General features: G+C 43.4%; 3 protein-coding genes across 4 annotated transcripts; all 3 read right to left on the bottom strand.

Moving 5' to 3' along the window:
• Window positions 1–26,192: 26,192 nt before the first annotated feature.
• Window positions 26,193–40,592, bottom strand: RPS15A (ribosomal protein S15a). 2 transcript variants are annotated; one of them, XM_087728564.1, is made up of 5 exons: window positions 40,470–40,592; window positions 37,350–37,490; window positions 35,824–35,903; window positions 28,178–28,263; window positions 26,193–26,333 (listed from the first exon to the last, which is right to left on the bottom strand). In XM_087728564.1, exons 2-5 carry the CDS (start codon window positions 37,480–37,482, stop codon window positions 26,240–26,242), a joined length of 393 nt encoding a protein of 130 aa, XP_087584690.1. In that variant the 5' UTR covers window positions 37,483–37,490; window positions 40,470–40,592; the 3' UTR covers window positions 26,193–26,239. The 2 variants fall into 2 exon arrangements, with proteins under 2 accessions (XP_087584690.1, XP_087584691.1); XM_087728565.1 differs by having other exon boundaries at window positions 37,350–37,487; window positions 40,470–40,576.
• Window positions 40,593–42,969: 2,377 nt separating this feature from the next.
• ARL6IP1 (ARL6 interacting reticulophagy regulator 1) lies at window positions 42,970–54,085 on the bottom strand. The gene is made up of 6 exons (XM_087729396.1): window positions 53,982–54,085; window positions 50,380–50,513; window positions 47,388–47,507; window positions 46,035–46,152; window positions 45,269–45,353; window positions 42,970–45,119 (listed from the first exon to the last, which is right to left on the bottom strand). The coding sequence occupies exons 1-6, from the start codon at window positions 54,015–54,017 to the stop codon at window positions 45,001–45,003; spliced, it is 612 nt and encodes a 203-aa protein (XP_087585522.1). The 5' UTR covers window positions 54,018–54,085; the 3' UTR covers window positions 42,970–45,000.
• Window positions 54,086–56,408: 2,323 nt separating this feature from the next.
• On the bottom strand, window positions 56,409–134,572 carry SMG1 (SMG1 nonsense mediated mRNA decay associated PI3K related kinase). The gene is made up of 62 exons (XM_087728951.1): window positions 134,230–134,572; window positions 125,419–125,582; window positions 124,777–124,932; window positions 123,999–124,135; window positions 121,824–121,882; window positions 120,064–120,277; window positions 119,098–119,223; window positions 118,943–119,015; window positions 118,035–118,132; window positions 116,695–116,868; window positions 115,679–115,903; window positions 114,748–114,849; window positions 114,221–114,490; window positions 112,672–112,802; window positions 110,862–111,023; window positions 110,344–110,462; window positions 109,804–109,891; window positions 109,604–109,705; window positions 108,470–108,610; window positions 107,427–107,626; window positions 106,562–106,758; window positions 106,109–106,273; window positions 105,414–105,568; window positions 104,092–104,237; window positions 102,037–102,238; window positions 101,234–101,343; window positions 100,921–101,068; window positions 100,658–100,817; window positions 99,833–99,953; window positions 98,753–99,001; window positions 96,844–97,128; window positions 95,384–95,528; window positions 95,027–95,162; window positions 94,045–94,275; window positions 93,706–93,883; window positions 92,415–92,576; window positions 91,820–92,037; window positions 90,968–91,122; window positions 89,738–89,960; window positions 88,268–88,514; window positions 87,190–87,419; window positions 85,525–85,767; window positions 82,665–82,913; window positions 81,513–81,731; window positions 80,163–80,353; window positions 79,216–79,388; window positions 77,991–78,270; window positions 76,288–76,560; window positions 74,797–75,031; window positions 72,997–73,220; window positions 71,632–71,782; window positions 71,135–71,324; window positions 69,675–70,144; window positions 66,995–67,132; window positions 66,054–66,206; window positions 64,218–64,397; window positions 63,322–63,549; window positions 62,187–62,398; window positions 61,313–61,419; window positions 60,412–60,591; window positions 60,178–60,284; window positions 56,409–58,693 (listed from the first exon to the last, which is right to left on the bottom strand). The coding sequence occupies exons 1-62, from the start codon at window positions 134,343–134,345 to the stop codon at window positions 58,616–58,618; spliced, it is 11,001 nt and encodes a 3,666-aa protein (XP_087585077.1). The 5' UTR covers window positions 134,346–134,572; the 3' UTR covers window positions 56,409–58,615.
• Between the last annotated feature and the right edge of the window lie 9,282 nt (window positions 134,573–143,854).

Raw genomic sequence — 143,854 nt, 5'->3', positions numbered from 1 at the left:
GCACGGTGTAAAATCCACCGTGGAAAATGGGACTCGCCATGGGGATCCTTGGGTTTGATTGGCAGAGAGCTGTGACTAACCATCCCAGTTAAAGGAGATGTTTTACTGGCTTGGGTGGGGGGAGGGACTCCAGGTAGAGCCAGGGAGAGCCTTGCAACCAAATTCCAGGAATGGCGTCACCCGGAGGAATTAAACTGTTTATGCGTTCGATTAAAGCGGGAAGCAGAACGAGCGTAAGTAATGCCATGTTATGAGTGCAATGACCCAACGTTTAAACAAATCAGACTCCTGGCATGCAGCGGAAGGCTTGAAAACTGAAAACAGATGGAGAAAATAGGACGGTGCCTGTTTATTTTGATGTTGGTGCTACCTGTGGCTTTAATGCTGTTACTACCTGTAAAGATCTTGAAGTCCCTTTAGTTGGGAAAGGGACAGTGGTGGGTTTCAAAAATTGTTCGAACCTACTCTGTGGGTGTGGCCTCCTTTGTGGGAGTGGCTTGCCACCCATGTGACCGGATGGGAGTGGCTTGCCGCCCATGTGACCGGATGGGAGTGGCTTGCCGCCCATGTGACCGGATGGGAGTGGCTTGCCGCCCATGTGACCGGATATGAAGATGCCGATGACACTTGTCAGAACCACCTTAAATGACCTCACACACAGCACTGGCATGCATAAGAATACGATGTAAACTTGTTTTTAAAAGGCATCTTTGGTTTGCGTTAAAACAACTTCAACACACGCAATGTTCTGATTGCACCACAAACGCAGTAGTCATCCTTACCTTTCACAGAGGCACTGAGTTTTATAAATAGGAGCATGATAGTGTAGAATAATCATATCCAAGGACCAGTGGTGGGTTTTAAAAATGTTTGGAACCTCTTCTGTAGGTGTGGCCTGCTTTCCGGGTGCACTAGTGGGACCTCTTCTAACCGGTTCGGTAGATTTGACGAACCGGTCTACCGAATAGGTGCAAACTGGTAAGAACCCACCTCTGGAAAAGGAGCAGATGGAATAAATAAGCACTTCTGATTGTTCCCAATCAGCATTAGCAATAGCACTTCTTCTTAAATTACCACTTTACAGCCCCTCTCTAAGCAGTTTACAAAGTCAGCCTATTATCCCCCCAAAATTTGGGTCCTCGTTTTACCCACCTCAGAAGGATGGAATAGCAATAGCAATAGCAGTTAGACTTATATACCGCTTCATAGGGGCTTTCAGCCCCCTCTAAGCGGTTTACAGAATCAGCATATTGCCCCCAACAATCCGGGTCCTCATTTTACCCACCTCGGAAGGATGGAAGGCTGAGTCAACCTTGAGCCGGTGAGATTTGAACAGCCGAACTGCAGAACTGCAGTCAGCTGAAGTAGCCTGCAGTGCTGCACTCTAACCACTGTGCCACCTCGACTGAGTTAGGGTCTTATTTTATTTTGACCCCTGAATTAAAACTTATTTTCGGGGAGGTCTTATTATTTTTGGGGTGCAGGAGGCGGTGAGCGTGGTCACCTTGTGGCTGCTGCTTTGTTGCAATATTTTTGGGGAGAGCTTATTTTAGCGCATGCGCTCAAAATCCCGATTGGATTTAATATCAGGGGAGGTCTTATTTTCAGGGAAAGAGTGTATGAGTTGCATTGTTGGATAACCTTTGATGGAACCTAGATGGGGGAAAGTGTGCATCGTAAGCCAGCCAGTAAAATAAAACAGAACGCATTTCTTCGACAACACATTTACAGGACTTTGTTGTTTTTTTAAAGGCAGCAAAAGAACTCAAAGCTGGATTCTCTTTTCTGTAAATCCAATTCAGCTGTTTCTCCTAATGCAATTTACTCCGCTATGGTTTCTCCCCTTAAGGAACTGACTGCTAATAAGACAAAATTGCCAAATCCTGAAATTGCTTAATTTATCCTCTTCTGCCTTCCCCCCACCATCCAGTCCCTCCCTTCGTCCTAGCTAAACCCAAGAAATCCAGACTTCGAGCCAAGCTAGGAAACAACGTCGAATACACAATTTTTAAGAAGCCCGCTTTTATTTCCGGCTGAATTTCCCATTGTGCTCCTTTGGGGTGGATGGGGGAAGCTCATCCAAAGCCATTAGTGCCATGAAAGAGAGGAGGGGGATTTTTTTTAAAAAAAAAGTCGTGATGGTAATTGTAAGTACATGATCAAAGACACTATTGTGGTGGTGGGTTTTTTTTCATCTCCTCCCTACTTTCTGGCAAATAACACTGACTTGATTTGCCGTATTGAAAGTAAGGGTCAACAACTGGAGAAATGGCCTTCAGAAAAATTGGTCTGCCTCTTTGTAATACATATATATATTACAATTTTTTAATAAAAAAAGAAAGAAAGGAAAGACAAGAGGAGACGGAGAAGGAAGGAAGAAGGAAGGAAGGAAGGAAGGAAGGAAGGAAGGAAGGAAGGGAAGGATATTGAAAGACAGGAAGGAGGGAAGAATATTGAGAGTGAAAAGTAGGAAGGAAAGATATTGAGAGTGAAAGGAAGGAAGGAAGGAAGGAAGGATATTGAAAGACAGGAAGGAAGAATATTGAGAGTGAAAAGTAGGAAGGAAAGATATTGAGAGTGAAAGGAAGGAAGGAAGGAAGGGAGGGAGGGAGGGAGGGAGGGAGGGAGGAAGGATATTGAAAGACAGGAAGGAAGGAAGGAAGGAAAGGAAGGAAGGAAAAAAGTAGGAAGGAAAGAATTGAGAGTGAAGAAAGGAAGGAAGGAGGAAGGGAGGGAGGAAGGAAGGATATTGAAAGACAGGAAGGAAGGATATTGAAAGAGAAGGAAGGAGAATATTGAGAGTGAAAAGTAGGAAGGAAAGATATTGAGAGTGAAAGGAAGAAAGGAAGGAAGGAAGGAAGGAAGGAAGGAAGGATATTGAAAGACAGGAAGGAAGGATATTGAAAGACAGGAAGGAAGGATATTGAAAGACAGGAAGGAAGGAAGGAAGGAAGGAAGGAAGGAAGGAAGGAAGGAAGGAAGGAAGGAAGGATACTGAAAGACAGGAAGGAAGGAAGAATATTGAGAGTGAAAAGTAGGAAGGAAAGATATTGAGAGTGAAAAGGAAGGAAGGAAGGAAGGAAGGAAGGAAGGAAGAAGGAAGGAAGGAAGGATAGATAGATATTGAAATACAGGAAGGAAGGATATTGAAAGACAGGAAGGAAGGAAGGAAAGAAGGAAGGAAGGAATGAAGGAAGAAGGAAGGAAGGAAAGGATATTGAAATACAGAAGGAAGGAAGAATATTGAGAGTGAAAAATAGGAAGGAAGAATATGAGAGTGAAAGACAGGAAGCAAGCAAGGAAGGAAGGAAGGGTACAGGATTGGCCGGCTTTAATAGGCTGCTACCTATTTGGTACCACATCTGGGCTGCCGTGACCTTGATCACCGCTAATGGCAGTAAAACCTTATATATTGTTAATGGCTTTACTGCCATCTACGGGTTGCCTTGTTCAGCCTCAAGTTTAACAGATTTTGGAGACGTTCGGGAAGGACCCACCATCTCCTTTGAGAAGTTCTTCATGTTGGGAAAAGCGGAAGTAAAGAGACAAAGAGAACTCAACCTGTTGGGAAAAGCGGAAGTAAAGAGACAAAGAGAACTCAACCAGGAATGGGATCAGATGGGCTCAATGGTAAACACATGGGGTGCTCTGTTAGAAGACCCAAAGGGACACCTGAACAAGATCCATCTCTATGACTGCTAAGACATTCGCTCGTTTCAGAGCCATAGTTTAACCCCACCCTTCTCTTTGTGTGTGTGTGTGTGTGTGTGTGTGTGTGTGTTTCTCTCCCTGTGTGTGTGTGTGTTTCTCTCTTTCTCTTTTTCTCTCTGTTTCTCTCTTTCTCTTTTTCTGTGTGTGTGTGTTTCTCTCTCTGTCTGTCTGTCTCTCTGCTTCTCTCTGTGTGAGCTTCTCCCTCTTTCTTTCTTTCTCTCTCTCTCTGTGTTTCTGTGTGTCTGTCTGTCTGTCTGTCTGTCTCTCTCTCTCTCTGTCTCTCTCTGTCTCTGTCTCTGTCTCTCCCTCTCTCTCTGTCTTTCTCTCTCTCTCCATCCTTGTTTGCTGCTTTGGGGTTTTAAGAAGGATCAAGAAATCCTGAACGGGCTACCCATGTGCTTCTAAAAAAAAGAAAATATATACCTTGAAACATCACGAGCCGCTTCCTACGGAACCTGCTTCATTGTTGTTTCTTGTTTAACCACACCTGGAACAAATATCAAAAAAAAAAAAACATTATCACTTGGGATTGACGTGTGTTTCGCGCTGGGTGGAAGCATGCCACTTGTTCTGTTGTTGTAATAGGCAATTAAAAAATAGGTATTTTTAGTGTTTAAATACCCTTCAAACCAGCTGTTTCTGATGCTCTCGGAGGCAAGGAAGCATTCATGGGAAGAACGGAGGGAAAAGAGAGAGAGAGAGAGAGAGAGAAGTTTGAAATCAAGGAGATGACATTAGCACAAACCTCGGAGTTGCTTACTGGAGTGTGTTAATTATGCAGCCCTTGGAAATTTGCAGAATAATGCTCACTCAAGATGGCAGAAAGATATTCCTAGAGGTGAATTTGTAAGGCCCATCTATCACTGCTAGGGGGATGCAGTGGCTAAGATGCTGAGCTTGTCGATCGAAAGATCGGGAGTTCGGTGGTTCGAATCCCTAGTGCCGCATAACGGCGTGAGCTCCCGTGACTTGTCCCAGCTTCTGCCAACCTAGCGGTTCGAAAGCACGTAAAAAATGCAAGTAGAAAAATAGGAACCACCTTTGCGGGGAAGGTAACAGCGTTCCTTTGGTGTTGAGTCCTGCCGGCCACACGTCTTCGGAGGACGCTGGCTCTTTGGCCTTGAAATGGAGATGAGCACCGCCCCCTAGAGTCGGGAACGACTAGCACATATGTGCGAGGGGAGCCTTTATCTTTATCTCTGCTAAGGAAAACACTGCATAGGGAGCATTTCATCTGTCACAGGCCCAGAGATAAAAAACCAGTATGCAACTGGGCACCCTGGGTTCAAATCCCACCTGGTACTTATCTCATCCCTGGTCAAAGACATTCCCAATGCTTCACTTGGCTGCCTCAAAATTATGACAGCAACACAAACTGGGAGAAGATACATGTGTTTCATCCCCAGGTAGACAACCCAACCAAGATCCAATTCCGCACTGCGATGGGAAGGGTTCAAGTTGATTTGTCTCTGAGCTTGTAATCCGAGTCATCATCTCAATTGGATTCCCTCTGATTGACGTGGGTGCCTGCCTGTGAAAAAGCCCATCAAGCTGATTGATTCAAAGCACCTGAATTGACGGAATTGCTGAACATTTGAATCAAAGCATCGCCGGAGAGGCGCTACCTCACTCCGCTTCCCCTTTGAAAGGCTCTGATGAAAGAAGTCCTTTTTCATCAGTTGAATGAAAAACCGATAAATAGAAGGGCCGGGGGATTCTTTTTCCCCCCCTTTTTTCTGATCATCGTAATTTCAGATTGCTATCAAGTCTTTATCATTAACCTTAACACTGCCGAACTGCATCAGGGAAATTAAAGAACAATAGCAGCTGCATGTCCAATTTAATGGTTCCAGTTATGGAGAGAACATCATATTGTATTGTATTGCATTGACCCCCTCTTCTTTGTGGCAGCCCCTGAGATATTGAAAGACTGCTGTCATGTCTCCCCTAGTCCTTCTTTTCATTAAGCTAGACATAACCAATTCCTGCAACCGTTCTTCATATGTTTCATCCTCCAGTCTCCTAATCCTCTTGTTTGCTCTTCTCTGCACTCTTTCTAGAGTCTCCGCATCTTTTCTACATCGTGGCGACCAAAACTGGATGCAGGATTCCAAGTGTGGCCGTACCAAGCCCTTATAAAGCGGTATTAACTCTTCACGTGATTTTATTTCAGCCCTCTCTAAGTGGTTTACAAATTTTTTAGCAAATTGAGTCAGCAACTTGCCCCCACAGTCCGGGTCCTCATTTCACCCACCTCGGAAGGATGGAAGGCTGAGTCGATCTTGAGCCGGTGAGATTTGAACCGCTGAACTCACAGTCAGCTAAAGTGGCCTGCAGTACTGCACCCTAACCACTGCGCCACCTCGGCTCTATGATCTTGATTCTATTCCTCTGTTGATGCAGCCTAGATAACTGAGTAGCTCAGGGTTGAACTGTGGATTACTTGGTGATCTTTGAGCTTGGTGTGGTTTTCTTACAGATGTTTCGTGGCCCAAATAGATAACATCATCAGGGCTGGAAGGGAGCAGGATTTGCAAGGAGGGGAAGGACTGTGGGGTCCTTGGTACTCTCTGAGCTTGATGGTTGTCTTACAGACATTTCATGGCCCAAATAGGTAATATCATCAGTGCTAGAAGTGAATGGAGTTTGCAGGAGAGAGGAGGAGGAGGAGGAGGAGGAGGAGGAGGAGGAGGAGGAGGAGGAGGAGGAGGAGGAGGAGGAAGAAGAAGAAGAAGAAGAAGAAGAAGAAGAAGAAGAAGAAGAAGAAGAAGAAAAGAAGAAGAAGAAGAAGAAGAAGAAGAAGAAGAATGTGGGGTCCTTGCTACTCTCTGAGCTTGATGGTTTTCTTACCGACATTTCATGGCCCAAATAGGTAATATCATCTGTGCTAGAAGTGAATGGAGTTTGCAGGGGAGAAGAGGAGGAGGAGGAGGAGGAGGAGGAGGAGGAGGAGGAGGAGGAGGAGGAGGAGGAGGAGGAGGAGGAGGAGGAGGAGGAGGAGGAGGAGGAGGAGGAGGAGGAGGAAGAAGAAGAATGTGGGGTCCTTGGTACTCTCTGAGCTTGATGGTTTTCTTACAGACATTTCATGGCCCAAATAGGTAATATCATCTGTGCTAGAAGTGAATGGAGTTTGCAGGGGAGAAAAGGAGGAGGAGGAGGAGGAGGAGGAGGAGGAGGAGGAGGAGGAGGAGGAGGAGGAGGAGGAGGAGGAGGAGGAGGAGGAGGAGGAGGAGGAGGAGGAGAAGAAGAAGAAGAAGAAGAAGAAGAAGAAGAAGAAGAAGAAGAAGAAGAAGAAGAAGAAGAAGAAGGATGATGATGATGATGTGGGGTCCTTGGTACTCTCTGAGCTTGGTAGTTTTCTTACGGACATCTATGGAGATTCTCCATCATCCTGGTCATGGTTGTCCCAAAGATGCCTTTTCAAGAGGACTTCCTAGTTTTTCTTTGAAGACATTTCACTTCTCATCCAAGAAGCTCCTTCAGTTTTTCCTACAGATATTTCAGGGCCGAACTAGGAAACATTGAGGCTCAGGGAAATAGCTTTGGTATATGTGTGCGTTCCAAAACTACATCCAATCCCCTTTTAAAACCAACCTGAGTTAGCAATGCAATAGCAATAGCAGTTCGACTTATATACCGCTTCATAGGGCTTTCAGCCCTCTCTAAGCGGTTTACAGAGTCAGCATATCGCCCCCACAGTCTGGGTCCTCATTTCACCCACCTCGGAAGGATGGAAGGCTGAGTCAACCTTGAGCCGGTGAGATTAGAACCGCTGAACTGCAGATAACAGTCAGCTGAAGTGGCCTGCAGTTCTGCACTCTAACCACTGCGCCACCAGCACCCTTTGTGCTAATAAACGCCAATAAGTTAATTATAATTAGCCATTAAACCTGCTATCATTGCTAATAGACCACCAGAGAGCCATTTAAGAGCAGCTGGAGGGTCGCAGAAATTAGCAAAGCCATCCAACACTCTTCTGCCAGATCCTTTTATAAGTGCGGAATAATCCAGGAAGATCAAAGCGTTCTGAGGTCCTGTTCCCCCTCCCCCCCAAATCCGTAGAAAAGATCCTGAAATCCTGGACTTACAAACACTTATGTAGAGACCAGTCAAAATTACAACAATCCTTTGAAAAGAGAGTTGCAACCAGTCCTTACACTTAAAACCGCTGCAGTATCTCCCTAGTCGCATGATTCGAATTCAGGTGCTTGGCAACTGGCAGGTATCTGCGACAGTTTATCAGGCTACGACGCTGAGCTTGTCAACCAGAAAGGTCGGCAGTTCGGCAGTTCGAATCCCTAGCGCCGTGTAACGGAGCGAGCTCCCGTTACTTCTCCCAGCTTCTGCCAACCTAGCAGTTCGAAAGCATGTAAAAAACCAAAGTGTTTCAGAGAAAGAAAACCAGGACGATGTTTGCCCCTCGGTCTGATTTAAGTTTCCATTTTTATGAGAAGGAATGTTCTGACTGAGGCTTCCAGAGAGCATGAAGCAAACTCCTTGTTCCAAAAAACCCCCAAAAATCCTTGTATTAATGTCCTGTGAATTCTGCTCATTCATATCCAGCAAAGTCTTTCAAGGGAGGATTTACAGTCACAGACCTTATCTGGCCAGGCCGATATCTGCAAAACTTGGCAAGGAGTCTCGGAGAGTCACCAACCAATTAAGTGAACTAATTGTCTCCTGCAAACTCCACTCCCCTTTCGCTCCTCTTTTATTTCCTCTGGGAGGGGCCATTCATCCTCCACCTGTGGCCTTACTCCTGTTCTCTAGCTGTTCCTTTCGTCTGGCAACTCTGCGCATGTGCACACTGAGAACGGGCTCCAGCTGTTCTTCTGCCTCACTGATGTGTGATTCTGAAGGCAGCTGATAACTGGCAGATGGCCCTGGCCCCCTCTCTGCCTCCGACACAGAGCCCTCCTCAGAGCCTTCCCCAGACTCCAGGACTGGTCCGTGTTCCTCCCCAACCTCCTCATTGTCCGAATCTGCCGCCAGGCCACAACAAAGTTCTTAAAAGAGATCCTCTTTCTTTTTTGCATTCTGAATTCGTAACTCAAGGTTAGGAAAAACAGGATTTGAAAAGCTGCACCATCCTTCAGAAGCGTCGTATTCTTAGGGATTTCAGTGCAGAGAATTAAGGTTTGATAGGTGTTTGCGAATTGACTTCAAATCCTCATTTCTTCATTCCCTCTTCACCCTCCATCACACACACTCACACACACACACACACACACTTTTTTGAAAGGTTTTCTTTATGTATGAGGGCTTATTAAACCACAAACTGCGTGTGTATCTATTCATACCAAATGTTAGATAATGAAGCAATTTAAAAAGTACACAGCTTGAAAGATTCTTATCCCGTCCCTTCCTGTGGGCCGTTTCTACTTCATTATTCATGAAGGGATGCCTTTTAATTCAGAATTAGTAATTGCAGATATATCTAGTACAAATTGTGTCTTATATTTCTTTGCCGGCTTCAATTTATTTCAGCAAATAGATCTATGGGGGGAATGAAAAGAGGGAAGGAGGGAGGAGAGAAAGAAGGCTGGGGGAGTTGGGGGGGAGGACAAAAATTAAATGTTGGCACAAACAAATCCTTAATGCAATACGGGAGCACAAAAGACACATATCTCTTCTAAAATGGTTTCGCGCAACTCCAGTGTTGCCCTCAGGATAATATCAGACGGCAGAATTTAGCGCTCTGTGCCTTCCATGTGATTAGGAAAAAGGTTTTGATTAAACAGACTTTGTCTCTTCCCCAGTTCGAGAAAAGAAGGGAAAAAACTGTTCTGACTCACGCTTCCTTAGGAAGCAAAAACCTTAGTCCTAAAAAAACCTCTTTTATTTACCCGACTATGAATTCCTTTCATTCACAGTCAGCAAGGCTTATCAAACAATCTTTCAAAGGAATGTTTATCCACACGCACCTTATCTCATTTGGAGCACTGCCAGATAACTAGTTTCCAAACGCAGGGCAAGGCAAAACTTGGCACAATTTCTCACAAACAGAACTTCCCGGATCAAATGAATCAATGGTTTCCTGCAAAAGCCCCCTCCTCATTTGTTCCTCTTTTGTTTCCTATATGAGGGGCCAATCACCTCCAAGATGGGGCTTTACTCTAGAATCGACCCTGCTTTCTTAGTCATTCTTGTCTTGTGGCAGCTCTGCACATGCACACACTGGGAAGAGGCTCCAGCTGTTCTTCTGCCCCACTGATGTCTGATTCTGAAAGCAGCTGATAACTGGCATACGGCCCTGGCCCCCTCTCTGCCTCCGACACAGAGCCCCTCATGAGAGCCTTCCCCAGACTCCAGGACTGGCCCATCTTCCTCCCCAACCTCCACACTGTCCAAATCTGCTGGCAGCTCAACTGGCCACTGGCAGGGCACAACAATTAACAAAGAGGATCGTGTGACACTGCAATCGTTTCACTCCTCTTTATTCCCTTTGGGAGGGGCCATTCATCGTCCACCTGTAGCCTTACTCCCAAGTCAACCCCTGTCTTTAGCTCTTCCCTTTGTCTGGCTATTCTGCACATGCGCACACTGGGAACAGGCTCCAGCTGTTCTTCTGCCTCACTGATGTCTGACTCTGAAGGCAGCTGATAACTGGCATACGGCCCTGGCTCCCTCTCTGCCTCCGACACAGAGCCCTCCTCTGAGCCTTCCCCAGACTCCAGGACTGGCCCACCTTCTTCCCCAACCTCCTCACTGTCCGAATCTGCTGCTAGCTCCACTGGTCACTGGCAGGCCACCACAAGTACTTTCATTCCCGGGCCCATTGATATTCTAGTGCAAAAATAGGAGGAGTGGAGATAAAATCTTTCATGGGTTTAAATCAAAGCAGATTTTGGGGTTCCCCCCCCCCAAAAAAAATGAAGTTCTCCTTTGAAGGGGAGTGGGGCTGACGGCATCTATCTTTTCCTGAATCAGAAATGGTTTTGGGAAATGAGATTATTATACAGTTATGCATAAAAATGGAAAGACTGAACAAGAGAGGAAAGGCTGCTGAAGATTGCAGAATTAGAAGCGATGGCAAAATGGACTTTGATGAGTGAAAGAAAAAAAAAAAGCCACATGTATTCGTCATTGGAAACCCCATTATGGGGTTTTTGCTGAAAAAAAAGGGGGGGGAAATAAACTTGTGATTTATGGATTTGATGATTAGAAAATGTAGATTATGGAAAGAAGGGAATTATCTTGTAACCTTAGAGACAGAAGATAAAATATAAACCTAACTGATGTTACGAAGTTTTGGAAGTCACTTCTATATAACTTTTAACTTCCTTTCCAGTCCTTTCCCTTCCCTTCTCTTTCTCTTTTCCTTTCTTGTCCTCCTCTATTCCTATGTTCTTTTTTCCCCCAAGTTATATTTATTTTCTTTCCTTTTTTGCTTTCAAACGTTGCCTGGTTGTTAGTGCCTTAAAAATTCAAAGGAAGGAAGGAGGGAAGGAAGGAGAAGATGAAGAGGAGGAGGAGGGAAAGAAAGAAAGAAGAAAAGGATGAGGAGGAAGGAAAGAAGGAAGAAAAAGAAGGAAGGAAGGAAGGAAAAAGAAGACAAAGAGGAGGAGGAGGAGAAAAAGAAAGAAAGAAGAAAGGGAGAAGGAGGGAGGGAGGGTAAGATGAAGAGGAGGAGGAGGGAAAGAAAGAAAGAAAGAAAGAAAGAAAGAAAGAAAGAAGAAAAGGATCAGGAGGAAGGAAAGAAGGAAGAAAAAGAAGAAAGGAAGGAAGGAAAAGAAGATGAAGAAGCGGAGGAGGTGGAAGAGGAGGAGGAGGAGGAGGAGAAGAAGAAGAAGAAGAAGAAGGAGAAGAAGGAGAAGAAAGAAAGAAAGAAAGAAAGGGAGGAGGGAGGGAGGAAGGAGAAGATGAAGAGAAGGAGGAGGAAAAGAAAGAAGAAAAGGATCAGGAGGAAGGAAAGAAGGACGAAAAAGAAGGAAGGAAGGAAGAAGACGACAAAGAGGGGGGAGGGGAGAAGAAGGAAAGAAAGAAAGAAAGAAAGAAGAAAAGGAGGAGGAGAGAAGGAGGAAGGAAGGAAGGAGAAGATGAGGAGGAGGGAGGGAAAGAAAGAAAGAAGAAAAGGATCAGGAGAAAGGAAAGAAAGGAAGAAAAAGAAGGAAGGAAGAAGACAAAGAGGGGGAGGAGGAGGAGAAAAGAAAGAAAGAAAGAAAGAAAGAAAGAAAGAAAGAAAGAAAGAAAGAAGAAAAAGAAAGAAAGAAAGAAAAGGAGGAGGGAGGGAGGGAGGAAGGAAAACAATGGTTTGGAATGTTTTGAAAATGCAAGTCTTTTCCTAAAAGTTGCCCTTGAAATATGGCTGTTGTGTTGTTAAAAAAAGGAAAGAGGGAGAGAGCTTGCAGTGTTAGTCAACCCTGGGCTATTTGTATTGCCCTTGAGTGTTGTTTGTGAAGCAGCAAAGCTATAAATACATAAATCTCCTCGCTTAAATTTGCAGCTTCCATTTCTTTATGTTGCCCCAGTGCAGCCTACATGTGATGTGCGTCTCTCTTTGCATTGTTCACTTTTCTTGCCCTCGGAAACATTTATCAAACTTCGGCGTAAATCACGGCAAAAGAATTCTAATCATCTCTCCTATTAAATACCTTGCCATTCGTTCTGACAATGGGCTCTAAAAGAATAACAGGCTGGATTAAAAAATTAAACAGGAGCTATAAAAATGAAGATAGAGAAATCTATTCCAGCGGAAAGCTACGTTTTCCCGGAGAATCCAGATCACGGTTTTGGGAGGCTTATGCTTATCCACCGCGGGCAGGGGATTATGGGGCCTAGAGTCTGGAGAATGGCATGTATACCTGTGTTCGTGTGAGTGCATGGGTGTGCCTGTGCACATGTGCGTTTGTGTGGAACACAGGAATCAAGGAAGGTTGGTCTGCCCCAAAAGCCAACACAGCTCTACGCTACATAAACAGAGGGATAGAATCAAGATCACGTGAAGGGTTAATACCACTTTATGATGCCTTGGTAAGGCCACATTTGGAATACGGCATCCACTTTTGGTCTCCACAATGTAGAAAAGATGTACAGAGAAGAGTGCAGAGAAGAGCAACCAAGAGGATTAGAGAACTGGAGGCTAAAACATATGAATAACGGTTGCAGGAACTGGGTATGTCTAGTTTAATGAAAAGAAAGACCAGGAGAGACATGATAGCAGTCTTCCAATATCTCAGGGGTTGCCACAAAGAAGAGGGAGTCAATACAATACAATACAATAGCAGAGTTGGAAGGGACCTTGGAGGTCTTCTAGTCCAACCCCCTGCCTAGGCAGGAACTCAAACTATTCTCCAAAGCACCTGAGGGTAGAACAAGAAGCAATGGGTGGAAACTAATCAAGGAGAGAAGCAACTTAGAACTAAGGAGAAATTTCCTGACCGTCAGAACAATTAATCAGTGGAACAGAAGTTGCCTCCGGAAGTTGTGAATGCCCCAACACTGGAAGTCTTTAAGATGATGTTGGATAGCCATTTGTCTGAAGTGGTGTAGGGTTTCCTGCCTAAGCAGGGGGTTGGACTAGAAGACCTCCAAGGTCTCTTCCAACTCTGTCGTATTATATATTATAAATTTGGGGAAGGTGTTCCTTTTTCTCAGGTGTGAAATGGGGGAAGGGGAGGGAAGAGGAAAGCAAAGGGGAAGGGAAATGGGGGAAGGGGAGGGAGATAAGGGAAGGGGGATAAGGGAAGGGAAGAGAAAGGAAAGGGGAGGGGAGGGAAATGGGAGAAGGGAAGGAAATGGGAAGGGGAGGGGAGAAGAGGGGGAAATGGGGGTAGGGAAGAGAAGAGGGAAGGGAAATGGGGGAAGGGAAGGGAGATGAGGGAAGAGAAGAGAAAGGAAAAGGGAGAGGAAGAAAATGGGAGAAGGGGAGGAAAAGGGGGAAGGGGAGGGGAGAAGGGAGGAAAATGGGGGGGAGGGAAGGGAAGGGGAAAGGAAAGGGGAGCGGAAGGAAATGGGAGAAGGGAAGGAAAAGGGGGAAGGGGAGGGGGAGGGGAGAAGGGGAGGAAAATTGGGGGAGGGAAGGGGAAAGGAAAGGGGAAGGGGAGGGAAATGGGGGAAGGGGAGGGAAAATGGAGGGAAGGGAAGAGAAAGGAAAGGGGAGAGGAAGGAAATGGGAGAAGGGGAGGAAAAAGGGGAAGGGGAGAAGAGGAGGGAAATGGGGGGAGGGAAGAGAAGAGGGAAGGGGAGGGGAAGGGAAATGGGGGAAGGGAAGGGAAATGAGGGAAGAGAAGAGAAAGGAAAAGGGAGAGGAAGGAAATGGGAGAAGGGGAGGAAAAGGGGGAAGGGGAGGGAGAAGGGAGGAAAATGGGGGAGGGAAGGGAAGGGGAAAGGAAAGGGGAGGGGAAAGGAAAGGGGAGGGGAAAGGAAGGGAACTAACTCAGAACAGTACAGATAAGACGAAGATTTACAATCAGCTGAAGTCTATTGTCTGCCATAACAAAGGGGATCAAAGAAGCCTTCCGCGTTTTTGTTTTCAGTCCCGTCTTAATATTGCTCCAAACGAGGCTCGGAGGTTGCCGGGGAAGGGGACCGTCTTCATCAAGCCGAGCGGCGGCCTCCCTTTGTTGAATCGCGGTCACAATCAATAGCAAATCGAGGAAACAAGAGACCCTCGCGTTTTAATCAGTGTTGAACAAGACAGGGTGGCAATATCCTTTTCAGGCCAACATGATAGCAAGCCTTCAAAAGAGAGACAAAAAGATTGCAGAATGGAGCACATCCTACCATTAATGGGTTGGGGTGTGTGTGTGTGTGTGTGTGTGTGTGTGTGTGGTGTGTGTGTGTTTTGCTGTGCCTGACCACCCCCATCCCCGCCCTAGTTGGCGCCGGACAAACCCTTGTGATGTGAAGGTGGTCTTCAACTTGCGACCATCCGTTTAGCGACCATTTGAAATGACAAATACGGGGGGGGGAAAGAGGGCTGTGAAAATATCTACAGACCCCTCACATCATCATCATCATCTTTTAATGACCCCCATAATCCCTTGCGGGGCAAGTAAATGGAGCTAGCAGAGTGTTTGAATGGCCGGATGCCGTACTTGTCTCCATTGCGGAGTTTTGTTCAGTGTGCCCAAAGAGAGAAATATCTGCCTCTACCTAGGATCGAACTGACAGCGTCCAGATTGTGAGGCAAGAGCTCCACCTCTAGGCCATCGCACAAAGCCACACCCACAGAACCGGTAGTAAAAAAAATTGAATCCCACCACTGCTTTTCATAGACTATTGGATTTATTTAAAGCCCGCCCACCCCACCCCCAAAAAGATAAATAATGCTTTTGGGTAAAAATGCTGCCTTAACAAATTAACAAGTCTTCTCTTCCAAAATTAAATCTTCAGCCGGATCGGCAGAGAACTCCTCTTTGCAATCTGTTTGCAAGGCATTTATACACATTCGCGTAATTCTAATCATGGCAGTCAAGCGATTTCCGCTGGATTGTATGTATTCCATCCCTTGCTTTCCACCCCCATCCCACAAATTGCCCGATAAATGAGAGAGGTCACATCCTCAAAATTAGGTTACATTTCAACGCTCAGAGGCTAATTTCCAGCATTTGCGACATGAAAAATAAGTCTTCGCAGCTCGAGGCACAGATTCAGTTAAGCAGTAAAATTAAAAATGGGAAATCGGCTGATGTGTGCAGCTGTGAATTCGTCTTCGGTAATGCCAGGCTACTCCCTTTGGCTGAGAATTAGAGTCAGATTTATTGCGCACCGGGCACCACTAAAAATATTGAAGTGGTCAGACTATGGTGCATTAGAGGCTTGTAAAATCAAAATTGAAAAAGGGGAGGTGAGCCAAGCCAGAGATCCAAATTCCTAGAAAAGGAACGTTTTGCAATGGGGACAGAAGAGTGAATGTCTCCACTTAGTCTCTTTCTGCAAGATCTTGTTGTGGCCCACCACACTTGGATGATGAGGAGGTTGGGGAGGAACATGGGCCAGTGCTGGAGTCTGGAGGAGGCTCTCATGGATGCTCCGTGTCGGAAGCAGAGATAGAGGCAGGGCCGTCTGACATTTCCCAGCTACTGGAGAGGCAGCTGCCTTTGGAGGCTGGGATGAGTGAGAAGGAAGAACAGCTGGGGCCTGTTCCTGATGCACGTTTGCGGAGAGCAGTTAGGAGAGGTGAACAGTGGAGGACAAGGAGTCGACTCGGGAAGCAAAGAATTTAGAATTTTAGAATTTAGAATTTATTTGTTATTTATAGGCCGCCCTTTTCCCTGAGGGGACTCAGGGCGGCTTACAGTTCATGGGAAGGGGGGTGCAAGATAAAACATAAGACAGTGCGTAAATAAAAATAAAAATAAAACAATAAAACACAACTTTCATTCAACATTCGGGTGGGGCGGATTAGAATCTTATCCCCAGGCCTGACGGGATAGCCAGTTCTTAAGGGCTGTGCGGAAGGTCTGGACGGTGGTGAGGGTGCGAATCTCCACGGGGAGATCGTTCCAAAGGGTCGGAGCTGCTACTGAGAAGGCTCTCCTCCGCGTAGTCGCCAGTCGGCACTGACTGGCGGATGGAACTCGGAGAAGGCCTAATCTGTGCGATCTAATCGGTCGAAGGGAGGTAATCGGCAGGAGGCGGTCTCTCAAGTACTCAGATCCACTACCATGGAGAGATTTATGGATGGTAAGTAGCACCTTGAAGCGTACCCAGAGATCAACAGGTAGCCAGCGCAGCTCGCGGAGGACGCTGAATGGTCCCTCCCTGGCTGGGGAATAAATAGAAGGAAAGGAGAGTGGCTGTCGTAGGAGACAACAGTTCATATTTCTGAAGGTTTGGGCTGGTTTTGATTTTGAACTCACTCTGTTAGGTGGCGAAGGGATTCAAACCGCTGAACGTCCGACCTTTCTGATCAACAAGCTCAGCATCTTAGCCACTGAGCCAGCCCATCACCATACATACATATGGTGACGTATAGTATTGATGTCATACATAAACAGATACTATATGTCACGTCTATAGTATAGTATAACCTTTATTGCCATTGTACGTCCTGTACACAATGAAATTGGTGTGTTACACGGACATATTGTGCCTCCCTGTGTGGGAATTGGCACAGCCTTTCAGACCTGAAGTGTCTCCCCAAGGTGACCTGCTCTGCTTCTTTCATTCGTGGTAGTAAACAAAGTAAATTAGAATCAGTGACATTCCACTAATTGAGTTGTCCCCTTCCCTCCCTCACAAGTCTCCTTGATTGGTCTGAGTCTTTAATTACCAGCTAATCTTGTCAATATGGCAGCTGTTGGGCAGAGGGCAGATTGCCGTATTCTAATCGCAGTAAAACTAGTGGGTGGGATTTAGTCCCCGGACTCCAGCATCTCCATTCAGGGGGGAAATGGGTTAAAGGTGGACAATTAAGAGAATTAGGAAACTGGTAGACTTTTCATGGTGCTAAATAAAGCTAAGGCACTAAGAGTTGTTAACCTAATCTTGCAAAGCTTCTTCTCCGGTAACATTGTACTGCAAACTCAGGCATACAAAACCTTTGCCGGACCAATCCTCCAATACAGCTCGTCTGCCTGGAATCCACACTGTATAGCGGACATTAATGCAATTGAACGAGCCCAGAGGTATTTCACGAGAAGAGTCTTCCACTCCTCTGCTCACAATAGAATCCCTTACGCCACCAGGCTCAAAATTTTGGGCTTGGACAACCTGGAACTACACCGCCTACGGTCGGACCTAAACCCGGTACACAAAATTGTCTGCTACAATGTCCTACCTGTCAACGACTACTTCAGCTTCAACCTCAATAATACACAGGCAAACAATAGATACAAACTCAAGGTCAACCGCTCCAAACTCGATGGCAGAAAATGGGACTTCAGCAACAGAGGGGTGAACGCCTGGAATGCTCTACTTGACTCCGTTGTTACCTCTTCAAACCTCCACAGCTTCAACCTTAAACCGTCTACCGTGGACCTCACCTCATTCCTAAGAGGTCCATAAAAAGGGTGTGCATAAGTGCACCAGCGTGCCTTCCGTCCCCATCCTACTGTCCCCATTCATCTGTATTTACTTCCTTTGTTCATGTTTATACCTATAACTCATGGCATGACAAAACCGCGCTCGACTAAAGCGCGCCCGATTAAACTGTGTCGCTGATGTCATCAACAGGGCGACAACAGCGAGCGCGGAGAAAGAAGGGCGCTTTAAATAGCGCTTTGAAAGCAAGCCGATTCAAGTTAAGGTAAGGGTTAGGTTTAGAGTTAGGTTTAGGGTTAGGTTAAGGGTTAGGGTTAGGTTTAGGGTTAGGTTAAGGGTTAGGGTTAGGTTTAGGGTTAGGTTAAGGGTTAGGATTAGGTTTAGGGTTAGGTTTAGGGTTAGGTTAAGGGTTAGGGTTAGGTTTAGGGTTAGGTTTAGGGGGGTTAGGTTTAGGGGTTAATTTTAGGTTTAGGGGTTAATTTTAGGTTTAGCGTTTACAGCGTGCTTCTGTCTCCGCGCTGTTGTCGCCCTGTGATGACGTCATGTTTGACAAACAAAGAAACAAATTAGTGATGTTGGAAGAAAGCCAGTTCTTACAAGACTTAGTGAGTAGTAAGCAGAGGGAGAGAGGTAGTTTGATGCAGAAACCAGGAGACTGTGAGTTCTAGTACCACCTTAGGCACACGGGTGATCTCAGGCCAATCCTTCCTTCTTAATCAAGCAGCGTCTGCTTCAGAAAGAAAGCCAGCTGGGTGACTTTGGATCAAGGGATAGAATGAAGACCCCGTGAAGTGTTAATACCACTTTATAAGGCCTTGGTAAGGCCACACTTGGAATACGGCATCCCGTTTTGGTCGCCATGATGTAAAAAAGATGTGGAGACTCTGGAAAGAGTGCAGAGAAGAGCAACAAAGAGGATTAGGGGACTGGAGGCTAAAATATATAAAGAACGGTTGCTGGAATTGGTTATGTCTAGTTTAATGAAAAGAAGGACTAGGGGAGACATGATAATAGTCTTCCAATATCTCAGGGGTTGCTACAAAGAAGAGGGAGTCAAGCTATTCTCCAAAGCACCTGAGGGTAGGACAAGAAGCAGTGGGTGGAAACTAATCAAGGAGAGAAGCAACTTAGAACTAAGGAGAAATTTCCTGACAGTTAGAACAATTAAGCAGTGGAACAACTTGCCTCCAGAAGTTGTGAATGCTCTAACAGTGGACGTTTTTAAGAAGAAGTTGGATATCCATTTGTCTGAAGTGGTGTAGGGTTTCTTGCCTAAGCAGAGGGTTGGACTAGAAGACCTCTAAGGTCCCTTTGAACTCTGTTCTTCTGTTCCGTTCCGTTCCATTCTATTTCTTTTCTATTCTGAATTCTATTCTATTCTGAATTCTATTCTACTCTATTGATTTAATCACCACGACGCTGTGAGTTCAAGTCCCGCTTTAATCATGCAAGCCATCTGGGTGATGAGGGGCCAGTCATTCTGTCTCAGCCCTAGGAAGCAGGTAATGGCAAACCCTCCCCCCCCCCAAAAAAAATCCTTTCCATGAAAATTGCAGGGGCTAATCCAGATAAATTGCAAAGAGACTATGACTTAAAAAAGCAGAGACACTCACAGGCACAGAGTTAAACTAGAATTCACCTCGGCTGCACTATCTAGGCAGGGAAGACTTTGTAATCCAAACCATGTGGAGGATGTAAGAGATTTAAAAAGGCTGCTCGGTGTGGTGCTAATTTATTTATTTTTTAAAAAGCCAAAACAAGAAAAATGTGTTTCTTCCAAAGCATGGGCCACTTCAAGCCATCTGACTTTCCTTAAACTCTTCCTCCTGCGTTTCATTATGTCTTGTTATGTCAAACCTTCCTGCTGGGTTATTAAGGAAACAACGCTGATGAAAATTATATTCATGAGAAAAATAAGCTAAAAGAAACCAAAGGCAGGCTTTTTAAAAGACTAATAAATTGAAAATAAAGCAAAAAAAACCCGCACAAGGTTATTGAAAATTGAGTCTTTATTAGACGCTAGCAAATTGCCGAAGAGGTACTTTAAAGCCAAGCCAGGGTTTTGATTAAAATGGCACTAAATCAAGGCCTCTCTTTATAGGTTCCCCGTTGAATAAATGGGTCCCTTCGTGTCTCGTGTCTCTGCCAAGAGGCATGTCACCCAAACGATGACATCTCTTATTGCATCGTTGGAAATTACCCAACGAACCGCCTGGCTTTGGGATGAAATAAGAAAGGACTCGAGACCATGAGAAGTTCAATTAACCTTGACCTAGTTAGGCTACACAAATAGATTTGGTTTTTACCACATCGGATCTGCCCCTATTAGGAAGGAAAATGTTGTTGCTTCGGGAGATTAAATTTGCCCTTCTCGGAAAGGAGAGGAGAAAGGAAGGAAGGAGAGAAGAAAGGAGGGAAGGAAGGAGGGAAGGAAAGAGAGAAGGAGGAAGTGAAGGAGGGAAGAAAGGAGTAAGGGAAGCAAGGAGGGAAGGAAGGAGAGAAGGGGAGAAGACCAGTATGTTGGCTCTTGCAATGTACTGGATGAGTTCTTGATCCCACTCAGCCACAGATGCTCTCTGGGAAACTCTGGGCCAGCTGAACTTTTTTTTTCCAGATTTTTCATTGTCGGGAAAATTGGTTCCTATGAATAACGCTTTCATCTCTGGAATGAAAGTCAAAGATATAAATATAATGGAGTTTGTTTTGCTTCCATCTTCCCTATCGTGGAATCAATTCTTCAAACTTGTTTTAGGCTCTTCCATGAACTATAACAGAAGAGAGTCAAATGGACTATGAAATGTGAAGGGAGCATTGCCACGTTTTTGAAGCCGAAATACAGGGCTTGCTGGCCTCTTCCATCCCAGGGAAAACAGCTGGCTGACTGCCTCTGTGGAACATTGTTGGAATTCCCAGTTAGGTTTTCCATTTGGTCCCATAAAAATAAATCTAAAAAGCAGATGAAGTGGAGGTATGCATTGAGTATTCTTTAAATAAGCCAAGCATTTCCAATTTGTAGACTGTAAATATCCCTCTCGCACGCATGTGCTAGCCGTTCCCGACTCTAGGGGGCGGATAGATGGAAAAAACATAGAATAGAATAGAATAAGGATAGATAAGGATAGACTAGACTGGAAGGAATAAGGATAGAAGAGTTGGAAGGGACCTTGGAGGTCTTTTAGTCCAACTCCCTGCTTAGGCAGGAAATCCTATAGCATTTCAGAGAAATGGTTATCCAACATCTTCTTAAAAACTTCTATTGTTGGAGCATTTGCAACTTCTGGACCCAAGTTGTTCCATGGATTAATTGTTCTGTCAGGAAATTTCACCTTAGTTCTAGGTTGCTTCTCTCCTTGATTAGTTTCCACCCGTTGCTTCTTGTTCTACCCTCAGGTGCTTTGGAGAATAGTTTGACTCCCTCTTCTTTGTGGCAACGCCTGAGATACTGGAACACTGCTATTACGTCTCCCTTAGTCCTTCTTTTCATTAAACTAGACATAACCAATTCCAGCAACCGTTCTCCTGCATTCTGGTGCATTGGAGAATAGCAGCCCCCGAGATATTGGAACACTGCTATCATGTCACCCCTAGCCCCACTTTTTCCTTTCCTTTCAGGATAAACGTTACCCGTTACTGGACAAACAGCATTAAAACAGGTGAGCAATAACATCCAAAGTAATTAATTCTTCATTTCCGGCGTATGGAATTTAATGTGCTATTATTTCGATCCCATCAGGTCTGGGTTTAGCAATAGCAATAGCAATAGCAGTTAGACTTATATACCGCTTCATAGGGCTTTCAGCCCTCTCTAAGCGGTTTACAGAGTCAGCATATCGCCCCCACAGTCTGGGTCCTCATTTCACCCACCTCGGAAGGATGGAAGGCTGAGTCAACCTTGAGCCGGTGAGATTAGAACCGCTGAACTGCAGATAACAGTCAGCTGAAGTGGCCTGCAGTACTGCACCCTAACCACTGCGCCACCTCGGCTATTCTTTTAAAGACTTTCCTCAAGAGGAGGAAACTGTCCCAAGCTTCATCTGCAGGTCTTTCAAAGAGACACACATCATTTATGTATCTGGATCCATCCAACTTCCTGTGGTTGATCTCGTTCTCCTCTTTCACCTTCTCCACCCAGCTGGCCCTTCGCATGTGTCTTTAGTAAGATGAACCATGTCTTCTGTTCCTCAAGTGAAGAGCTCTGGCCTTTCGGATGATCCATTGGCTTCTCTTGGCTATGGAGGATGTTCTTGGGAGAAATCTCCACCCACGTTCAAAAGCATCAATACAACGTGCAACTGTCAGCAGAGTTAAAGTTATAAACTTACCCGCTCCAAATAAATTTTTCCAGATAACCTGGGACTTAAAAGATAAAGGTTCCCCTCGCATGTATGTGCTAGTCGTTCCTGACTCTAGGGGGTGTTGCTCATCTCAGTTTCAAAGCCGAAGAGCCAGCGCTGTCCGAAGACGTCTCCGTAGTCATGTGGCTGGCATGTCTCAACGCCGAAGGCGCACAGAACACGGTTATTTTCCCACCAAAGGTGGTCCCTATTTTTCTACTTGCATTTTTACGTGCTTTCGAACTGCTATGTTGGCAGAAGCCGGGACAAGTAACAGCTCACTCCCGTTACACGGGGCTAGGGATTTGAACCGCTGAACTACCGACCTTTCTGATCGACAAGCTCAGCGTCTTAGCCCCTGAGCCGCTGCGTCCCTAACCTGGGACTTATAAAGCCCCAAATGTCTCATCAGCATGGATAGCAATAGCAATAACAGTAGACTTATATACCGCTTCATAGGCCTTTCAGGCCTCTCTAAGCGGTTTACAGAGTCAGCATATTGCCCCCAACAACAATCCGGGTCCTCATTTTACCCACCTCGGAAGGATGGAAGGCTGAGTCAACCCTGAGCCGGTGAGACTTGAACTGCTGAATTGCTGATCTAGCAGTCAGCCTGCAGTGCTGCATTTAACCACTGCGCCACCTTGGCTTGGAAGTCAAAGGGCTGGGAAAATCCAAAAATTATAATCCTTATCCATTTGGAGAACATTTGGGGAAGGCCGAGAGAGGTTATGGGAAGACTTTTGAAAACTTTGCACATTCAAAACTGCATTAATCTTGCGTAGAATTTCAACACAGGAGGTTAAAACCTCTTAATTCTGGACACTTTCGCTTTGTTGAGCTCTGGGGGGGGGTCTTTAAACCCAATACCAGATTTTTTAAAAAAATAAAAGTTTCTGCAAAACCATTTCGGAGTCTCTCAGAGGTGTTCCAAGGCCAAGAGCGCCCTCTGCTGGGATGGGAATTGTTTTCACTCAAAACATTTCATCAAGGTTTTTTCTTACTGATAAAAAAAGATGCTGGGAGGCGAGGGAATTCTGGGCTGGAGAACTCTGGGAGTTGAAGTCCATGTTATCTTAAGAGTTGCCAAGACCTGGGAAAAACTGAGCTAGTGTGTAATACAGGTGTTCCCCAACGTGCAACTACAACAGAGCCGAAAATTTCTGGTGCTAAGCAAGAGTATTAAGTGCCATAGTTTTGAAGTTAAGGCTGTAAGACTGTATTACTATAATTCTTCTCTTCCTTCTTAGCACCTCTTTCCTAGACATCTATCATGTTGCTTTTATTTTTAAATTTTATAGTGTTTCCTAGAATAATTCTATTGCTTATTAGTAACCTATGACTATCACTAAGTTCTATTCTAATTCTATTCTCCATATTCCATACTTTTCAATATTCTAATCTATTATACTCTATTATTTCTATTTCTAATTTCGTTCTATTCTATTCTACTCTATTCCTATTATTTCTATTTCTATTCTATTTTAATTCTATCCTCCCAGTCCATATTCTATGCTATTCAATATTTTATTGTATTCTATTTTATTCTACTCTACTTCCATTATTTCTATTTCTAATTTCATTCTATTCTATTCTATTATTTCTATTTCTAATTATATTCTATTATCCAGTCCATATTCTATGCTATTCAATATTCTATTGTCTTCTATTTTATTCTACTCCTATTATTTCTATTTCTAATTTCGTTCTATTCTATTCTACTCTATTATTTCTATTTCTAATTCTATTCTATAGTCCATATTCTATGCTATTCAATATTCTATTGTATTCTATTTTATTCTACTCCTATTATTTCTATTTCTAATTTCGTTCTATTCTATTCTACTCTATTATTTCTATTTCTAATTCTATTCTATAGTCCATATTCTATGCTATTCAATATTCTATTGTATTCTATTTTATTCTATTATTTCTATTTCTAATTTCATTCTATTCTATTCTACTCTATTATTTCTATTTCTAATTCTATTCTATAGTCCATATTCTATGCTATTCAATATTCTATTGTATTCTATTTTATTCTACTCCTATTATTTCTATTTCTAATTTCGTTCTATTCTATTCTACTCTATTATTTCCATTTCTATTCTATAGTCCATATTCTATGCTATTCAATATTCTATTGTATTCTATTTTATTCTACTCCTATTATTTCTATTTCTAATTTCATTCTATTCTATTCTACTCTACTATTATTTCTATTTCTAATTATATTCTATTATCCAGTCCATATTCTATGCTATTCAATATTCTATTGTCTTCTATTTTATTCTACTCCTATTATTTCTATTTCTAATTTCATTCTATTCTATTCTACTCTATTATTTCTATTTCTAATTCTATTCTATAGTCCATATTCTATGCTATTCAATATTCTATTGTCTTCTATTTTATTCTACTCCTATTATTTCTATTTCTAATTTCGTTCTATTCTATTCTACTCTATTATTTCTATTTCTAATTCTATTCTATAGTCCATATTCTATGCTATTCGATATTCTACTCTATTCTATTTTATTCTACTCTTACTTCTATTATTTCTATTTCTAATTTCGTTCTATTCTATTCTATTCTACTCTATTATTTATATTTCTAATTCTATTCTATAGTCCATATTCTATGCTATTCAATATTCTATTGTCTTCTATTTTATTCTACTCCTATTATTTCTATTTCTAATTTCGTTCTATTCTATTCTACTCTATTATTTCTATTTCTAATTCTATTCTATAGTCCATATTCTATGCTATTCAATATTCTATTGTATTCTACTCCTATTATTTCTATTTCTAATTTCGTTCTATTCTATTCTACTCTATTATTTCTATTTCTAATTCTATTCTATAGTCCATATTCTATGCTATTCAATATTCTATTCTAGTCTATTTTATTCTACTCCTATTATTTCTATTTCTAATTTCGTTCTATTCTATTCTACTCTATTATTTCTATTTCTAATTCTATTCTCCATAGTCCATATTCCATGCTATTCAATATTCTATTCTATTCTATTTTATTCTACTCCTATTATTTCTATTTCTAATTTTGTTCTATTCTATTCTACTCTATTATTTCTATTTCTAATTCTATTCTCCATAGTCTATATTCTATGCTATTCAATATTCTACTCTATTCTATTAAGTTAGTAACATGGTTGTGAAGTGAACCTGGCTTCCCCATTGCCTTTTCTTGTCAAAAAGTCACAAAAAGGAATCACACAACCCCCGGGATACTGCAACTACCATAAAAATAAAAATAAAAACCAGTTGCCAAACATCTGAATTCTGACAACCATTTGCCTAAAATGGTATAGGGTTTCCTGCCTGAGCAGGGGGTTGGACTAGATGACCTCCGAGGCCCCTTCCAACTCTTGTTACTCTTATCACGTGACCATGGGGATGTTGCAATGGACCCAAGGGTCATAAATTACTTTCTTCAGTGGTGTTGCCAGTGCGGTCACTAAACCGTTTGTTAAGTCAAGGACAACCTGTATTAATGGGATACAGAAAAGAATGGTCATGAGATGAAGGAGGCCCTTTCTGTGAAAAAAAACTGGCTCAGGTTTTATGAAAAGCAAGGAAATTTAGTGTATGCAGAAAAGTTGGCATGGCACAGGGGAAAAAAAGACTCATTTTGATTACAAATACATCACAGAGAAAGTAGAAGCTATGGAAAAACCAATCCTCCATTCAACAACAATCTGTATACTATTCAAAATAAATTTCCCATCACATTTCACAGTTTAAATCAGGGTGGGGATATCCTGAGTTAATAGAAAATGAAGAAGTACAATCCATTTTTCCTATGGATTCTCCCTCCATCAGGAGGGGAGAACATTCCAATAACCATTAAATGGAAGGAGCTTTGCCAGAAAACATGGAGAAATGTGAATCCAGAGGAATACTTAACTTTGGGGCTTCCCAGCCAGACCATTATGCAGAGAGAGGAGAGCGTGTTTTGAATTCACAGCTAGAATCGTCCTTCGGCAAATGCCACAGTGGAGACTAATACCAATAGTTGCATAAAAGTACATTAAAATCCAAGGTACGGATTTGCTTTGTTATGGCCACTGCTATTATCTTAAAAAAAAAACATGGTGACTTTAGGTAGGGTGACACATTAAGAGACAAAATATTTTAGGCTCCTATGGAATACTGACCCATAAGGGATTCGTTTCAAGACACTGGCTGCAAAGAGTCCTTTTGAACCATTTATTAATTTGTCTGACTTTTTTTTTTACAAGTTTAGAAAAAGAAACCCAGGATTTTCCCTCCTGTGTGCTTTCGCCTCGCTTCCTCGTGATCCATGATGCCAGCTGACGTGGTCAGGACAATGAACCTATTAGAGAGAGGAATGAGAGGCTGGTGAAAAAATGTGGCCTTGCGGTTTAGTCCTGGGCAACAAAATCATGACTGACTTAGAAGAAATTATTGCCCCCCTCCCCTCGAAGAATAAAGCTCTGCCACAGGGCTGCGTACATCCACTAGTGCCAATTTTGCAGCCCCCCTCCCCCCTCAAAGCACCCCAGTTGGTAGCACCTTAAATGTGACAGCAAATTTGGCAATTGAATTCTAGGAGAGGGGAAAAAAGCCAAAACAGGGGCATAAAGTATGTATAATGTGAGCTTATGCATCAAAAGAGAAATTCCTTCTGTGTCCAATCACAGTTGGCCAATGAACTGAACTATTCTAGTCCATTCCATTCCATTCCAATATTCTATTCCATTCCAATATTCTATTCCTATTCCATTATTCTATTCCATTCTATTCCATTCCAATATTCTATTCTATTCCATTCTTCTATTCTATTCCATTCTTCTATTCTATTCCAATATTCCATTCCATTATTCTATTCTATTCCTATTCCATTATTCCATTCCATTCCTCTATTCAATTCCATTCCATTATTCTATTCCATTCCATTCCAATATTCTATTCTATTCCTATTCCATTCCTCTATTCAATTCCAATATTCTATTCAATTCTATTCCAATATTCTATTCCATTCCATTCTTCTATTCTATTCCATTCCATTATTCCATTCCATTCCAATATTCTATTCCTATTCCATTATTCTATTCCATTCCATTATTCTATTCCATTCCATTATTCTATTCCATTCCATTATTCTATTCCATTCCATTCCAATATTCCATTCTTCTATTCTATTCCACTCTTCTATTCTATTCCAATATTCCATTCCTATTCCATTATTCTATTCCATTCCATTCCAATATTCCATTCCCATTCCATTCTTCTATTCTGTTCTATTCCATTCCATTCTTCTATTCTATTCCAATATTCCATTCCTATTCCATTCCATTCTTCTATTCCATTCAATTATTCTATTCTATTCCATTATTCTATTCCGTTCCATTATTCCATTCTATTCCTATTCCATTCTTCTATTCCATTCCAATCATCTATGCTATGCCTTTGGCAGGACTAGATCTCAGCCTCCTGGAGACTGGCCCAAAGTCACTCAGCTAGCTTTCATAGGTAAGGAAACAATGAACTCAAGAGTCTCCCGCTTTCTAGCCTAAACCACTAAACTGGCTCTCAATGTATCCCTAATATAAGCTCAATTTCGCCCCAGCCACTGTAACTCTAACCAACAGACATACCTGCTTCAGCCCCATAGGGTTGAAAAAAAAAATCAGTAAATGGCGCTGTGATGGCGAACCTTTGACACCGAGTGCCCAAACTCACAAGGTGCGTGCACGCGCGGAAAATACATGCATGCATGGAAATGCACAGAAGTACACAGGCATGGGCATGTGTGCATGCGCAGCAGAGACCCGAAGACCAACTGGCTGGAGGGAGGCCGGGCATCCCAACCCCTGCAGTATGGCAAGAGGCAAGATCTTTTTCTTTGGTGAGCTTGTTTCGTCACTGGCAGGGAAACGGAAGCTCACGGAAGAAACGCCCCGGAGATCTGACCTGGGGTGAGGGGGGCCAGCAGGGGGCTCTGCGTGCCACAGGTTCTCCATCACGGACGTAGAGTTCCACACTGGTTTTAAGAAGCCAGCATGCCGCTTTCGTTCCCCGTGAATGTTCTAATAAGCAGGCACAGCAAGAGGAGGAGCGAAAGGCACCTTCCTGTCTTTTGGCAGCCTCATTTTTCTCAGCAATTTTGGGGGGGGGGGTGTTTGGGGGGGGGGGAGGGAATTTACTCATTCTTACCCGAACTGACGTGAAGGGAGCAAATTGTTCTGCCACTTTTCCAAGTCTTTCAGCTGGACATCGAATCTGGGACTGATCACACCGCACTGTCCAAAGGGGAAGAAAGAAAGGGAGGAGATTGAAACTGGTGGACACACTGTGGTTTATGCCACTGTAGGAACTTGTCCCTGTTTGACTGTGGAGTTAAGCGGCCACAGAGCTATGGATAAAATCCTCACAGCCTTTTCCCTCTTCTGCCCTACCCAGAGACTTTCAGAGGTACCCTATTTTTCGGTGTATAAGATGCACCTCCCCTCCCCCCAAAAAGAGAGTGAAAATCTGGGTGCGTCTTATGTACTGAATAGGGCATTTTTGGCCTCCAGAAACCCCACCCCCTTCACAAACATAACAATAGCAATAGCAGTTAGACTTGTATACCGCTTCATAGGGCTTTCAGCCTTCTCCAAGCGGTTTACAGAGTCAGCATATCGCCCCCAACAACAATCCGGGTCCTCATTTTACCCACCTCGGAAGGATGGAAGGCTGAGTCAACCCTGAGCCGGTGAGATTTGAACAGCCGAACTGCAGTCAGCTGAAGTAGCCTGCAGTGCTGCATTTAACCACTGCGCCACCTCGGCTCTTAAACATGGACGTGCAGAGGGTTTGGGAGGCCTGCAAAGTGCCCCTGGGGGCTGGAGAGGGCAAAAACGAGGGAAAAACAGGCTGTTTTTTGCTCGTTTTTGCCCCTCCCCACCAGGAGCACTCTAGAAGCATCCTAAAGGCTATGCATGCCCCGTTTTGGCAAAAAATGGGGCGTTTTTGCCTGCCTCCAGGAGCACTCTGCAGGCCTCTCAAACTCTCTGGGTGCCCGGTTTTTCACAAAAAAGTGAGGCGTGCAGAGGATTTGGGAGGTCTGCATTTACCTCTTCAAAATCTTGGTGCGTCTTATAATCCGAAAAATACGGTGATTGTGAAGCGGTAATGCTACAGACAAGGGGACAGGAATAGGGTACAATGGAACACATACCTGGAAAGTAATTCTATTATTTATTTATTTTTAGATATGAATTTGAAGGAACTAATTTAGGTTTGGGCCTCACTTCGGCAGCACAGGTTAAGCAATGATGCTGGTTACTTGGCACATGTAACACCACGACGGAATAAGATGCAGTGGTTGCCCTTTGTGGTTGGACTAGATGACCTACAACGCCCCTTTCCAACTCCCGTTAATTCTAATCTAGTTGGCATTGTTCACTGAGCACAGAATCACTTGTCGCAATGGGCAACTATAGAAATTGTGGCGCAATATTGGAAGAAGGAAGATTTGCCTACTATTCAAGAATGGACATTAAAAGTAACAAACCTAGCAGAGATGGCTAAAATATCAGCATATCTCAAGGACCATTCAAATGAGAGAGATAAACTGGAGTGGAGAAGATGGATTGACTATATTCAAAATAAATACGGGACTAAGAAATTCCAGATAGTTTACGACTGAAGAAACAAGGAATGATATAATCTGTTTAGAGTTAGCCTAGCAAAGAGGAGTTGAAGCTCAAATGAAAGATGATACTAACATTTTTTAAGTTTATTTTAGAATATCTTTGTTAAAGATTTTTACCCTGTATTGGTTCTGGGAAGTCGGGGAGGGGGAGGGAGGTTGGGGGGGGTCGGGGGGGAAGGTAGGGGGGAGGTAAACATTTGTAAAAGTTTTTTTTCCAAAAATTTTCAATAAAAAAAAAGAAATTAAGTAAATGCAATTTTTTTTTTAAAAAAGTATTTATTTGCTGTGGTGCCCAGGGGTATGACAAGAAACAGGGAGGGGGGTGGGAGAGAAGCTTTAGCACAGTGTTTCTCAACCTTGGCAACTTGAAGATGTCCGGACTTCAACTCCCAGAATTCTGGGAGTTGAAGTCCGGACATCTTCAAGTTGCTAAGGTTGAGAAACACTGCTTTAGCAGGATTCAAACCCAAAATCAGAATCCATGTCCTGACTAATGCAAGAGATCAAGAGCAGAATATGCTGCCTCCTGGACTTGTAGGTACGATGGAGAAAACTGGTGGTTTTCTTAAAAAAAAATAATAATAATTTGGACAGACACTCGTCCGAAATGATCTGAGGATTCCTGCGTTGGTAGAAAATCCCTTCCAGTGCTATGATTCATTCATCCCTAACTCAACAACTAGAGGAAAAAAGCAACATTTTTCAGACACCGCTCAGCCACTAACGCCAACGCAAACTCACAACAGTGTTCTCCACAGTCACTGAATATTGATGGGGTATGAAACGACAAGAGATCCATGGCTCTAAAGATGCTGAATTTAAAGCAGAATAAAACTCTCCCAACACCCTGGGCACCAAGGAGGAACTGCGAAGCACAAAATTCCGTTTGCTTCTAGCTTGCGCACACCACTGTGCCTTCAGCCTCATAAATCCACCGACGAGCCGCCGGTGTGCAATTTGAGTGAGAGGAACAAAGGCGACAGCAGTCGTGAATCTCAAAGCTACTGTAGGCGTGTCTGGTTGTGCCAGGAGAGAGAACCAGAGGTAGCGTTTTACGGGCATGGTAGCTGCACTTCAGAGGGAAGGATCTCTCACTCACTCCTGGCAACCTGAATCAGCAATGAACCTTTCCTGTCCCAATGCCAACCCTGCAGAGGTAGGAAGACGTCTCTTAGCAGCTGGGCACTGACCAATGCTTCTCTTCCCCTAGCTTTAAATGTGGCAGAAAGGGTGGTTCAGAACTGCAGCTAATGGCTCAACAATTAAAGATGCTGAGGTTGTTGGCTGGAAAGTGGACAGCCCGGGGTTCGAGAACCAAGCGCCGTGCGATGGGCTGAGCCCGTTCCTTGCTCCAGTTCCTGCCAACCTAGCAGTTTGAAAACCTGCCAAGCAGGTAAATAGGTGCCACTTCGGTGGGAAAGGAACTGCGTTCCTGCACCTTGGGTTATGGCCATGCTGGCCACAAGACCACGGGGGTGTCTTCGGACAACGCTGGCTTCCCTTAGCTAAGAAGTGGAGATCAGCACTGCCCCCTACAGTCAGGTATGACTGGACAGGGGAAATTTTTTTACCTTTCTATTGCAATCCTGGCAAGAAAAGCTAATGGGACTCCAACCTCCTGCTTGCACCAACAGAAAAAAGCCACGGGCTAAATCGGCTTGCTGATTTAGTGGGCCTCACCACCTAAAAAGCATCTGAACTCTCTTTTTTCCCTTTGAGAGCCATTTCTGGCTCGAGGAACGTAAAGCTAAAGAATGAAGGATACGTAAGACGCAAATAAAACATTTCTAATGCCAGAAATAAACAGCTCAGTCATCCATCATTTAACAACCCCATAATCCCTTGCAGGGTGGAGTCTGGACAACTGAATGGAGCTAGGAGTGTGTTTGAACGCCCAGATGCCTTTCTTATCGCCAGTGCAGAGTTTTTGTTCAGCAGGTATATTCTCTGAGAAATATCTGCCTCTACCTAGGATTGAACTCACAGCCTCCTGATCGTGAGGCGAGAGCTCCACCTGCAGGCCACTGCACCACTCCAATAAACAGCTCAGGGTTATGTTTAAAACTAGCTCATGTTCACAGAGCAGCAGAATTTCCATAGAATTCTTCCTCTAGCAAACTATTTTTTTTAAAAAACAACAAGGAGGGGAAAAGAGGAGCAGTTATGACCGCCTCAAAAAGTTTCATTGTTTTATGGTTTTCCTTTTGCTGGGAAAAAAACCCAATATTTTGCTTAAGTGCCAATTTGGGTGATAGAGTCCACAGCTATGAGTTACTCCAGGAAGAAATAATTCAGAACTATCCCGAAAGAGGAAAGTGTTATAAAAAAATATATATTACAATGTCCTGAGATGGATAGATTAACATTTAAAAGAAAAGAAACAGAATATTCTTTAACATGGGATTTGTTTTACCAACGGCTAATCTGACAGAAACAGAGGTTAGAAACTAAAAAGATTTAAAAGATCATTTTAAAAAAGTTGTATCACAAATTTTACAAGATGGATAAACTAACCGCATTATTACTTTGCGATTAATATTGATCTTTATTATGATGATGATTGTACTTTTATTTAAAACTAACTGTGCCCAGACAACACGCTGTTCACACAGATATGGAACTTTTTACGTTTATAAAGAAAAATGCATCAATAAAACATATATATATATATATATATACACACACACACACACACACACACACAGATATATATGTGTGTTTGTTTTTTTTATTTGTGCTGATAAATAAATAAAGGGAGACAGCACAAATAAAAAATAAAAAAACAAAAAAAACACAAATATAACAAAGGCAACAGTAAAAATGTTGGGTTTCTGTCGTGATGGACTCGTGACGAGCCGATTGACAGATGATGGAAGCAGTTAGCTTCCTCCCATAATTGGGGCTTACCAGGGGTTGTAAAAATCTGATAGACAGACAGACAGACAGACAGACAGACACACACACACACACACACACACACACACACACACACACACACACACACACACACACACACACACATATATATATATATATATATATATATATATATATATATATATATACCCTCACCACCCTCCAGGCCTTCCGCAAAGCCCTTAAAACCTGGCTGTACTGTTGCCCCCGTCTCGAATTGGTATGACTGTTGTGTGTTTTTAATTTTGCATTGTTTTGTGTTGTTTTAATTTTTGTTTGTATCCCCCTTCCCTGGTTGAGTTGTGAGCCGCCCTGAGTCCCCTTCGGGGGGAAAAGGGCGGCATATAAATAAAATCAACATTCAACATATATAAAAAGAAATAATTCAGAACTTTGGGACAAATTAACAGAATGAATCTTGATTTGTACAAAAATGAGTACAGTGTTTCTCTGAAAATAAGACAGGGTCTTATTTTCTTTTGACCCCTGAAATAAGCACTTAGCCTTATTTTCAGAGGGGTCTTATTATTTTTGGGGTGCAGGAGGCGGCGAGCGTGGTCACCTCATGCTTGCTGCTGTGTGGCAATATTTTCAGGGGAGGATTTTAGCGCATGCGCTCAAAAACCTGATTGGGCTTATTATCGGGGTAGGTTTTGTTTTGAGGGAAACGGTAGAATCGAGCAAAGTAACAGGCGCTGAATTTGACAAAAAAATATCACGGTACTAGCAATTCTCTAAGAAGAGTGCCAAGCCAATGTTGAGGAAACACTATTTGTTACAACCTTCCTAAAAACTAATCTCTGATACAACAGGGCTGTCTAGACAATCTTCCTGTTATGAGAACCTCAATCTAATTTTATTTTATTTTTTTAAAAAAGGCCTGGCTTCTAACAAGTTATATAAAAGAGACTGTTCAGAATTCATGTTTGCTCATGCATGGGAGAAGGAAGAATGCCTGTATAGATTAAACAGATTTATCATTCTAATAATTCGGCACAGAACTCAAAATTTATCACTGGAGCTGTTCCATTTGACCTTTACGGGGGAAACCAGAAAAAGCAATCACTCTCTTGCATCCGACTCAGAAATGCAGAATTCACAGATGAAGTTGTGAAAGATTTGTCTCCTAACCGTCCTAGGCATTTTCCATAAACATGTCACCTCGGTTTTTCCAGGCAGTCCATTACTTAATAGAGAAACATTTCAAATAATCTCTTGAAATCCAGCAATCTCTTCAGGATTTGAGCTGTTAAAAGATTTCTAAGCCTCTACAAAAGTGTAAACTTCCAGGATGGAGTGTTTATGGAGATTCTCAGTCATCCAGGGCACAGTTGTTCCCAAAGGTGCTTTTTTTTTCTCCAAGAGGCAACTGGATTTTCTGGTTTTTCTTTGAAGACATTTTGCTTCTCATCCAAGAAGCTTCTTCAGCTCTGAAAAAGCACATTTCAAACTTCCAGGATGGAAACAGCGACTTAAGAAACCATCGAGAAATTTGATGGATCGACTGGTAAGCAATGATCTTACTTTCCGGCCCTATGGAACGATCTCCCCATTGAGATCCGGACCCTTACTACCCTTCCGGCCTTCCGCAAAGCAATTGAGACCTGGCTGTTCCGGCAGGCCTGGGGCTGTTGAATTATCCAGCCCCATCCGATGTTATGACTGTTGCTGAATTTTTAATTGTTTTTATTTTTGTACCCCCCCTTCCCTTCTTATTGTTAGCCGCCCTGAGTCTTCCGGGAGTAGAGCGGCATACAATCTAAATAAACTGAACTGAAACTTTCTCGTGTGGTGCTAGCATTGCTACGTGAGAATTGATTTCTGGGACATGGAGCAAAGCAACAGGCTCTGACAAAGCTTCCCCCCCCCCTCACTTAAAACTTATATACCTCTTCATAGTGCTTTTGCAAGCGGTAGAAGTATCTTAGCAGTTTACAGAGTCAGCCTATGGCCCCCAACAAGCTGGGTCCTCATTTTACCCACCTCGGAAAGGTGGACAGCGGAGTCAACCTTGTGCCTGGTGAGATTTGAACTGCTGAACTGTAGCTAGCGGTCAGCTGAAGAAGCCTGCAGTGCTGCATTCTAACCATTGCGCCACCTCGGCTCTTTGCTTAAGTTGCTGTTGTGGCCCAGCAGGAGCCGTTGGAGCTGCCACCAGACTCCGACAGCGAGGGGCCCTATGAGTCGGCTCTGGAGGACCCTGGACAGGGCTCCGACTCCGAGCAGGGTGCAGAGAGGCTGGTTGGCCACCAGGAGGCGCTTTAGCCTTGGACCATTGGAGAGGAGACAAGGGAGAGTGAGCCAGACGCCAGCAGTGAGTTGTTCCTGGATGCCCGGCACCGAAGAGCTAATAGGCGTCAGGAACAGTTGCAGTTACAGGAGGTAAATGCACTCAGCTGGTGGTCATTAGACTCCTCTCCAGACTATAAAAAGACTGCTTGTGCACACGACCCTCTTGCAGAAGTCAATGCAGGAAGAAATGCCGGAGAACATTTTTGTGAGCTTGGCAGGCTGGATTGCTGCCAAGCCTTATCTGTGCTGGATTGCTGCCCAAGCTTGTCTGTGCTGGTTTGCTGCCAAGGACCTGTCTGTCTGTTAATTAAATGCCGTAACTTATCTTTGGCTCAGAGTGTGTGTTGGTGTGAGACGAGGGGGGTCAGAACAGTTGCTTAAGGTTGCCTGCATCCTGCCAGTTCCAAAGATATTTTTCTCCGAAACGACTGGACTTTCTTGGGTTTTTCTCCCTTGAAAATGTTCCTCCAAAAAGCTGCTTCAGCTGTTCTTCAAAAGCCAAGAAAACTCCAGTTTCCTTTTGGAAAAGCACCTCTAGGACAACAATGACCTGTGTGATTGAGAACCTCCATAGACCTCCATCCTAGCAGTCTAAGGAACATTTGGGGCTGATGCTATGAATCCGATTTGGGAGATCAGTCCTTGTCTTTTGACAAATGGCAAGGAGTCACACAATTTTATGCTGCTAATTTTATGGAACCGACTATATAACACACCTGTCTTCTTGCTCTGCACCTGTCTTCTGTGTGTGTGATTTGTTTTTGACACCTGAAGATGAGATGGACCTACCAGTCCTTTAGGTCAAAGAACAAGGGCAAAAAGCTTTCAATGGATGCTTTGTAGTGACAAAAATATGCACGGTAGGACTTTTTCCTCCAAATGAGATAAAACTTAAAAGATGGGTACAAAATGTACATCTTCCCAAAATTAATTTGAACCTGGCTTGAATTCCTACCTTGTTAAGCCTGCCTGTGAGATTCACAACAATTTTCCCAGCTCTGTGGTCATCAATGATCTCAAATTCACCTATGTAGCCTGTGGATTAAAAGAACACACAATCCGTTACTTTCAACGTCTGAATCGGGAGTTGAGGACAAAAACCCGGGGAACTCTTTGGGATGAAACAAACCCAAACGTTTATCATTTCACAGTAGCGTTCCTTAAGTTAAGTGAAATGCATTCTAGAATACAAGCTAATACCAGATTGGGTCACGAAACCCAAACATATGAAGAATGGCTGCAGGATTTAGGTTTGGCTGGTCTAAAGAAAAGAAGGACTAGGGGAGACATGATAGCAGTGTTTCAGTATTTGAGGGGCTGCCTCAAAGAAGAGGGGGTCAAATTATTCTCCAAAGCACCAGAGGGCAGGACAAGAAACAATGGTTGGAAATTTAACCAGAGAGAAGCAAGTTGGCATTAAGGAGAAACTTCTTTCTAATACCCTTCATGGTATTGGACCTGGGTACTTGAGAGACCGCCTGCTGCCAATTACCTCCCAAAGACCCATTAGATCGCACAGGGCTGGCCTCCTCCGGGTTCCATCCACCAGCCAATGCCATCTGGCTACGACCCGGGGGAGGGCCTTCTCTGTTGCAGCTCCGGCCCTTTGGAACGAACTCCCCGCAGAGATTCGGACCCCCCTCTCTCCTGGTTTTCCGAAAAGCCGTTAAGACCTGGCTGTGCCGGCAGGCCTGGGGTTGGTGAGCTCCCTTCCCCTCTCGACAGGTGTGGTTGTTGGTTATTTTAAATGTCTATTTTGTATTTGCATGTTCCCCTTCCCGTTGGAGTTGTTCACCGCCCTGAGTCCCTTTTAGGGAATAGGGCGGCATATAAATAAAATGAAACTTCAAACTTCTTAACAGTGAGGACAATTAACCAATTGAACAGCTTGCCAACAGAAATCACTGGAGGTTTTTAAGAAGCTAGACAGCCAGTTAAATAGCATAGGTTCTCCTGCTTGAGCAGGGGGCTGGACTAGAAGACCTCCAAGGTTCCTTCCGGCTCTATTCTATTCTAGGTTCAAATTCCTGTTTGTACGACCTCATAAAAGATTACCAGAAATTAATGACCTACATTCAGATACCAATACAGTATTGACTTAAAGCCACTCACTTTAACAACGGTTCGAAGTTACACAGGCGCTGGGGGAAAAAACCTGGCTTACAATTTCGTCTTCGCTTATGACCACTGCAGCATCCCGTGATCAAAATTCGGATGCTTGGCAACTGGCAGGTATTTGCAACGGTTCCATCCTCGAGGGAAGCCAGATTCGCTTAAGCACCCACCCTATGATTCGATTAACAGCTGGGGCAAAAGCAGTTGTAAACTTGGGAGCAAGTCATTTAACAAGCTCCATCTTCCAGTATTTTATTAATTGGGTCTTCCCAAACACGAAGGTTGGGAGCACAGCCCCCAGGTAACATACAAGGGTGAGTATTTTCCCAAATGTAACACGTGAGTTATCTACGTGCTGGTACTTACCGTGTTTCATCATCACGGTTAAGAACCGGACAATTACTTTGGAGCACGGCCTGATGAGAACCTGACGCTTTCCACGTTTCTCTGCATTGTTGATGCTTTTAAGAGCATCGGCCAGAACATTCATGCGCACCATGATGCCTGCTTAAATAACAGAAACATTTTGAGAGCTTGTTAGAGGAGTCTGGAATTGCCAATGATGCTTTTAACACAGGATGGTCTGAGGATCTCTGGGGTCCCCCAAGACCCTCTCAAGGTTTTATGAATTCCAAAATTATTTGCCAGCCTCTACTGATTATTAGAGGGATGTGGTGGCTCAGGGGTTCAGACGCTGAGCTTGTCGACCAGAAAGGTCAGCACTTCGGCGGTTCGAATCCCTAGCGCCTCATAACAGAGTGAGCTCCCATTACTTGTCCCAGCTTCTGCCAACCAAGCTGTTCGAAAGCACGTAAAAATGCAAGTAGAAAAATAGGAACCACCTTTGTTGGGAAGGTAACAGTCTTCCGTGCACCTTCGGCGTTTAGTCATGCTGGCCACATGACCACGGAGACATCTTCGGACAGTGCTGGCTCTCCGGCTTTGAAACAGAGATGAGCACCGCCCCCTAGAGTCGGGAACAACTAGCACATATGTGCGAGGGGAACTTTCACTGGTTATTAAAATCCCATTGAACAATCGCTGAAAAGCAGTAGTGTCAGTGAATGCATCATTTTTTTAAAATTTTTAATATGATACACACACACCTCATACAAACAAAAACTCTTTTTGGGGGTCCTCCAATTTTTAAAAGTGGAAAGGGATCCTCAGAGAGAAAAGGTTTAAGAAACATTGGTTTAATAGGTTATTTATGGATATTCACTGCAAGATTGTTCAAAATTCCACTATTTGAACACATGAAGGCTTTAGAAAGGGAAAGTGATATAACAAATTACATGCATTATCTGTGCAACCCTCGAGAAGTAAGTACTTTGTAGACAACGAAGTAGTGAAATCAGCACACAGACTAAATGTAATTTCATTCTTTAAATGAGGGAGAGGGGCCCTTTGGGGTTGCAACCCATACTAACGCCCAACTTATAAAAACAAACTGGTTTTATTCCAAACTCAGCAAATATTATATTATAAAGCTTGGGGATTAAACATGAAAGAAAACAGAACTCCAGGAAAGCATTATTTGAATTATCTGTAAATTCAACTGTCAGAGCAAACATCCAAAACATGTTACAGATCTATCAAGCCAAATCATCTCTCTTAAAAGTAGTTGCTTTCTCCATCTGATTTATTTTAAAATTAATAAGTCTATAAATCTCTTGTGTTCAGCATCTAAAGTACTGACTTTACACTAAACTAATTTAGCCCAAGTTAAGGATAAAGTTCCACAAATGTTAATGGAACCCAGTTTACTTATTTTCTCCAGTTAAAAGTTTGGCTGGCTTGTACCCAGAATTACTAAACAAAAACTAAAAAGATAAAGTGTGATTTAAAATGTTTTTTTTAAAAGCCTCATTAGAAAGTTTCAAAGCCAACACACAAAAATAACCCAAAGTGTGAATATCTATTTGCAAAAATTGCACCAATCCAAGATGATAAAATATAAATTTAGCTCATTTTTGTGAGCTAGACAACAAATACTATTTCAATCCAGTTGTTATTTCAGCAATAATAAGTTTGCATGCAAAAAAGCTTTCTGATCTTGACTTTACAAGGTATTCTGTGATCTTGTTCATCTCTTTTACACTGAGATAAAAAAACCTTTTTCAAATGCAAACCAAGATGATTTTAAACACATCTGTAGAACTTTTTCTTGGCAGATTATTATCAGAAACTTGCTCTGTACCCCATGAATTAATTGGCACCAAAATGCAGGGATTAAACTTGTAGTATCTTTCTGAAAGGTATCATTAACTGCTGAGTTTAGAAAGGACCATATCTTCTCCTTATTCAGACATGAGCTGGCTTTGCCTATGTTGAAAGCTATCATTTTGCATATATACACAAGGGTACATTATGATTCATTTTTTAAAGGGGGGGGGGTAAAGTTGGAACAGGGAGCATGTTTTGGTCCCTTATCCTTTGGATTAATCCCTTAAATATCTGCAAAAATCTTAAAGCCAAACAAAGCATCATGGGCAGCTGGTATATTTTTCTACAGAACAGACCATGGCAAGCTGATATCTCCCCCAGTTGCATGTCGCTACAAGTCCCCATGCCACAAACCGCCATGCTAATTGGGAATCCGGGGAGTTCTCCAAGCATTTGGAGAACACAGGATACTAGATCCATGTGCAGGGCGACATGGATGTAAACTGAACATACGCAAAATATCTGAGACTTCAAATAGGTTTTGCCTTGAGCTGGCAAGTTACCATCCTTTTCACTTTCTTAACCTTCGCCTGCAGGATGGAAGGGGATGCGCCATTAATTCTGCCCTCAACCATCATGGAAGGCAAGGCTACACAGGACGGGCACTTGGGGCAACAAGTCGGGCAGCCCACGTTGCAAACTTGGGACACGGGTTAAAAAGGAATCCGACCTCCCACACACACACACTCCCACCCTGCAAGAGACCAAGGCAAACCCAGGTTTTGCTGCAGCCCAATCCCAGCCTCCTGGCCAATATTGGTAGAGGGGTTTCACCAGCCAGGATTGCCCCCTTTCCAGCTCCCCCTCCCCTTCCAAGCAAGGTTTTAAAGGTGTTTATTTTGCATTGCTTTGCATTACCCTGTTCCCACAACGTGGGAGTCCTGGGTTCCCACGACACGTGTTTATAACCTAGTGGGAAGGGAACAGGGCTTTGAAAGTTCAGGCCGGCCCGTCTCGGCTTCCGTCCCTCCTTCCCACCTGAGGCCCGTGCCGCCGACTCAAGCCCAGCTCGCTTCCCGAGCTTGCCTTCCAAGCTCCACTCCTAGGCATTCCGCTCCTAACCAGCCGCCGCCGCCACCCCCGGCCGGGGTTCAGCCCAGCGCCGCCAGGGCCAGGAACCGCGCGGCTTCCTCCGAAGGAGCCGAGCGAATCGAGCGGAGCCCCGGCTTGCCAGAACCGGCGTTCAAACGGCCCGAGAAGCCGGGATGGAGGCGATGCGGGATGGATCTTATCGGGGACCCAAAGCGTCTCGTTACTCACCAGGGCAGCAAGATGGCGGAAAAAGGAAGGCGGCCGCGCGCGCGCGGAGTATTATGGGAATTCGAGGCGGCAAGATAACCAAGAAGGAGCGGATGCAGAGAGGACTTCCGGATCCAGTCTTCCGCGTCGGGAATGGATGGGAAGACTATAGAGAATGGAAAGGGAAGAGGGGTCGGTCTTTGTTTTGGATCTGATGAAAAGGAGCTTTGTTTTCATTTCATTCATTCCATTTGAGTTCATTTCAAAGCCACAAACTCCAGCTAAGGGGATTTTTGAAGGGAAGAGGGCGGGGGGGGGGGAATGTAGAACTCTAAATGAAATTTAGTGTAGACAAAAGTAAAGCCTTACACTTAGGCAAAAGTGTACGTATAAACTGTGTGAAATCAAGCTTAACAGTGGTGACTGTGAGAGGAATAAGTATAAGTATAATCTTTATTGTCGTTGTACTTAAATACAACGAAATTGGTTTTAATCCCACTGGTGCAAAATTATAACAAACGAAAAAAGAAAGAAAAAGGGAAAAAAAACTAGCTTGTGCATGGAGTGATTGTGGTTGTATTTAAAAGTCTCACAGCCCAAGGATAGAAACGATCTTTAAACCTGTTTGTTCGGCTATTAAAAAACTTTGATGTCTTCTGCCTGATGGTAGAAGTGCAAAGAGACACTGACCAGGGTGTGAATCATCTCTGAGTATCTTCCTTACTCTGCTAAAGCAGCGAGATCTGGCGATGTCATCCAGTGGTGTCAGAGGGCAACCAATGGTTTCTTGTGCCAAATGGATCACTCTCTGTAGTGCCTTCCTGTCCACAGCTGTTAAACTGTTAAAACTTGTTAAATCTTGGGAGTCTTAGTGGACAACCAGCTAAATATGAGCCAACAGTGTGTTGGGCAGCCAAAAAACCCAATGCAATGCAATGCAATTTGCATTAACAGAGGGATACAGTCGAGATTAAGTGAGGTACTAATACCAATCTATAAAGCCCTAGTAAGACCACACCTAGAGTACTGCATCCAGTTTTGGTCACCACACTATAAAAAAAGATGTTGAGATTATGGAAAGAGTGCAGAGAAGAGCAACCAAGATGATTAGGGGACTGGAAGCTAACACATGAAGAACGGTTGCAGGAACTGGGCATGGCTAGTCTAGTGACGAGAAGAACCAGGGGAGACATGATGGCAGTCTTCCAATATTTGAGGGGCTGCCACAGAGAGGAGGGGGTCAAGCTATTTTCTAAAGCACCTGAAGACCAGACAAGGAATAATGGATGGAAACAGAACAAAGAGAGATTCAACCTGGCAATAAGGAGAAAATTTCTGACAGTGAGAACAATCAACCGATGGAACAGAAGTTGCCTTCAGAAGTTGTGGGAGCTTCATCCCTGGAAGCTTTCAGGAAGAGACTGGACTGACAGACTGGAATCTGTCAGAAATGGTGTAGGTCTCCTGCTTGGGTATGGGGTTGGACTAGATGACCTAAAGGTCCCTTCCAACTCTGTTAATCTGTATCTGTTATCTTTTTTAATGGAAGGCAATTGCAATGACAACATGGCTTCCCTGCACCCCACAAAGCAGTGCAGAATTGTAATAATTCTATGAAATGAGTTATTTTTACCCTGGGAATCTAAACTTTAGGTTGACTTACAGTGTGACTGAATGGTAGACTGTACTTTACAGTAATTTTAAAGCAAGATTTCTCAAACTTGGCAACTTCAAGATACAGGTGGATTTTAATCACTATTTTACAAAGAGAATTCACAAATGAATTATTCTTGCAGAACCTCTGTAGCGACGTTGGAATGAACCATGGTTTACTCAATCTAAATGTAATTTTGCAGAACAAGCTGAACCTATGTGGGCTGGAGATATGCAGCAGGCTAATTAAATGTGAGGTTGGCTTCTTCATTGTTTTTGTAGTGTTTGTAGCATAAAGAAATGTTTAGGGGATACTTCAATTAAATATACATATTATTTAAAAGTCAGGTGTCTAAGGAGTTTCTCAGTCATCCAGATCATAGGTTTGTCCCAAAGGTGCTTTTTTTTTTAAAAGAGGCAACTGGACTTTCTAGTTTTTCTTTGAAGAACTTTCGCTTCTCATCCAAGAAGCTTCTTCAGCTCTGACTGGATGGTGGGAAATGAAAGGATTTATACTCCTTGCAGACAGCTGGCCATTTGCATCCTCTGCAGAATGCAGAAAGTTGCCTCTTGAAAAAGCACCTTTGGGACCTTTAAAACCCAGATAGATCATCTCTCAGCTTAACTTCATGTTGTGCTCAAAGTGCCATCATAGAAATAAGCTGGGGTTCAACATTATTGAAACAAAAATGGTGTCCCAGTTTGTCAACAAGGAAAGAGCAAGTTGAGAAAAAGTGAGAAGAAACTTCTCAGCAGCTTAGCTCCTGAGAACAGCAGACACGTTTTGCTGGGGGGTGTTGTGTTTCTGGATAATTATTAAATAACTAGAGACGCGGCTGGCATTACCTTTAATAAAACATGACTCACATTTTTCTTCTGTTCACATTTTTATTCAACTTTTTAGTTTCCTAAATATACATTAACATCCATCTATATTACACATTTAACACAAAGGAAAGGACAAAAAATGACCAGCACGCAAAACTTAAACTAACTTCCACTCCACCATGTATCTGTCCTACTTTTTACACGTGGCGAGCTTCTTTCCTCTTACAATATCGTTTTGCTCATTTAAAACACTGCATTACAATGCAAGAAAAAAAAATAAAAAAAGAAAGGTAGTGACAGTCAATAGTGTGCCTTAAAAAAACCTAAAAATGACTTCTTTGAATCAATTTATTAAAACTTTTTTGTCATTTGCTTGTGCTTCTGCTATTGTATGTTTTATTACAATGAAAGGACGCACATTTTAAGAGAAATTAATTGCTCTGACGGGGTTCTAATCTGAAAAGTCTTCACCTGACAAAGATACAGCCTTTCTTACTATAGGAACATTGAGTAGTATTTAAGTATCTACCCAATATCTAAAAGTAAAGATGGCGTTAATAAAAGTGAAAGTCATTCCTACCATGCTGAACCAATTTGGCATCCTCAAAACAGAAGGTTTCAATTGGTTTGGAGAAGTAGTATCTTAGCCAAGTTTAATCTCTCCCCAAAATAAATTCTAATACCACAAACCACAGGGCGTTTGGTATCGTATTGAAATTAATCTATCTGGAGCTCTGTAGCACTAAATAGATTCTAATAATTTTAAGTTATTACAACTGATTGAATTAAATCTCTCAACCAAATATCTGCATTGCCAATATATAGATAATAATTTCCTTGTGCTCTTCCTCATCCTACACATACCGGTCAAGCAACTGATATCATTGGCAAAAGCAAATTTGGCCATGGAAAAAAGAATCAAAATAATTTAGATGTGCTTAAGTCCAGCAGGGAATAATACTTTTGACTGATCTGGCCAGTTTTTGTATGGATCATCACCCAGTCTCTAGGATATATTCATATTAATTCTAGGCAAATAAAGGAAAAACACGGTCCAACTTATCCAGCCAAACCAATTTTGCCCAAAGCAGGTTTTTTTCAATGTGTTCCTTTATTTAACAGAAAAAACTGTAAATATTTATACTGATGGCTTATTAATTTGAAGGAGGCAGATCTAAGGCAATAATGTAAATGCATTAAATTTCCTAACAACCCTTATTTTGCTGGAAAGAAAGCCTAAAGATAAAAAAAAAACCCAAAGCATTAAGGTTACTCAAGACTGGTTTCAAACTGGGAGTTAATACTGTTCATTCATTTGAAATTATGAAATTTAAATTCATACTGGAGACAAAATAGGACATTGTTATTAAGACAACAAAGAGAAATATGTTCACAAGATGGATGCATCAAGTATTTTTCAACATGTTTTTTTAGACCATGTTTGTTAAAATCATCAGAACATGACATCAAAATTACAGCAATTTAAACAAAAGGGGGGGGGGAGCTGATTTCGCTTCCTAAGCCTGTTTCCTGTATAATTCCAGTGCAATACATTTTTATTATGGAGATAGGGGTTTAACTTGGATGCACAATTCTAGCAGCCTTGCTTATTCAAATCACTGTAATCCACAATTTAAAATACGAATTGTATTAATTTAATCTGGAGGATATTGCCAAATAAATCTGGTCAGTCCAGTGTGTGTGTGTCCATAAAACACTCAGAAGGAATACAGAAGTTTAGCTATCTTTTACACCAAAAAATATGAACACGGGATAGCTCCACAATTGTAATCATCTTACCAACACCATTAATTACTGATCTCACAGCCTTATTACACTAGATGGCTAATCACACTTACTAGAAGAATGATGGTCTGTGTTAACACACTGTATTAATGTGTGGTTTGGGGACCACATGGTTGGGGGTTGTACAGCAGAAAAAGGTCCCACATTAAAGTTAAAAAAAGGCAATGGCTGGTATAAGCACTTCTATACTATTAAATACGCAGCGAGTCATCTGAATTGTTCCCAGAACAGAATTATATATTTGGGCGAGGGAGCAAGCAACACTTCATTCATTTTTCTTTTCTTTGTGCTTCAGGAGTTTGTTGACCTCTCTTTTTGCCATTCCAGCGTATTTGGAAATTACCCCGTGTTTGTTTAATCCAGGGAACAACAAGACGAAGCACACTTAAAAAAAAAAGCAAAATAAAAACAAGTTATCATTCTTTTTCTGTTCCAAGTTTGTTTCCTGCATTTGCTAATTGAAATGTTCCCACTTGCTGGCAGAGGAACCGCCCCCCCTCCCCCCAGGCCTGTCAGCTTTATCTATTGCTTACCAACAATATAAGTGAGAAAGAGGTTATGAACTTGCTGTCCTATCCACGCGATCACAGCTAACAAACACACCATTGTTGTGAAGTACTAGAAGAGAGATCATACATAATCATTAACGAACAAAATAGTTCATTGGCTTATTCTGGATAAGATTTTATTTTACATACTGATTCAGAGGTGTGACAATCTGATTATCCTCAAAGCATAAATGCATAAAAATGCTGTCAGGGACTCCTGGTAAAGTTACTGCTATCAAGTAAAATAAAAATATAATTATTAGATGGTAGGTGCACTTTCTAACGTCTGCATTTCAAAACTTACATTTAGATAAAGATGGATGCCCATTATATAAATGCAAATCAGGTGAAGCAATTAAAGCCTTTGATTTTATTGTCCCAAAGGTGCTTTTTCAAAAGGCAACTGGACTTTGTTTTTCCTTGAAAAAGTTTTGCTTCTCATCCAAAGAAGCTTCTTCAGTTCTGTTCTGTTCTGTTCAGTTCTTCGTGAACTGAAGAAGCTTCTCGGATGAGAAGAATTGAACTGAAAATTTTGGATGAAGAACTGAAGAAGCTTCTTGGGTGAGAAGCAAAATGTCTTCAAGGAGAAAAGAGGGAAGCCCAGTTGCCTTTTTGAAAAAACATCTTTGGGACAACCATGACTTGGACGACTGAGAATTTCCATAGTTTGATTTTACTACAAAGACTGTAATCTAGACTGAGTTAATCGTGTTACGGGATTGGAACATCTTCCGAAAAACAAATAAATTACCATTTTAGGCTTTTCTTCCTTAAATGTGAAGAGGCGTTTCCACCAGCCAATGATTTTGCGGCGTGTTTTCACCAGGTTGCTGCAGATTTCATGGAAGCGCTGCTGTTGTTCAGTTGTCCTTTAAGAAAGTTTTCAAAGCAAGACAGCAATATTTTTCCTCTCCTGAACAAAACATTCAACCCTGCACATACGTTCATCATTCATTTACTCTCCTTCCATTTTTCCTACACCTGCAAAGTATCTCCTTAGCCTTTTTACCCCTGGCTATTATCTGTTAGGTTTCCCATACATTTAAGATCTAAGTTGATCCAATGTATTCTGTGTAATTCTCTGAATTTTATAGACTCTGCATCCATTTGCACTGACCACGTAAGGGATGAAGAAGGTATCACAAACTGCATGCTGAAGTTTAATTTAAGGCAATTTTCCATTGAATACCTTAGTTTCTATCTTACTTTTTGTAACAGGAACTCAAGGGGTTTACATACTGTTGTAATATAGTTCCTTGTGTAGGTGTGTGTCCCCCATGGCCTAGTTCATACTGGGGCACGCAGAGCCACGCTGAATCACACAGGAGAAAACAAACTCCTAAAACGCCATAACATCCTGATAGTGCATAACATAACATTCTGAGATGTGCCCTACCATTGACGTCCAGGATTTGACCATATATAGACTGAGCAGTAGATTAGAAATTGTACTTTTACAGGCTGTTTTTAACCACATGCTATTGCTCCTCCTGCCTTTGTCCTATCTCAATAAAAGGGGCTCTCAGACCCCAATCTGGGTCGCTCCATCCCGAGAAAGTTCGTGTCTTGTCTTTTCTCAACATTGGCCTCATGGGCAAACCACGGGAACGTTACAACATACATAGTGCTCCCTCCTTCCATTTTATGTAGCTGGGTCGGCAAACAATGATTTGCAGCAGGGAGGTCCCTTAGCTGCATTACCTCAAAATGTTCTGAGGCTGCTACTGAGGCACGCCATTGTTTATTAAGAAAGCAAAATAAGAAAGAAAGAAAAAAAACAAAGAGATTGACTCAGCCCAGGAGTGGGCAACTATAGCAACCTTGAAACCAGTGGACTTCAACTCCCAGGATTCCTGAGGGAGCAGGAATTGGGAGCTGAAGTCCACAAGTTGTGAAGTTGCCCACCCATGACTCAGGCCAATGACCCTGCTGGCAACAGTGGAAAATCGGGAGCAGGTAGATTATTTTCATGGAGGGCTGTTTATTCTCAATTATCAACACACACAGTTCATACAGCAAAGGGTTGATCAGGGGTTGTTTCTTTTCTTGAGTGATTTTTTTTTTTAAAGAGGAACGATTCGTGGATTTTAGTATTCAAACGTACCATTTAGTGGAGCCAAAGATTCTAGGAGCAAGAGCGGGTACCAGATAGTCAGCCAGACAAAACAACATGATGAAGCAGGAAACGCCTGAAAGAACAGAGGGGTCCACATAGTAGATCAACCTGTTGAAACAAAGGAATCGAGATAGTAATTCAACAATTAAAGCAAAACGTATGCAATCCAAACTAGACAGGCAGACCTGCATGTTACCTGATCTTGGGCTGGAAAGGACCCGGTGAGTAACAACCAGCACTTTTGAATTACACTCAGAAGCCTAGGGAAACCCAGTGTAGCTTCTATAATCATGAGGTTACCTAAGCATACTAAGGTGTGCTCCTAAGTAACCTGTTGCATTCTGGACCAGCTGCAACTTCCAAACAGCCTTTGAGGGCAGTCCTATGTCCAGCACATTGCAGTCATCCAAACATCTCTAGCTTTCCGCCTCGTGTTCACTTCCTTAAAACCAACCATTTCAAACCAGGTAACCAAGTTAGACTGTTGTGTACAAGGCAACGTTCACTTCAAAGCAGATTCAAGCAATTTTGTCCATTAGACACCTCAAATAGGAAGGACAGCAATTCGATTTTTAATCCAATTTTAATTTAAAATTAGATCAATTTTAACCACTGCAACCTTTTCTTGTTGCATCAGAATTGATCCAATATTTATTGCCAATCATCTCAGCCAACAATATCATCTGCATACGAAATAACAAGTCACATTCATGTTCTACCAACACACCTCCAACATCTCCACAAGCACTTGTAATTAAATACGTGAAATTCTATCTACCTCCTAGAAGGCAAAATACAAGAATTAGTATGCATGGTGCACTTTAATTAAAAATCGCAACTGATACATAATAATGAGTGCATTGGAGGTAGGGGGAAAGGGACGGGAACAAGTACAGATCTCGAAAAAAAATATTGTTATGAAACGTATCTTGTTTCTGCAACAGAAACATAATTTGACTAATGGGAGAACAAGCTTAGCAGGTATTAGGAGGGAGCTGAAGCAAAGAGAAAACCTATTGGACTTTGAAAGACACAGAAGTTCATTACCAACCAGTGAAAGAAACTAGAACTGAATTGTACAACTGGTATCCTCTACAACCTCGTAGTCTCTAAATGTATTGTAATCCATCACCCCCAGGCAACATTATTTTTATCTGCGATGAGACTTATTACATAAACAAAGTCTCAAAGAAAAATGGACATTAAAATATCAGAACTATAAATCCTGCTAAGATTGCTGTATTAGTTTGTGAATATTGCTGCTATAAATTAAATGAATAGTAGATTAAGCCGCTTTAAAAAGAAATCTAGATTCAGTCACCGATGGCTCCCACTTCTAATTTTTTTAAAAAGTAAGTATGTTGCAAGGGACAAGTTGTATAATCTATTTTGACACTTAAAGCAGCTACATGTTTGCAAACAGAATTCACTGGCATCAAAAGAAAACATTCCTCTGGGATAGAAAGGCCACAGTTCAAACATTTTTCCTACAGCCCTCTGACCCAGCTGCTATGTGTTTAACACTGGACATAACTGCAGCCATCTGATTGATATCACCTTTACTACGGCTCTGGTACAATACAGGTCTGGGAGCCTGCAAACAATTGCCAAATAAGGAAATGTAGCACTGTTGAGTTCTTAGAATGCTTGTATTTAAATAAATTATTCTAATCTCTTTAACTTCATCCTGTGACTTCTAGTCATGGCAAAGTTTAACGCAGACAATCTGTTCTTTCCACATTGAGATTTTATGCTGCTATTGAGGTTTTCCCCCCATTCTCTTTTGGCAGCAGTTTTCTCTAAGCAGGGCTCTCACCCTGAACATGTTCTAAGGGAATACTACCAGCCTTTCCCGTATCTGCAATCAGTCATGCATCTTATTTCATAAGTTCTGCTGAGAGATCAGCTGCCTTCGGCTTACTTCAGCTGTCACTCAGCCAGCAGATCTTGTGCTAGGAGCTCAGTGAAGAAAAACAGGCTATTGTGTTACCTTTCTGTCGAGAGACCAAGCTCTCCTTAAATCTCACAAAGCAGCCATTCCGTTAAGCCGCCTCAACTATTTCTATACTAACTGGTTACATAGGTAATCCTCAACTTACAACAGTTCATTTAGTGACCGTTCGAAGCTACAGCATTCAAAAGTCGTTCTTCATTTACAACCATTGCAAGCATCCCCATGGGCACCTGATCAAAATTCAGGCGCTTGACAACTGACTCACATTTATGACGGTCACAGTGCCCCCGGGTCATGTGATCCCCTTTGGCAACCTTCCAACATGCAAAGTCGAAGGGGGAAGTCAGATTCATTTAACAACCATGTTACTAACTACGTGATTCTCTTAACAACCATGGCAAGAAAGGTCTTAAAATGGGGCAAAACTCTCATTTAGCCACAGTAATTTTGGGCTCAAGTGTGGTTTTAACTTGAGACTGCCTGTAATATGAAGTGTCAATTTACAATCTGGTGCACCAGTCCATTTTTCCCCCTCCCAGCAAATCCTTCTTTCTGTAGTATGTCTTACAAAAAGTAAGATTAGTACCAGCTCTACTAACAGAACATTCTAAACTGCCCCAAATTCTAAGTTCCAGTTTGTTTCAGGTGCCAGAACATTCTCATTTTGCACACCTCCACTTGGTACCAACATTTGCAAACCATTTTCAGAGCCCTACTGCTTAAGAGGACTAAATCCTAATTGAAACTGTGCCGTCAATTTATGAGCACCAAGTTTGCTTTAAAATGCAGATTAGTTTTAGATTTATTTGTTTTGCTCTTTGCTGAATTCCCAGCCGATTCTTTCTTTTAAAGAAAATTAAGACGGCATCCTAAGTCGACCCCAAGACTTTCTTTCTGAGTACCCTACGTTTACTTACATAAACAAATCCTCTTCACTTTGGTGTAGCAGTGCGGTGTCTTGAAAATATACCTTCTAATTTAATTAAAAGAATTGCTGGAAAGTAATGTTAAAGTGACGTCACTTACAGAAAGATAACAGACACGACAGAAAGCATGGCAGCTGGAAACCATGTTTTTTCCCAGCGAAGGATCTTGTCAGTCACCAGAATCACTTCACCCCATCCCTGCAACTGTTCTTCCAAGCCAGCTGTCTCTGCAGCCTGCAGCAAAATATTAAAAAGTATGTACATTCCATTAAGCAGGACATTTTTAAACAATGACGTCTGCAAGATTTCTTTCTTTGATGTTAAATTTAGAATAATTTATAACTGAAGACTTGTGATTTGAAAAAGAAAAGGTCAAATATTTGATTTTAGCTAAATGTTGATGAATCACAGAAGAAAATTCGGTACCCTTAACAAAACATCCTGCTTGTTCCTTTTCCTATTACCATAGCTAGCTTTGAAAGTATCTCTTGAAACCACAAAGGAAGATCCACAGTTCTGTCAGAAAAAGCAGCAAAATGAAACTCATTTTCTTTTTTATTTTCTTTAAATAGCTCTGGGCATAGATTAGTTCAGCAAGTAAGAAGTACATTGTGATCACATTTGTAGAAAAGGGATATGGTGGGTGTTATATAATCAGCAGCAAGACATATAAGGAAGATCTGCCAAATACTGCATTTTTCAAAGTGATTCCTCCTCAAGGTTCTATCACCTTTGGGGATCTTGAACCCATGCGGGTTTTCAACAAGCATCAATCAAATGGCAATGAGATTCCAAGCTAATGGCCCTGGGAAGTGAAAGTGGTTGTGCTCTGTAGCACTCATTGGCAGCCCACGTGCAAGGAGACAGCCAGTTTGATGTAACGATAAACATTCTGATCTAGAAACAAGATGATTGTGAGTTTTAGGGTTTGCCTTGGGCATATCCAACATAATCTAATCATCATCATTTCCAAGGAAGGCTAGTATCCTTCAAACAGTTGGAGGTCACAACTCACAATCTTCAGCCTGTCGCAGGGAATGCGGCCCTCCAAGCGGGCCCTCTCGGCATTGTATCAAAACTTGGGGAGAACAACTCTCATAAGAACCAGTTTAGTATAGAGATGAAGGTGCCAGCAACCAGGAGATGGCGAGTTCTAGATCCATCTTAAGACATGGAAGCAACTGGGTGACTTTGGGCCAGTCCTTCTCTTAACCCACCTGCAGAAGGCGGTTTTCGGGAAAAGAGGTAGCAGGAATATTAGATATGTCTGCGTTCTAGATTGGGCAGCCATTTGTCTGGAATGGTATAGTCTTTCCTGCTTGAGCAGGGGGTTGGACTAGAAGACCTCCAAGGTCCCTTTCAACTGTTATTCTGTATTCTGTAAATCAGGACAAACTTGCATTCTAGTGGGGAAAAATGTCATTGTTTAAGCCTTGATAGCTCTCTGAAATATTTCCATGCCCTGTTTGATTTAAGGTAGGATGTAGAGCTAACAGCAAAACAAAACACTGATATATGGCTATCTATTTGAGTTACAGATTAAAAAGGTGGGATAAAAGCAGATTGATAAATGTTGTGATAAGCAGTAATCCTCAGCTTCCAACTTTCACTTAATGACTGAAGTTACAACAGCAATGAAAAAAGTGACCTGATCGTTTTTCACACTTATGATTATTGCAGCAAGCCTATGGTCTCATGATCAGAATTCAGAGACTTGACAACTGGCATGTATTTATGACAGTTGCAGTCTCCTGGGACCACGTGATCCCCTTTTGGGACCTTCTGACAAGCAAAGTTAAAGGGGAAGCCAGAGTCACCTCACAACTGTGTTATTAACTTATCAATTGCAGTTGATAAGTCACTTAAAAACTGTGGCAAGAAAGTCGCAAAATGGGGCAAAACTCACTTAACAACTGTCTAATTGAGCAGTGGAAGTTCTGGGCACAATTGTGGTGATAAGTCTAGGGCCATCTGCATTTATGTTCGGGAAAAACAACTTGTGCTATTTAAAAGATCTTGGAAACTTCCAGATTGGCTTGGCTATTGCAGGAGAGGCTATCTGGAGGGCAGGAAACAGCCATCCTGATCTGGCAGAGCTTTATCAAGCACAAATAGAATAGAAATAGAATAGAAAACAGAACAGAATAAATAATAGGAATAGAATATAGAGAGTGGAGTGGAATAGAATATAAACAATATAAACAGAATATAGAGTGGAATGTCATAAATATAAATAATAGGAGTAGAATATAGAGTGGAGTGGAAAGGAATAGAATAATATAAATATAGGAATAGAATATAGAGAGTGGAATGGAATAGAATAATATAAATAGTAGGAATAGAATTTAGAGAATGGAGTGGAATAAAATGGAGTAGAAATAATAGGTATAGAATATGGAGTGGAAAAGAATAATATAAACAATAGGAAAGAATTTAGAGAATTGAGTGGAATAGAATAGAATAATATAAATAGTAGGAATAGAATTTAGAGAATGGAGTGGAATAAAATTGAATAATAGGAACAGAATATGGAGTGGAATAGAATAATATAAACAATAGGAATAGAATATAGAGAGTGGAATGGAATAATATAAATAGTAGGAACAGAATTTAGAGAATGGAGTGGAATAAAATGGAGTAGAAATAATAGGTATAGAATATGGAGTGGAATAGAATAATATAAACAATAGGAAAGAATTTAGAGAATTGAGTGGAATAGAATAGAATAATATAAATAGTAGGAATAGAATTTAGAGAATGGAGTGGAATAAAATTGAATAATAGGAACAGAATATGGAGTGGAATAGAATAATATAAACAATAGGAATAGAATATAGAGAGTGGAATGGAATGGAATAAACAATAGGAATAGAATATAGAGAGTGGAGTGGAATAGAATGGAACAGACTATAGCAAAGTTGGAAGGGACACTGAGGTCTTCTAGTCCATCCCCCCACTCAGGCAGGAAACCTTATGCCTTTACCATTTCAGACAAAGGGTTATCCAATCTCTTCTTAAAATTTTCCAGTGCTGGAGGCACTCACCATTTCTGGAAACGAGGGGGGAGGCTCAGTTTGCATAACTCCCGTGTTCATTACAAGCTAAGCAAACACACGGGGACACAACCTGCTGTCTCGTCAGGTCATTCCTCTCTATTCCTTCTACCCACCCCCACCCCATTAAAAATCTCCCACTTTCAATGCAAATCCAGCAGCGACGACAAGTGAGTCAGCTCGGCTCTTTTTTTGTCGTCGTTGTTCAAGGCGTGAATCGGGTCGAGCGCGCCGTGCGAACGCAGCCGCCCTTTCCCGTGCAGACGAAACCCGGCCCCGCCCCGCCAGGGAAATAACACGCGTCTTAATGCGAGCGCAAGGGCTGCGTTCACACGTGAGGAGGGGGTGCTCTGCGGACGTTCTGCTCTTTGTCCTCCCTCCCTCCCTCCCCAAGCGGTTGAAGGACGGGAGTTATCTGAAAGGAGGGCCCGGAGAAAGTCCTGTACCCTTCCCCGCAGCCGCCTCAGGCAGAGACGCCCCCAAGGCTACCACAGCCTTCCTTTCCGCCCTCAGACGCGCTTCTTTTGGGCGCCACCGCCTTGGGCTCCGGGGCAGCCGCTTCCTTCCTTCCGCGCGTGTAATGTAACCGGCCCCCTGCCCTTCCTCGCCCGCTCCCCGCGTCCGCTTCGGTCACTCGGCCCTCACCCACCAGCAGGTTGGTGCTCCGGTTATCGCCCTCCGCCATTTTGTGCGGCAGCCGCAGCGCGAACTCGTCGTCCCGTCGCTCCCTGGCCTCGAGCCGCCGCGCCACGCCCCCCCTTCCCCGAAGCACCGCCTCTGCCCGCTTTCTGATTGGACGCAAGAGCTGTCTGTTTGGCTTGGTCGCCGCCTTCCTTTTCGGCCGTTACTCGGGTTGGCGCGTGAAGGTGGGGGGGAGGGAGGAGGAGGAGGCAGACAAGGCCCCGCCCTCGAGGAGGGGGGAGGGAGGAGGAAAACGCCTTTTAACATCTGAGGGAAGTCAGTGGGCGCTTGAACTCCAGCACCCATGAGCCCCAGCCAGCAGGCACGATGGGAACTGTCCTCCTGCCTTTTGAACAGGCTTGCCATTTAAAGTACTTGTACATTATTAGGTGGCTGGGTGAAGAGAGCTGTGCTTTTGTCTTGTTGCAAGGCAAAAAGTACAGTGCTTTAAACTAGGGTGAGACGGATGGTGTTACCTAGATGGGTAGTGAAACGTCCACAAGAAAACAACCAAGCTCAGAGAACACCAAGGATCCCAGTCTTCCTCCTTCATCATACCACAATCCCAGCCCCTTCAATCACTGATGTCACCTAGTTGGGTCATGAAACGTTTGCAAGAAAGCCACCAAGCTCAGAGAGCACCGGGGGTCCAATTAATTACTCCTCTTAAAGGACAAGATTCCTTTAACCAGCAAAATTTCAGTCAGAAGTGCTCAAGAGAAAAACCACAGTGGGAAGATGCTTCTAATGTAAGCTCCCTACTTTTGCACATCACGAAAAAACAGAACCTGCATTCAACAGGAAAAGGATGTGATCTAAAAGCAAAGCACAACAGGAGGGTGAAGCAAACTAGGTTTCACTTTGTATTTATGTATTTTTGTGTTTTTAAAGGATATAGTCCTGACCTGCAAGTTGGCCAAACTTTATACACTTCAAAAAAAAGGGTGGTGGGTGGGTGAGAAAATACCAACTTTGTGATTATGGATTCACAAAAGGGGGGGGGGGGACCATACCTTTAACGGTTTCATGCAACACGCTCAAGTACAAAATTAAAAATAGCCGATAGGAAATGAAGTTTTGTAAAAAAAAAATTACTCCAAATGAGCAACATGTAAAATCAGATCTTCAAGGAACAAAACTTTCTGGAGTTCCAAAGCTTTCTGTTCCTCTTCTACCTGTGCCAACAACCTGCCAATCTTCAGGACCTCTAAAGCACCAAATGCCACTGGCACAGCAGAGGATTAACCTCCAAAAACCTGAAATCTGGAACAGGCAGTGGAGGAACAAAAGGTTGTCTTTTCCACATCAATTCAGAGATATGAGAAGTGTTCCTGTATATCCAATGCATAGCTGGGAATTTAGTAGAAACATCATGTGATAAGACATGTTAAAGTTCCAGTCTGTTTTCCATGCATGCTACCTCAAATGATGGGATGAGATTTTCAAAGTATTCCAAGTGGGTACAGAGATGCTTATAATCTTCCAGTAGAGAAATCCCAAAAGTTTCCCCCCCCCCCCAAAAAAGGCAATTGGACTCTTGCTTTTTTCTTTGACTTCTCATCCAAGAAGCTTCTTCAGTTCTAGTTAAACTAAAACTACTAGAACTAAGACGAGCTTCTTAGATGAGAAGCAAGTTTTCAAAGAGAAAAACCAAGAACGTCCTTTTGGAAAAAGCACGTTTGCCACAACCGTGATTGAGAATTTCCACACACATCCAGTAGAGAAGCTTTTGTACTCTGAAACTTGTTTCCAAAAGAAAGAAACAAAAGCCATACAGGGAATTAATTAATACAGTTAAGGTGTTGTTTTTTTAAGTTTTATTACATTATGCAGTAAAGATCCCATTCGGTACAAGTTTCGTTTTTTAACAAAAGTATAAGCATACATGAAATACGGTTGTAAGTGGCCTGTTCCACTCACAGCTTCCAAGAAATAAAATATGTAATTCTCTTATCCCAACTGTTGTCCATACGCAGACTGCTGGTTAATGATGCTTCACGCTGGGAAGGACGACAAGAGTGTAGTCACCAGCTGGATGAATTCCGACTCGGCTTTTTAAGAGAAATGCAGTCGTCTTTTCATTTTTACACAACGTGGCAAAGGGGTTAAGAGTATCAGATCCAAATACATTTACTCACAAGCATTAGCAAATACGTTGGCAGTGCACACAACAACTCAGGGCAAGTTACCAAAAAGAAAAAGAAAAAAAAGAAAGACAAAAAGCCTATATGAAAAATAGATAACAGCATCAAGTCAATCTTCAATCAAGACATTTTGAGGAGGTTGAAAGGTTTTTTTTCTCCATAACAGCATCAAGTCAATTCTTGTATCAGATAGCCCTAACGAAGCCAAAAGATTTTCTATATTATAAAATACTGGTAGTGATCTTTTTAAAAAAAAAAACCTCCTTATTTATGTCCTAGGCTATTTTTAAAAGAGAGGCCTAAGCATCACCTTTGAGGAATAGGAATATTTCCTCCCTTGAAAAGCTTTTTTTAAATCTTCAAAATACTACAGACACCATGTGCAGAATCTTGATTTATTCTTTCAAATTAGATTAAGTTCACATACAGAGGTTGAGGGGGTGGGAAGGAAGGGGGTGAGCCCTTCAGGTGTCAAGTCCACGGACACCACCAATAAGTGAATCAGGAAGCAACCCGATCCTTTTTTCCTTTAGGCAACACTAAAAACCAGCTCATGAGTAACGAATTTTTTTTTATTTCACAGCCAAGCAAAACACTGAAGATGTATGGAAACAGACCGGTTTAAAGTGCCTTTTTAAAAATAAGCAACTTCTCTCACATACCACCATTCAAAAGTGCACGGTAGATTTAGGAAAACAGCTTGGGGAGGGGGGGGGGAAATCCACTATGAAAATTTATTATACAGAACACCACCTCTTGGAAGTCTTATATGGAAAAATAACGGCACACAAAAATCTTTATATGATTTTATCTGAACAAAAGAAACCGCTCCCCGCCCCAAAGTCCAGTTTATACGTCTGCCTTTAAATTCCCCAGATCGAACCAAAAACAATCTACATTCGTGTGTAAATCAAAAATTCGAAGTGAATCAGCATAAAATTACCTCCACTAAAACTTCACTTTTATTGATTTTTTTTTCTGTCATCAACAACATAAAAGGCTACTTAAGATATTGTAGTTGGTTTTTTTTTTTCCTTTTCCCCTTCCTCGTTGCAAAAGGTAAAAAGTTACATCAAAGTAGCTACGTTTACAAAAGAAACTACAGCAAATCACAACAGAATGAGCTTGGTAGGCAGGCCAAGGATTGAATTAAACAAAGGAGTTACGCACTGCAAGCAGGAAGAGGAGCAGATGGGGACCATAGGATGCCTGTTCAGTGTATTATTTGAAATGCACAGCGAATCTAGGGGGGGACGGGGACGGGGGACTGTACATGATAGGATCACCAAAAAGGAAAGCAGGAGAAAAAAAAAACCCTCGCTTTAAAAAACCAACCCCCCAAAAATGGCATTGGATCAGCCCATCCAGAAGGCAATGGCTTTTAAATGTTCAGCATTCCCTGTGCTTTTTTTTTTTTTTTTGAAAAATTGGCTCACCCCAAACAAAAACAAAAAACCACGCGCGCACACACAAAAAAAGATCCCTTTGACTGAAAAATGAAATACCAAGGATTTGAAAATCAACAACTTCTCTGGAAAAAGAAGAAAAAAGAAAAAAAAACAACCGAACTAAGTTAAAGAGAAGAAACCGGGGGGGGGGAGGGGGGACTTGAAAAAAGACCCCCCAAAAAAGAAAAAAAGTCAAAAAGGCTCTCTTCTCAGAGGGCTCTTCCAATACGGCTGATGTACAGCTATTTTTTTTATTTTTATTTTTTTGCATTTCAGTCTATTTCTGAAGTTCATCTCGTGTAGCTGTTTTTTTTTTCCTCCTTTTTTTTTTTCCTTTTATTTTATTTATTTATTCGTTTTGCACCAACTGGTCGAACTCAACCGGCGCCGTTGCTGAGCAACTAAGAGCGACAAGGAACTCAAATCTCTCAAATCTTCCTTTGCTGCAGTTTCTTCACGCCCTGCCCTCCTTCCTCTTTATTTTTATTTTCCCCCCCCCACGGGTTGGAGGGGAAGAGGGGGGGGGGGTTGCACACTTGTTGTCGTCATCGTCGTTTGTTTTTTCCTGCATTGTTCACAGGGTCAGGTGGAACCAAAGTCCCAAATCACTCTGCGGTTTGTAGCGTTTTCCCAAATTCCCTTTCTGCAGCTAGTCCCTCCCCAAAACCCTGGACACCTTTTGCAGTTCTTCTGGAGCAGAAAGACGGCCCTGCGTGTTCAGGCGATGAGCTTCCACACTCTTTGACCCTGGAGGGAGGGGAGGAGGGGGGGAGAGAGAGAGGAGGGGGGTGGGGGTTCCAGGCCATTGTGTTTAGCATATCCCTGAGTGCAGCTACTCTGCAGGGCTGACGTTCCCAGTGCACCGAGATTGCTGAGGTCTCCTCACAGTAAGCCCCAGAAAGGCGTTACCACCAGCTGTGGTGCTGCTGCTTATGGATGCCTGAGGCCCGGTTGATTCTGATGGATGCCGCTCGCCTCGCTGAACCAAACTGACCCGATCTCTTCCGGTTTCATACCCAGGCTGTCCAACCTTCATACAGCTGAGCCAAGTTATCTAGATTAGTGGCTTCCTTAATCACATAGTCAACCTGAGGAAGGGCAAGGCAGAAAGTTAGAGCCCTCCCGAGCAGAGGTGCCACCGATCGCTTTGAACGTTGCTTTGGAAAAACCCACCCCTACGATCCCTAGGCCTGGGATGGCGAAGCTGTGGCACGCGGAGCTGCGTTGCCTGGCAGGTGCGGGGTTGCCCGCTCTTCCATGTTTCTGGCGCGCATGCACGCGTGGCAATAAGCTGGCCTTGGGGCATGTGGCAGTGCCGGAAACCGGAACAGCTGGCCTTCTGTTTTCCAGCGTGAGCATGCATGGCGGCCAGCTGGTCGGTGTGTGCGCATGCGCAGCAGTAACCAGAAGACTGAGCCAAAAACCAGAAGTTCATTTTCCGGCGCACACATGCCCTCTGGGCAGCTCCTTTTCCTGTTCACGGCCCGGACGAGCACAAAGTGCTCCCTTTTCGGCTATCGGTGCCAAAAAAGTTTGCCATCACTGTCCCGGGGCAGGGGGGGAATCAGCTTTGAAAACAAATTCCGAGATTCGCCCGCTCCTGCTAGGGACAACGTAATAGTTCTTGAATGGTGACCACAATTGGCAAGGGGATCTCCATTGCTAAGTGATGTGGGTCGTTACGTGAGCTGGGCCCCATGTTATAACCTTGTGGCATGGTCGTTAAACAAGTCCAGCTTGTTCCCAGCTTGGTTTTTGCTTGTAGGAAACCCCTTCCCCCCCCACCCCCCGGGAAGATCGCCAATGGTTAACGCATGACCTGAGGATTCTGCAATCGTGTAAGTACATGCCAGTTGCCAAGGGTCCAAATTTTAATCATGCGACCACAGGGATAGCGCAATGGTCGTAAGTGCAAGGACCTATTGTTAACTGTTTTCAGTGGCACAACTTTGGATGGTCTTAAGGGCTACCTGTCTATGGGAACAGCAAAAAAGATGTCCCAGAGGCCTATATCGAAGGCCTCTTTTTAACCAAAGGTCTATACCCAGAAAAATGAAAGTTGTTTAATTTTGTGTCTAGATCAGGCCAGCAGTGAAAAGTTCAAAATATTTTAGTTTTTGAGCAAGTCAGCATGTCCCATTGACAATGTGGTTAAATAGCTGACATATTAAATTGTAGCCTTAATATACAATGGATTTTAGTGATGGGATTCAAAATATTTTATTACTGATTCTGTGGGCGTGGCTTGGCAGGTGTGGCAGGGGAAGATTACTGCAAAATCCCCATTCCCTCCTGATCAGCTGGGGGCGGGGCCAGTCAGAAGTAGTATTTACCCGTTTTCCAAACTACTCAAAATTCCCGCTACCGGTTTGCCAGAACCTGCTTAAATACCACCTCTGAATGGATTGTCGTTCAATTACATAACGAACTTTTTTTGCAGGAAATCTAACTGAGAAAAACTCCAATCCTTCATTGCTAGAATGTAAATTAGTAATCAAGGTCTTTAACTTAGTGCTTAACCACGTACAAAACAGAAGCTACAATCTGGATTTTGGACAGTGCCTAAACCTACCTGTTCAGCAACAGACATTCTCCTGTTGGGATCCAAATCCCGGCCTTCCAACTTGGCCTTGACACGTTTCCACACACTTACAGCATACGAATTCCGCTCTTGCACAGCTTTAAAAGAGAGAGAGAGAAAAAAAAAAAACCACCCCCGAGACGTGTTAAACACACATTATGTGAAAATTCATCTTAGCAACAGAATCTATTCATAGATGCTTTTAAGTGTGTTCTGTTTTTTTACCTTTGCCTGTTTTAGGGTCTCTGATGGCCTTTTTAGGGCTAGAGATAACACTCTTTCCAGCTCCTGCAATTGTGCCTGGAGGAGTATCTGCCGATGGCGCCAAGTTTTTCTGAATTAGTTTCCTTGTATTCTGCGACATGATCTCTGGCTGAGTTTTCTGTCCCGTATTGCTACGGACCGCTAATAAAAGGCAAGTTAAAGTTTTGAAAAGGTTGTAAGAAATGAACTAAGGCTGAGTTACAGTCCAAGAGAAATAGCAAGAAAGGTGTAGATTTGTTGTTTTACGATAGATCCAACCCCGTCCTCCAAAGAAAACACCCAAACCAGGGGTGAAATGCTACTGGTTCGGACCGGTTCGCCTGAACCGGTAGTAAAAATACTACTGGTTCGCCCAAACCGGTAGTAAAAAAAAAATGTTACTGGTTCAGGCTAACTGGTTTTTCCGACGATCAGCTGTGACACGCGATTTAGATTAGCTGGAAGGCAGAATTTCCTGCTTTCTAGTTAATCTAAATCACGTGGCACAGCAGATTCCCACTACTCGCTGTTCTAAGTGCTCGGTATCAGGCTCCACCCACCCACCCAGACGTTATCATGTCTGTTTTTGATGCTCTGCGCCTGCACGGAAGGTCCTGCGCATACGTGGATGTGGCGTGTGCAAGCAAAGCAAGATCACATTGTTACCAAACCAGTAGCAAAGGGAAGTCGATTTCACCCCTGCCCCAAACCTAATAGCAAACATCGGGCACCAATTGCTAAAACAGGCACTTCTAATGCAAGGTGCTTTGAAGTAAATATGGGGGCCGGCACCTTCTACTACCTGAGAGTGAAGGATGATTCACACTGGCCCTGATGCTGGGGATCAGGGTAATCGGGAGATCAAATCTGCTCCCAAGTTTACCTGCGGCAAATGTTGGCTGGCACACAGCAACAGACGTCGGGCTGGAACATTCATTCGACGTATCCGTGATTAAGGGCGATGCAAAACTCACTAGATTATTGTAGACACTTTTTAAAAAAGCAAAACAAGAATCGGTCAATAACCTGAGAGAGTCTGAAGGACATTAAAGGAATTCAATCTGATCATTTTAACTGCACATCTGTAACCCTGCCAACAAAAATGCATACAGTCAAGGCTGTGGTTTTCCCAGTTGCAATGGATGGCTGTGAAGGTTGGACCATAAGGAAGGCTGAGCGCCAAAGAATGGAGGCCTTTGACCTCTGGTGCTGGAGAAGACTCCTGCGAGTCCCTTGGACTGCAAGGCCATCCAACCGTTCAGTCCTAGAGGAGATCCATCCTGGCTGCTCTTTAGAAGGCCAGATCTTGAAGAGGAAACTCAAATGCTTTGGCCACCTAATGAGAAGGAAGAAGGACTCCCTAGAGAAGAGCCTCATGCTGGGAACGATGGAGGGCAGAAGAAGAAGGGGACGGCGGAGAATGAGGTGGCTGGATGGAGTCACTGAAGCAGTCGGCGTGAGCTTCAATGGACTCCATAAGATGGTAGAGGACAGGAAGGCCTGGAGGAATGTTGTCCATGGGGTTGCAATGGGTTCAGACACGACTTTGCAACTAACAACAATAAACCTGATGACAAAGTTGCCTCTTATCGCCAGGGTGGCTTTCAGGTTTTGTTGAAATGCTAGTCACAGAGAACGGCAAATCCCATTTGCACTGGGCAGTCTAGCAATTTCAGTTGCTAACGGCAACGACACCTCCAATACAGTTAACGATTGTGGTTTAATTTATAGACAGATAAAAAGGGACATCTGCTTACCTCTGGCTCTGAGTTCTCAGTTCTTTCAGAGTGGGTGTAATTTCTTGCAGCATTTCAATATGTTCCTGACTGCGCACCTGACCCATAGCCTGAACTAGCGTAAACAGAACAGTCTGAATATTGTCTTGCCATAATTTATACTCTCCCAAGAATTGTCTAACACTGTTCTCATAAGGAACATCTTCGCCATCAGCCAGGGCAGCTTCTTCATCCTGAAATAAAAATCACATCCATGAAGGACTTTTAAGAAATGGATAATAATAACGATTTCCTTTAAAAAGCCACAATGCAAGAACATACATTATTTACTGGTTAGGACCCATAACTTATGGAAAGATTTGGTTAAAGGAGGTTCCAACACTGCTGGAACACTAATAACTCACTCACTCACTCACTCCTTCCTTCCTTCCTTCCTTCCTTCCTTCCTTCCTTCCTTCCTTCCTTCCTTCCTTCCTTCCTTCCTTCCTTCCCTGACTCACTCACTCACTCACTCTAGCTCAGCTCCATTATATCTGCTTCTCTGTCATGAATGGGATTCCCCACTGTAATTCTTGAAAATAGTCCATACGAAGCTTCAGGATCAGATTATTCTAGAAATGTACATTATTTCTCTTATGGGTTTTCTACACATTTTTCCAGTTTTTGATAGATGCACTTCTAGCTTCTTTCCACAAGAGGTTTGGAGTTACTCCAATTGAGGCAAACTTGAGTAGTCTTCCCAATAAATAGAGAGGTTCAATGTTTTTATACATGCATCAGGCACCCACCCAAAACTCCAGTGGCTGCTCGGTGCCATTCTTAAAATTTCAAAAAGCCCAAAGAGAAATTCTAAGAGGATCTCCTCTTAGCTTCAGGGATCCGACCCTCAGCAATGTAGTGCATCCACTGTCAACTCGCAAAGCATCTCTGGCCTGCTCTCGAGTTGCCATAGGAAAAGGGGGGGGGGAACAGGGTCATTGATGGGAACCGTAAATTACGTGGGGTCAGGGCTGGCTTCACTCGGGAACTTGCCGACATGAAGCTCCTAATAAATAACTGGATTTCTTTTGAAGCTTGGCTCAAGGCTCATGATTTAATTAGGGCATCAGTGGGAACCCTGACATCCACCACTGCTCCTCCGTAGTGCGGATCTTACCTTAGCCATGGCTTTCAGCAGATGTTTGACATCCCCAAGTTGTCGATTGTGCCCAGTGAGCACAGTTTTAATACTATCAACCAGGTTTTGAATGGTTTCACACACGGTGTCTATATGCTGTTCTTTCTCAGCCTGTGCCGTCCTCTGAGCCGACGTGTCCTGGGTCAGCTGCTTGTGAGCTATGACAAGCCATTCAGAGCTACCAATGGGATGGTCATGATTGGTTCCCTAAAGAAAAAGGGGAATATTCCAGTAGTGTTCGAGGTTATTACTTTAACCTGAAAGGAGCCCACCCAACCACAAGTTGCAAGCAGCTTTAAGCCAATGGCTGTCTGCTAGATCAGGTTCTTGTGAAGGTAAGAAGACCAAAGTCCAGTGTGACTCATTCAGTTTCTCAGAAAAAAAATGTAACCAAGACAACCAACAAATATATTAAGAGAATGCAGCATTGCGGAACATCTGAACTTTGTTCAAAACAGAATCAAACTGCTTGGGGGTCAAAAGAGGAGGGGGGGGGAAGGTGAAGGAAAAGCAATTAGAATTATAATAGCAGAGTTGGAAGGGACCTTGGAGGTCTTCTAGTCCAACCTCCTGCTTAGGCAGGAAACCCCACACCACTTCAGACAAACGGTTATCCAACATCTTCTTAAAGACTTCCAGTGTTGGGGCATTCACAACTTCTGGAGGCAAGTTGTTCCACTGGTTAATTGTTCTAACTGCCAGGAAATTACTCCTCAGTTCTAAGTTGCTTCTCTACTTGATTAGTTTCCACCCATTGCTTCTTGTTCTACCCTCAGGTGCTTTGAAGAAATTGTAAGGGAGGAAGCCACTGATAGTATCTACTGTACTAAGATGGCTGCCCCCTTTTCTTTTCTTATCCCCCCTCCCCTACATACCACTCTGTGAAGCAATCGAAGCTCCAGATCAGAAACGGTGCTATTAAACTGGGATGCAAAGGAGCACATTTGTTGGCAACGTTTGATAAGTTCAAACAACGCAGCATCAAGGTTTAAGGCTTCTGCTGTTCTGGTACGCAAGCTTTCGAAATGGATGATGTTACTACAGAGGAAAGTAACCTGCAAGACAGAGGGGGGGGGGGGAAGAGGAAAGGGTTTATCTTAAACCATAAACTTTTGAGTTTGAGTTTGAGTTTTATTTCATTTGTATGCCGCCCTTTTCCCTGAGGGGACTCAGGGCGGCTCACAGCTCAAAAAGGGAAGGGGGGATACAAACAGTTTAACAAGAACACAAAACAAGACATAGTTAAAAAGCACAACAATCATACCATTCGGGATAGGGGCAGCGAATCTTTAGCCCCAGGCCTGTCGGAACAGCCAGGTTTTAAGGGCTATGCGGAAGGCCTGGAGGGTGGTGAGGGTACGAATCTCCACGGGGAGTTCGTTCCAGAGGGTCGGAGCAGCCACAGAGAAGGCCCTCCTCCGGGTAGTCGCCAGTCGACACTGGCCAGCGGATGGAATTTGGAGGAGGCCTAGTCTGTGGGATCTAATTGGTCTAGTGGAGGTAATTGGCAGTAGGCGGTCTCTCAAGTACCCAGGTCCAATACCATGAAGGGCTTTATAAGTGACGACTAGCGCCTTGAAGCATATCCGGAGACCAATAGGCAGCCAGTGCAGCTCGCGGAGGATAGGTGTTACGTGGGTGAACCGAGGTGCACCCACAATCGCTCGTGCGGCTGCATTCTGGACAAGCTGAAGTCGCCGAATACCCTTCAAGGGCTGCCCCATGTAGAGCACGTTGCAGTAGTCCAGTCTGGAGGTCACAAGGGCGCGAGTGACTGTTGTGAGAGCCTCCCAGTTCAGGTAGGGACGCAACTGGTGCACTCCCTTGAGTTCCTTCTGAAACTTAATTTAAAGTTGGGGGGGGGGGGGAGGAAAACTTTAGTCCTTCCATCTCCCCTTGATAAGTTTTTTTCCTTATTCTGAGCAATGTGTTTGGAAAACAAAGAATGTGATTTCCTTCTCAGTCACTGTCTGCAGTCCACAAAACTCAACTGAATTGTTTTCAGGATAAGAAAAGTGTCACCTAAATATTGACTCCCGCTATTCTTGCAATTGGCATTTAGGCTTTAAGTGGCACTGAGTGATGTGTGTATTATAATGAACTGAGAAACTAAAGGTAAAGGTTCCCCCTCGCACATATGTGCTAGTCGTTCCCGACTCTAGGGGGCGGTGCTCATCTCCATTTCAAAGCCGAAGAGCCAGCGCTGTCCGAAGACGTCTCCATGGTCATGTGGCCAGCATGACTTAATGCCGAAGGTGCACAGAGCGCTGTTACCTTCCCATCAAAGGTCCCTGTTTTTCTACTTGCATTTTTATATGCTTTTGAACTGCTCGGTTGGCAGAAGCTGGGACAAGTAACGGGAGCTCACTCCGTTACGTGGCGCTAGGGATTCGAACCACTGAACTGCTAACCTTTCTGATCAACAAGCTCAGCGTCTTAGCCACTGAGCCACCTGGGTACCAAAACTAAAGTGGCTCCCAAATATTATTTTAAAATTTTTACTTAATAAATTATGTTAGATTGTAGCAGCAATTCTATGCAATAACCATGTTATTATTGACATCATATTATGGAATTCAGCTCTACAGCCAAAAAGATCAGGTCCTATGTTTAACGGGGTCACACAAAATTTGTCCTAAATATTGAATTGCCAATTTAATTGCTTGCACACACACAAAAAAGCGAACCCACAATCATGCCATTCCTAATACCTGGTTGGCTCGTTGACTTTCTTTCAGAACAAGGTTTCTTCTTTCGGCAATGGTGGCATCGAAATCCTGCAGAACTGGGGCTAATGCTGGATTGGCTCCCCCGGCCCATTTCAAACGCTGCTCGATGCTTGCTTCAAGGGCGGCCAGTTTTTCCTGCAGGAAGTATGAAATGGATTAAAAGTCTGAACATTTTTGCTTAGGCTTTGGGTCCTGTGCAGAAGTAATCCTTCTCCTCTCTCGTTATTATTATTATTTTTTACAGTTAAGAGGAATTAAAATGTTCAAGTCATGGCAACCTCCTTGGCATAGTTAAAAACATCCTTTTCAAAATGTCCATGGAGATTCTCAATCATTCAGGTGATGGGGTTGTCCCAAAGGTACTTTTTCAAGAGGCAACTCGACTTTCTGGTTTTTCTTTGAAGGCCTTTCGCTTCTCGTCCAAGAGGCTTCTTCAACTCTGACTCCATTATTCACCATCCAATTGGGAGCTGAAGAAGCTTCTTGGATGAGATGCGAAAGGCCTTCAAAGAAAAACCAGAAAGTCCAGCTGCCTCTTGAAAAAGCATCTTTGGGACAACCCCAAGATCTGGATGACTGAGAATCTCCATAGACATTTTAGCTAGATGCTACAGAGCTGAAGAAGCTTCTTGGATGAGAAGCGAAACGCCTTCAAAGAAAAACCAGAAAGTCCAGGTGCCTCTTGAAAAAAGCACCTTCAGGATACCCTTTCAAAAAAAAAAGAAGAAGAAGCAAGGTGCAGGCTTGTAGAAGAATTGCGTTAACTGATAGTAGAGGGGAGGCGGGGTGGAAATAAAGCATCTGATCTGGAAGTGCCTTTTCCAAGCATATGTGGAAGACCAACTTCAATTTTCTTAAGCGCCTGACACATTCATATCCATTCTGCCTTTCCTCATAGAGGTGGGGTTGGTGACACAGCTTACCTGAACTGCTACAATGGAAGCTTCAATCTGTCCCAGTGTGTGAAGTTTCTTTTTCATGCTAGCCAAAATGGCAGAACGAGGCGGAGGAGTGACCGTCATGGCTTGTGGGCGGTTGAGAAGGAGATCCTCATGTTGCCACTTTTGGAAGAAAAAGGGGGTGGGGGAGGAGCACGTTCATTCAGCCTTGTAGAGATTCAGCAATTTACGACGTCACTGTTACAGTACTACAGTTGCCCCCTTGGAAGCATACATAAGTCTGGTTTGCACACTGTGCCAAGCTATGGTTTATTTAACGACTGTGTAAAACCATATACATGGGGATAATCATCATCATCACCAATTGCAAAAGACAGCTTTATTTGGAATATCTATGAGCCGCGGTGGCGCAGAGGTTACAGTGCAGTACTGCAGGATACTTCTGCTGACTGCTGGCTGCCTGCAATTTGACAGTTCAAATCTCACCAGGCTCAAAGCTCACTTAGCAATAGCAGTTAGACTTATATACCACTTCATAGGGCTTTCAGCCCTCTCTAAGCGGTTTACAGAGTCAGCATATCGCCCCCACAGTCTGGGTCCTCATTTCACCCACCTCGGAAGGATGGAAGGCTGAGTCAACCCTGAGCCGGTGAGATTTGAACAGCCGAACTACAGAACTGCAGTCAGCTGAAGTAGCCTGCAGTACTGCATTTAACCACTGCGCCACCTCGGCTCTTCCATCCTTCCGAGGTGGGTAAAATGAGGACTCAGATTGTTAGGGGCAAGAGGCCAACTCTGTAAACCGCTTAGAGAGGGCTGTAAAAACACTGTGAAGCGGTATATAAATCTAAATGCTATTGCTATCTACCTCCTTGATAATACCTCTAACACAAACATCTGCCTATCTGAGGCTCTTGGGAAGGACTCAAACTGGTGAACCAAAACTCCAAATCCAGTCTAAACATATGGCTGACTGGGCTACATATAGTCATATGCCATTGGATTCGACAATAATAAAAATAATCACTCCCAGGTATTTACAACATTAAAAAAGATTACCGACAAAAGCTGCTAAAAACATAAACAATCAGAAGTAGTAACTGTAACGGCTATGAGGACTTATTCCGTAACATGCTGAGCCAAAAGAAAACAAACTACATTGTAGCTTACTAGCATGATGTGGGAATCCACTCAGGTTCAAAAAAAAAAAGGCCAATGCAGAATATAAAAGCAGTAATATAAAAAAAATGTGCTGCCAGCATTATTATAAGAAAATCTTCTGAGCCCAGGGTGTTATGTGTACCAATAACCTCCTGGTTATGCTGTTAACAGATGAGAGATCTTGCTTTGTATGTACTCGAATTAGACATTTCAATGGGTTTTTTTTTGGTATTTCAATGGCTTTTACGATTTCAAAATGTTTCAAAGATTTTAATTGCAAAATGTGTTTCTGAATTGTGAGCAGCCCAGAGTTGTTCGCTAAAATGGGCGTCCGTAGAAATCAAACAGATGAATAATCAGGTTATTTACTGCCTTGCTTCATTCAACATGGTCCATTTTTGTAGGGCAAGTATTTTGTGCAGATGAACAGAGTTGGAAGGGACCTTATAGGTCATCTAGCCCGACCCCCCGCCCAAGCAGGAGACCCTACACCATCCCTGACAGACAGCAGTCGAGTCTCTTCTTGAAAGCTTCCAGTGACTGAAGCTCCCACAAGATAAATGCCCTTGCCAGGATGATCAATGCTTCCCTTTGATCTTCTCACTGACCAAAATAAGAACAATGCATCTGTATGATAGAATGGGGAGCAGAGGATGAGAAGAACAAGCAGCAAAATAACATCGTGGGAAGGGACCTTGGAGGTGATCAAGTCCAAACACTCTGCTAAGACAAACAGCCGTCCAAGTCTCAAGGAGACGCCAACACTTTTTCTAACTCAGCCTCAAGGCCAATGGACAAAGTTAACCCTTGCTTGGATTCTCCAAGCAGCGGACAGGAGAACTTGTGAATGCTCCAACACTGGAGGTTTTTAAGAAGAAGTTGGATAACCATTTGTCTGGGGTAGGGTTTCATGCCTAAGAAGGGGTTGGACTATAAGACCTCCAAGGTCCCTCCAAACTGAATGGAATACTGCATCCAGTTTTGGTCGCCACGATGTAGAAAAGATGTGGAGACTCTAGAAAGAGTGCAGGGAAGAGCAACAAAGAGGATTAGGGGGGTGGAGGCTAAAACATATGAAGAACGGTTGGAGGAACTGGGTATGTCTAGTTTAATGAAAAGAAGGACTAGGGGAGACATGATAGCAGTTTTCCAATATCTCAGGGGTTGCCCCAAAGAAGAGGGAGTCAAACTATTTTCCAAGGCACCTGAGGGTAGAACAAGAAGCAATGAGTGGAAACTAATCAAGGAGAGAAGCAACTTAGAAGTAAGGAGACATTTCCTGACAGTTAGAACAATTAATCAGTGGAACAACTTGCCTCCAGAAGTTGTGAATGCCCCAACACTGGAAGTCTTTAAGAAGATGTTGGATAGCCATTTGTCTGGAATAGTGTAGGGTTTCCTGTCTAGGCAAGGGGTTGGACTAGATAGAAGACCTCCAGGGTCCCTTCCAACTCTCCTATTGTATTGTATTGTAACACTCTTATTCTATTCTATTTTCTATTCTATTTTCTATTCTATTCTATTATTTTCTATTCATACCAACCTGGAACATGGCAATGTGCAGCTGCACCCTCTGGAGACTGGTCTTGCATGAAGAGATGCTGGTCTCCAGCCTCCTGACCAGGTCGTGCTTCTTCCACGCCGTGTCATATGAACTGGCCAGTACGGTGGCTCGGTTCATCACCAGCTGGGAGTACTTGCCGATCTGGATGTTGTGCTCCACGGCTTTTTTGCACAGATCGTCCACCGAGACTTTGCTTTCGGCTCCGAAGTCCTTGGCTTCGACTTGAGCGATGATGTCCACCCCCAGAGCGCTGATGAAGCTGCAAAGGGTGAGTCCCAGAGCCTGATTGGGCAGGCCGATTAAAAGCTGGCGGACGAAGTCAGCGGTGAAAGCTTTGATTGGCTTGGCCATCTGGTCTTCGCTAAAGCAAGAATTCCGATACAAGGTCTTCACGTTGACGATGGGCACCGGTCCATTCACAGTGGTTTGATCTTCCATGGAATTGATACCTGGGGGAGGAGGAGGAAGGGGCGGGGAGAAATAGGGTGACGCCTTTAGAACAAGTGTATCCCCAAAACCTTGTTGGTAGGGCCAACAATGGTGATGTTTTAGATCAAGCAGACATCATAATGGGAGAGTACGGGTGATCCTCCATGTCAGGCCTGCAGTCCTATTCCTTTTAGGATCTTTGGCCTGCCACACTCTCTCTTATTTTATTACGCTGTTTCATTAGTGGGGTAATTGGGAGGGAGGAATAGTAAGGAGCAGAATGTGTTGTTTTCAAAATAAAAAATTCCTTTCTAGAAGCACAAGGTCATCCTTTGTCTCCGCACCTCTGCACCTGACCGGAACTAGATGGGTGGAAATGCTAGCGTGGAAGTGGAAGATTGGACCATGTGATAGGCTTGTGGGTGTGGGGACAAGATCGTGAACTTTCAACTGGGTGGGAACTCTGGGAAGCTTTCAGATTCGGGTTTCCACAGATGTACCAACATGTCTCTTTTAATAAATTGGAATTTTGAGGAAAGCTCTGCCTTGGACTCTGATTTAATTGTGGATGATATTTGGAATGCTGACACTCCATTTACTACCACAATTGCTAAACAGAAACAGTTAAGTGAGTTTGCCCCATTTTATAACCTTTCTTGCCACAGTAGTTAAGTGGGTCACTGGGGTTGTTATGAGCCACGGTGGCACAACAGTCCAGAGAGAGATGCCCTCACACGGCCTCCCTTATATATACACCTTCTTAAAGTGGCAGTAACCCTGCTGGCTCATCCTCATGTCAACATCTCGGTTTACAACTTTACAGCAGCCGGTCAGCTATTAAATCGTCATTACCATGACACCAATTTTCTTATTACTTTTTCCCATCTAAAGTTAGTAATATTTGCCTCCGAGTTGCTTTTTTATTATTCAAAAGCCCAAGGCAAGAACTGCTATTTAAGCAGGTCTGTAGTGGGAAGAAAAAAAATTAAGAAAAACCTCTACATATTTACCTGAAAGAGTCTTAGAAAAAGTGCCACAGAGTTTGAAAAACTCCTTTATTGTCTGTAGCCTTTTCAAAAAGAAAATCTCTTCTAAGACTTGCCGGTTGTTCTCGTCATCAAAAAAGTTTGTTTGAGTGCTGCGGGCTTCCCTGATTATATCAATCTTGCGCCAGGCGGCAGGAATTTCCATCTTGTTTAGCTGTAGGACAATTAAATTAAGCAGAAAGTTAGCTTGCCTCATACCTACTTTAATAAGTCTTGCTGAGACCCAGGATGCTAGGGTGGTTAAAAGCACTAGAAACTGGGAGACCAGCAGTTCTGCCTTAGGCATAAAACCAGCTGGATGACTGTGCCAGTCACTCTCTCTCAACCCTAGGAATAAGAAATTGGCAAACTTGTTTTGGGAAAACAAAACATTGCTGGGACTCATCCATGTAATCACCAGCAGACAAGATTGACTCAAAAGGACTCCCCCCCCCCAAAAAAATTTGCATGCAAATCTATACCTTTTCAACCAATAAGCCAAATGCTGTTTCCACTTGAGCGAACATGCCATCAAATGCTACCAGTAACATCTGGCCTGCTGACATTTTAGGGGTTTCATCAACGGAACCATTTCTGGGTTGAATCAGTTCGCCGTACTGGGCATGAAGCATCCTAAAGAAAGAAGCATTTTTTCACTTTAAGCTACGTTTTATCCTGAACAGACACGTAGACAGGAGCAGTGGCAATGGCTGCCCTGAGGCTGCTGCCTACACAAATTCACTTATTCACTAACTGTATTTATAAAAGCACCATACTCCTTCAAGACTCTTAGTGGTTTATAATAGAAATTAAACTCAACCACGAGAACAAGAGACATCAATAAGTCAAATTCCACAAGGCTAGAAGCATTACTCACAGTCCTTCCAGCCATGTGCTTGACCATTTAAAAGCTCTGTGAAACCCTCAATATTAACCACTTTCTAAATGTCAGCAGAGAAGAGATGTCATAGAGATCTGGAGGGGAAGGAGGGTTGTTCTAAAGGGATTGGTACCATGACTGAAAAACATTGGCTCTTCTTCCCTCACCGCCTACTGAATCTTACATGGGGGAACCCTGAACATCCCTAATTGAAATAATAAGCAGATGACTCTGAAGGTACATGGGCATCAAGCCATGTTCGACTTAAAATTCAACTCTCAAATTCAATTGAATTTACAGTAGAATAGAATAACAGAGTTGGAAGGGACTTTGGAGGTCTCCTAGTCCAACCCCCTGCTTAGGCAGGAAACCCCATACCACTTCAGACAAATGGATAGCCAACATCTTCTTAAAAACCTCCAGTGTTGGAGCATTCACAACTTCTGAAAGCAACTTGTCCCACTGATTAATTGTTCCCACTGTCAGGAAATTCATCCTTAGTTCTAGGTTGCTTCTCTCCTTGATTAGTTTCCACCCATTGCTTCTTGTCCTGCCCTCAGGTGCTTTGGAGAATAGTTTGACTCCCTCTTCTTTGTGGCAGCCCCTGAGATATTGGAACACTGCTATAATGTCTCCCCTAGTCCTTCTTTTCATCAAACTAGACGTACCCAATCCCAGCAACCGTTCTTTATAGTTTTCACCCCCAGTCAGTTCACCGGCAACCAATCTCTCGTGTTTTATGACTGTCATTCCTCAGAAAGTGGGCTATTGTATTATGTATGAACTGAGGCTTCCAGATAGTCTACAAAAGCAGCCCCATTAAGAGTAGACTAACCTGTTTAAAGGAGGTCAGGATGGTTGAGTTCCTGATTCTTTTATCCATCCTATTCTCCCCAGATGTTAATGAAAAGCCTGGATAGAATGAACTCAAAAGTCAATTGAAAGATAAAGCTGTCCAACTCCTTACCTTGCAACGTCAATGTAGTGAGAATGTGTTTCTTCCTCAAGACCCATGGCTGCGTTCCTTAAGTAAGACTGGAGAGACTCCACCAGGTTTTGCAAAGGAACATCGGTTATTTGCTCAATGAGGGTATCAAGCTCATTCAGCATACTTTCCAAGGTATATTCTCCTTTCATTAAGCACCTAAGAGCTTCCGGAAAGATGATCTGACGGAAATTTGAATTCAGTTCCTGTCGGAAAAAACACAAATACTTCAAATCCATAGGCATCCAACAGAAAGAGTCAGCACTGCTTAAATTAGGTGTTTTTTCACGCTCTTCCATTGGAAGGTCATGTGAAGCAAAAAATAACTTCACGGCAGCCTCAAGTGTTTTAAAAGTGTTTGCAGAAGCAAACTGTCTTCCGGGCACTGATAGGAGAGTGCATGTTCATATATACATGAGTTTGACCCCTGCCTCCTATTTTGAATTAATAGATTTTATTAAAATAGATGGGGAAGAAATGGAGATAGTAACAGATTTTATTTTCCTGGGCTCCAAGCTCACTGCAGATGGGGATTGCAGTCAAGAAATTAAAAGAGGCTTGCTCCTGGGGAGGAAAGCGATGGCAAATCTAGACAGCATCCTAAAAAGCAGAGACATCACCCTGCCAACAAAAGTGCGTCTAGTCAAGGCGATGGTTTTCCCAGTTGCAATGTTTGGCTATGAAGGTTGAAAGGCTGAGCGCCAAAGAATGGAGGCCTTTGAACTCTGGTGCTGGAGAAGACTCCTGCAAGTCCCTTGGACTGCAAGGCCATCCAACCAGTCAGTCCTAGAGGAGATGAACCCTGGCTGCTCTTTAGAAGGCCAGGTCCTGAAGAGGAAACTCAAAGACTTTGGCCACCTAATGAGAAGGAAAGACTCCCTGGAGAAGAGCCTCATGCTGGGAACAATGGAGGTCAAAAGAAGAAAGGAACGGCAGAGAAGGAGGTGGCTGGATGGAGTCCCTGAAGCATGTGTTCATTAAATGGACTCCAGGGGATGGTAGAGGACAGGAAGGCCTGGAGGACCGTTGTCCATGGAGTCGCGATGGGTCGGACACGACTTCACAACTAACAACAACAATTTTGAATTATTTTTGTTTTAAGGTAATGATTGTGAGAGAAGCAGCCCATGAAGGGAGAAATGATGTGAAGGATGACAATGAGCTGGCAGTTTCCCAGTAAGGGGAGAGCACCTTCCAGAAAGGGGTGAGGGGCGAGATTAAAAGCAGCCCAGCCTGGAGCTGAGTAGGAGACAGAGGAAGAGAGTCAGGACAGCCACTCTCTCGAATCTCCAAGGTTATACAACTGTTAGAGAGCAACATAGATTTAGTCTGGCAAGATTCTGTCTATTGTCTGTAAACTGAACTTTGGTTGAACTGTTCCATGTTGTTCATGGCTTAGCTTGAAAATGGTGCAGGTTTACTCCATCCAGCTATTTTCTTTAACTTTTAAGAAAATAAGTAGCAATAGCACTTAGACTTATATACCGCTTCATAGTCCTTTTACAGCCCTCTCTAAGCGGTTTACAGATGCAGCCTGTATTGCCCCCAACAATCTGGATCCTCATTTTATTGACCTCAGGAGGAGGGACGGACGGCTGAGTTAACCTTGAGTCGGTCAGGATCAAACTCCTGACAGTGGGCAGAATTAGCCTGCAGTACTACATTCTAACCACTGTGCCCCCCCCCCCCCATAACACAAATTCGATTTAAATATTGTTCTGTCACGATTTATCCCAACAGAATCTCTGCAGAGTAACAAGATGTATTAAAAGCATACTTTACCTGAAGGGAGATGTAAACTCCATTAGCGAGGTGAATAGCTTCTGACGCTTCAACGGGGTTAGGAATGTCTAAATCTTGAGGTGTCAGGTGGCACTGTTTGAGTAGCTGGACAAGACAGGTGACGTTGCCACTCATGCTACAGAGTTCTTCCAAGAACCAGGCTCCATCGCGGGACGTCAGGTCAACAAGCTGTTCTCCGGCACTGGATGCAGCGCCTTCCATCATTAAATTACGCCTAGGTAAGACATTAACTTGGTTAGTAAAGGCAGATGTTCTTTTTTATTTTGAAAGTTGATGGGGAGGTATTAAAAATGACATTTGGGGCATTTCCTTCTTTCAGCAGTTGAAAGAAGAAATATAAACCAAGATAAAGGGAAAATAAAAATAAGAGTAAAGTACAAATAGTAAAAGACAAGTAAGAATATGTGGCATCTAAAATGTCATTGAGGTTACAGTTTTACGATATATGAGTAGTTATTTATGAAGTTATGAGAAATTATTATAGGTGGTCCTCGACTTACAACCATTCATTTCTGACCTTTCAAAGTTACAACACCACTGGGGGAAAAAAAAGTGACTTAGAACCAGTCTTCACACTTACAACTCTCCGCAACATTCCGACAATCACAGGATCAAAATTCAAGTTCTTAGCAACTGGCATGTACTTATGATGGCTGCCCTGTCCTGGGGCCATCTGACTGTCATTTGCAACCTTCCCAACTGGCTTCCAACAAGCAAAATCAACGAGGGAACCCAAATTCACTTAATAACCGCACACTTCACTTAAAGACTGCAATGATTCACTTACCAACTATGGCAAAAAGGTCATAAAATGGGGTGCAGTCTGCTTAATAACTGTCTCATTTAGCAATGAAAATTCAGACCCCATTGTGGTCACAATTCAACATCTACCAATATGTCAGTTTTAAAACTAAAAATCACTGTACGGTTTTAGACCACAAATACCAGGTTATCGTAATAAGGTAAAGGTTCCCGTCGCACATATGTGCTAGTCGTTCCCGACTCTAGGGGGCGGTGCTCATCTGTTTCAAAGCCGAAGAGCCAGCACTGTCCGAAGACGTCTCCCTAGTTGTGTGGCCGGCATGACTAAACACCAAAGGCGCATGGAACGCTGTTACATTCCCACCAAAGGGGGTCCCTATTTTTCTACTTGCATTTTTTACCTGCTTTCGAACTGCTAGGTTGGCAGAAGCTGGGACAAGTAACGGGAGCTCACTCCGTTACTCAGGGCTAGGGATTCGAACTGCCAAACTGCCGACCTTTCTGATCAACAAGCTAAGCGTCTTAAGCCACTGAGTCACCGCATCTCTTTTTTTATTACATGATAATAAAACTGGAGATAACACATTCACCGTGTTTTATAAATTATAATCGGTAAATCCAAAAGATCAAAAAATGTTTTGAAAGCGGAAACAGTCTCCTCCCAACACAGGAGCCACTCGTGAGTCCATTTTTTGCCAAGCATCTCACCGGGTGAGGCTGCAGAGAGCAGAGATGATCACGCTCGCTAAGCTCAGGGAACCCTCTTCTCCGTTTTCGTGGAGGAAGACTTTGATGCAACGCTCAATTTCCTTGAGCTGCTCTTCACACACCGGAACCGTGACGGCTTCCTGCTTCAGCCGTTCTACCTGTCGGATCAGCCTGCTGTTGATATCTGCCGCGTAGCGTTGAAGTGTCATTTCCGTCGTACTGATAAACTGACACACCGCCGGAGGAGGCTGAGGGGCATACTGTATTTCATACCTGGGAAAGCAAAAAAATTATAAATGGTTTTTTTTTTTAAAAAGGAACACTCTGCTACCTGAGTTTGCTATAATGCCAAACCTAAACCACTGAGCATGAGCTGTGTCCCATCATTAAAACGCTATAATCTTCTCAGAGAAAACATTGGAAATGGCATAATAATAAAAGAGTACTATAAAGCAGCCGAGCTTGGCAAAGTTAAAATGCACAATTAATCATCATTTAATAACCCCATAATCTCTTGAGGGGTGGAGTCTGGGCAACTGAATGGAGCTAGCAGAGTGTTTGAATGGCCGGATGCCCTTCCTGCTGCCAATGAGGCGTTTTGTTCAGCAGATATATTTTCATTGTGCCCAGAGAGAGAAATATCTACCTCTAGGACTGAACTAACAGCCTCCAGATTGTGAGGTGAGCGCTCCATCTCTAGGCCAGCACACCGCTCTTTAAAGTGCACAATTGATACAGGGGTCAAAATACTTTAAGAAAAAAATGTGTATTATCACATGCCAATATATAGCACTTAGCAATAGCACTTAAACTTATATACCACTTCACACTGCCTTACAGCCCTATCTAAGCAGGTTACAGAGTCAGCCTATTGTCCCCCACAATCTGGGTCCTCATTTTACCCACCTTGGAAGGATAGAAAAGTCAACCTTAATCCGGTCAGGATCAAACTGCCAGCAGTCAGCAGAGTTAGCTTGCAATACTGCATTCTAACCACTGCACAACATGGAAGGAAGGAAGGGAAGGGAAGGGAAGGGAAGGGAAGGGAAGGGAAGGGAAGGGAAGGGAAGGAAGGAAGGAAGGAAGGAAGGAAGGAAGGAAGGAAGGAAGGAAGGAAGGAAGGAAGGAAGGAAGGAAGGAAGGGACAATATCACGTAGACTTGCATACCGCTTCACAGTGCTTTCCAGCCCTCTCTAAGTGGTTTACAGAGTCAGCCTCTTGCCCGCAACAATCTGGGTCCTCATTTTACCCACCTCGGAAGGATGGAAGGCTGAGTCAACTTTGAGCCTGGTGAGATTTGAACTGCCAAATTGCAGGCAGCCGGCAGTTAGCAGAGGTAGCCTGCAGTACTGCACTCTAACCTCTGCGCCACCGCGGCTCATAGATATTCCAAATAAAGCTGTCTTTTGCAATTGGTGATGATGATTATCCCCCGATATATGGTTTTACACAGTAGTTAAATAAACCATAGCTTGGTGCAGTGTCTAATCAGACTTATGTATGCTTCCAAGGGGGCAACTGTAGTACTGTCCACTGTGCCACCTCAGCTCTGTATAGCACTTTAATGAGTCACAATGGAGGAAATTAATTATTTTGATCCCTTCCTTTTATAGGAAGGAGAGAGGGGGGAGGGAGGGAGGGGGAGAGAGAGGGAGAGAGAAGAGGAGAGAGGGAGGGGGAGATAGAGAGAGAGAGCGCTTACTTCCGATAGAGATCCTGGCAATGGTCGATGGTCATGTTAACAATGAGGTCTTCCATCCAGACCTTCCACTGCTCGACACGGTGCTTCTGGAACACTGTTTTAGGATACTGTAGCGCAACGGTGGCGTAGTTGTGCAGCTGTTCCAGGCAGCCACGTAGAACCGAGCGCCTCTGCTGGAGAAAAGCACCAACCTCTCCTTCTAGTTGTTCACACTGGCTGATCAAGTGGGCCTGACCCGCGTTCTGAAGGAAGGCGGTGGCAGGCACATAGCTTGGAGGACCTTAAAAAAAGACGAAACACCAGGAAAACCTTTCAAATCTACTCATGTTAAGAGAGAAACATCCATGGCAGAGTTGCCCAACCTTTTCAGCTTTGTGGAGCAGCTTGGGGGATGGGGAGAGTGGATGGCTCAGTGTGTGCATGCACTCAGTTCCATTTGCCTGAGGCACTCATGCAAATGGAGCATGGATGGACTCGCCCTCCGCTTTGGGCAGCCCAGTTTTGAACAGCTCATGGCCTGGGGGATTGGGACCAGTGGTGGGTTTCCATTTATTTTGCTACTGGTTTGCTCGTGCGCATGCGCAGAAGCATCTGGGTGGGTGGGCGGAGTCTCCCACCACCGCCACTACCGGTTCGCTCAATCTGGGTCGTACCGGGAGCAACCCACCTCTGGTTGGGACTCTGGCCTATGGAGTTTTTTAATCATCCCAGTCATGGTTATTCTGAAAGTGTTTTCTTCCAAAAGGCACTTAGACTTTCTTGGAAGGGGGGGGGGGTGTTCCACCCTTCGAAGCATTTTGCTTCACATCCCAGAAGCTTCTTGAGTTCTGAAGAAGTTCTGAAGAAGCTTCTTGGATGAGGAAGTGAAACGTTTTCAAAGGAAAAAAATAACCCAAGGAAGCCCAGTTGCCTTTTGGAAAAAGCACCTTTGGGTTAGAGAGAAATGCTCTCTGGAACATCTGGTCATCAGTAAAACTCTGGACCAAGCTAAAATTATTGAAACAAAACAAAAACAAAACAAACTTAATAGCTGGCCATTAACACTTTAATTAACCACCAAATGAATAGCTGTAGTGAAGGACTCCCTATATTGGCCTATGACACCACTACTTGTAATGACTTCACCTTACTGTGAGTATGTGAAACAAACATGTTTTTTTTTTAAAATAACTGTTGATCTATTGCCACATGCTGTCTCAGAATAGCCCAACCCTCCCTCTCGTACCAAGATCCATCTGAGTGCTGATCTCCTGAAGCAGGCTTGCAAGTTGAGTAGCTTCCAGATTACTAAAAGCAGCTTGGTAGTGTGAGATCCACTGCTCAAATTCATTCAGTTTCACCTGGACTGCTTCCTGCACGGCTCTCTGCTGAGACTGCAGCTGTGTATGCTCAGAATATCTGTATTTTTATTTTTGAAAAAAGAGGGGGGGGTAATGAAGACATACAGCTCAACTCAACATTTCGAGGTAGCTATTATCAACTTTACATCATTTGATATGTTATTCTTTGGACACATCTGCTAAATGGATTGAAACTAATTATTTCCCAACAACTATTTTAAAAATCTAGAGCTGGTTTAGCAATTGTCCTTTAAAAACACTGAATTGAGTAACAACATAAAATGTTCTTTATTTATTAAATTTGTTTGCAGGTCATCTCCCTGCAAGGTGAAAATTGTTCTTTAATTGTTGATAAACATGTTAAAGGCTTTACACACTCCTAATTCAAGTGTGTTAATTTTCATAAGGGATCAACCGTAAGTAAACAGCCAAGCCCACCATAATGAACTTCCAGATTCCTTATTATTTTTTTACATTTTTCAAAAATCCTTGAACACTTCACTGCAGTGATGGGTTTCAAAAAATTTTGGAACCTCTTCTGTAGGTGTGGCCTGCTTTCCGGGTCCACTGGTGGAACCTCTTCTAACCGGTTCGGTAGATTTGACGAACCGGTTCTACAAACTGGTGCGAACTGGTAGGAACCCACCTCTGTTTCACTGACCTGACTGCAAGACAGTTTTCTTTCTTTTTTTTAAGTACTAAACAAAAATTAGTGTCCAGGTTTCCTCACCTTAAGACCCACAGCATGGTCTATCAACTATAGTTGACTAGGGTTTCATAAATTATTTTGAGACTCACCAAACCTAACCATCATTTAGCAAAAATAACTTACCTGTGCTGCAGTGTGTGAGAAGGATGCTCAACTCCTTCGGCACTTTCCAGATAATCACTCTCTTCTAATAGTTTGCCTTGTAATTTTTCAATATCTGTCAGCTGCTCTTGCAAATGTAAATATTCCCCTAAACTGCTATCCAGTTTAGGAATTACAGTCAGCATTTCATCTCTGTTTTTAAACCAGTTGACCTGTGAACAAATGTTACATTATAAGTAAGGTAAACTGAGTATTGTAAGTTTCCTGGGTTTTAGTGGATGCAAATTAACACAACAGCAATAGCAATAAGATTTACCGCATTTTTCGGAGTATAAGACGCACCCTTTTCCCCTCAAAGAAGAGGGTGAAAATCTGGGTGCATCTTATACACGGAATACAGCATTTTTGGCCTACCGAACCCCCCCCCCCTTTGCAAAAATGGACAAGCAGAGGGTTTGGGAGGCTTACTAAGTGCTCCAGAGAGCTGGGGATGGCAAAAAGGAACAAAAAACTGGCTGTTTTTGCCCCCCTCCCCAGCCGCCGGGAGCACTCTACAAGCCTCCCAAAGTCTCTGCATGCCTTTTTTTTTTCTTTTTTGGAAAAAAAACGAGGTGTGCAGAGGGTTTGGGAGGCCTGCAGAGTGCAAATTTTTTTTAAAAAAATTTACCTCTTCAAAATTATGGTGTGTCTTATACTTCTGTGCGTCTTATAGTTCGAAAAATACAGTATATACAGCTTTGCAGTGTTTTACAGCCCTCTCTAAGCGGTTTACAGAGTCAGCATATTGACCCCAACCCTCTGGAGTCCTCATAACTCTCCACTCTCAGAAGGATGGAAGGCTGAGGCAACCTTGAGCTGAGTGGGAATTGAACTGCAGGCAGTGGGCAGAATTAGCCTGCAATGCTGTACTGCTCCATCACAGTTCAGTGGTTAGAATCCTTTCATTATTATATTATTATCTCGACTTTTGTCTGAAAGAAAATTTGAAATAGTGTAATGGTGAACCCTTAAAAATAAGGCAGGTTAGGAAACAGTTTACCCAAGGATTATGTGCTACTGTACTTTATTGTTAATGGATTGAATAAGAGAATCTAGAAAGCCTAACAGAGATTCAAAAGACAATATACGAAAGAGAATCAAGGAGAATATACAAAAAAGAATCAAGGAGGGGCAATCTTGAGGTTCTTTCTAACTGTCACGGGCTAAGCTTAAGTTTACTTAACAGCTGTTGAATATTTTCTTCAAGGCCATCTCTGTACAGTAATTTAAAGTTTCCGAAATGGTTATCGGCAATAATATTTGCATACTGCTGCTCAAATTTAGCATATTTAGCTCTTTCAAATACAAACCCATGTCAAGGGATGATAATACCTTTATTTCTGCAACTCTCGAGGAGAAGAGGCTGCGGGTAATGTCCCTCTCCATTTCTCTTTTGCTCTGTTTGTTTTCCGCTTGCTGCCCCCCGCCGCCATACACAGCTCCGGCAAACCCGGCTTCGCCACCTGCGGTCCAGTCGACGAGCGGGTCATAGACAAAAGCTTCGAGTAACGTCAGCAGGGTTTCCCGTCCTCGGCGCATGATGTGCAGGACCTGTTTCAAGAACAGCTGCATTATTTGTGAGCCCAAATCAACATTTACAGGAAGGGTTTCTGTCCAACATCTTAGCAGCAGGGCCTAAGGAGGTCTCTTGTAAAAGGGAATACTGATAATCCTTGACTTATGTCCATAACAAAGACTATAAATTTACAGTCGCTAAGTCATGACAATTGTAAAGCGGGTCATCATGTAACCGGATCTGATTTTACAATCTTTTTTCTAAAACAAACACCAACCACAGTTTTTCAGTGAATCCATTATTTGCTATGGGATGTTTTTGCTGAAAACTGGAATACTGATTTTTGGCTAACATGTTGAAAAAATTTAAACACTCACAAATGTGAGTTGGTTGACAAGTGTCCGAAAAGTGGTCACATGACCACAGGGGCAGTGGCCTTGGGACTTTGGAACCAGGTTAAGATTAAATACATCTTGGGAAGGGATAAGGTAAAGGTTCCCCTCGCACATATGTGCTAGTCGTTACTGACTCTAGGGGGCGGTGCTCATCTCCGTTTCAAAGCCGAAGAGCCAGCGCTGTCCGAAGACGTCTCCGTGGTCATGTGGCTGGCATGATTAAACACCAAAGACACACAGAACGCTGTTACCTTCCCACCAAAGTGGTCCCTATTTTTCTACTTGCATTTTTGCATGCTTTCAAACTGCTAGGTTGGCAGAAGTCTGGGGCAAGTAGCGGGAGCTCACTCCGTTACGTGGCGCTAGGGATTCGAACCTCTGAACTGTCGACCTTTCTGATCGACAAGCTCGGCGTCTTAGCCACTGCATCTACTGAGCCACTGGGAAGGGGAGGAACCTTCATAACTTCGATCGATAAGTGTTGAAGACCAACTGCAAGCAATATGACGAAAGAGAAAAAAAGGGTCTCAAGGATCTAATCTCCCAATGTCAGGCCTGATTCTCCCCGCTTACCTGTTCACAAGAAAGCCTGAAGACCCCTTCCACTTTTGTCACTCCGAAGGCAGTTTCAATGTTTTGGGTCATCCGGAAGGGGACTTTCTCTGGGACTCGCAGGCTTTTCCCCTTCTCAAAGCAAACGTTGTAATCGATGTGCACAACTTCTCCTGTCGTCATGTCGATCAGCACGTTATCCAAATGCCTGTCCCCGAGACCAATGATGTAGCCAACCATTGACATCACCGCAGTCGAGCGTGCGTACGACTTGGAAGAGGAAACAAAAATTGACACTGTAAGTCATCTATTTTCTCACCATCTCCTTTCCCCAAACACCCCTGCTCACCAATGCTTACATAGTTGAGTTCTAAATAGGAAAAACCACTGAAGGGAACAATGTCAAGGATGTATAATTATATAAAGATAATGATGAGAACATCTGGGAATTGTAACCAGGTCTACATCTCGACCAAAATTAGGCTGAGGGTGGGGTTTAAAAGCACAAATATATATATATATATATATATATATATATATATATATATATATATATATATGTGTGTGTGTGTGTGTGTGTGTGTGTGTGTGTGTGTGTGTGTGTGTGTGTGTGTGTGTGTGTGTGTGTGTGTGTGTGTGTGTGTGTGTGTTTCTTTTTGTGCTGATAAATAAATAAAGAGAGACTAGTATAGATCTATTTCAAGCTATTTAGCTCTCATCAGCTAGCCATACTCTTACTGGGATTCGAACCTGTGCTGTATTGCATCTTAGGCAAACGTATATATATATACACTTTACTGTTCTGTTTTTTTTTAAAGGAGGAGAATATATGTCAATATTAAATATGTCTATTGAAAAGGAACTATAAATACCATCAACATAAAATGGAGCTTGCTCAGAAGCTGAAATACACCAAGTAAATGAGATGAAGAGTGGGAAGTAGAGGAGAGAGGTAAGGGAAGAAGAGAGGGATAGAAGAGAAGGCAAAGAGGGGAGAGGAGGAGAGAAATGAGGAGTGGGAAGTAGAAGAGAGAGGTAAAGGAAAGAGAGAGGGATAGGAGAGAGGGCAAGGGGGAAGAGAAGGAGAGAAATGAGGAGAGGGAAGTAGAGGAGAGAGGTAAAGAAAGGAGAGAGGGAGAGGAGAGAGGGCAGGGGGGAAGAGGAGGAGAGAAAGGAGGAGTGGAAAGGGGAGAGAGGAGAAGGAGAGAGGAAGGGGAAGTAGAGAAGGAAAGGATGACAGAGGGAAGAAGGAGGAAGGGAGGGGGAGGAGAGAAGGAGAAGAAAGTGATGTATATATGGTGTATGGAGAACAGAAGAGCCAATAATTGTTTTTGGGAGTTGATGGTAAGATGAATTGATGTCAACATTTAATAATACAATAAGTGCTGGCTATGTAATAGTATACATTGTGATATGTTATGAAAATGAAAAAAAAATCTTCACATAATAAAAAAACACACAGAGAGAGAATGCCTTCGCAGTAAATGCAATCATATCTTTGGGGTGTGTCATACAGACAGGGAGAACTGTGTGTGCATGTTTCTCCATTTCCAGGGTTGTTGAACAGTCGGTTGGGGAATTGTCACACCTGTGCCTGGAATCCTCCTCCAAGCCCCCCCCTCCCTCCCTGCTGCACATGGACAAGCTGTTTAGTAGAACTGCCAGTGTTACAGTCAGAATTAATGGACCCCCAGAGTCATTATGTAACTCTGAAATCATGTTTTACTGTTTACATCCTTATAAAGGGAGAGAAACCATTTTGGAAATGACTCTGAATGTTTTGCCTTGTTTTGTTTTTAAAAGCCCAGCAAATCCAAACGAAAAGTTGAGTGGTACAGATAAATTTATTTTTATTTAAGAAAATATATTGTATTTTTCAGAATATAAGACACAGTCCCCCCCACAAAAAAAAAGAGACTGAAAATTTGGGTGGGATTGTAGCTTTTTGAAAGCTATTTTTCAGCCCTAATGAGGCACTAACGAGTGAAGTGATCTTCCAGGCTTCCCCTGCTTTTCTCATTGCTTCTATCTCCCACAATCAGCTGTGCTTTAGAAGCTGTTTTTTATCCCCAATCACGGGACAAAAAGCGAGTGCGAGCTCAAAACCAGCAAACTTATGTGCTGAAGCTGATCAGACTAAGAACGATAGCCAGATGAATACCTGGTCGGCAGAATTTTTTCCCCCCTATTTTCCTCCCCAAAAAACTAAGGTGCGTCTTATACTCTGAAAAATATGGTATATGTCTGTCTAACTCGCACTCAGTGACTCCAGGTGGTTTACAAAGATAAAAAAATCTCATTAAAAAAAACAATAAAAAGCAATAACCCTCCACCCCTGGTGACAGCAATTGGTCAAAAAAGCCACTTGATGGGCTCTGGGTTCTTCAGGCCGGTTGGCAAAACCAGGTCTTCAGAGCCTTGAAAAAGAGGGTCAAAGGGGGGGGGGGAGGGGGAAGTGTTATCTAACTGACACAACCTGTGGTGGGATTCAAATAATTTAACAACCGGTTCTCTGCCCTAATGACTATCTGGGTAGGTGGGGCTTGGTGGTCATGTGACTGGGTGGGCTTGGCCAACTCAAGGTCACTCAGGTCGATGGGCACTTCGCCTTAGCTGTTATAATGTAATAAGGGTTAACCGGAGAGGCAGTTTCTGTAAGCAGGCCAATAAAGATTAGGCTAGAAACAACACTAGAATGTTTCCTTCCTGCCTTCCTTATATGATTAGCCCTGTAAAGTGGAAAAAAACAAAAGGAGATTTCTTCCAACAATCGGTTCTCTGAACTACCTAGAAAGTTACCAACCGGTTCTCCCGAATAGGTGCGAACTGGCTGAATCCCACCATTGGACACAACATACATCCAAAGTCTTTCATGTGTTACCTGGGTCACTCTCCACCATTCGTCAGGTGTGGCACATGACGACCAAAGCTCTTTAGCTAGAAGACTCGGGGGTGTGGCTTCCATTAATTCTTCCAAAACGGACTTCATGACATTCAGGGGCCAGTCTCGACGGGAGACGTCCAGACTAAGTCCAACTGCTTTCAAGGCTGGTCCAATTTTGCTGTAGTAGAGTTCGCTGGGTCTGGGTACGATCCCTGGGTTCTGTGGGGCCTGGTAGGAATCCTGCGCATAAAAACACTGCCTGTTAAATGTGCTTTGCCCAACTCACCTCAAGCCAAAGAATGTTATTGGAAACAATTGTGCCGCACATTGAACGTTACACATTATCAGCTACTCGATAATTAATGATGGATATAATAAAACTTAAGGAATGACCCTTTTACTATTCCCATTTCAAACCATATTATTCTGGATGGGACAAGAAAATGCAACACGTCTAAATTAAAAATTATGTGACTTGCCTGTCAGCTGATGCATCTTGTATCCACTTTATTATATAATGGAGAAACTATACCATATTGATTACTAAGTTTAAGGCAGGTCCCCAACCCCCAGTCCATGTCCTGGCACTGGTCAGTGGCATGCCAGAAACTGGGCTACGCAAACAAGTGAAGCCCCATCCGCGGGATGAAGGCAGCAAAACCACGCCCCCTCTAGTCCGCAGAAAAACCGTTCTCCATAGAACTGGTCCCTGGTGCCCAAAAGGTTGGGAGCCGCTGCTCTAAGCTAAGGAGAGTGAGGAACAATAATAATGTATATTGCTTATTGACTGCCCAACTTCTTTCCAAGATCCAATGGTGTATTAAAGACCTTTCTTTCAACAGTTACCTGCTACTGTGATGCTCAAACCCAACAGGACAGAAGGCAAAGCTCTCCCTGCCTTGAGGCCATCCTTACCTAATTAATACCCTCCAGGAAGTACCAGGCTATGTATTATGAGGGTTACAGCCCAGTACCATCCAGATACGATTTCCCAGCGTCCCCCAGCCAGCAGGGATTAAGGGAGTTGCAAAAAGAGCTGGAGGGCAGCAGTTTGGAGAATGGCTGCTCTCTGAGCTTAGGTTTTTTTCCCCCCGATTTAAATAGGCCTGCTCTCCTGAAGTCTCCAGCTTTAGATCGGGGTGTCACACTGCAGTAGGGTTATTTGACCTCGGGGCGCCGAGGTGGGTGTAGGCAGGTCAACATCACTGTGGTGGCCCAAGCGCTCTGCCAGCGAAAACAGGCTCCCAAGCTCCGTTTTCAGCTGCGACGGCCTCCTTGCAACCCTCTGCCAGGGAAAATGGAGCCCTCCCAAGCTCTGTTTTTGCTGGCAAAGGCACCGCGGGGCGGTCCTTCCTTCACTGTTTCCAGGGCAGCCCTGAGGGCCGGGTCTAAGCACCCCACGGGCCAGATTGGGCCCCCAGACCTTGAGTTTGACACCTCTGCTTTAGATGGTGGAGGAATTAGGGTGTTCAATAAAAAGAAACTGGCACACGAGTTAAAAACCACCACCACCCAAAAAAAAAAAAAACACCAAAACCTCAGGGAAAGAAACCACCTGATCCGAGTTTGAAGCGATCCCATCTAAGTGCAATTATTTACGGAATGCGGATGCCAAACAACGCACGGTCTTTCGAAAGAGGGAGCCCCCTGCGTTGTGTTTACCTTCTGGGCTTGCAAGGCCGCCTCCCGCTGCTGCCACCTCTTGTAGAGCCCAAACAAAGGCGTGGCTCCATCCACCCACTGAATCAGGCCCGACCTGGTTCCCAGGGGAGTCACCGAGTAATGCCTGGCATGGAAACGCGGCGTCTCTTGGCGATTGATGGTAGCAAACATGGTGTTGACGATTGACAGGAACTGCATGATCCGTTCGTCCAGATGCAAGTCTTCCAGGCCTGTGCAGAAAAGCAGAGGAGGGGAGGGGGTTAGGTGGGACGTGCCTTCCTTGGTCTCAGCACACAGGCTCCCTTTGGGGATTGGGGCTTGCGTACAGGGAGTGCTCGATTTACAATCACAACTGAGGCCCAAAATTTCTGTTGTGAAGCAAGACAGTTGAATTTTGCCTCATTTTACTGCCATTCTTACTGTGGTGGTTAAGTGAATCACAGCAGTTGTTAAAGTTAATCAAGGGGCTCCAGCAGTAAGTCTGCCAACTTACCGTATTTTTCAGAGTATAAGACACACCTTTTTCCTTCAAAAAAGAGGCTGAAAATCTGGGTGCGTCTTATACACTGAATACAGCATTTTTTGCCTCCCAAAACCTTCACCAAAATGGCCGTGCAGAGCCTTTAGGAGGCTTCCAGAGCGCTCCTGGGGGCTGGGAAGGTCAAAAATGAGCGAAAAATGGCCCGTTCCCCCCCCCCCCCGTGCCCAGCAGCTATATAAGCTTCCTAAAGGCCCTTTTTTTAACAAAAATGGGCCGGTTTTCATGAAAAATGGGCCATTTTTTGCTCGTTCCCCCCCCCCCCCAGAGCACTCTGCAAACCTCCTAAGGGCTATTCATGCCCTTTTGGGTGGGTGGGGGGGAAGGCCCATTTTTGCAAAAACCGGGCTGTTTTTGGTAGGTCTGCAGAGTGCCAAAACTTTTTTTTTTTATTTGCCTCTTCAAAACCTTACTGTGTCATACTCCAGTGTGTCTTATAATCTGAAAAATATGGTAATAATTAAAGTGACCCAATGGGAGTAACAGAGACTGAGAGAACTCTGGGCATCCCTAAAATAATCCCGCCCTAAAACGCCTTACCTTTGAAAAGATACGGGTAGTTTTTCCCATCGGAGCCGAGAAAGAGGAGCTTCTTCGGTTTGGTTTTGGTTGGCAGGATGGTGATGGTGCTTCCTACGCTGTGTATGGTGACCGTGTCTCTGGCAGACACTTCTCCAGGGAGGGCTATCTCCGTGTTGGTCATGGCAGCCAGCCAGGGGCTGATCTCCTCGAGGCGCAAAATGTAGCTGGCCCGCTTCTGGGCTCTCTGTTGAAGGTTGAGCATCACCTGTTTTTTAAACACGGGCAGGTTAAGAAAAGGTCTGTTATGAACAGGGGGTTGGACTAGAAGACCTCCAAGGTCCCTTTCCTTATTCTGTTATTATTTTGTACATGTTTTTTTTAATAATTTTTATTGTCAGCATCTGATGTTTGTTTGCTTGTTGTTTTTTCCTTTCCCAATTTTATATTTTAACTTTGGAGAGAAATAAGTTATTAAAAAGAAACTATTCCACTTGATGTATTTACATTCTACAAAGGAACCATTTAAAAAAAATTGTCTCATTATATAGGGAAGTTTCACTCATTCTGAGGCTTTTTATCTTGGGGCCTATGGATTTCAGTAGTCTCCATTCCAAGTCCCTCTCTCACTTGGAGAGGGATGCCACACCAAACTTTGCAAACCAAGAGTGAACTCTTTGATACCCTGTTGCCGTGATGACATACCTATGGCATGCATGCCCCAGGTGGCACGCTCTCTGCGGGCACGCCAGCCATTACCCCAGCCCAACTCCACCGCGCATGCATGCACACACGCCTCCCGCTGGCCAGCTGGTCTTCGGGTCTCTGCCACGCATGCCTTCCCAGATCTTCCCAATTTCTTCCCCTCCCCAGCACATCCAAGCTTTCTCCTGCATTTCTGCTGCCTGTGCCTTCCCCGTTCCCCGCAGGTTCCACACTCCGCAAGTGCCTCTCCATGGCAGGAATGCAGGAAAAAGCTAGGATGTGCTGGGGGGAGAAACTGTGGAGATCAAGAGCCCCCCCCCCCCCCCCTCTGTGCCCCATTTTGGCCCTGAAAAGCCTTCTGCACCAACGTGGAAGACAAAACGGGGGCCAGGGGCGCGAGGCACATATGCAGGGGAAGGTTGCATGCACAGGGAGTGCTCACATTGCATTTTGGGGATTGGGACACATTTGTGTGCATTCCCGCGCTCGTGCCCGCGCCTTGGGCACTTGGCGCCAAAAAGGTTAACCATAACTGCTCTATTGTATCCCCACCCAATTTATCTAATGCAGGCGTCCCCGGTCGTAGCACAAAACAAGCGAAGCCCCATCCGCGGGATGCAGGCAGCACGCAAAACCACAACCCCTCCGGGTCTACGGAAAAACCACTCTCCACAGAACCGGCCCCTGGTGCCTGAAAGGTTGGGGACCGTTGATCTAATGCAAACCTTGTGAAGTTGTTTCTACTTCAATTAAATAAGCTGGGGGTGGGGGGTGGAAGACCCCTACCTCTTTGAAAGGGATCCAGCTGCTTCCGGGCTTTGCGGGATTGGAAGGGTTCTTCAGCTTTTCCAAGGCGTTTTCAATGGCGTCCCCGTAATTATCCTGAAACCACTTCTCGTGGGGCGTCTCGGTGGGTGCGGCGGTGATGCTTTGTACATGTTCCAGAGCAAAGACGATGGGTTTCATTAAGGCAGTGTGCTTTTCACGCATGATGGCTATTTTTTCCTCTCTTTAAAGGAAGATGGGAGAAACAAAGAGCAATTAGGGGAAAACTGTCCCTTGGTCTGAAGGACATTGGTCTATCGGCACTATCCCCCCCCCCCACCTAAAAATTGTGCAGAAGTAGAGCATCCTAAAGTATAGAAGAGCTAAACAAATAATTCCCTCAGCACTGTCAAGCCATTCACTAAAGCTGCATTACTATTACTATCAGTCTTCTCATCATTCCTCTTACCCATCTCCTCCCACTTATGACTGCAAGTCTGTAACTTTGTTGCTTGTATCTTTACCATTTATATTGATTGATTCCTAATATGATTTGATTGCATCTTTGTATCCTATGATTATCATTACCATATTTTCTGGAGTATAAGACACAGCAAGGTTTTGAAGAGGAAATTTTTTTAAAAAAGGTTTTGCACTCTGCAAATCTCCCCAAAACGGCCCATTTTTCGCAAAAACTGGCCTTTTTTTTTTTTTTTCCAAAAAAAGGGCATGAGTAGCCCTTAGGAGGCTTGTAGAGTGCTGCTGGGGCTGGGGGGAGGATAAAATTGAGCAAAAAACAGTCTGTTTTTCCCCCATTTCTGCCCTCCCCAGCCCCCAGGAGCTCTATGAAAGCCTCCTAAAGGCTATTCACGGCCATTTTTGTGAAGGGGGCGGGGTTTCGGGAGGCAAAAAATGCTGCATTCGTTGTATAAGACGCACCCAGATTTTCCGTCTCTTTTTTGAGGGAAAAAGGTACATCTTATACTCCAAAAAATACTGTATCTTTTCTTGTCTTTTTATGTACCCTGAGAGCTTCTGCACCAAAGACAAATTCCTTATGTGTCCAATCACACTTGGCCAATAATGAATTCTATTCTATTCTATCCTGTTTTCAGGGAAAAGAATGAGACTCAGAAGGGTTTTTTGTTTTTTTTTTTTGCTAAAAATTCTTTACGAAACCATCCAGCTAATTTCTCAGAGGACATTTCAGGTGGCAGCACATCACCTTGTGCATTGGGAGAGAAAGCTTACTTGCGTAAGGTGTTGTTATTCTGGACTCTCTTTACTTCATCTTCCAGTTGCTGAATCCGCCTGAGGACATACATGTGTTGCTGCAAAAGGACACCCAGCCAAAGTTCGTCCCAGAGAACGGTGACTCGGCGCAGCTCGGCTACAAGCATTTGAACCTAGATTGACATCAACGCAAAAGGTTCTTTTAACGGTACAAAGCAGAGGTGAAATTCAAAAAAAGTTTACTGCTGGTTCTGTGGGTGTGGCTTGGTGGGCGTGGCAGGGGAAAGGATACTGCAAAATCTCCATTCCCACCCTAATCTGGGGCAAGCCAGAGGTGGTATTTGCCGGTTCTCTGAACTACTCAAAATTTTCACTACCAGTTCTCTGAACTACTCAAAATTTCTGCTACCGGTTCTCCAGAACCTGTCAGAACCTGCTGAATTTCACCCCTGGTACAAAGGCAGAAATGGATTTCCCAAGGCTCCTTTTCCCAAAGGCAAAGTGTCAGGGTAATGATGATTTAATAGCTGACCAGCCTCTGTAAGGCTATAAGCCGAGATGATGACGTGAGGATGAGTCAGCAGCGTTGCTGCCACTTTAAGAAGTTGTATATATAAGGGAGGCCATGTGAGGGTGTTTCTCCTTGTGTTCTATCTGCATTGTAGTTCTCTGTCTAAAGTTGGAAGATCGATTGATTGCTTAGTATTTGCCTAACACACATGTATATGTATGTATATATAGGTCTTGTATATAAACCACTGTGACTCTGACACAGGGAGCATCGATTCCTTCCTGCTTTAAGCCAGAACTGTTAAAAGCACGGCAGGTCCAGCTTAAACACAAGCAGAAAAAGTCAGACAGAAACTATACCTGTAACACCATTGTTGGATTTGCAGCTGACAGCTTCTCAACAATTTTGCTGTAGCAGTCTTGCATCATTGCCTGGTCTTCATTTAAGCCCAGTTTGGCCTCCTCCTTGAGGCTCTCTTGAGAAGCCGGAGGGCTGGCCCCATCACACTCACTGCCCAGCAGTTCTTCCCCTTGAATGTTGCCCAAGAAGGTAGGGATTGCTGAGGGGAATTTGCTCCCTAGGTTTTCAAGAGAAAAGAAAGTTAGACTTGCTAGGCAAAAATCCAAAAGTCGACACAGAACACTTTGAATAGACGGGGAAGAACTGTCATAAGAGTGAAACAGGATCAGTAAGGGATGTTTTGCTCACATTAGAATTGCCAAGATAATGTGCTTCATGCTGAGTACAGATTCTCTGGCATTGAGGGGGGGGAAGCACACAATTTCACGGACTAGCTAGATCCCACGCATGCAAAGATTAAACTTTGCAACAGTATGAGATAGATTAAAAAGCCTGCCATATGTACCTTTGCTGGCAAAAAGACTCACAACATGGCTAAAAGATAAAACGACCTAGAGAAATTAGACATTTCAAAAGATGCCGAATCAAATATACCTGAGGCTTGAGATTCGCTGCTCAGAGAAATAGTGCCAACAATTGCAGGGTACAGGATGAGGTGAGGAGAATCTTGTGCTACTCGGCAGAGGAGGTTGCAAATGCTCTGTCGAACATACACTTCTGGGTGATTTAGACGTGAGAAGAGTTGAGGAATTATACCTTTATGAAGACAAAAAGCAGACAGCGTAGTAAAGAATTGATTGGCATGCCGCAACTGATTGTTGTTTTTTGCATTTGACCACTTAAAGCTGCCTTTCAATCTTACTGCCCTGAAACTCTTAACGAGTATAATCTCTTGTTAGCACATGCACCATCCTTGACCATCTTACAGCTCAAGCGTGAAAATGCTTGTAAGCTAGAAATGCTACTGCAAATAGCTATCTTGCCCAGCAGAAGCCAATCTGTGCAGAACTCTTAAGGGGTTAACTCAAAACAATGCAGAATATAGCCAATATTTTGAAGCATGTGTTTCGGTTGATATATCGTAAAATTCATTGGCCTTTTTAGCAATGTTGTCTCACTTGTATTCTATATTTACCATACATTTTCACACCCTGTCAAGAAAATATCTTTTGACTTCCAAATGCACAAAAGATTCCATTTCTGTACCGTGAAGCTGTGAAGCTCAGGGTAAGAAATGGACATACATTTGTGAAGTATGCCACAATATCACAAAAGAAAACACTCAATTCTATACTCACTCAAAATGAGCACCATATAAATGTAACAAATGAATAAAGCTAAAGGTTCCACTTGCACATATGTGCTAGTCGTTCCCGACTCTATGGGGTTCCCGACTTTATGGGGCAGTGCTCATCTCTGTTTCTAAGCCAAAGAGCCACCGCTGTCCAAAAACATCTCTGACATAACTAAATGCCAAAGATTCCATTTCTGAAACGGAACGCTGTTACCTTCCCACCAAAGGTGGTCCCTATTTTTCTACTTGCATTTTACATGCTTTCAAACTGCTAGGTTGGCAGAAGCTGGGACAAGTAATGAGCTCACTCCATTACGTGGCGCTAGGGATTCGAACTGCTGAACTGCCAACCACTCCAGTTGACAAGCTCAATAAATGAATAAAAGTCCTTGAATTCCTTAAGGGAGTAAAACTATATTTTTTCCAGGTCTACCATGTTCAAAATTAAGCCCCATGAAATGCAAAGATAATCACCATGGGGATAATTGCAACCAATTAATTTTCACCTATTAATTCAAGTTGGTTTTATTTCTCTAGAACTGCTTGAAGACTTATGAGAATAGAATTCTGAACTGCTAAAAATGTTCATACCCCGCCATGGAGCTGTAGGAGTCGTTTCCAGTCCATGCTCGAGATACTGCCTCAGTTCCCCGGCGTGTTTCACAAGCAGCCTTAACAACCTCAAGGTGGCCATTACGATGACATCATCAGTGCTCTGTTCTGAAATATTCCTGAGGTGCAATCTGGGATCGTCTTCATCAAGAGGAACCTACGGACCCAAAAGAGGAAACCAGCTCTGCTGAGAGAACAGTTCTTTTTTTTACAAACTTTGGTGGCTTAACAGCATTCTTTGCAAACTGATTAAAGAGCCCAGTTTATAGTATAGCCCTTATTGTCATTGTACATCATATATACAGCGAAATTACCTACCTGGCCAGCATTAAGTTTCAGGAAAGTAAAATAGGCACTACAGGAAAGCTTATAAAGGCTGAAGATCCTGTCTACAACTTTCCTCCACACTTTGATGAGACCCTCGGTTGAGTTCTCTTCCAGGTCCAAGAGCCAGGGGCAACTGCTCAACAACTGGCGCCAGATCACATCCACCATATCGTCTTCCTCGTTGTCTTCATTCTCTGCAATCTGAAGGGTTATATCCTCATCCTGAAGGGGGATTTAAATGTAACAATTACCTCCCCGGGCAACACCAAAGCAGATGACAAGGTGGCAAATGAAACATTTTTCATCCTATATCTGTCAAGGGTTATTTTTAAGCAAGCCAGTTTTAGGCAGGCTCATGCTGTCCATTGATTTACACTAGCGGTTGGCAACTTTAAACACTCAAAGAGCCACAAAGATCCTAACCGGAAGCCCCCCCATGTTCGATTCTAGAGCCAACCTGAAGTCCTGTTCCCCAACCACAGAGTCTCCTCCTAGCACGGCATCCTTTTTCCTTTACCTGTCCTAACCAAAAGCCCTATCAACTGTGGAGCTGACCGGAAAACCCGTCCCTTGCCATAGAGTCATTTCCTGTGCTTCCCCCTCCCCCCCCAAACTGGAAGATCCTCTCAAAATTGTGGCGCCGACCAGCAACAGGGAGCCACAGCAGAGGGATGAAAGAGCCACATGTGGCTCCAGAGCCGCGGGTTGCTGACCCCTGATTTACATCAGTGATATAGTTTACATTTTCAATGCTTTAAGTACCACATCTTGTTCCTTTCTGATTGTGCAAGAGAGCACGGCCCTCAAATACACTACATAAAGAAATACCCAGGCAATAGTGATCTAGTAACATTGGCCTTCTGATTAACCTTTAGCGGATTCATATGTGAAACGGTCAATCAACTCTAATTCTGTAAGGACAGTACTGCATCTGACTTTTCAGTCATTATTCATCTGCAAATTTTAGACTAACCTGAATCCCAGCAGGCCGGCAGACTGCCTGTCCAAGAATGTTGTAGATTTTCTCTCTGTCGTCTTCTGTAATATTTTCTGGAAGCAGGTTTTGAACTTCCGATTTCTCTCTTGGCAGCAAGCGCACACCTCCTTGACTGTAACAGCAAAGATTTCCCCCCCAAAGTTATTTGGGTGATGCTAAGACAGCATTGCCAAATTTTTGCAAATACCCTACTGTTCGGTATGCTTGTTCAATTATCTTCCCCTGCCTTAGACAAGACAGGCTTCTAATGATTCCACTTAAAAGTCCATTTACAAAAAGTTATTAACTTGAGACGTATTCACAGCCATCGTCCATTTAAAGAATTGGATTTACCTGGCATTGTCAACCACCTTTCGGCCCCATCTGTAAGCCCAGCTAGCTAGAGCGGCCCATGATTTCGCTACTTCGGGAGCCTGGGCTGAAGAGAGACGGTACAGCTGCCCCAAAATGAAATCAGGTTCTCCAACACCGATGTTGACTGGAGAAAGGAGAACAAAGCACGGCTTGGTTATCTCAAGGGGGAAAAAGAAGGCCAGTGGCCCAGCTTTTAAGTGCTCACTTTTAACAAGCAGAGAGAATAAAGATCTCAGCTGAATGGCATGATGCCAGACTATTAATTTATTTATTTGTTTGATTTGTCTAGCGGCTTACAAAATTATAAACAATAAAACAATAAAACCTAAAAAGGTCTGTGCATGTGCACGACATTAGAAAAGGGGGGATTACATTTCTGCCTATGAAGATTGTTCTGTGCATACACAGAACCTAAAATCAAAATGGCGATAGAACTGGTTCGGGGGCGTGGCCAGCCGAGTTACTACCTATTTGGCCGTACCGGTCCGAACCAGTAGGAACCCACCTCTGAATGGAATTCAAGATTAGAGAGATAGATGATAGATAGATATAGATAGATAGATAGATAGATAGATAGATAGATAGATAGATAGATAGATAGATAGATAGATAGATAAATAGATGATAGATAGATAGATAGATAGATAGATAGATAGATAGATAGATAGACAGACAGACAGACAGACAGACAGACAGACAGACAGACAGACAGACAGGATAGGGATGGGTGGATGACGACCGACATCCACCCACCGACATCCATTGGTGGATGGATGATGGGTGGGTGGGTAGGTGGATGGATTGATGGACGACCGACAGACATATGATAGGGATGGATGGGTGGGTGGATGGCTAGATGGATTGGTGGATGGATGATGGGTGGGTGGGTGGGTGGGTAGGTGGATGGATGGATGGATGGATGGATGGATGGACGGACGGACAGATGGATAGACAGATGATAGGGATGGGTGGGTGGGTGGATGGCTAGATGGATTGGTGGATGGATGATGGGTGGGTGGGCAGGTGGATGGATGGATGGACAGACGGATGGACAGACAGACAAGAGCGGCATGGTGGCCTGGCGGTAAAGACATTAGCTTCCCACTCAGAAGGTTGACAGTAGGTAGCGGCAGACATTTCTCTCCTAGGGCACTAAAAAAAATATTTACTGTGAACTCCGTGTGGCATCAGAAAGGGCATCCGGCAAGTAAACACTCAGCTCCATCCATTCTACCCCAAATTAAGGGATTACAGGGCGGTAAAAAAAATGGGATGGGTGGATAAATAAAATATAAATTATGATTAAAATTACGGTAAAAAGATAGGGAGAGTAGGAACAGGGTGGGCAGGGGGTGAGGTAGGATCTGCTATTGGTCCATCAACCACCTAAGCAGACAAAGAAGGTGGGGGGGAAAGGCCCAGTTCTGGGTCTATTTTACCTGTGGATTCACTTTCGATCCTCGGATACTCTTCTTCCATGGAGTTAACGGATGGCAAATCAATCAAGGTGTAGATGTTTCTGGACAGCATGGAAAGGCCAGTGAGATTTTGCTGCTGTCGGGCTCGGTACACTTGTTTCAACTGTCCTGAGATTTCCTTCCACTCGGCTTGGATCCATTTGGCTAAGGTCAGGATGGACTTGGCCACAGCACTTTCGGCTTTGGCAGATTTGCAGAAGCAGATGGCGCAGGAGCTCAGCATCTCCATGGCGTGGGTGGACTGGCCTGAAAACAGGGACGGTCCTTTTAGTGGCAGACACTGGTCGAACGAGAAGCTGGCACATTTCAGCTCTGCACATTTCAGAGGTGAAGATTGCCTTAACAACCCATGGGGCTTTTTTGGGGGAGGGGGTGAAGAGACAGATATAAAAGCATCACTGATAAAAATGAAAAAAATATAAATCTGTTGCATTAACCCAGAATATTGGGTGCAGACGTGTTTCTCAAAATGTCTTGCCGCTTTCCCACTTGGCAGAGAATTTGAGAAAGAGTCATTTTAAAAGAGTTTAAAATGCCTGTTTGGTATTCTACTCATGTAGCAAGAACTGTCGTAATCTTTTTTTTTCCCCCTCCTTCTCAGAGGCTGCCTGGACAAGTCCCTGCAGTTTACTTGGTGAGATTTTTCTGAAATTGTTTGCCATTGCTTCTTTCCTAGGGCTGAGAGAAAGGGTCTGGCCCAAGGTCACCTAGCTGGCCTGGTGTTTAACGCAGCCCTAGAACTCACAGTCTCCTGCCTTTTACCCTAATGCCCTCACCACTACACCGCCCTGACTGTCAGATCTCTAAAAGGGGTACTGCCATTCAATTGGGAGGAGGGGAGCCTCGGAGTTAAATCATTAGCTACATCTGAAACAACTGAGTTTTACAACTTTACAACTGGTTTCCTGTCACCGGGAGACTGAAGGTCCCAACATCTCTGGAGGGATGTTTATGGTAGCCATGTGGGATATATAACTTTGATGTCTAACTAGAGATAGCCATGGGAAGGTGTGCTTTATTGACTCCCAGGGCAGAAGAGTTAAGGAAGCATCTTCACACTTGTGTATTGGTCAGAATCAGCATTCGGACAAAGGGGAGGGGTCATTATCAGCTTAATCCCATTTGCATGGCCTAAAGGTTTTCAGATGCTGCTTTGCTTCTAATGGTTTCCATCCTGCTTGATTAAAGGTTCCTTTTGAAATAATCCGTTTCAAGAGTCTTTACTTTCTCAAGTTAGGAGAGGGGCCATTACACTGGCTCTTACCATGAATTTAGATAAACTCCAGCTGTTCGTCTGCCTCACTGATGTCTGACTCTGAAGGCAGCTGATAACTGGCATATGGCCCTGGCCCCCGCTCTGCCTCTGACACAGAGCCCTCATCAGAGCCTCCCCCAGACTCCAGGACTGGGCCATGTTTCTCCCCAACCTCCTCACTGTCTAAATCTGCCGCCCGCTCTGCTAGCGGGCCACAATACAAGTTATAGAAAAGGTTGGGACACTCACACACACACAGAGATAGTGAGATGGGCAACATATGAACTTAATGAATAATGAAGCTGCCGAGGTGGCGCAGTGGTTAGGGTGCAGTACTGCAGGCCACTTCAGCTGACTGTTATCTGCAGTTTGGCAGTTCAAATCTCACCGGCTCAAGGTTGACTCAGTCTTCCATCCTTCCAAGGTGGGTGAAATGAGGACCCAGACTGTGAGGGCAATATGCTGACTCTGTAAACCGCTTAGAGAGGGCTGAAAGCCCTATGAAGCGGTATATAAGTCTAACTGCTATTGCTATTGCTATTGAATTAAGGAAAACATTACGAATACTGAAAAGTATTTTTTTTTCTTTCAGAAAGTTACACAAGCGGCACCTACCAGCTGTGTACAACAATTTGGTCTTTTCTATTTCAAGCTCAGGACCCCATTTTTCGTCCATCTGAATCGGTGCCGGCTGCTTCTTAAAGTGGTGGACTAAATCCTGGGCTGTGGTGGTTTTCCCTAGCTGGATTTCGCTACACTGAGCAAGCAGCCGCGTCGCCAGTGCCACGTTCCCACGTTTCCTCGCAAATTTTGCAGCCGTCAGCCCCAGTTCCATCAAATGGCTTTTCACAGGAACACTCTGCCCTGAAAACACAGAAGTCCAAAAGTCAACTAAAAGCATCAGAGAATAGAATATAAAAATTAATAGAACAGAATAAAGGGGAGAGAAGAGAGAATAGAATAGAGGAGAATGGAATAGAATAGAAAAATTGCAGAGAAGAGAGGATGCCACAAAGAAAAGAGGTTTTCAACTTATTTTCCAAAGCCCCAGAAGGCAGGACAAAAAACAATGGATGGAAACTAATCAAGGAGAGAAGCAACTTGGAACTAAGGAGAAACTTCTGAACAGTTAGGACAATGAACCAGTGGAACTGCTTTCCTCCAGAACTTGTGGGTGCTTCATCACTGGAGGTTTTTTTTAAAGAAAAGACTGGACAGTCACCTGTCTGAAATGGTATAAGGTCTCCTGCTTGAACAGGGGGATTAGATGGACTCCAACGGTCCCTTCCAGCTCTATTCTAATTAAAGATATCTCATCTCTCCTCTTGAATAATATTACCAAGCATTGGGTCTAAATAGTGTTTCCCTTTATTTAAAAATATGATCCCAACTTCTAGGTTCTCTTAAATCCAAGAGTAATTAATCCTGATGAAATAAGTGTTTCCTTCTTTTTAAACTTTAAGGCAGAAAATCAGGTGAAGGGATTTTGCTTCCTGTTTAACTGCACTATAGGGGGAAGTAGCTTTAGATTCTCCCAGGAATAACCGATACAAACAGAACAGACACTCATGAGATAATGTATGATGATTTCTGAGAAACAAACTGCAGATTAATACAACTGCTACACTTTTGTCAGAGGGACAATTCTAGGATTTCCTTATTAAAATGCACGTGAGTTTAGCATCTATGGTATACCTTTCAGCTTCTCCAGCAACTGATTTTGGAACATGGTGTATCTTAAAGCGTGCATCCATGGCCTTACATCATGTTGCTTACATGAACGCAAGGCTTCGCTGAACAAGGGAATGAGGCAATCCTGTAAAGAAACAAAGGATGTGAGTAGTGGATGGGCTGTAAGGCATTTTTTCCTCCAGCTTCTAATGGAAACAGTCCTGCACAGATCCTGATGCATTCTGAAAGTATGTGCTGTATACCTCAGTCTACACACCTCTTCATTAATCATAGGTGTTTGACAATACAGTAATGAAAAGTCAGCGGTGATGCCAGCTGGCTTCTAGTATTACAGTACTTAGATTTTTATTGTTTCTTGATTATGTTTTGATTATGTTTTAGATTTATGTTTTAGATTATGTTTTAGAGTGAGAATTAAAATTAGGGTTTTACTGCTATTGTGACCTGCCCAGAGTCGCTTAAGATGATCAACCATACAGATCTTTAAATGAAATATTTTTATAGTAAGATTAGTTATGAAATGCCCTCAGACAATAAAATCCACACAAACACCCCCACACACACACAAAAAGCAGCAAGGGAACTACAGAATAGGACTTTGATCTTAACCCCATCAACCCAATTGAGGCATGTTAATATTTGACGCCTAGGGTGGTTATTCTCAAAGTATTTCGCCTGGCCTGGACTTCGTTCTCCGTCATATAATGAGGTCTTTTAAAGCCGGGAGTCCCTAATTTCACACACTTGGCCAGGGCAGGCCACAAGCAAGAACACCCATCTGTATCGGATGTCCTGGTCCTGCCCTGTTCAGGAGGCAGAGACATATACCTCGGAGGACAGCCGGCTGGAGACTGTGTTTTCCAAAGCAGACGAACAGTACAGCTGGAGAGTGCTGAGGACGGGCAAAGATTGAGAAATGGTCAAGGTGGACAGCCGCAAAGGCCCAAGAGCAATGCGGGACGTCTGCTTCAAATACTTGGTCAAGTTCCTGGGGGGGGAAAAAACACAAGCGGCACATCCAAGAATTATTCGAGCTGCCGGACTTCCGTAAAGCCTCTCCCGGCCGTCCCAACCACCGCAGCCGCGCTCACTCTGTCATGGGCTGCCATTTCTGGTCCTGGTCGAGGTAGCCTACGGCTGTGGCCAAACAAACGGAGCTCCTCAACAGCTGAACCTCAATGGCTTTCTGAAGTTCTCTGGGATCGGGAGACAACACGTTTGGAAGGAGCTTCTTCATATCTACAACGAGCGTCAGCAGATATAGAGTTGCTAATATCCATCGACTTCAGGCTGGCTGTTTTAATCCCACAATAAAGCCACCACCACCACCAACACTACAAGTGGATGAGTGTGGAAATTAAGCTGAATCCCCGCTGAGTCCACATAAGCTTTAATTTGGAGTACCTATTTTTTCTTTGGCCCCTCCAATAAGCAGGTTGATGTCCTCCCCAGGAAGCAGCTCCAGTTGTTCTGTACATTCTGCAAGTTCTCCGGCTCCAAAGCTGCTCAGGGACCTGCGATAAAGGGGAAGCCGCTTCTTAATTTAGCCCAGCAACAAGCAGCGTTCTGCTTTATTTCTGCAATGGTCACTTCCAACCTCTACAAATACTGGCCTCTCACTTTCTGATAGGCTACTGTTTGGGAGAGGGGAGATATTGATTGGTAGAATTTCTACATGCTAGAAAAAGATAAAGAGGGGGAAGTAATTGGTTTTCCCTTTTACTTTTCTCCTTGGCCTCATCTGTTCCTTTCATCCGGGGTGAAATTCGGCAGATTCTGGCAGGCTCTGGAGAACCGGTAGCGGAAAATTTGAGTAGTTTGGAGAACCGGTAAATACCACCTCTGACTGGCCCCGTCCCCATCTATTCTCTGCCTTCCGAGTCCCAGCTGATCGGGAGGAAAGGGGATTTTGCAGTATCCTTCCCCTGGAGTGGGGAGGGAATGGGGATTTGCAGTATCCTTCCCCTACCACGCCCACCAAGCCACACCCATAGAACCGGTAGTAAAAAAATCTGAATCCCACCACTGGCGCAGAACCACTACAGCTCAAAATCAGAAGTCTGCCCTTGGCAGGAAAACCCTCAACTGTCATGTCTTCTCTGCTTCCTTTTGTCTGCCACACAGGTGAGCCGTCCTAAGCACACGCCTGTTGCCTGAAAGGGACTTCCTCGTGGCACGGCACAGCTGACCAGCCAGCGGAAACTTACTTGATGTAGTTGAAGTCGGCTTTTAAATTCACTGAGCCGCCGCTGCTGTTTTTTTTCAAGTCGTGCACCGCATTCTGCCATTCCTGCACCGCAGACCAGTCAGCGATGGAAACGTAACACTCGCAAGCTTTGTTCCCCAGGTAATTGATGACTTCGGGGGAAGAATCCCCTGGCTTGGTCAGCACCATCTTCCGCGAATCTCCTGCATAAGCCAAAGTGTTGGATTAGTGCCCTCCACAAACTTAAAGACACACTATTTTCAAATGTTTCATTTGTTTATTTCAATACCTCATTTCTCGACACACCCCTTGGAATTCATTTCTTGGGGTGAAAGGCCAACTAGAAGTGCCTAGCTATTGTGGTCTTTTGGAAAGAGTTTCATTTCCCTGCCTCACGATTCTCATCTATGCTACCATGTTTTCCCCAAAATAAGACAGGGTCTTATTTTCTTTCCCCCCACCAAAAAAATAAGCACTTTGGCTTATTTTCGGGGAGGTCTTATTATTTTCAAGGTGCAGGAGGGGACGAGCGTGGTCACCTCATGGCTGCTGCTGTGTGGCAATATTTTGGAGGGAGGGCTTATTTTAGAGCATGCGCTCAAAAGCCCGATTTGGCTTATTATGAGGGGAGGTCTTGTTTTCGGGGAAACAGGGAACTTTTCGTCAATGCAATATTTATTTCTTGGGCAAAGGTACAGAAAATAACACTGTCAAATTATTCTCTTCCTTGCAAAAAGAGGTTGCATTATTGCTTCCTATGGAAAACCATCACACATGAACTATCCCCAAAATACCTACCAAGTCAAAGGTGCCAACCTTATATTCTCACTTGTTCCATTTAAGGAACATGCAGTTTACTTTTTTTTAAGACTTATGGGTATGTTCGTTTTAAGTATTTCCACCTACGCACAGAGAGACATCCCCCCAGTTCCTTCTATGCTGCTAATCCATGGCTGTCCCAGACTTTAAATAACTGTTCTGACCGAGGCTTTTCCAAGAGCATGAAATCATCTCCTTATCCTGATAAAAATCCCTTTTATTAATTTACTATGAATTCTGCTCATTCACATCCAGCAAAGTCTTTTGAGGGAGGATTTACAGTCACAAGACCTTATCTGGCTGGGAGAATTGCCAAGCCGATCTCTGCAAAACTTGGCAAGGAGTCTCGGAGAGTAACGACGTGACCCGTCAAAAGCGCGGACGACAAAAGCGCGATCGACAAAATCGCGCCTTTGACGTCATCACAGCGCGACGAAAAAGATCGAAAAATTCAAATAAAAATTAATAAAAATTAAATTAAAGCAAGCCGATTCACATAAAGGTAAGGGTTAGGTTTAGGGTTAGGTTAAGGGTTAGGGTTAGCTTTAGAGCGTTAGCGTTAGCGTTAGCGTTAGGTTAAGGGTTAGCGTTAGGTTTTTCGTTACTTTAACGGTTAGGTTTAGGGTTAGGTTAAGAGTTAGGTTTAGGGTTAGGTTTAGGGTTAGGTTTGGGGGGCTTAGGGTAAGGTTTTCGCTTTATTTTTACATTTTTCGAACTTTTCCGTCGCGCTGTGATGACGTCACAGCGCGCTTTTGTCGAGCGCGATTTTGTCCTACGCGCTTTTGTGGTGGAACCGAGTAACGAACCAATTAAGCAATCTAATGGTCTCCTGCAAACTCCCCTCCCCTTTCGCTCCTCTCTTATTTCCTCTGGGAGGGGCCGTTCATTGTCCGCCTGTGGCCTTACTCCCAAGTCGACCCCTGTTCTTTAGCTGTTCCCTTCGTCTAGCAACTCTGTGCATGTGCACACTGGGAACAGGCTCAAGCTGTTCTTCTGCCTCATTGATGTCTGACTCTGAAGGCAGCTGATAACTGGCATACGGCCTGGCCCACCCTCTGCCTCCGACACAGAGCCCTCCTCAGAGCCTTCTCCAGACTCCACAACCAGCCCATGTTCCTCCCCAACCTCCTCACTGGTCAAATCTGTTGCCAGCTCTTCTGGCCACTGGCGGGCCATAACAATAACTGACTAAATAAACACAATCTCTCTCAAAAAAAAAAAAAAAATTAATACCCACCATTTAGGGAGTGTTTTGGACTGGCATTATTGCCACTGTTCAAATTAGCCAACTTGAGAACGGCTTTATCGAAACCGGCGACACAGCAATCAACCCCCGTCATGGCAGAGAGATGCTCCTGGTACTCGATGGCTGCCTTTTCAAACCTTCAAAAATGTCAGTTGCAGGAGTTAGCAAAACTTCCCATGACTACTTATGCAGCTTTTAATCCATCCCATAATAGAACGTTCCTCACTGGGCAGGAATGCCCTGACTCATATAGCTTGGCAACGAGCAGAGAAGGAGCGCAGATTGAACCTGCAAATTCACCTTTTCCAGCTGCTCTTCCCAGTAAAGGGAGAGAGAGAAAGAATGGTGCATGAGCCCATCATCCTGTTCATCACTGTTCTGCTATTCAGAAAAAAGATTACAAACTTCTACCTTCTCATCATCCCTTACCTTTTAAATGAGGAGTCTCCAAACTTGGTGACTTTCAGACTTCTGAATTCGACTCCCAGAATTCTATACTGGCTGAGGAATTCTGGGAGTTGAAATCCACAAGTTTTAAACTTAAGTGAAGTTTGGAGACCGAAGTTCTAAAACTACTCCCAGCTGGTACTTACGATACCGTGCCACATAACCACAATAGCCTACGATGAGAATAAATGACACCTATCAATCAAGCCCACACTATAGCTTAAAACAGTTCTTCAAAAGATGCTGAGCTCCAGACTCAGTTCTACTCGAATATACGGATGCTCTGGAAAAGTATGCACCCTGATAAATGGACGTCTACAAGCTACTGCAATATCACATCCATAGGTAAAGGTAAAGGTTCCCTTAGCACATATGTGCTAGTCGTTCCCGACTCTAGGGGGCGGTGCTCATCTCCGTTTCAAAGCCAAAGAGCCAGCGCTGTCCGAAGACACTCTGTGGTCATGTGGCCGGCATGACTAAACATCGAAGGCGCACGGAACGCTGTTACCTTCCCACCAAAGGTGGTTCCTATTTTTCTACTTGCATTTTTACATGCTTTTAAACTGCTAGGTTGGCAGAAGCTGGGACAAGTAACGGGGACTCATTCCGTTACGCGGCACTAGGGATTTGAACTGCCGAACTTTTTGATCAGCATCTTAGCCACTGAGCCACGGCATCCCTAGGTGGAAAAGTATGCACCCCGATAAATGGGACGCCTTCAAGCTACTGTGACATCACACCCACAAAGATAACATAATCCACACGATGCCACTTGATTTCCCTTCCTCTCATGGAAGGGTCTAAACATGAAAAGGGGGGGGGGAAATGTGTTATATTCGTTCAGCATTGTTGTTTAGATCACTCACCGTCCTTCAGCCTGCTGAGCTACAGAGTTAATCCAGGTGAGGTTTTTGCCAACTACAGCCGAAGACCAGACAGCTATCCCTTGAATGGCTTCGGGGCAGTGAAGTTCACAGAGGGCTTCGACAACCATCATGATCGTTACTTCTAATTCACTTCCCTAGGAGCAGAGAGATTAAAAAAAATGGTTAGCCTCATTTATTGGTTTAATCCCATCATGACCAACTCTAGGGGGTGTCAGTTATTGTAGCCCGCCAGCGGAGCTGGCAGCAGAGTCGGACAGTGAGGAGGTTGGGGAGGAGTATGGGCCAGTCCTGGAGCCTGGGGAAGGCTCGGACAAGGGCTCTGCATCATAGACAGAGACGGAGCTGAGGATGTCTGGCAGTGATCAGCTGCCTCCAGAGCTAAAGGGGACACAATGATCAGGAATTTGGGTGCAACTGTGGGGGACCATGGAGGACAGCGGGTCCTGGCGGGCTAGGTTCATAGGGTCACCAAGAATCGGACATGACTTAGCAACTGAGCAACTAATTTTAATACTTGTGATTCTTATGACAAGTCCATCTCACGTAATTACTCTGCATGGGAGGTGGGGAAACAGGACATAAGCAAGCCAGCAGCCTTTGGCTCCCCCCCCCCATCCCCCCCCAGTGATTTATTCAGAAGACTATGACAATATTAGGCCCAGAAGTGTCATTACCTGAGATACATTATTAGTCTTCATTTCTGTCAGCAAATCAAAGCCATGACGGACAGTGACGGCGGGCTGTCCAGCCAATAACCCAACGCGCATGATGGAAAGTCGAATACGGGTTAACCAATCTTGGCAAGTTTGGCGGTTTGTGTAGAAGAAGGTCCTGATTACCTTTGAAAACAGAGAAGGAGAAATCTCATTTGCTACCTGTTTATCACAGGTGTAGAACAGAAAGATCTACCTGTACACCGTAAAAGCAGTAAAAAATAAACAAAACGAACTGGAGCGAAATCTATGGGAAGCAAATTTGCATTGCATCATGGAGCGTAACTTTGGAGAGTCTATCATGAGAAGGAACTTTGGACCATGAAGACAACCCCAATTAACGGCTGATCTGTTGATCAGCAACTGGGTGTTTTAAAGCTACGACGTAAGAGAGGGAGGAGGGACTGGTGTTACCTTTGGTGGGGACGTAAGAGCATTGGCGCACCCTTCATAAGCATTATACATCAGTTTCTCCAAGTTCTCCAAGTACTGAAGGAGCAGTACCAGCCGCAGTTGGTTGCTGCTGTGACCTTCGTCGTTATCAGCTGTAGTCCACTGGCTGACGTCTTGATCCGGATTTAAGGTGTGAGCTGCAAGGCTTCTAATGATACCTGGAAGCAGGGCCCATTCAAAACAGATCAGGATACAATATTTCAGACTAACCCTTTCTACCCAAACTTGAAAAAGGCAATCCCTTCATCGCAGAAAAGATCTCATGGGCATATTGAGCATTTTGAACTGAATCATATGGAATGCACAGACATCCTTGTATAAAAGTTTACAAAAGTCATCCACAGATTATTTCAGTCTGATTTTATCTCACACAGGAAACAGCAGGGATAAGGGTGTAACTAGCTAGGAAAATACTAGAAAAAGAGCATCCTTCACAAAGCTCTGATTTGTTTGGACAAAACCAAGGCTACAATCTTATGTCTGATTTGCCATCCCATTAGAAAAGGATTTAATTTTTTATAACCAGATTAGAATGCACAGGAATTTTATGTATTCTGTGCCTTGGAAGTCTAGGGGAAAAAATTCAAAGAAATGTTTTTGTAAATTTCAGCAACACGTTAATTAGAATGCTTTTTAAAAATGCAACTTCACATTATGCATTTTAAGTTAAGGCAGGTTTCAATTTTAAAAACGTAGGCACACTAATTCTAAAATGCCCCTCAATTTTTGGGAAACACACCTGCGTACTGTTTATGAACATGTTTTAGAAATGTCTAGTCATTCAAGATAGAAAGTCTGAAAATATACTGTAAATCTTTCAGGTTACCTTCAATAGTCTGGAACGTGTCCTGAGCTCTTCCTAGGGGTGTTCTTAACTTTGAAAGGACAGTAAATTGGGCTGCTTCCCAAATAGCCCACTGCCAAAGGACAGCCTCGGTTTTCAATAAATTGCGTGGAATACTGGATTGATCGTGTTTGTCCAATCTTTGGCAGCTATAAAATAACCTTTCTAGCCAGCTCTCTTTCCTGAAACAGAATTGGTTATTGAGGCAGGGGAGCAAAAGTTAATACAATGTAACTGAATTATATTTCATTTGGATGAAGAGAGGAATGTTATTCACAGTAACAGTGGCTGTACTCAGATTTAATATCAAATAAAATTAATGGTTTTTCATTCTATCTATATATGTTTCAGGGTGTCAGTTCCTCTCCTCCATCCGCAGCCACAAGCAAAACCTCTCGTAGAGGCTGAGTTATTTAACACAATATATTGAGGACCTGTACACTGCACGAGTCAAAGAGGACCATGAAAATATTTACAGACCACTCGCATCCTGGGCATAAATTGTTTCAACTCCTACCCTCAAAACAGTGCAGAGTTTTTTTCCCCCGAACGCCATCACTCTGCTAAACAAATAATTCCCTCACCACTGTCAAACTATTTACTAAGTCTGCATTACTATTACTATTAATCTTCTCATCGTTCCTATCACTCATCTCCTCCCACTTATGACTGCAGGACTGTAACTTTATTGCTTGTATCCTTACGATTTATATTGATATTGTTTCCTGATTTCTTATTTATACCCTATGACTATCATTAAGTGTTGTACCTTATGATTCTTGACAAATGTATCTTGTCTTTTTAGGTACACTGAGAGCATCTGCACCAAAGACAAATTCCTTGTGTGTCCAATAACACTTGGCCAATAAATAATTCTATTCTATTCTATTCTATTCTATTATTATGTATAATTTCTCAGAAACTGATTATCTCTTGCCAATATACCCATTTTTCCTTGTTCTTCCACCCCACCAAATAATTTTCTTTTGGGGGGGGGGGTAGCTTTGAAGTCCGGTGCTTCTTACCCTGTTCGGTGAGAACTTCCATACAGGATGAAACTGATGATATCAGAAAAGTCTTGTGGGTGAAATGTGTTGCTTGGAGCTTTACTCATGTGTCCTCGAATGGCTAGGGAGATTTCTTGGATTTCTGCATGGTGGTGATTGCTATCAAAAATTACAAGGAAAAATTAACACAAATTGTTTAGTGAGAACTTGGGAGGCAAATTGTCCTGACTGAGGCTTCCCAAGGGCATCAAGCAAACTCCTGGTCCTGACAAGGGAGGATTTATAGTCATAGGCCTTATCTGGCTTGGAGAGCTGACAGGCTGATATCTGCAAAACTTGGCAAGAAGGCTCAGAGTCACAAACCAATGAAGCGAACTAATTGTCTCCTGCAAACTCCACTCCCCTTTCGCTCCTCTTTTATTTCCTCTGGGAGGGGCCATTCATCGTCCACCTGAGGCCTTACTCCCAAGTCGACCCCTGTTCTTTAGCTGTTCCCTTCATCTGGCAACTCTGCGCATGCGCACACTGGGAACAGGCTCCAGCTGTTCGTCTGCCTCACTGATGTCTGACTCTGAAGGCAGCTGATAACTGGCATACGGCCCTGGCCCCCTCTCTGCCTCCGACACAGAGCCCTCCTCAGAGCCTTTCCCAGACTCCAGGACTGGCCCAGGTTCCTCCCCAACCTCCTCACTGTCTGAATCTGCTGCTAGTTCTGCTGGCTACTGGCAGGACGCAACACAAATATACAGACCAATGCTTTCTCCCAGCTGTCACCTATAAATGTCAACCCCTCCTCCACACAAAAAATGGCTTTTACATTGGCCTCATATTATATGACCTACCACTTGGTATGCAGAAAAGGTAGAAAAAGATCTCTAACCCAGTGTGCAGCCCATTAGATCCCTCACATCTTGAAGAATGTATCTCCCAATCCATCAAATTCTCACCATGGGTTGGGAAAGGATGTAGGGCAGTGTTTCTCAACCTTGGCAACTTTAAGATGGGTGGACTTCAACTCCCAGAACTCCCTGTTCAGCACGCAACTGATCTTAAGGTTAGAACTGGAAGTATCTGACTACAATACGTCCCTTGATCTTGTTTTTCCACACACCAATTGTAAGAATTTACACCCAAGGCAATTCACTTACTTACCTTAGTATGACATCCAAAGGAATAGACTTTAAGAGCTTCCCAAATGCTTGCCTTATCCGAGCAACACTGTGGACCAGTTGGACGCGGCAAACATCGACACACCTGTGCCACAAAACAGTGAAAACAACACAGTAATGCAGGCACTCACACAACAGCGGAACAGAACAGTGAATTTGCAAAAAGGTTAATGGACTAAATACCTCTGGAGTAAGTCTTCTGGGAGAGAGGATGACAAAGCATGAAGGCTGTTGCACGCTTGGAGACAAATGTTAACATCTTCCAAGAGAGCTGCGTTTTGGAATTAAGGCAGTTTTATTATCCACCAGAATGATACTATCCGTTTATCTTTTAGCAATGACTGTTAATATGAAAGGGGTATTTAAGAGTAACGAATGGCAATAGTTGTATTCAGTTTCCTCAATTTTTACACCTCTTAATTCCTAGATATCTTCCATTTAAGTTACTTACTATAACCAACCTATGGAAAACTAAAGTATTCAGTTTGCAGAGGGGTAAAATGTATTTTTATCAGATCAGATACATTTATATGCATTAGGTTATTAAGAATATAATTTATATTTTGGCAAGACTTTAACTAATGGAAATAATGAATGAATGGCAATTTATGCTATGTTGTTACTATAAAATGTTCGCAATAAAATTTTCTAACAACAGATTCACAAGAAAATTGGTACACATTTTGCTTATCCCTTTTTAAATTAGAAAAGTCAAACTCTTACTGTTTGCCAGAAGTCCTTTGCAAAACTTATGAAAGGAGGGGAGAGAGAACAAGGGCGCATAGGTCTCTGATTTCTTCATCAGAACAGCTACTTCCAAAGCCCAAGTCATGAGCAATTTCCTAAAAAACACAAACATTCTCTTCAATTTTTATATGATGTATCTATGCCTTTCTCCAGAGTAGCCGTGCTTTTCAAAGATGGCAGTCTCAAACGACAACTTTTAAGCATGTTAGCTATGGAATTCTGGGGGTTGAAGTCCACATGACCTTAAAGTTGCCAACCTTGAAAAAACACTGCTCTGGAGTTAAAATTTTGATACCCAAGATTTAAATGAAAAACAGGCACATATTACAAACATCCAGGAATCTAATTCCTCTTCCTGAGAATACTAAGGAAAACATCCCTTAAATATTTCAAGTTTCTTCCCTGACCTCTTTTCACGTCCACTGATATTTCATTATTATTGCTCATTTTTCTAGGGAAAACAATTATTCTGACCGGATGAAGCTACTAGTTACCTGGTATCATGGGTCAGATTATCCTTTTTAAGTAAAAGTCCCAGGAGGTTTACAATGATAGAGAAATGTTTCTTTGTAGCTGTGGTCACAGTGCTTATGACAGCCCCGTCAAACAAAGAAGGAGATGAGGAGCTGAGACTGCTAGATATGAAGTGGTCATGCCTGGAAAAGGGAGAGAGTTAGATTTTATGAGCCGCGGTGGTGCAGTGGTTAGAGTGCAGTACCTCAGGCTACTTCTGCTGATCACCGGCTGCCAGCAGTTTGAATCTCACCAGGCTGAACGCTGACTCAGCCTTCCATCCTTCCAAGGTGGGTAAAATGAGGACCCAAATTGTTGGGGGCAAGAAAGGCTGAACTCTGTAAACCGCTTAGAGAGGGCTGTAAAAGCACTGTGAAGCGATATATAAGTCTCAAGTGCTATTGTTACCTATCATCCATCCATCCCTCCCTCTATCTCTCTGCCTCTCTATCTCTTTGAGCCATGATGGCGCAGTGTGGAGAATGCAGTATTGCAGCTAACTCTGTCAGCAGTTCGATTCTCACCGGCTCAAGGTTGACTCAGCCTTCCATCCTTCTGAGATGGGTAAAATGAGGACCCAGATTGTTGGGGGCAAGAGGCTGACTCTGTAAATAGCAGTTAGCAATAGCAATAGCAGTTAGACTTATATACCGCTTCATAGGGCTTTCAGCCCTCTCTAAGCGGTTTACAGAGTCAGCATATTGCCCCCAACAACAATCCGGGTCCTCATTTTACCCACCTCGGAAGGATGGAAGGCTGAGTCAACCTTGAGCCTGGTGGGATTTGAACAGCCGAACTGCAGAACTGCAGTAAACCACTTAGAGAGGGCTGCAAAGCACTATGAAGCGGTATATAAATCTGAATGCTATTGCTATTTTAGTCACACAACCAGGCTGTATATACTGTATATTTGGGGGGGGGGGGGGATATGTGCTGTAGTATAGCCTGACAGTGTTCAGAAATGTTAAGATTGTTGAAATTCAAACCTCAACTTTTCCACAGAATATTATTGGACCATCTTCATTTGCTACCTTCTAGGAATGCAGCATTGATAGTCCCACTATGTAGACCAGAGCAAGAAATCAACTCCCCAAGGCGGCTGTTTAAAAAGAATCTTGCCCCTTTGATTTTGCTTTACTCTCCTCCTCTCCAGCTTCTCTTATACTCATGTAAATAAAGGGGGGGGGGTTGTTGGCTTGAGTCACCTGCACACATCCTTGTTTTTTATTTAAGCCATGTTTTCCCCTTACAATGAGACTAGTCCAGAGGTCTTCAAACTTGGCAACTTTAAGACTTGTGGACTTCAACTCCCAGAATCTGGAAGTTGAAGTCCACAAGTCTTAAAGTTGCCAAGTTTGGGGACCCCTGGTCTAGTCTATTTTCTTCCCCACTCTCTATGTATCAATCCTTCCCCCTCATCACTAGTGTTTCTCCTCTCTTGAAAGGCTACTTCTTGAGAACCGGGCATCTCATTTCCTTCACAGGGGGTGGGGGAATGCAAATTCTAAGCTTCCCCTTTTTAATTCTTAGAAAATGCACGAGTTCTCCCATCCAGCATGTGCAAAGCCTTGGTTATCCTTTTATTAAATAATCCTTTTGCAATGGGAATCTTACAGTACAGCCTCTCTTTTATCAAACAAGGGAGATCTTGGAGAATGCACAATAGCACTGACAGCGAGGACTGTTTTATGAGTCCAGGAGGGACCTCCTGCTAGGAGAACAAAATAGAAACTGTTTGTAAACTGATGTAAGTACCAGCGTTTCCTATTAAAAGAACAAACCGCTTCGCACCTGGTGCAGTGTGAATACAGGGTGTACAGCACTGCATACTGGACAGCTGGAAAATGGACGGCGATGTCGCCGTGGGCAACCATCAAATTCTTGCTCAGCAAAGCGAAGACCGTTGGAGACAGAGCCCACATCTGAAAAACAAGCCATACTAGAAGGTAAAGCATAAATCGAAATTACAGTGGTACCTCGGTACTCATCATGAATTGGTTCCAGGAGGCATGATAAGCACCAAAAAAACAACGAGTACCAAACAGATTTTCCCCACAAGGAATAATGTAGTAAGTCACAAGGTAGCCGATGACAAGTTGTAGCTTGTGCATTGAGTACCAAACAAACGATGAGTACGGGGACAAAATGTGTCAAAATGCATTGAGTACCAAAATCGATGAGTTTCAAAGAAAATTGAGTACCAAGGTATCATTGTATGTTCCAACAAGAATTAGGGTTGAAAATGAAAAAATATAGAGTAAGATTTTCTAGAACCCTCTCCGTTAATAAATACAAAGGCTAGAGGAAATTGTGAAAAATATCTTACAAATTGTGATATAAAGGAGGGGTCAGAGATGAACCTGGATACTTTACACATTTTTTTAAAAGCCAAAACAACTAGACACACTCCCTCTAGCCATCACTCTGCTGAACACCTAATTCTCATAGTACTGTCTAATGTCGATGTGTATTTTACCCATGTGGCTGTAGTATTATTTATCCTTCTTACTATCTTCTTTACTTCCCCACTTATTGATGCTATGATAATGATAATTATCCTTGTTCTGTTGCTTTGCATGTACACTAAGAGCTTCTCTGCACTAGAAATATATTTTTTCTATATTTCCAATGCAAAGGGAAACATACCAATGCAGAGACATACAGGGAGAATACAAGACCTACTCACTGAAGGGCTTCTAAAAATAAATAAAGCTATTTTATCCTTTTTTGTGAACATGTAATTGTGTATTTTTTTATTCCACTACTAACATTGCAGAGCTTAAGATAAACAAATTGACTTTTTTTTCCTAAACTACTTCTCTAGAACTTTAGAATTAAAAGCCTGGAGATTAAAACACATGAAGAATGGTTGCAGGATTTGGGTTTGGCCAGTCTACAGAAAAAAGGGACTAGGGGAGACCTGACAGCAGTGTTCCAGTATTTGAGGGGCTGCTACAAAGAGGAGGGGGGTCAACTTATTTTCCAAAGCACCAGAGGGCAGGACAAGAAACAATGGATGGAAACTAATCAAGGAAAGAAGCAACCTGGAATTAAGGAGGAGCTTCCTAACGTGAGAACAATTAACAAGTAGAACAGCTTTCCTCCAGAAGTTGTGTGTGATTCATCACTGAGGGTTTTTAAGAAGAGACTGGACTGTCACTTGTCTGAAATGGTACAGGGTCTCCTGCTTGAGCAGAGGGTTGGACTAGAAGACCTCCAAAGTCCCACAGAGATACATTTATTTTGTGCGATGGGTGCAAGGCTGATTTACGTTTTCCACATACACATCAGTTTGGGAACACAAAAACCATTCAACACCCCAGCGGTAGAGATAACTCACCCCAATCAATGAATTTTTGGCATTTCCGATTGTAGTCAGCGCACTGAGATCAAATATGACGACAAACTTTGCATTGGCCACATCAAAAATGTGGTTCTTGAAAGCATCGTGGAGAATTTCCGAGCAAGCTTGGGGAAGCTGCAGGCTGCAAAGGAGACTGTTCAAGGCGCATGCCATTTCGCCCAGAATCAACTTGTAGGCTGTTTCCAAAACCGGAATGTTCTTTAAGCTTAGCACTGCCTGATATACAGCGTGTGCGGCAGCGACAACCTTGAAAACAGAAAAATACATGTCAGGAAGGTTCCTGCCCATTAAATGTTTCCTATAACTCATGTTGATTCAAGTCATAATTCAAGCCACAGTTAAAGTTTCTTTTTCTATTGCTAGATGCAATGTCTCAGCTGCGACTGATTTGCTGATGCAAGAATAAAATGATAAGAGGTGTTCTCTTAATCTAAAGGTTATTCTTAAAACAAAATCTTCTAAAGGTTCATTTCATGTGGCGTGAAATTTAATTTGCTGCTTACCTCTTTTTCTTTGTGGTAGCGGAGCGTAAGAAGCTTAGATTCTGGTATAAACAATTTCTCTATAAATGATGATGGAAGTTTTGTATTTATTTGTTCAACAATCTAGGAAAAACAAAAGGGGGCATTAGTATTACTTGAGTAAACTTTCCCTTTGACTTAAAACATGGACTGTGAATTCTTTAAAATGTTGTTTCCTATTAAACCAGTGTGTTTCTTCATCTATTCATCAAACAAAAGTTACAAATTTGAATGAACTAAATGTAAAACTAAAAATGTGACAGGGTTGTTAGGCATGTTAGGGCACTTACACACACACCCTTAGGAACCTCTTAAATGTGGGATGAGATCCACAAAATGTTGCAATTAAAACTATGAAAGTTAGTTTTTGTCGATCAAATCCCATTTTTCCTGGATGAAAAATCCAGGGCAGCCCTCTCATTTGCTCCTTATTTTCTACTGCTTATTAGTAGCAGAAGATTTCTACTTGGCTTACCAATTCTTTTAAAAATAATCTTTTATAAGCCCTACAAATCGTTATGAAGGACCTGTGAAACATAATTCAACAGCAATCACTGGCATCAAACTATAGCAAAGCATATTTAGTTCATATTCCCAAGTGGTCTTATTAGTGTTATTGTGTCCAGTAGGAAATATATTGTTTTTTCTTTATTATTTAGAGAACATAATTTGTACATCATTAACAGTATATGCTAAAGGAATTGTCCATCCTGACGAGAACAATCCCAGTTTTTAATAGCTAGCAAAGACTAATTTGTTTAAGACCATAACATGTATTCCTTAAAACTCAAACAAAGCCAAAGGAATAACTTTTGGTTTCCAATTTACTTTTTTTAAACCACTTGTGGCCTTACATTTTTTTAAATGAATGAAAGTTATTATTAAATGCAGATATTATGAGGATTGTATTTACCAGCATCAATAAGTTCAACACCGAGATGATATAATCAGTACCACAAATCTGACAATTTTCAAGTTGATCTAATCCATAAGTGATGATCATATCGCAATGTATATTCATGCTGGGATCCAGGCTGCCAAGCAACACACCGACACACTCATTGGCAGCAGTCAATACCGTCTCAGAGAAAAAGACCTGGTTGGCAGCTGTCACACACCTCATTACTCTGTACAAAACCTGAAGAAAGGGGGGGGGGAGAGAGAGAGAGAGAATCCAGTTACAATGAAAGTACACTATGTCATCCCTTTGAACTCATGCTGAAGATATTTTGATCGAGCACATTCAATTTTTTGTTAATATGCGCCAACGTGTTAAGTCACTGTAAACGCAACAGAAGTAGCCCCAAGGTAAGTTTGTTGCAACTTTAGACAGTCATGTTGAGGGCTAAATATACACAATGAGGTGTGGTAAATGAAAGCAACACATTTTTCCAGTTTCACACAGGAAAACAGAAGTCACAATTATTAAATGTTTAGATTGCCATATTTTTCATCGTATAAAACACACTTTTCCTCCCCCCAAAAGTGGGTGGACCTGTCTGTGCGTCTTAGACTCTGAATATTAAGGGGGGGGGGATGTGGGTTGGTGTGGTGCCGATCAGCTGTTCTAGAATTGGCGGTGGTGAAGACGAATGGGCTGCTGTGAATTGGCCATGACAACCGGGCCGTGGCAAACGGGCTATGCCAAACGGGCTGCGCCGAATGGACCACGGTGAACGGGCGATGGCGGTGGCAAATGGGCAGTGGCGAATCGGCGGCAGCAAATGAGCCATGGTGAACGAGCCATGCCAAATAAGCCAGATGACTACCAGATGGATGCTGGGAGACAGAGGCAGATTATTTCCACCTTGTTTTCCTCCCCCAAAACTAGGTGCATCCTATGGTCCGGAGAGTCTCGTAGTCCAAAATATACCGGTAGCTTGGTGTGATTGGGCAATGAAACTGCTCAACCACCTGAAAGAGACTTACATCGGTTACGTATCCTTCAGTAATCGGCGGCCCTCGGATGGGACTGAACCGCTCTCCAATACTCCTCACCACTGTGCTGAACACGCGAAGCAGAGCTGCCAGTTTGGGCAGCGAAACAGAAGGAGGAGGAATATCCTCGTCAACGGACTCTCCGGAAGCGACGTGCCCGAGGTCCTATGTGAAGAAATATGTAAAGACGGTGCTCGTTGAGGTGACGGTGCTCAGGTTGGCGGGCTGTGCACTTTTAACGTACACATCTCTCTGCTTACATGCATTTCTTTTCATGTCAGTAAAACCCGTACAGACTTTAGTGATCCGTTTAAACTCTACAGGAGTTCAGCAAGGGAGTGTTTTAAAGAAGTGTTTCTCAGTTTTGTCAACTTTAAGGTATGTGGACTTCAACTCCCAGAATTCCCAGCCAGCAAGATCGAATTGCCATGGTTGAGAAACACTCGTTTAAATCAATGTTTTCTTTTTCTTTAAGTTTTTTATTTTTTTTACAAAAATATCAATGCGTGAACATTGTGGCACCTGGGTGTCATACATTCTAATACAAATAAAACATAGTTATTACTTTCAACCAACTTATATATTTCTAATGGCAATACATATTTATATAAAGTTGCAATCTGTCATTATTTGATGATTCCACGTTTTCTCTTATTATTGCTCTTATTTTATTATATAAAAGTATATACACTAATATTCCCCTTTTCTCTTATTTCTATCTCTTATTCTTTTAATGTCACCATGTTTAAAAAAAAAATTCCTTCTATCCTACCTAACTTCTAATCATGTCACCTACCTACAAACAAAAAAAAAAAGGAAGGAAAGAGAGAAGAAAAAAGAAGCAAATCAAAACTCATTTAAACTAATCTTGTGGGATAAGTTTAAAGAACAAAGCAACCGTAACAGCAGATAATTCATGGACATAAAGGTCTGCAGAGATTTTCAATCGTCCAGGTTGTGCCAGAGATGTTTTCCCAAAAGGCATCTGGAACATACACACACACACACCGGGGAGACGTTTTGCTTCTCATCCAAGAATCTCAAAACTGAATAAACTTTTTGGATGAGAAGCAAAATGTTTTCAAGTGGGGGAGGGAATCCAAGAAAGTCAAAATTCCCTTTTGGGAAAGCACTGTTGGGACATGATGTAAAGTATAAAAGAGGAGAGCCCTTTCTTAAGAGTGAAAGAAGATCCTTCAGGGAATTAGCTAGTGTTCACCATATTCACAACACTTTCCGACACAGGTAAGAACTTGTTATCTCCTAGAAAGTGTCTCACTTTTCTCTCACCCCCAGCATTTATTCCAATTCAAGATTGATGGCCTCATTACCTCAGCATAAGCTTCCATATCCTCTAGAAACTGACCCAGGAGTGTGGTAGAAAAGGCCAGGTCAGCGACCCAAAATGGTTCCAAACTCTGTAACCATCCTGTTAGAAAGGGCCGGAGCAATGAAAAACATGGTAAGGTTAAAGCTACATCTGGTTCCTCTAAAAATAATAATAATAGTAATAAAGTGGCACCAAAATTAAGCAAGCAAAACTAGCAGCACTCATAAACCATGCATAGTGTGTGAATAACTGTGCAGAAAAATTAAATAAATACTAGTCACATTTTAGTTAATAGTCTCTATAATGGTATAAACAAACTAAATTATAGTTTTGGTAGGCAACAGCTTTAGAAATCAAAAACAACTATTACAGCTATTCAAGAGGAGGGAGGAGAAGGAAGGAGGAAGAGGGAAGGAAGGAAAGAGGGAGGAAGAGGGGAGGAAGGGGGAATGGCGGGAGGGAGGGAAGAGGGAGGAAGAGGGGAGGAAGGAGGGAGGGAGGAGAGAAAGAGGGAAGGGAGGGAGGGAAGAGAGAAAGAGGAAAGGGAGGGGAGGGGAGGGAGGAGGGAGGAAGAGGGAAGGAAGGAGGAAGGGAGGAGAGAAAGAGGGAAGGGAGGAAGGGAAGAGAGGAAGAGGAAAGGAAGGAAGGAGGGAAGGAAGGAGGGAGGAAGATAAGTGGGATGGAGGAAGAAAAGCAGGTAGGATACTGATCAAAATGAAATTTAGTACAGCCAGATTTTATTTTCAATAAACTAAAATATTTTAACTGAAACCTTGCAAGCAACAGCATTTCCTTTGTATGCACTAACTGATGTAAAGCAGATATGAGAAATAACTCTTGATCACCCAACAAGGAAATCAGAGCACGTTACAGGGCATCTCATGAAGTTATTTTATTTTTCAGGCTTACCTGAGACTTGCTGGGTCAGAGAAGGTTTTTGAGTGTGATCAATATGCCACCCAACTAATATGTCAACTGTGTCCTTGGAAAGCAATACACAAAAGTTAATCCACCTGGAACACATAATGGGCACGTAAGACATAAAGAGAGGGCAAGGCTCTTACCCTAAAATTGGTGCTGAAAATGTGAGGATAACAACGAGACACAAGAAGGATGCACTTGACACATTTACACAGCAATTCGGGGGTATCCACATTCTCTAGGATAGACTGCAGGCTAGTCATGACGAGCTTTGAGAGAGGAAGGAAAAAGAAACATACAGTTCTGGAAATCCATGTAAAACAAGCATGGCTGCAACCATCCCAAAAGCAATAAATCGAAGATGAATGCAGCGTCTATTGTATAATTCACGTAAGTCATTCAATCCACTAAGAAGCACAAAATTGTAAATTGTCAGCAGCAAGGATAGAATGAGCTGACCTTTATTCATTTTGAGCCTGTACTTTTGATCCACTCTATTCCATGGAGAGAGGGAGAGGGGAAGGGAGGAAGAGGGGGAGAGAGAGAGGGAAAGAGGGAGGGAGGTAAAGGGGGAGGAAGAGGGGGGAGGGAGAGGGAGAGAGCTGGAGTGGTGCAGTGGCTTAGAGATGGAACTCTCACCTCACAATCAAGAGGCTCTAAGTTCAAACCTAGGTAGAGGCAGATATTTCTCTCTGGGCACAATGAGAATATATCTGCTGAACAAAACTCAGCATTGGCAACAAGAATGGCAAACAGCCAGTAAACACTCTGCTAGCTCCATTCAGTTGCCCAAACTCCATCCCGCAAGGAATTATGCGGATGTTAAAAGAGAGAGAGAGAGAGATGGATGGATGGATGGATGGATGGATGGATGGATGGAAGATAGATAGATAGATAGATAGATAGATAGATAGATAGATAGATAGATAGATAGATAGATAGATAGATAGATAGATAGATAGATACCCACTGACTGATAATTTCTCATTCATTTGCATGTCACTAGTCAAACAGACACAAGCTGGAGCTTGTGATCTTTTACTTAAGACACGAGCTGGGGCTTGTGATCTTTATCTGAAAAGCAAAACAGTCACCGATTTGATTCTTACTTGCATTACGGATGAAAAGGCTTTCTTCTCTCCCACAGTCTCCAACGCCTTGTAACTTGCACACAAATAAAGCAGTTTAACTTCATCTTTAGTGGAGGAACTAAATTTGCTAAAAATCCATTTAAAGATCTTCTCAGCTTCGTAGCTCAAAGAAGCGCAAAGAAGGCCAAGGCAGCAAGCCCCTTCCTGTCTCAATTCTTGAAGCAATTTGCTACTGCATTTATGAAAAGGAGGAAGAAGAAGAAGAAGAAGAGAAAAAAAAGACAGTTGGTTATGAAATATAGCATTTCATCCAGAGACAAACCAGCCTGGAATTAAAATGGCAGTGAACTGATCGTTAGAGCAGTGTTTTTCAACCTTGGCAACTTGAAGATGTCTGGACTTCAACTCCCAGAATTCCCCAGCCAGCGAATGCTGGCTGGGGAATTCTGGGAGTTGAAGTCCAGACATCTTCAAGTTGCCAAGGTTGAAAAACACTGCGTTAGAGCTCCTGAAGGTTGGTTTGGGACGGTAGACACAGAAACTACAAGGAATACATTCACACATTCAACCCAGCATCTCATTCACGCAAATTCCCGTTTATACATAAAGGTAATCCTTGACTTACAACCATTTGTTTAGCGATCGCTCAAAGCTACAACGGAACAAAAAAAAATAGTGACTTACAACCAGTTTTCACACTTACAACTACAGCAACCCCATGGTCATGTGATCAAAATTTGGGCACTTGGCAAGTGGCATGTACTTATGGCAGTTGCCGTGTCCTGGAGTCATGTGATCATCATTCGCAACCTTCTCAGCAAAGTTCATGGGCTAAGCGAGATTCACTTAACGACTGCATGATTCACATAACAATGGCAGTGATTCGCTGACGGCTAGCGGCAAAAAAAATATGGTTGTAAAACGGGGGTGTGGATTCACTTTACTTGCCTTGCTTAGCCACGGAAAGGATGGGCTCGATTGTGGCCATAACTCAAGGACTGCCTAAATGTTTCTGCTCCCATCCTTGCCCCTCAGTTCAACAAGCACCTTCGAAGCAGGAGGACGTTAATAGCAATATAGCAATAGCAGTAGACTTATATACCGCTTCATAGGCCTTTCAGGCCTCTCTAAGCGGTTTACAGAGAGTCAGCATATTGCCCCCAACAATCTGGGTCCTCATTTTACCCACCTCGGAAGGATGGAAGGCTGAGTCAACCCTGAGCCGGTGAGATTTGAACCGCTGACCTGCTGATCTAGCAGTAGCCTGCAGTGCTGCATTTAACCACTGCGCCACCTTGGCTCTGTCAGTTAGTAAATAAACTAAGGAGTGGCGGTTTCAGAGGGAATTTTTCTCCTGGTGGTTTGTACCAAGCGCTCTGGTAAGAGGCAAGAGCTTTCCTTGATGCTTCTTTCCTCATCACTGGCTAAAAGGAGGCGCAGAATTCATTGATCTTTTTAGGGTAATGCCAGAACATTCCACCCCCTGTGGATCGTGTCATTTGGGGACAGCGCAGCTCGCCAGCTTTCAGATGATCCCCCTAAATTGGCTTGTTTCGGGGCCAGATTACCAACCAACCTCCCCCCCCCCCCCCGGGGAGAATAGCTTGAGTGACTTCCAGGTTGGATTATTTTCTTTCCGGAAGCTGCCAAGCCATCTGTTGGAAATGCCACGCTCCGAAGGGGAAACAGAAAACGCTTGCAGAGAGATCTCCAGAGCTGTCCATTCCCAGATGGACTCGATCAGAAATGAACGTCAAAGCGGTCAGATTCCAACTCACCTTTCACTAAGCACATCATGTATGGCAGTCAAGATATTATCCAGTTGTTTAACAAGTACCTGTAAGAGTCAACACAGAAAGGTTTCACTAACAGGGTGACTGCAAAGCAAATTCAGGTTGCCGTTTTTTTTTTCCCAAAAGCCAACTGGACTTTTTTGTTGTTGTTGTTGAGGCAGAAGAAGAAAACGTTTTGCTTCTCGCCCAAGAAGCTTCATTCATTCAGCCCCTGCTATTAGAACTAATGAAGCTTCTTGGGTGAGAAGCTAAACATTTTCGTGGAAAAACAAACAATCCAGTTGCCTTTTGAATGAAAAAATAAAAGCACCTTTGAGACAGCTATGACCTGGATGGCTGAGAATCTGCACAGACATCCAGGCCGACTTCTTTCACAGCAACTGCTACCACCATTTATTTTCCTATCCGCTGGTCCAGAGGTCAGCAACCTTAAGCACTCAAAGAGCCATTTGGACCCATTTCCCACAGAAAAGAAAACACCGGGAGCCACAAAACCCTTCCCATGCCTGACTATTTCCTGAGCGGCCACAAAACTAGCACATGTAGTTAAATTAAACATTCTTTTTTCTTATGAAACTTCTTGGATTTATTCATAGTTGGCCTACCGGGGGCCGAAAAGCTCAATAAACTGCGTGCCGACGAGTATCACACATTGGTGGTTGCGACACATATTCTGAGCAACAGGGAGCCGCAGCAGAGGGATGAAAGAGCCACATGCGGCTCCGGAGCTGTGAATTGCTGAGCCCTGCTCTGGTCTAACTGACGATCAACCCGCTACATGAACTCAACTGCTGACCAGGGGAGCTCAGTCTGGCCTGAACAGAATATAAATGCTCGCTTTTGAGAGATGAGCTTGTTTTGGCCTTCAGCGTTCATAGGTCCAGCATTTTTTCCCCTCCACTGCCCTTATCTCTTTAGCGTGTCAGCATCTTTTTATATAAGCTGGAGGATAAATATAGAATTCTTGTCTCTCACTAGAAAAAATTATAAGCAAAAGGAACTATAAGCAGTCCTTACAACCATTCAAAAGCCATTCAAAAGTTACAACAGCACTGAGAAAAGTGACACGTGACCGGTGCTTGCACTTGTGACCCTCGCACAATTCACATGGTCCACACAATCAAAATTTGGGCACTTGGCAAATGTCCTTTAGAGTGGTTGCAGTATCCTGGGTCACGTGATCACCATTTGTGACCTTCCCAGCTGATCTCTGACAAGCCAATGGTGTTGTGGCCCGCCAGCATCAGTGTCAGACAGTGAGGAGGTTGGGGAGGAACATGGGCCAGTCCTGGAGGCTGGGGAAGCCTTGGAGGAGGGCTCTGCATCGGAGGCAGAGATGGGGCCGAGGCTGTCTGGCAGTGATCAGGTGCCTACAGAGCCAGACAGCAGTGAGGCAGAGGAACAGCTGGAGCCTGTTCCCAGTGTGCGCATGCGCAGAGCTGCCAGAAGAAAAGAACAACTCAGGGTAGACTTGGGAGTAAAGACACCGGTGAAAGGTGATTGGCCCCTCCCATTGGACATAAAAGAAGGAGCGAAAGGGGAGTGGGCTTTTGTGTTCATTGTTAGATTCGTTTCAAGAGTGTGATGATCTGTCCATGAATATCAGAAACTCTGTGTCTAGGCTTTCCTTGCAGAGCACCTCATTTGGAAAATATTTACATGGCAGCTTTCCAAGATTGATAAGATCTGTACTCCTTTGAATGACTGTTTGCCAGGCCTTACTGAATGTGAAAGAGAGGAATTCATGTTCATTTAATAAAAGAGGTTTTGTCAGGAGCAGGACTCTGCCTCGTGCTTTTTGGGGAAGCCTAGGTCAGAACAAATGGGGGAAAGCCAGATTCATTTAAAGATTATGTGAGTCACTTAATTGCAGTGATCTGCTTAACAACTGTGGCCAAAACCGGCATAAAATCAAGCACAGCTCACTTAACAACCACCATGCTTAGCAATGGAAATTATGGTCTCAAATCAAGAGCTCCTTGTAATACACAAAGGCTACTCAAGAAGGACCTTCCCGGGAAAAAGGCGAAGGTAAGAAATTTTAGCCTCATTGGATGATCCTTTGCATGAAGGCACCAGGATTCAAGCTTAAAGCAAAGGAGCCTTTAGTCAAGAAAAACAAACAAACAAAAAACAAAGCCATATATAACAATACTTAACCAGTTTGTTCTCTGGTTGCTGAATAAACTCTTTCAGTTGCTTTACAGTAGTCAGTCTTCGATCTCTGTCATCTTCCCGAGTAATCCTCCGAAGAAGATTTGACAGTCGAGACTCATCAGAGTAAGACAATGATCGCTCTAGAAATTGAGATAATGGCACACATGCATGTCCTTCTCTCCCAAAATCAGACCAATCCCCATAATAATAAACAATCCATTCCCATGAAAATAGATCGGCTACGTTTAGTTTAACTTTGTCCACAACTATCCTGCTTCCCTGAAAATAAGACCTCCCCTGATAATAAGCCCAATTGGGCTTTTGGGCGCATGGGCTAAAATAAGCCCTCCCCGAAAATACTGCAAACACAGCAGCAGCCATGAGGTGACCACGCTTGCCGCCTCCCGCACCTCAAAAATAATAAGACCTCCCCAAAAATAAGGACAAGCGCTTATTTCGGGGGTCAAAAGAAAGTATGACCCTGTCTTATTTTCGGGGAAACACCAACTTTGCTTCAGGACTTTTGCTCAGAAAGGAACCAAAACCCGTAAAAAATGGCCACCCCCAATTTAAAAAGAAACCCTTTTATTACAATGTTCACAGGACAACAGTTCACTTGATTTAAAATAAACCTTAGTATAATTATACCCAGTATTAGAATTTCATATTTTCAAGCCCTTGAACATGGTTCTAATTTTAGGAGACATTTCCTATGGTTACTATAATAATAAAACCAACTCAAAGCAACAGCCCACTTTTGACTGGCACACTCAGTTCTTACCCTGTGTTTTCCTCATGTCTTTTGTGACTAAAGCACGATTCCCATGCTGAACACTGGTAAAATCAGAATTGGTCACATTGTTAACTCTCAGCTCTTGCCCCAACGACTTCCGACCATAAGTATTTTCCCCAGATCCTCCATTGACACTGTAGCCACCTGGATTAAAACCAGTTTTTTTAAGGAAAGCATTAGAATCGCTTGGAAATTTCACCATACCCTACAGCAGAAGCTGACAATGTTGGGGGGGGGGGAATGAAAGCCACCCATTGACCATTAACGTTAGGTCCTGATGTTGCAAGGAGCTATCATCCTAACTGGCCAATCCTTTCTCCCGCCCCCAAATTAAAAATACTTTATAGCCTCCTCCTCCTCCAGGAGACAAGCCAGGACAGTAAGTGGTCAGTATTTCAATATTCCTTATATCTTGCTACTTAAAAAAGGTTTCTACCTGTAAAAATCATTTTGCTAATTAGCATAGATGTGATGATACAATTACCCCCATTTATAACAAAATGCAACATAGCACAATAATAATTCCAATAGAAACTGACCAGAGGCTTGGTGACAGCCACAAAGTATCTAGACTAACTCATTCCTTTTAGAGCCGTAACTGTTTCATATCAAATAAGATCATCTTTGTACCTTTTTCTTCATTCTGGAGGTCAGTGGAGACTCTGATATCATCATGTCTATGTCGAGACACCACCGTTGAATTTGAAGGTTGTAATCCATAGGAGGAAGAACTACTCCGGTCTCTGGATGAAGAGTATTTTAAATTCTCTTGGTCAGCTGATTGATTGTCACTTCTGCAAGAAGAAAAAAATCTGTGAGGTGCTTTCAAACCTTGGCCCCTAGAGTTGGCTTACGTTTAGAATATCTAATGTCATTCATTCGTTCATTCATTCATTCGCTGCTCATCTCACCACAAGGTGACTGTGAGCGGCTAAACATATATAAACCAAAAGGGCTGAATAATAAAATGACAAATAAAATAAACAAGTTAACAAGTAGAACTTTTTAACAAACTGATTGATATCAGTTCTTCACAATGTCCTAAGATGGGCAAAACCAATGGTTTATTGCCAACTGCACGAGCCAAGAAGAAACCTCTGAGCCAAGAAGACGCTATTTTTAATTTTGGCCACCAAGAAAATCAAGAGCTCTTCTATGCATTAAGAAGCAAATGCACCATCAGCAGACTAAAACTAGAAGATGTCTCCTTCTTAAGAAAGTTCATCGGAGCGCCTTCTCAAATATGTATTCAGTGTTCCCAGCATTTATGCTCAACACTCTTTCCTCCACAATCTTTTATCACACCCACTGCAGAGAACAATTCAACAAGGAGCAGGTTCAGAACATCCCATTGTGACAAGCACCATGCAGAGGAGGAAAAGATGCTATATTATTACATTGAGGGTTAAAACACATCCTTTTTTCGTTCACTGTGCCCGTGGTGTGAACAAAATCACTGTGCAAAGATACGAGGCAGGAATGTTATTAAACCGCCACACTGGGTCATTTTCCAAGAAAGAAGCAGAGGTGTTTACATTCTAGCTTGTATCTACACTGACGTCAGCATAAATGTACACAACTCTACAGACAAACTAGCAAACATCACTGGATATTCTGACAGCTTTCAGCAAGGGCTCGGCAGTTCGTATGCCCATAATCCCCTGGGACTGGATAACACGGATACAGAAGCATTTACAGAATTCCATTTTAAAATCGTGCATGAACATTTTCTTATTATGAGTACCATAACGAATAAATAAGGAACCACTGTTAAGTTTCTTTCTTTTACTCTACTATAAAAGTAGATATCCAAACATTTTTTGCATACTGGTTTCTGAGAAATGCACAATACATATTTTTTTTCCATGCCATTCCAAGTTAACCCATCACAACATCAAACTATGTCATGCATAAATAAACAGTTGCTCAAGGAGTGGGGTGAGACAACAGAGAGATCTATTCATTTTTAGATATTAAAACCCATAAAATGTAGGTCACATACTATAATGCACAAGTATCCCATATCTCGGTTAAAAAAAAAAGCCCAACATGAATATGAAGTGAGCATGTCTTTTACACGCTTTAGTAAACAAAACGGCTTTTGGAATCAAAAATAGCTAGCACGTAAAGCTGCCTTAATGAAGCAATGATGGTGATGATGATTATGATGATGATTAACCCAGATCATTGGGAAGGACCTGATGGAGGGGGGAGCCAAATCCAGGGTAAAGATCTGGCTGATTGTGCCAAGACTCATAATAAAGAGTGCTACTTTTATATTTTATTAAATTTATTATGACCACCCCTCTAGGAGATTGGGCAGTTTACAAAATCCAAATAAACAATTAAAACAGTTTTAAAAATGAAATAAAACATGGCAGTCTGAACTAAAATCAACCATAAAAATTAAAACACACAACACAAGACACACAACCCTGAGGGTTGGGAACAAAGCCAAGATCTTAAGGGCCTCCCAAAACCCTAGTAGAGTTGGCAAAACGTATGCACGTGGGGAGGGGGAGAAATGCTGTTTCAGAGGGCAGGGTCAGCAACAGGAAATATCTTGGGGAGAAACAAAAGCCAATACAGCCATCGCTTTCAAGAGATGTGGAAATACTAAAAGTTTCAAACGCCTCATTTTGTCTCAATATATAGAAATAGTAGGCACCTAACGTCCCCAGTTGCAGCCACACCTTGCTAATAATCCTGAAACTGAATGAGAATTTCTGAATACTATGCATAGGACAGGATTGCACATTATGTCAATAAACGTTTGGTTTGGTTTCGGATGTACAAATCAGTAACAGTCGCTTATTGAAGAAAAAAGGTTAAAATAAACAAGAGCTTAATAATATAATGTAGGGCTCTAGCATATTTTGGTATCATACAAACTGAGTCACCATGCAACTGACATGTTTTTATTTATTGTGAGGATTTGTTTAATCTCCATAAATGTAGAGTATTTAATTAAAATAGTCTAAAGTCTCTTTTTTTCATATAGAACAATGCAATTGCAGGACCTGTGACCTTATAATCTACACACACCACTAAGCTAAAATATTATAGATCAATCAAATGCCTAGGTTCATACAACATGCTACGCCAAGACATATTATGGCTTAGTATGATACAAGAATGCAGCCCTTGTTGAAAGGGAACTAAATAATGTATGGCGCTGTACATGGGTTTCCCTACACATAAAATTGCAAAAATCATGTGCCGTTGCAGACAGACAATGGAAAACGAATACTAAGAAGCTGTAAAGCCATCTACTAACAGCCCAAACTTGTGTGATTACATAGCAGGCAAAACCTCACTAATTAACTTACTAATATTGATATTGTTTCCTGATTGCTTATTTGTATCCTCTGACCATCTTTAAGTGTTGTACCTTATGATTCTTGATGAACCTATCTTGTCTTTTTATGTACACTGAGAACATATGCACCAGAGACAAATTCCTTGTGTGTTCAATTACACTTGGCCAATAAAGACTTCTATTCTATTCCATTCCATTCTATTCTATGGTACGTAAAATGCATTTATTTCATTTTCAAATGCCTCATCTTGACAGTGAAAATGCAGTTTTGTGGGGTGTACTGAGTTTTGGGGGGGAGATGCTTGGAATGAGGCATTTCATACTTGAACTGTTTCAGAAGGAACGCTCTTGCATGCTTTTACTAAGCAGCCATCCTAAATCACAGACTGAATCAAATTAAAGACAATGTTTTATTTCCCCAACTCAGCAAATCAGGTGAGGTTCTACGAAAGTTCTACAAGCTTTATGAAGTTGTCTAGGAAGAGAAATGAAAGCCACATGATGAGCCAATTTAAAGTGCACGATGGAAAAAATAACAATTCACTAACCTAGCTACAAGCTGGAGTATTTCTCGAAATCTCAAATCTAAATACCCTCATTTCCCATGTGCTTTCCTGTTTGTTTGTTTTTTTACAACACCTGACGGGGTCCACCTGGTGGAACAGCTGTGTTACTCACCTACAGCCCCATCTACCATATTTATCCTGTCAGTTTAAAAATAATTTCAACAGAAACAGTAGGACGTCATGGAGGCAAAAGATGCAAAGTTTGGTTTCAGACACAGAGGGAAAAAAACAAATCAGTCTAACCACCTGAAATGTCAGAAGGGGGGGGGGGGACACCCTATGGTTCTCTAAGCAGGGGTCTCCAACCTTAATAACTTTACGACTTGTGGACTCCAACTCCAACTCTAGATACAGGTAGTCCTTGACTTACAACCACAATTGAGCCCAACATTTTGGTTGCTAAGCAAGACAGTTGTTAAGTGGGCATTGCCCCATTTTACGACCTTTCTTGCCAGCGTTCTTAAGTGCAGTTGTTAAGTTAGTTACATGGTCGTTAAGTGAATCTGGCTTTCCCATTGACTTCGCTTGTCAGAAGGGGATCGCGTGACCCCGGGACACTGTAACCGTCGTAAATACGAACCAGTTGCCAAGCGTCTGAATTTTGATCGTGTGACCATAGGGATGCTGCAATGGCTGTGTGAAAAATGGTCATAAGTCACATTTTTCAGTGCCACTGTTATTTCAAATGGTCATTAAACAAATGGCTGTAAGTCGAGGACTTTCTGCATTGCTGAGGCAGAATTCCCAGCAGCCAATGCTCCCGAGAAAAATACACGGACACATCCATGTAATCAGCCGGAATCAAGGAAATCTCCATTCCTTCATTTCAATCCTATTAGCATCCTATAACAATTCTAAAGAAAGTCACAATCCGAACTTTCTTCGCTTTGGAGCGTTAATGTATATTTTTAAAAGTTTCCCCCTGAAAAATACGACGAGAAAACCAAAACTTTTGCCAAAGACAAAACGTAATTTACCATTTTAAGCTTTAAAAAAAAAAACTTTCAAAATCATGTTCTCAACCAAGTCACCATGTAGGCATGAGTCCACAGGAGAAGTGAAATGGCACCAAGTAATAAATTCTGTTCCCTGCAGCCTTCCTTTAATAGCATGGAGTGCAAAAGAGAAAGTTCTAATGTACATTCCTACAGATTCCAATCTGAAGCCTGTCTAGCAATGCTGGAAATAGAAGGCTGGGGCCAGAATTCTAAAAAGCATAAAAAGATGAAAGTCACAAGAAAATCCTGCACTTACATTAAAATTGGAGCTGCATTTCTCACCACTGTATATATATTTTTCTGAATAAGAGTTCGTGCTGAATCAATGACTTCAAACATGATAAATTTAAATTGCATTTTTTCGTAACTGCATTACAATAACAGTTGTATTGATACCCTGTCTAGCACTTAGTCTCTTGGTTTATAGGCACAAGTCAGACATGTTTTTCATTCTTTCCTTTCTTCAAAAAAAACAATATTATCGATCTCCAGCTAACAACCTGCTTTAATTATGATTGAACTTTTAATGTGCCAGTTTTAAATGGCAATTTCTATTTAGTTTCACAATTTTAAATCATTTTGACACCATTGTACATTATCATTTAAATATGATTTATTAATTTATTTTGATATATGTGTAGGTAGCATGAGCATCTCAATGCTGACTGGGGAATTCCAGCAGTTAAAGTTCGCACATTTTGCCAAGGTTGAGAAGTCAGATAATATAGCACAGTCATGGTTTCACTTAGCAACTTATTCACTTAACTGAGTTGCCAGTCTCGTTTGTGGTCACTAAATAAGGAAGATGCAGGCTGAATATCCACATAGATGTTTCAGTGCTTTCTAATGGCGAAGCTCTCTATATCTGGAATAAATCTAGCTTTATGTGTTTGAAAAATCAATGTATACTTTGGATTGTAATTCTATTTTTATTGTTTTTTAGAAATACATTTAATTTTTATGATTTTATAGCTTTTAATGTTGTTAAGCCATCCAGAGTCACTTCAAAGCAAGATGGGTGGCAAACAATTTAATAACTAAATAAATAAAATAAATAAGTATACAATACTTCAGAAACAAATTCCAGAGTGTATAAGAAAACTCCAAAGAATTTGTCAAGGCTCCACTATTATACCTTTAATTGTCCATACAGAAGGAAACACCGAGATTATGTTGGCCAGTGGTTAGATTCACATGTCATTCTAAGCCATAACAATGCTTTAGAATCTGCAATGGCTGTGTTCACTATTAACACATTAAACCAAATGTCGGGCACATCATATTATGACTCTGTAGTGAATGACACCAACCAGAGTCTCCTGCTCAAAAAAAAAAGTTTACCAATACCTGACTTTGTTTGCCTGGTCCTCCAATAATTCTCCAACCCAACTGCAGAAAAGATGTAGCCCACAGACCACCATGTGGCCAACCAAAACACTCATAGCCACCTAAGTCACCCATTTCCCCCTCTGAAAACCCCACAAGAGCAAGCTCATTTGGGATCCTTGCCCACTTCTGAAATGAAAATCTTAGCACATCAGACCAAGCTTACCATGGGGGTTTTGAACCAACCATGGCCTGAACTCCTGTTCAGAGCAACAGACCACTAAATCTATCTTACTTTAAAGACACAAACCTTTAGAAGATAAGACTTCGGATTTCCCCTTCCTCCCAGAACCCACCCCAAGCATCCATTTCCATGCACCCAAGGAGAGGTGGGCCTTGACAAGCAGGTCACCAGGCTACATCAAGGAATTTTCAAAAGTAGATCATGATATCACAAAAGGACCTGCTCTTACATAATAGTTTTAAAAAAAAGCTCAAGGCTATGCCTACAAGCATAGCAAGAGATCTTAAAATAATATGAAAGCTGTTCGTGGGGTTATATATATTTTCTCTCAAAGCAAAATTGGTTTTTTGTTTTTTATTGTCTTGACTTGTCTATGTCCATCTCAAATAATAAACATAACAAATTGTTCCAGATGGGGATGCACTTCTACGTTATCACAAGTTTGCAGTAGTGTATTTTAAAAAAAGAAAAAGAAATATGAATCTCCAAAAAAAGACACAAAGGAACCTTAACATCTAACAAAACACCACTGCACTTTCTCCTCCCCATAAATCTATTACCAAGTTATCAACTAGGCAACAAAGTTGCAATATGAAAGTAGTGTGAAATTATTGCAGTGGATCAATCCATTAAATTAATTTTTTAAAAATCCCAATTCATATTAAAGATCCTGCAAAATAAAACTGAAATGCCACTGATATTTTCTGTGTATCTAAATATGTCATATTTAGAAATATTGCCAGAGATAGCGCTAGTTTATTACAGCAAAACAGTGTCCATTTTACTACCTTTTAGAAACAAATATGAAAGATGCTGCATTTCATCCATCATTACACTTGGAAGTTTCTTAGAATTGGAATCAAGATGGGAAAACACAGATCTTTCTCAACCATTTAAATCTCATATACTTTCCCCCCTCCCTTGTTTTTTTTTTTTTTAAATGCCTTATGCTTTTTCCTGGTCTATTTCTCTCACCCATCCCAAAAGAAGCACAGCACAGTAGATAACAGGAAACAGGAACCACAAGAGAGTGCATTAATTCATTCTGCGTACAATATACCCACACAAGGAAAGAAAACTTTGCAGAACCAACCCCTCTGCGGAAAGGCCTAATTAAAAGTATAGAAGAGGAAGAGTGAAAGAAAAACCGTTTGAAATCACTCACTCACACAGGCCTGGTGAGCACCACTCTGCCAACTTTACGTGGACACTTTCGAAATATACCTGCCCAGGTGCATAATCACAAAATGAAAGTAACTTCTAAGGCTCCTAATACAAAACAACAACTATCTGTCCAACTACTCATGCGATGGACAACCTTTCCCCCATTCTCCCCACCACCACACCCAACAAAACCACCAGAGGGGAAACTCCAACCCTTTTCAAATCTATGCCTTGGAGGAAAAGCTGCCACCAGAGGAAGGAATCACAACCCTAATCTATGGAGATTCTCAATCACCCAAGTCGTAATTTTCCGTTTCCCCCCAAAAGGCAACTGGACTCTTGGGCTTTATTGTTCCTTTCTTTGAAAACATTTTGCTTCTTCTCATCCAATAAACTTCTTTTAATTCCATCCAGTACAGAAGAAGCTTCTTGGATGAGAAGTGAAACCTTTTCCAAGAAAAACGCCCCAAAAAGTCCACTTGCCTTTTGAAGGAGGAGGGGGGAGGAGGAGGAGGAGAAGAAGAAGAAGAAGAAGAAGAAGAAGAAGAAGAAGAAGAAGAAGAAGAAGAAGAAGAAGAAGAAGAAGAAGAAGAAGAAGAAGAAGAAGAAGAAGAAGAAGAAGAAGAAGAAGAAGAAGAAGAAGAAGAAGAAGAAGAAGAAAGCAGCACTTTTGGGACAGTAAACATTTTTCCAAAAAAAGAGGAAGAATTAAACCTGCAATGAGCTTCAAGGGACACTTCACAACCAAACTTACCCCCCCCACACACACCCTAAAAATAAAGCCAATAAAGACACCAAACTTTAAAACCCAGTCCTAAAAACCTTCTGCTTGTAACCAACCTTTTCCCCCACCCCATTTTCTGTACATGCCCCACCCCCAAAACTTGCACCCCAGCAACCAGGTTTAAACCTAGCCCTGGCTTAGCCCCACACCACATCCTGGGCAAACGAAGCTCAGCAATGACCCCCCCCATTTCCACTAGACACCCCCCCCCTTTCCACAAACAAGGGGAAACCCACCCAGAAAATAAAAATGGGGGGAGGGACGAAAAGCCCTCAATCCACCCCCTCATGGAGACCCCATTAAAAGAGGCAGGATTTTATACCCTGCCTGGCCAGGGTCTTGGAGGCCAATCCCCCCACCCCACCTCGGGAACGTAGCAGCAGAAACTGAAGCCAAAGAGGGGGCCAAAGAGGGACCCCAGGCCTAGCTAGGTAGAGGGGGGGTGGTGAGGCCTCCTTATTTCCCTCCCCCTCCCTCCCTGCCTCACTCACACACATCACTCTCACACTCTCTCACATCCCTCTCTCACACTCACACCTAACACACACACTTCATTCTCTCACACTCATACATTCCTCTCTCACTCACCTCTCGCATCCCTCACTCACACCTCACTCACTCACATACCTCTCACACACCTCACTGACACACACACACCTCACTCTCACATCCGTCTCACACACCTCACTGACACACACACCTCACTCTCACATCCGTCTCACACTCACACACACCTCACTCTCACACCTTCACACACTCACACCCCTCTCCCTCATTCACACTTCATTCTCACTCACACCTCACTCACACACCTCATACACACCTTACATTCTCACACACACCTCTCACTCACACACACCTCTCACACTCACTCACAAATACACACCTCACTCACACACACCTCTCTCTCTCTCTCGCACGCGCGCACACACGCACACACACACTCAAGTCCCTCTCTCTCTCACACAAACACACAGACACACCGGCCCCTCCGCCGGGCTAGGCCGCGCCTGTGGGCGACGGGGGCGTCTTGGGCCCACCTGGGTTGCCAGTCATTCCAGCTCCGCGGGTGATAGTGTTGCCTGGTGCCGCTGGTGCCGCCGCCTCCGGAGGACGAAGCGCCGCTCAGCCGAGACCCCGGGGCTCTGCGGCTCATTACCTTGCCCGAGACGGCATGGCCGGCCGGGGGGGAAGCGGCGCGGGGAGAGGGCGGGGCGGCCGAGCACACACACACGCACACACGGAGGGGACCCCCGGAGGGCGGAAGAGGAGAGGGCGGGATTCTCCCTCAGGCGCGGCGGAAGACGACGGCGGCGGCGGCGCCCACGGCCCCGCCTGCTGCTGCTCCTGCGGCGGCGGCTGCTGCTCCTCCTTCTTCTCCTCCTCCTCGCAGCGGCGGCGGCGGCGGCAGCGTCTCCGATTCTAGTCAGGCTGAGGCAGCGCGCGGGGCATGCCGGGAAGGAAACTGAGGGCCCGCGGGGGACGGGCTGCCGCGGAGCACGCCGGGAAGACGGGCCGAGGCTGACGACGACGTCGACGACGGCGCGGAGGACGTCGGGAGTTGTGGTCCGGAGGGTGGGGCCGCTTAGGTCGGAGGCTGTCACTCGAGGGAGGGGGTTGGGTGTCTCCGCTAGGCCTCGCTCAGCAAGGCCAGGCCACGTCGGCTCGTTTCTCTCCAGCCTTGGTGGGAGGAGGCGGGGAGGGGGGGAGTTCGCCTCCCTAGCGGCACAACAACCCTGCGAGGAAGGCCTCGGCACATCCCTTAGCGCTGATGATGTTACCTAGCTGGGTGGTTAAACGTCTGCAAGGAAGCCAGCGAGCTCAGAGAGCACCAATGGCCCCACAGTTCTCCTCCATTCCGCCAACCTCACTCTCCTATTGACCCTGATGGTGTTTCGTAGCTGGGTGATGAAATGTCTGCAAGGAAACCAGCACCAAGGGCCCCACAGACATCCTCCATTCCACAAACCTCACTCTCCTATTGACCCTGATGGTGTTTCGTAGCTGGGTGATGAAATGTCTGCAAGGAAACCAGCACCAAGGGCCCCACAGACATCCTCCATTCCACAAACCTCACTCTCCTAGTAGCCCTGATGATGTTACATAGCTGGGTTACAAAATGTCTGCAAGGAAACAAGCACTAAGGACCCCAGAGTCCTCCTCCATTCTGCCAACCTCACTCTCCTACAAGCCCTGATGGCGTTACGTAGCTGGGTGACAAAATGTCTGCAAGGAAACAACCTAGCTCAGAGAGCACCAAGGGCCCCACAGTTCTCCATTCCGCCAACCCCACTCTCCTACTTGTCCTGATGATGTTACGTAGCTGGATGACAAAACATCTGCAAGAAAACAAGCACCAAGGACCCCACAGTCCTCCTCCATTCCACAAACCTCAACTCTCCTAGTAACCCTGATGTTGTTACGTAGCTGGGTGACGAAACATCTACAAGGAAACAACCAATCTCAGAGAGCACCAAGGACTCTACAGTTCAACCCTGAGCTATAAATATTCTTTCGTTATTAGCTTCATCTCTCTTATCAGGCTGGGATGAAGGCTCACAGGCTCCAAATGCCGCTCTTCTTGTGAGTTTTATTTTATTTCACGGTATGGAACCTACAGAAGTCATGCAATCATTGATGTGCAAACATAAGTTTAAATAAAGCATCAGCAAAGATAGATGATAGATATAGATAGATAGATAGATAGATAGATAGATAGATAGATAGATAGATAATAGAAATAGATACTATAGATTAGAATAGATACAAATAATACTGTAGATTAGGATAGATAAATGATAGATAGATGATAGATAGATAATAGAAATAGATACTATAGATTAGAATAGATAGATACAAATAGATACTGTAGATTAGGATAGATAGATGATAGATAGATAGATAGATAGATAGATAGATAGATAGATAGATAGATAGATAGATGATAGATACATAGGTACATAGGTACATAGATGGATGATAAAAATATACTATAGATTAGAATAGATAGATACAAATAGATACTGTAGATTAGGATAGTTAGATGATAGATAGATAGATGATAGATAGATTAGATAGATAGATAGATAGATAGATAGATAGATAGATAGATAGATAGATAGATAGATGATAGATAATAGCAATAGATACTGTAGATTAGAAGAGAGAGGGAGGGAGGTTTCACTCTGGGAAAGGAGCAGAAGAAAACCCTGTATAATTTTTACTGATTAACTTTTTGTATTGTAGTTCCTGCACCTGCCACCAGATGTCTTGATTGGGGTTTTTTTTTGGCAGATGAAATTGTAGGTTGCACAGATGCAAAAACATGGAGCGTTAAGGGCCTTGTGCCATGCTTAGGGTGTGCATTATGCAAAGATTCGGCTCCTCCTAGAAGTTTATAATTCTGCAAAAGGTGGAAAGAATGAGGAGGAGAGGATGGACGGACGGACTCAATGGTGATGGGGGCACCAGTAGACTATTTGGAAATCCAGATTGGTTTACAAAACCTTACAAGAAATGTCTCAATATCAACGATGGCACAAACAATTGATTTCTTTACCCTTTCTCTGTTGTGGTTTTTAACAGATTAACAGAGTTGGAAAGGACCTTGTAGGTCATCTAATCCAACCCCCCCCCCACTGCTCAAGCAGGAGACCCTACATCATTCCTGACAGCGGGCAGCCCAGTCTCTTCTTGAAAGCCTCCAGTAATGAAGCTCCCCAACTTCTGAAGGCAACTTCTGTTCTGTGGGTTGATTGTTCTCCCTGTCAAAGTTCCTCCTTATTTCCAAGTTGAATCTCTTCCTTGATCAGTTTCCATCCATTATTCCTTGTTTGGCCTTCAGGTGCTTTGGAGAATAGCTTGACCCCCTTCCTCTCTGGGGCAGCCCCTCAAATATTGGAAGACTGCTATGATGTCTCCCCTGGTTCTTCTCTTCACTAGACTAGCCATGCCCAGTTCCTGTAACCTGTTCTTCATATGTTTCATACGTTTTCAGTTTCAGTTCAGTTTATTGTATTTGTATGCCGCCCTTTTCCCCCGAAGGGCTGCGAAGGGTTCTGTTTAATTAAAGGCAAATCATGATCACCCAATGAATTTCATCACAATTATTTATGTAGCCCAAAGGTACAATTTTGCGTCCAAGCCTTTCTTAAATAAATGAGTATATTAAATATATCCACAGGGCCAACAAGGAAAGGACTAGCCAGATCCTCTAGGCAAGGATTTCAGCTGGACCTGTGATCAATTGCTTCCATTTAAAATAGTTGCATGTTTCTCAGATTGCAGCTCTTTAGCATTTTCCCTTAAGTTGCAACTAAGACACTTCTGAAAAGAGAGATCGAAAAATTGATTTGATCACTCAAAGCTGGCTGAGGAATTCTGGGAGTTGAAGTCCACAAGTCTTAAAGTTGCCAAGATTGGAGACCCCTGAGATAGACTATTGTCTTCCTATCACTCCAAGCATTTTATTTATTTAGTTATTTATTTAGCATATGGCATATCCATGCAATGTCTGGCTGTGAAAGTTGGACCATAAGGAAGGCTGAGCGCCAAAGAATGGAGGCCTTTGAACTCTGGGGCTGGAGAAGACTCCTGCGAGTCCCTTGGACTGCAAGGCCATCCAACCAGTCAGTCCTAGAGGAGATCCACCCTGGCTGCTCTTGAGAAGGCCAGATCCTGAAGAGGAAACTCAAAGACTTTGGCCACCTAATGAGAAGGAAGGACTCTCTGGAGAAGAGCCTCATGCTGGGAAAGACTGAGGGCAAAAGAAGAAGGGGACGACAGAGAAGGAGGTGGCTGGATGGAGTCACCGAAGCAGCCGGCGTGAGCTTAAATGGACTCCAGAGGATGGTAGAGGACAGAAAGGCCTGGAGGAAAATTGTCCATGGGGTCGCGATGGGTCGGACATGACTTCGCAACTAACCACAACAAAAGTATCATACATGGACTAGCAATACAAATTAGCATTCCAACTAGAGGAGCACAAGCTCATGGGGCTGGTTGGCACTCTGAAAGCCTTTCCACTTGCAGTGGTGAGAATCAAAAAATTTTTACTGCCGATTCTGTGGGCGTGGCATGGACTAGCAATACAAATTAACATTCCAACTAGATTAGTAGAATAAAGTGCAAATGTCACAAATATCTCTGCTCAAATATCCAATATCTAGGCCATCTCACCATTTAAGCACAGCATCGTTTGTTTATTTATTTATCATTTTAAAAAATGTAAATCACTACACCAGGATGTGCCTTCAGCTTACAGCCAGTCACAATGTGATCTACAGTTTGAGGTGGGGGACACACACACACCCGTAGTCATACGGAAGGGGAGGATACCATGCCCCGTGTGCGATTCCCCCAAGCACTCCTTATATCAGGTTACCTATAAACCTCTGCGTAAACTAATTTGCTCCCCGGCTCATCCTAGAAGTTCAAAAGGTGAGCTGCTAAGCAACTACTACTCCCAGAGTAGAGATCAGGCTAAAAATAGAAGCCGTGGAGTAACTTGGCTTGAGTCAGCCTAAAGGCAGAGAACTGAGTTTGTGGGCTGCATCGTCCGTCTGCTTATGCAGCGTTTGGGGAGGGGGGGCAAGAATTCAAAAACAAAATGGAGGGGGGGTAGTTTGGCAGTTCCTTTGGGGTGCTCACGGGGAACAGCCTTAAGTCCGTATTCTCTCAACCCCACCGAAGGGGGGGGGGGGCGGCAGCCTCTTGAGCTGGCAGAAAGACAGATAGAAGCATAGAAAAAGTTCTAGAGTGTGTAAATCCCAATGTGGCCTGTGCATTTTTTGCAAACTCTCTCTCTCACATACACACAGAGGCCTGCAGTGATATTCCGGTTAGGATCTTTGGCCTGCCACACTCTCTTTCTTATTTTTTTTATGCTGTTTCATTAGTGGGGTAATTGAAAGGGGGAATAGTAAGGAGTAGAATGTGTCGTTGTCAAAATTAAACGTTCCTTTCTAGAAGCCCAAGGTCATCCTTTATCTTCGTACCTCTGCACCTGACTGGAACTAGATGGGTGGAAATGTCAGTGTGGCAGGGGAAGATTGGACCATGGGATGGACTTGTGGGTGTGAGGGCAAGGTCTTGAACTCTCAACTGGGTGGAAAACCCAGGAAGCTTTCAGATTTGGGTTTTCCACAGATGTACCAACATGTCTCTCTTATTAAACTGGAACTTTGAAGAAATCTCTGCCTTGAACTCTGATTTAATTCTGGATGATATTTGGAACGCCAGGGGTGGGTTTCAACCGGTTCGCGGTGGTCCCTGCGAACCGGTTGGTCGCCGAACCTGGAAGTAAGTAACTTCCGGGAACGGCGAAGCCCCCCCCCCGCACCCCCGCGCCCCCGCGCCCGCTCCTTACCCGGTTTTGATGAATTCTGCGCTTCCAAGCATGCGCAGGACGCATACAGCGCCTGCGCGATCCTCCAGGAGCAGCTGGAGCATCGGACAGACGCTAGTACGCATGTGTGTGCCACGCGCGTGCGCGAGGACGCCGCACGCATGCGCGAGGACGCCGCCGGCCTCGTTCCAACCGAACTGGTTGGAACAGGGTGAGAAACCCACCCCTGTGGAACGCTGACAACACACACACACACACACACGACTGGGGAGGGTCCAGGAAGAGAGACTTCTCTGCTTTGGTCCCTGAATTAGCTGCATCCAAAACAAATGAGTTTTACAACTTTACAACTGGTTTCCTGTCACCGGGAGACTGACGGTCCCAACATCTCTGGAGGGATGTTTATGGTAGCCATGTGGGATATATAACTTTGATGTCTAACTAGAGATAGCCATGAGAAGGTGTGCTTTATTGACTCCCAGGGCAGAAGAGTTAAGGAAGCATCTTCCCACTTGTGTATTGGTCAGAATCTGCATTTGGACAAAGGGGAGGGGTCATTATCATCTTAATCCCATTTGCATGGCCTAAAGGTTTTCAGGTGCTGCTTTGCTTCTAATGGTTTCCATCCTGCTTGATTAAAGGTTCCTTTTGAAATAATCCGTTTCAAGAGTCTTTACTTTCTCAAGTTAAGAGAGGAGCCATTACAGGAACTCTCAAAGTACCAAATCAGCATGCTTCCTTTGGCCCCAAATTCTGGAGGATGTGCATTTTTTTTTCCTGAGCTCAAAACGATTTAAATCAGCCACTCGGAATTCATGACATTTTGAACGTCCTATGTTTTATACATCGGTATGCAAAACACTCGGATTCTCCGCCCAGCATTATTGCAAATGATGGAACCATTTTGTTCCGGTTTGATAGCCAGAATGGCCATTCACACGAGAGCCAAACTATTAATTTCTCTCACATTTTTCCACCTGTTATTTCTTCTGTGTTTATGTACAGCTTGGGTGTTTGGAAACCAGGAAACCGTTGTGTCCCCCCAGGCCTCATCGCAACTTGGTTTTCTTATCCAGATGTGGCTTCTCATGTTGAAACGACGACTGGATGCTTTCGAGTACGCTCGGCTTCAAAAGGGATGAATCAATCGAGGAAAATGCACCAAAGCTTAATATAATTGCAGTGACCTCCCATGGAAGCCCAGATGTTCTCATTCCTCCTGGATTAAAGAATCCTCCACAGACTAGAAACTTGGCCAACCTATCTCCTTTCCTGTTGCTTAACATCAAGGGTGTGATTGTTGCTACATTCCTTCTCCCTCTTTGATGAATAGTCTTAATTTTAAAAAAAAGACCACAGATTTTTAATGAATTAAGGTTAGTTAAGGATTTTCAAAACAGCAATAAATTTTCCAGACTAAATAAACAGCCCATCTGAGGAAAAACAGCTACAGATCATTCTTAAATAATATTTTCCATTGTTCATAATTTGGCTTCCAAGCTATTGACCAATCGTCAGTTCTTTTCACAAGGTTTTTTTTTTATGCCGTCGCTTAATTATGGTAATTATAAGCCACAATCGTCAGGATTCCTCCAACCTAAGGTAAAGGTTCCCCTTGCACATATGTGCTAGTCGTTCCTGACTCTAGAAGGTGGTGCTCATCTCTGTTTCAAAGCCGAAGAGCCAGCGCTGTCTGAAGACGTCTCCGTGGTCATGTGGCCGGCATGACTCAATGCCGAAGGCGCACGGAACGTTGTTCCCTTCCCACCAAAGGTGGTTCCTATTTTCCTACTTGCATTTTTACAGGCTTTCGAACTGCTAGGTTGGCAGAAGTTGGGACAAGTAACAGGGGCTCATTCCATTACGTGGCACTAGGGATTCGAACCACTGAACTGCCGACTTTTCTGATTGACAAGGTCAGCGTCTTAGCCACTGAGCCACCATGCCACTTGGACACTACAATATTTGCACTTTTAACAAAGTATATAGGATAGGTAAAAGAAAGAAAGAAAACATTCAAAATGACCTTTGTAAGTTAGACAAACCGGATGAAAATAAGAGGAAGAAATTGAATGAAAATAAATGTCAGCTCACATGAAAAGTTAAAACAAATGCATAAATATAAGATGGGAGATACTTGACATGGTATCTGATTTAATGCATGAAAATGTTCTTGGAATGGTAACTGATTACATGCTGAACAGAATCTCACAGTGCAATCTATTTCCCACCCCCCCAAAAAAAGGCAAATGTAATTTCAGGCTGCATTAATGGAAACTTTCAAACTGCTAGGTTAGCAGAAGCTGGGACAAGTAATGGGAGCTCACTCCATTACATGACCCTAGGGATTCGAACTGCCAAACTGCCGACCTTTCTGATCGACAAACTTAGCATCTTAGCCACTGCGTCTTCCAACCTAATAAGCTGTAAAACCATGGTTTCTAAGCCACTGTGGCAGGACTTCCATAACAGGCTCAACAAAATAAAACCACTGGTTTGCTCACGATTGTCTTTGCATGATTGAGTCTCACCTACTGTAGAGTTTCTACAATCTGCTGAGCCATCTTTTATTCCTTATTATCTATAAAACATCCGTTATTTATTAATGCTCAGAGTAGTTGAGAGTTGGGTGGCGAATAGGAATAGGAATAGAATCGGAATCGGAATAGAATCGGAATAGGAATAGAATCGGGATAGGAATAGAATAGGCACCGGAATAGGAATAGGAATAGGAATAGAATCGGAATAGGAACAGAATAGGAATAGGAATAGAATTGGAATAGGAATAGGAATAGGAATAGAATCGGAATAGAATAGAATAGGAAGCGAAATAGGAATAGAATAGGAATAGGAATAGGAATAGAATCGGAATAGGAATAGGAATAGGAATAGGAGTAGGAATAGGAATAGGAATAGAATCGGAATAGAATAGAATAGGAAGCGAAATAGGAATAGAATAGGAGTAGGAATAGGAATAGAATCAGAATAGAATAGAATAGGAAGCGAAATAGGGATAGAATAGGAATAGGAATAGGAATAGAATTGGAATAGGAATCGGAATCGGAACAGGAACAGGAACAGGAATCGGAACAGGAATCGGAACAGGAACAGGAACAGGAACAGGAATAGGAATAGGAATAGGAATAGGAATAGGAATAGGAATAGGAATAGGAATAGGAATAGGAATGGAATGGGATGGAATAACAGAGTTGGAAGGGACCTTTGAGGTCTTCTAGTCCAACTTCCTACCTAGGCAGTAAACCCTACACCACTTCGGACAAATGGTTATCCAATCTCTTCTTAAAAACATCCAGTGTTGGAGCATTCACAAGTTCTGGAGGCAAATTGTTCCACTGATTAATTGTCCTAAATGTTTTAATCAGCTGTGTTTAGTAAGCTATTCTCGTTGGTCAAACAATCGGCCAGATGTTCGGACTGGATTTGGCATTTTTTGTCTACCCATTGAGACCTTCCCAATGACCTGGAGTAGAGAGAGGGGTTGTTTGAGGGTGCTAAATATCCCATTGCAGGATGTTCCGAGTAAAGCTGCCTTTCGCAACTGACGGACGGGATCTCTGTCAATGCCAATGATGTTCCAGTGGTGCTCCAGATGTTTGGGGATTGCACCCAAGGCGCCTATTGCTATTGGTTCTACCCTTTCTTTGTTTTCCCACAGTTGTTCTCCTTCTACTTATAGGTTTTTTTATTTACTGATCCTTCTCCAGTTCTTTTACTTCCTTCTGCTGAATCCAGGCACTGCCACATCAGGGTTGGGTTTCAACCGGTTCGCGGCGGTCCCCGCGAACCGGTTGGTCGGCGAACCCAGAAGTAAGTAACTTCCGGGAACGGCGAAGGGCCCACCCGCGCTCCTTACCGGTCTTTAAAGGCTTCTGCGCTTCCACGCAGGCGCACGGCACATACAGCGCCTGCGCGATTCTCCGCGAGCAGCTGGATGGCACATACAGCGCCTGCGCGAGTCTCCGCGAGCAGCTGGAGCATCGTGCAGGCGCTAAGACGCATGCGTGAACTGCGCGCGTGCACGAGGACGCCGCCGGCCCCGTTCCAACCGAACCGGTTGGAACGGGATTAGCAACCCACCCCTGTGCCACATCCACCATTTTTTTTGTCTTCATCTGTAATTTAACATGTAGGGACCTGGTGGCTCAGTGGCTAAGGCGCTGAGCTTGCCGATCAGAAAGGTCGGCAGATCGGTGGTTGAAATCCCTAGCATCGTGTAACAGAATGAGCTCCCGTGACTTGTCCCAGCTTCTTTCAATTCGAAAACACGTAAAAAAAATGCAAGTAGAAAAATAGGAACC

Source organism: Thamnophis sirtalis, unplaced genomic scaffold (genome assembly GCF_051295495.1).
Source record: "Thamnophis sirtalis isolate CommonGarterSnake01/CBP01778 unplaced genomic scaffold, rThaSir2_p1.2 scaffold_14, whole genome shotgun sequence".
NCBI classification, from domain to species: Eukaryota; Metazoa; Chordata; class Lepidosauria; order Squamata; family Natricidae; genus Thamnophis; species Thamnophis sirtalis.
Note: the sequence above shows the minus strand (reverse complement) of the source record. Positions and strands in the feature narration are given on the sequence as shown.

Excerpts from the sequence above, each read along its gene's own strand:
- SMG1 (XM_087728951.1), bottom strand. The coding sequence starts at position 134,345 with ATGAGCCGCAGAGCCCCGGGGTCTCGGCTGAGCGGCGCTTCGTCCTCC. Across the intron at positions 119,016-119,097 it reads TTTTCAGCACCAATTTTAGG|GACACAGTTGACATATTAGT; the intron begins GTAAGAGCCTTG and ends TTGCTTTCCAAG. Across the intron at positions 97,129-98,752 it reads CAAATTGTTGTACACAGCTG|GCCAGTCCACCCACGCCATG; the intron begins GTAGGTGCCGCT and ends CCCTGTTTTCAG.
- RPS15A (XM_087728564.1), bottom strand. The coding sequence starts at position 37,482 with ATGGTGCGCATGAATGTTCTGGCCGATGCTCTTAAAAGCATCAACAAT. Across the intron at positions 28,264-35,823 it reads TCACAGGCAGGCTTAACAAG|TGCGGTGTGATCAGTCCCAG; the intron begins GTAGGAATTCAA and ends CCCTTTGGACAG. Across the intron at positions 26,334-28,177 it reads CTCCCTTCACGTCAGTTCGG|GTTCATTGTCCTGACCACGT; the intron begins GTAAGAATGAGT and ends TCTCTCTAATAG.
- ARL6IP1 (XM_087729396.1), bottom strand. The coding sequence starts at position 54,017 with ATGGCGGAGGGCGATAACCGGAGCACCAACCTGCTG. Across the intron at positions 50,514-53,981 it reads ACCGGAGCACCAACCTGCTG|GCTGCAGAGACAGCTGGCTT; the intron begins GTGGGTGAGGGC and ends ATTTTGCTGCAG. Across the intron at positions 45,120-45,268 it reads CTTTCTCACTTATATTGTTG|TGTGCTTCGTCTTGTTGTTC; the intron begins GTAAGCAATAGA and ends TTTTTTTTTAAG.